This window comes from Protomyctophum parallelum, assembly GCF_964188405.1.
Source record: "Protomyctophum parallelum genome assembly, chromosome: 9".
NCBI lineage: Eukaryota > Metazoa > Chordata > Actinopteri > Myctophiformes > Myctophidae > Protomyctophum > Protomyctophum parallelum.
Window position 1 is genome coordinate 27851149 of NC_139706.1, and position 144179 is coordinate 27995327.

At 43.3% G+C, this 144179-nt stretch overlaps 2 protein-coding genes across 7 annotated transcripts in view; both read left to right on the forward strand.

Moving 5' to 3' along the window:
* Window positions 1-14613: 14613 nt before the first annotated feature.
* stard13b (StAR related lipid transfer domain containing 13b) lies at window positions 14614-79242 on the forward strand. 5 transcript variants are annotated; one of them, XM_083772453.1, is made up of 17 exons: window positions 14614-14965; window positions 22169-22312; window positions 23605-23757; window positions 28527-28557; window positions 65131-65202; window positions 67357-67438; window positions 69161-69224; window positions 69756-71095; window positions 71346-71516; window positions 71633-71792; window positions 72256-72454; window positions 72659-72872; window positions 73789-73903; window positions 74179-74400; window positions 77435-77652; window positions 77935-78111; window positions 78220-79242. In XM_083772453.1, the coding sequence occupies exons 1-17, from the start codon at window positions 14861-14863 to the stop codon at window positions 78335-78337; spliced, it is 3585 nt and encodes a 1194-aa protein (XP_083628579.1). In that variant the 5' UTR covers window positions 14614-14860; the 3' UTR covers window positions 78338-79242. The 5 variants fall into 5 exon arrangements, with proteins under 5 accessions (XP_083628579.1, XP_083628581.1, XP_083628580.1 ...); XM_083772455.1 differs by lacking the exons at window positions 14614-14965; window positions 22169-22312; window positions 23605-23757; window positions 28527-28557 and adding an exon at window positions 38459-38840; XM_083772454.1 differs by lacking the exons at window positions 14614-14965; window positions 22169-22312; window positions 23605-23757; window positions 28527-28557 and adding an exon at window positions 48130-48368.
* Window positions 79243-115550: 36308 nt separating this feature from the next.
* The window catches only part of nbeab (neurobeachin b), a gene marked incomplete at its 5' end in the record, with an annotated part of 282517 nt that continues 253888 nt past the window's right edge, over window positions 115551-144179 (forward strand). For both annotated transcript variants that reach the window (XM_083774126.1, XM_083774125.1), the window contains one exon: window positions 115551-115823. In XM_083774126.1, the coding sequence (XP_083630252.1) occupies window positions 115551-115823 (273 nt within the window). The remainder of the gene's footprint in view (window positions 115824-144179) is intronic.

The window sequence follows — 144179 nt, forward strand, 5'->3', positions numbered from 1 at the left end:
ATGATATCACGGCCACCTTGAATGTCTGACCAACATCTGACCATTCACACAGTCTGAACTTCTGCACTCAGAGGTGCAGAGGTGCAGACCTTTTCCTATTACCTACCCTGTCCGAACAAACTTTTGAACTTTGGTTTGAAATATATATGTAGCTGTTTTTTGTTTATCCCAGAGCCTTAGATATAGACATGGGTCTGGTTTATCCAGCGATTCTATTTAATACAACTTACAAGCAATTGCTGCATAGATAGATGCAAAATCTACCAGGCACATACAGTATGGTGCTATCTGATTAATGAGCACCCACACGCACACGCTAATGCTCGTCGTCACTGTTGCACATATCCAAGCTCCTTCCAAACCAAACTTATGGTGCAGCAGCAGAATAGACGCTCCCATCTTGGCTCTCATTTGCTGTGTAGTTTTAGGTTAACATTTAAGGTGTGGGAAAACTGCAAACAAACATGCAACAGGAGGAAATAGGTTCATAAAATCCTTAGTCTCTCGAAGTCGAGACAGACTGTTGACTCAAATTCAAAGGAAAAGAGGGTCTGTTTTCCCTTTGTTTTGCAGATGTTTTCCCAGATTGTAAAATCCTTCATCGATAAAATCCTTCATCACGGCCACACCTAAACAGTCCTCCCATTTCATCCCCCCACTTAATACTTATCTGTACTAAAGCTCTCAACCACCTGGAGTCAATTTCCTTTTCATTGGTTATCCTCATGATGTTATCATGTTACTCGGGTATTAGTAGCCAAACTGATTTGGTCTGACATGTCAATTCATCCAGACAAGGGGAACTAGAAGTTGACCATGACATTATTTCTTTTATCATTTACTCTAATCAGCAGTGAGATCGGATCTGATCGTCACATGTACTATAATGTCTGCTGTTCCTCATACAGTACATGAATTAATTTGTATGAAATGTATGAATTTTAGCTGAGGGATAATTTTGAATCTTCATTGTGCCTGCTGGCAGTTTAATTAATTGTGTTGCTAGCTCACATTCTGCTGATTTATCCAGATGATCCAGATATGTTTGTCCACAAACATGCCAGATTAGATTTTCAGGTAATATTGTCCAATAACAATAGAATAATACAATGTAGCCTAGCAGCGGCTTGAATACTAAAACACAGCAACTATATTGTGGAAAAGCTTTCTTAATTAGTTTGACCAGGAGTACAAATACAGTTGGTGGGGAAAACACAGAGGTAGTTATTTACCATTTCAGTGGACTTTACCTACATGCTTCTTCCGAAAGATAAGTTCATGCTGCCTTTAATACCAACCTATTGTACAACACAGGAACGGTGCTGCACTGAAGACAGAAGTTGACATTGAGACCCTCACTGTCACTGCTCCTGAGGATACTGTGCATGGTGCTCCACCAGAGATCTTTGAACCGGATGGTAGAGATGAGCTGTCCTTCCCTGAACACCTCCGGGTCCGGTGTGAAGATCATATTAGTCCGGCAGCCGAGGTGGACTGGTGGGAAATTTGTTATATAGTATTTTTTATTGGCCTAAATTATTGTCCACACACATACATTCGTGAATCCACTTGCTGATCGGCTGAAAGTATTGGGCAATTTGTTTTATAGGGGTTTTTTGTAACCCTACCATTAACATCCTATGGCAGTAGGATGTGACACATGTCAAACTAGGGGGTTTTCATGATTCTGAAATCTGAATCCATTCCAAGCATTCGTTTTGCACAAAAAACACTCCTTGGGCTAAAATCGGCCATAGACATCATGACAAATGTGATGAGGTCAGCACATTTTGGGCACATTTGGGCAAGTTGCTATGGCTGCTTTTAGCCCAAGGAGTGTATTTTGTGCAAAACTAATGCTTGGAATGGATTCAGAATCATGAAAACCCCCTAGTTTGTGGATGCTATCACATGCTACTTAAAGCAAAAGGAAAATTTGTCATTTTTGCCCGCCATAGGATGTTAATGGTAGGGTCACAAGAAACCCCTATATAAAACATTGCCAAATACTAACAGCCGGTTAGCAAGTGGATTCATGAATACATGTATATAGACAATATTTTAGGCCAATTAAAAAGACTATATAGCAAATTTCCCACTTTAAACAAAAGAAGCCTGTCGGCTGCCAGACTATTGTTGGTCAGAGTGCACTCATCTTGTTTGAAGCATGCTTGATGCAGCTTGTAAGGACCATGGAACTATGTTGTGTTTGCAATGTGATGGTCTACCACTAGAGGTCAACAGGATGAGTACTGTGTTGGCACAGTCAAATCTTTCTGGCATGAGGAGAGGAGAAAAGTCACTGAAAGCAATGCTGTTCCACGATGGGAAGATGGATTCACCAGGTAGGGAATGGTTGACTCATGTTATTATTAATTCATTTGTAATTGTCTCCACCAGGCCGGAGGCATGGGGAGCAGGTATGTTTTGCTTCCTGTCTGTCTGTCTGTCTGTCCGTCTGTCCGTCCGTCCGTCCGTCCGTGTGTGTCCATCTGTCGTGTACAACAATTATTATTTTAAATTGAATCTGATATATGTTGTAATTCAAACAACTGCATAGACGGTTGCTGTGCAACGCATGCTTAGCAGTAGGAGTGACCTTTCCAGTATACGTTAACATTGGATATTGTTTGAAAAGCAAATAGACTACTTCCTTATCTCAGTCGTCTTTGGAAGGTTTCCAGTGCCATTTGTCTACTCTCTCACCATCTCCATTTACTCCCCCCCAGTCCTCCTCTCTAGCCGTCCCAGTCAACAGCCTGTCTATTAAGCAGACGGGTTTGGTTGCTGATTGAAAGAGGTGGTGCCGGTTCACAGTTGATGGGACAGTGGCAGCGCAGAGCTTCCTTCTGATGTCACATCAGCTTCCTTCTGATGTCATCACATCTAACTAAAAGGCTGAAAGATTTACTACCACCACAGACTTCAATGTTGTTGATCAAAGCGTAAGGTAGGTGTGTGTGTGTGTGTGTGTGTGTGTGTGTGTGTGTGTGTGTGTGTGTGTGTGTGTGTGTGTGTGTGACAGAGAGAGAGAAAGAGAGAGAGAGACACTCTTGTAATTCTAGAAATATTGGAGCACGTGTGCACCCCAGCGTGGTACTGTAGTTGTTAATTTTATCAGTATTTTTTCTGACTTTGTCATTGTTTACCTACGGTATCTTTCTATTTGTGATATTGCCTTCCCATCTGCCTCCTTCTTTGCATTGCTGGCAGGCAGGTCAAGGTCACAGTCTGGCTTACTGTGTGTGACCCATGAGCTTCTCCCATGAGAGGTGTGTGTGTGTGTGTGTGTGTGTGTGTGTGTGTGTGTGTGTGTGTGTGTGTGTGTGTGTGTGTGTGTGTGTGTGTGTGTGTGTGTGTGTGTGTGTGTGTGTGTGTGTGTGTGTGTCAGTCAGTCACCATGCGTGTCGGGAGGGGCAGATAAGAGAACGGGCAAAAGCATGGTCCCAGGTGCAGCAGAGAAATTGTTTAATATCAGAGTGAAGATTAGAGGAGGAAAATCAATTACTGAATTAATTGATCCTAATGAGAATTTCACAGTGGGAGGAGGGTCTCTCATTTCTAAATGGAAAAAGAGCTAAATGTAATTTTAATTGTTTCAGAGTGTATTTAAGAAAAGAAAATTAATAGAGAAAATACTGATTTCTTTGTAAGTATTTTGCTTATCTATCTCATAATCCATTTTATAGCCGCCCAAGTACATCAATAGAGGGTATGCGCATGCTCAAAGTGAATGTCACATCGAGTGGCAAAGCAACATGCAAAGTGAGTTTAACATTGTTTAATGGAATCAGATAGGACTTTTCTGTTTGGATGCATGGGTTGTCAATGCCAGAAAGTAGTTTTTTGCCAGTCAGTAGGTATTCCTGCATAACTTCCGGGTTTGATGATGATGTCACACGCATACCCTCTATAAAATAAACAAACCAGACAGTGTCATGCAAATAAGCATCATAAATATAATGTAATATATTAAATATAATATATCAGAAATAACTTTTTAGTTTGATAGTGAGTCTGGATATACAGTGGTAGGTGTGCTGAAATTACAGCTCAGTTTGGATCTGAAGCAGCTTGAGGCTGCTGATTTTAGGTCTAGGAGTAATACACATAAAATACCCCCAAAACCCCAATCTACACATGTTTTATTGTCTCCACCAGGCCGAAGGCATGTGGGGAGAGTATGTTTTGCACTCCGTCCGTCCGCGTGTCCGTCCGTGTGTCCGTGTGTCCGTGTGTCCGTGAACAGCTAGTCTCGGCCACCGTTAACCCGGTCGATGCCATATTTTGCACACACACTCCCTGGATGCCAACCATGAACCTCTGCCCCAAACTTTCCAGAACGGCCTGTTATAGCGCCACCAGGAGGCCGCTTTGTGCAAAACAAGTTTTTCGATGCCATATTTTGCACACACACTCCCTGGATGCCAACCATGAACCTCTGCCCCAAACTTTCCAGAACGGCCTGTTATAGCGCCACCAGGAGGCCGCTTTGTGCAAAACAAGTTTTTGCACAGTACACCTACAGATTTTGTCCAAACATCACGCAAATTGGTACACAGTCTCTCTAGAGCCATTCAACGAAACGGGTCTTTCAGATTTATCAGACTCCATCCTGATTGGTTAAGATTGGCTTCCAAAGTTCACAGGAGTGCTCAGTTTCAAACAAAATGCTGCAAATCATGAACACATCGCGTGATTTCCGTGAAATTGTGCACCCACATTCCCACTAGGCCGAGGACGAAATGCCACATGAACAATTTCAACTCAGCCTCAAGGTGGCGCTATAACTGGCCGAAAAGTGTTTTTACCTCTAACTGCACGGATCTGTGGATAACCTGGTGGAGACCTGTGCCCGGAAGGGCACTTTTTCTAGTTATTATTATTATTGCAAGACTTCGTTATTCGGGAATATGAAAATAGCTGATCTAATGGCGTTGCGATGGGACACGTTTTTAGCTTGTAGATCTGCTATTTTTGCTATTTAAAAAAAGAAAATTATTAATTAAAATGATTTTAGGTTTTGTCAATAATGATCCCCAAAATGTCAATGCCAGGGGTAAGTGGTTAATTAATGTGGTTAAATCTTTCACATTGCCCTGTTATAGCGCCACCAGCAGGCCAACTTTGGCAAAACAGTTTTACTCCTACAGGTTTTGTCCAAACATTATGCAAATATATACACATTATCTCTATAGTCATGTGATCAAGACAGATTTGTCCGATTTTTTTTCTCTGATTGGCTAAGATGGGCATCTAAAGTTTGTACCGAACAAAATGCTTCAAATCATGAATGTAGCGTCCGATTGGCGTGAAACTTGCACGAATGCACGCACATTACCCCTTGTTACTATGCCAAGGATGAAATGACACCCTACATTTTTCAAATGCGCCTCATGGTGCCGCTATAACAGGACAATTCTCATTTTGGCCTATATCTGGATTATGAACATTACTGGCCTGCGCTCCAAGGATCACTTTTTCTATGTTTCAGATTTATATTATGTAGTCAAAAACATAATAGTGTAGATGACATAGTGCAATCATAGCACTATATAAATACATAAAAAGATGGTTGGCCGAAAACATAGTGTAAATATAGTGTATAATAGATAAATGGCACAAATGAAAAAAACATTAATAAAAGTAAGGGGAAAAAAGAAAAGAAATCCAGTTTTATTGGTCAGATTATATGAATTTTGTCCTGTTTTTTGTTTTATGTTTTTGTCGGTATTGTACCGTTATTGTCTGTTGCTCCCCTTCCCCTTTCCCCAAGAGGACCACAATGGATACAAGCCTAACAGCTTTCTTGTGAATTTATCCTTTTGAAATATATTTTCAATAAAGTATTCAATCAATCAATCAATCAAGCAAAAGATAGGTGCTTTCAAGTTTCAAACAATAATGTCTCAGTGCATGAGTATTTTAAAATAGTTCACCTAGCCGATCTACATTGAAATGTTATGAGCTTGTAGATCGGCTATTTGAACTATTTTAAAAGGTATAGATATTTTTATTTTACAGTAGGTAATTGGGTATAACTATTTAAAAAGATATAGCCTTAAGCCTGAAGAAATAAGTCTTTCCTGATGTCATGGCTTCAAACAAACATTTGTGACTGGGGACAGAGCTGTAGTCAGTCACAAATAAGTCACAAATAAGTAAGAGGAAAAAAAAGGCCACAATAGCATTTGGAGCTTCGGCGTATGTTGGGCCACTTCTGGTTAAAAAAATCAATGGAATCAATTTTATGTTTAACAGCAACACACTGTGTACAGATTTGCCAAATTAATATATAGTCTGTCATCTCTGAGTCATCTTGGCGTGTTTTGCTCCACATTCCTGGATGTGAACATTGTCCGATCTGTACAAGAGGACTGTGGGGTTATGTTTGACATCACATTCAAACATACCTGTCAATTACACCACAATCACAACACCCAGAAGCACCCAACGACTGACTCCCTCTCACCCTCCACCTCAAAACTAAAGAGCGGAAGGAATTTTCTGTTTTATTCCAAGTGTTGGCAGAGCGTGTCACAGCAGGTGAGGATAGGGCTTGTTGTTGGGGTGAATTAATTTGCAGTTGCACTGGGTGTAATGTCCCATGGCTCACTAGTGAAGGCGTGCTGTCTTTATCCCTTTGAGGCAGTCTCTGGGTTGCATGAAAAGCCCAGCTGTTCAGCCACACGCCTGTTACCATCTGACTGTAATCACAGACAAGCAGGGGAGAGGGGCCCTTGGATGACAGGCCAGTAGTATAATTTACTATCATTTTAGTCAATGTTTACATCTCTCCTCCTGTGTTCAGTGGAATAGACACATTTCCTCTTAGGTGTCACACATTTTTGGGAAGCTATGCCTCGGAAGCTATTACCTAATGTGCTGTGAATCACGTGAGACTGCTGATGTGTGACAAACACAAGCATCAGGTTTTAGCATTTGCTTTAGTTTTTGAGTGGTGCCTGGGTCCGTCCGAGTATGAAAATAGTGTTTGGTTGGTTTTCACAACCAAGTGTCGATGTTTTGCAGCCTAACACACACACACACACACACACACACACACACACACACACACACACACACATATCAACTGTATATATGATGATTGCGGGTGTGACAGACAGTACAGTACAGTGACAGTACTGTACAGTACAGTAGAGCCCCACACGGTAACTCTGTCATTTTTCAACCGTTTCGGACGCGGGCGTTTTGGTCGGTTGACTGGTTGGTTTCAAGAAAATTCTCATCATGGTGAAAGTGTCACAAGCCACTGATATACAATCGCCTTGATGAATATGAATGAGGAAAAACAATTCCCTCTCAAATATTACTGAACCCTCAAGACATTTTCACATGAGTTTAAATTTCTATTTCGACAACCTGTTTGTTTGTAACTCAGTTTTAGTAACAGAGATCCAATCATTTGTAATATGTTGGATTTTTGTAACCAATATAAGAACAGGACCAAGTAATCGTGATAATTGAAGATACTTACTGTATTTATTGTATAACATCAGATGTATTGGTAAGATTTTGGATAATTGTAGAGGTCAATATAGTGACGTATCACGGCGACAAAGCACAGGCGTAAACGGCACTTCCGCATAGCCACATATGTCACGGTCTATGACTTGCCCAGCTGAACTGTGGCCGAGTGTGAGCGAACAACTTGTTACCGTCCCAATTGTAACCCTTAGGGCACAGGTGTCCAGGTCAGGTGAGGTTATTGTGGCCTCCTGGTGACGCTATAATAGGTGTGAAAAGGGTGCCATTTCTTCTTACGCCTTTTGATGGCAAGTGGAGGAATTGAGGCATTTTGTTCCAAAAATGTGTTTTGCAAAAATGTGTGTGAAAAGGATGAGATTTATTCCTCAGCCTAGTAGGAAAGAAAAAAAGAAAAAGAAAATCGTAAATTGCACGCTGCGTTCATGATTTGAGGGTTTTTGTTTAAAACGGGCCAATCCTGCAAACCAGACAGATCCATCTTGAGCACATGACTATAGAGATACTGTGTAACCATTTGCGGGGTTTTTGGACAGAATCTGGAGTAATAACAGTCAAAGTTTTTTCCTTGGCCTCTAGGAGTGTGCATGCAACGTTTCACACAGATCGGTGCAGTTATAGGTATACATGTGTAAATCTGTCTCCTGGTGGCGCTATAACAGGCCGTTCTGGAGAAATTGGGGCAGAGGTTTGTCATTGGAGTGTGTGTGCAAAGTTTGGCATTGATGGACACACGGACGGAGTGCAAAACATACTCTCTCCCCATGCCTTCGGCCTGGTGGAGAGTGGAGACAATAATAGATGTAGTAAATGGATATAACTATATTGTCTTCTGGGAAAAAGTGGCATATTGTTTGGAGACTACCAAGTACCGGTAATTATTTCATAGTAAGTAAAAGTACCATTGTGTCTTGATAAAATGATAACTGAAGTTGAACTACTAGTAGTAGTATATGGGTATTTAACTATTTATCCCTATCCTATGATATTTCTACAGTGAGCGATTGGTCAGGTTACAGGGTACAGACAGAAAAAGACTAGATAGAAGAGATAATGCAGAACATCTGCCCATGGTCTGTGGAATGTTGGGAATCTGCAGGAGAGTTGAAGAGCATTGGGGATATTGAGACAGACGGAGGTATTGCTGGAATGTTTACTAACGATCTTTAGGTTTTGTATTGTACTTATCTGTGTTTGCTGGTTGGGTAAACACTATTGTTACGTGTTACATAAGTGTAACTGACTATCATTTGCAGAATGTTGTTTTCACACTATGGCTGTACAGAGTACATATTATAGAAAGTATAGCACTATGTCACAGGAACAGATGAGATTTGAGCATTGTCAATACTATATATAGATGTGAGATTAAATCTCTTTATCTGTTCACCAGTGCTCAGATATACATTGTCACTCTTGCCTCGCTCAACAGACTCAACGCTGTGTGCAGCAATAACATGTTTTGCTGCTGACAGGCAAGCCCTCAACCATACAGCCACATGTTTCAGCAACACAGCTGGCTTCTTTCTCTTCCCCTCACTTTAATCTCACTGTGCCATAGACCACAGGCACTTAAAACTTCTCTCCTGTCCTGACAGCTATGCAGATACCACTGATAAGACAAGAAAAATTAGGGAAGGAAGGTGGGGAAATGACAGTTCAGTATGGGTTTTTCTTCATGCACTGTCGGGCAGAAATCTCTATTTCAGTTGGGATTTTTTCATCTTTTATCCTCTGGCAAAAGTAGCGTGAATAGTACACAACAGATTTACGTTGTATGTTTTGAGCTTGTAGATCTGATATTTTTGCTAAAAAATACATACATGTGTGAGGAATTATGAAACACATTTTTCACCTATAGTGTCATGCCCAGAAGAGGGTAAAGTCTGTGATATGTAAACAATGATTTTTGATTTAAAGAGCTTGTGAAGTAACAGTTTTGTCCACCTGATATTGATGTGATATTGTTGACACACTTCAGTGTACAGTTAAAAAAATAAACAAGACCACTAATTTAGTTTGTCAGGATATAAATATCTTCTGCAAGATTGCGTTCATAAAACCGTATGTTGTATAGCTGGAATTAAAATACTGACTGAATAATAATGTGCTGAACATGATCACGTATTGGTACTATTTCAGTGTTACTTTTTTCAGTGTTACTTTTTTCAGTGTTACTTTTTTCAGTGTTACTTCTCTGCTTCAATTCCTTATAATTAATAATCATGAACACTAAAAATGAAAAACAATCATAAAACACTTGAGGTGGTGAAAAAGAAAAATGTTAGAGAAAATGTTTGCTATACTGTAACATGATCAACTTTAAATAACTCAGTGTGCTGAGGCGTTTCATACAGGTTGGTATGCTTGCCATCTCTGGCAGTTTGCTTTGGCATTTGCTCCAAGTACCCCCAGCCCTGTCTTGACATAGCTGTCATAGCAGACAGTTGCTCCACATTACTCAGAAATCACCAGCAGTCCCAGTCTAACTCAAAACAGCTCTATCTGTTACTAATAAACACTGCCAATCATGATAGGACGTGTTAGTGGTTTTGGCCACTTTTATGAAGACAATGACATGTTGTGATTGCCATAACTTTTGTAGAACATATTTATAGATCCGATGGCCATGGATCTTTGGTGGTAGTGAGAGGGCTGTCCTTATTTGTAGCCCATGTGCCCTCAGCTTAGTCGGCTATATTACTTTATGAGTTATCTGGTTGTTTTCAATAAATAAGCAAGTAGTCATGCTTACCTCTTTGAGAGGTGACATTTGAAAACGTCTGTTTTGTGTAAATACTATCCAGGGCAGCACAAACAAAACACAGATATCAAGATCGTCAGGAAGGTCATTCGTTTTGAACAAAAGGTTGAGGAAACGTATAAAACCATGCAACCTAATGTACACATTCACCTTATCTATTTCAAACAGTGGCATTCTTACTGTTTATTATAGCTACTGTGGCTAGCCTAGGATTAGTCTCAAGTTCATATGCTTGGCATTTTATTTGATAAAGTATTGACATTGATTTATATGCTCCAGCTGTTTTTTTAACAATCTGGTTGCTTTTTGGTTTGTTGGTTTGGTTTGTTCCCACCATATGACAACATATTCTGAAATTTGAATACTGGTATAGATTTAAACTGGAAGGGTGGTAGATTAAGAAATGTTGTAAAAATAAGTGTCCTTTATCCACTGTTGACGGAAAGATGGCCATGGGCAGATTTCAAAGTACTTTGTGAATGAGGGTAACCTGTTCATTTCCACCCCTGTCTAAAGGTCAAACAAAGTCCAAGTGTTTGATTTGTAGCAATGGCTTCCATAGCAGTGAGGAGGGGTGTGAGGCTTATTGAATGGATGGATGAACAAATGAATGAACATATCCTTTTCTGCGGTGTGCACTCAAGGACAGTTTACAGAGTGTGAACTTAAAGTGTTCCTAATGCAACAATCCTATCAGAGAACCTGCTACCAAAAGTAAACAACAAGACCTCGGCCAATGAGCACGCAACAACTCTGACATGCCCCTCTCATGCATGAGTGTGTTTACTGTTCATGCTCAGCATTCACTTTCACTCCCATCTACTGCTGCAAGACCCTTAATGACCCTGCACACGTTTTATGTCATGCAGAGCAATGAGAGATCTGCTGTAAACCTGGTTTCTTATTTAAAGGAGTCTGTATTTTCACATTATAGTGTACACAGTAATAATGTCACAATATTTGGAGGACAAGACAGATTTAATTCCATTAATTACACAAATAAAAAGTGTGCTAAACAATGAGAATATTTCCCATACTGTAAATATATTGTTCTTTTTTGTTTTGTTTGTTTGTTGTCTATTGCCTGGGAAAACATAGTACTTATCTCTTTATTAGGCTTTTAGTCAGCTGTTGTTGAAACATCAAAAGTGAGGCTTGTGCTTTGTCATAACAACTGCTTTAGAATTTCAGGAATGTCATTTCATTTACCTAACCTAACCCTGCGCTGCATATCAGCAGGATACATTTGACACAATGTCTAACCTGGAAATGAGAACTTTCAACAAATTAGAACTTATTGTCAGTTAGCATTAGTTACTCTCATATCTCCAAAATATATGACATTCCTCTCCAATCCTGGCAGTGCACAGCATTCATCATTCTACCCATGATGTATTGCGTTAGTAGTAAATCATGCAACTGCAGTGTGAAATCAGTTGGTTTTCACACCCAGCTTTTATAAGATCTGGAGATCTACACTACCACGTCCTTCTGCTGTGCCAACGTTTCTCTGCCACCAACCAACCCCTCTCTCTCCCCCTTTTAGCTTTTCTCCTATCTCGATCTTCTCTCCTCCCCTTTTCCATCTCCCCACAAGTACACATTCTCTGCTCTTACGCATAAACTGAATGGTTTAGTCACTGCTAGTTGAAGCCTCTAGACGTCCCTGGGGTTACTGTGGGATAGTCGTGATGACAAGATTGCCTTGCTGTGGAATAGCTGATTAACATGCCTATGGGGAGATAAGTGTGGCTCTGCCAGGATCCGTCCAACCCTGTGTCTCTCCTACAGAAACCATGCAGTCTCCCAACCTCACTACCACTATTTTGCCTTGAACACCAACTGGTTTCCACAAGGCAGGTGAGTCTTTTTCTTTTTCAGTATGTGTCTCATAGGGTTGACTTAAAAATGTTAATCATAACTTCACTTACATTAGCTGGTTACATATGACGCATCTTGACTTAAGATTTCCTTAGAAGAGGTTTTTAAATTATATTCAATATTACCATAAGAACACAGAGGAGGTCTTGTGCAACTGACGACAGGTAATTAAGTTAATAAAAACCCATAAAACGAAAGTTGATAGATCAAATTTTTATGTATTAGCAATATATGAATATTACCTAATTAGTTAAGTGAGATATACTGTAGCTCTCGTCTGCATATCCTTCCTGCCTTCATTGAAATCCACTCTGCATTCATTTGAGAATAATGGCACCTTCTTTTCAAAGAGAGGCTTCTTGGAAGGCACCCTAATTTCGTGTACACTAAATTCACCTTCATCAGGGCTCTCTTGGGTCATGATGGTGTATGGGAGGCATGTCTCCGATTTAGAAGGGGTGAAGGGTTTGTAGGGGCCCTCTCACAGCATTTTATATACCTAAAGACGTAATGCCATCCTGTGTAACTGCTAATGCATATTTATGCTTTTTTTATCTGTGTGAAAGTTTCACATGTAGCCTTTCCAGCTTTAGATTTGGTCCTTCTCTTTGAGATAGTTTTTTACTGTCATGTCTTAACAGCAAGAGAGAGAGAGAGAGAGTGTGTGTGGCTCAGGCTGTAGTATGGCCTGCACTAAATAAACTACTTTCTCATTGAAATTGCATTTTCAATGTTCCACAAACTAGTTTTGTATATTTCACAAACAGCCTAACATACTGTTGATTAATGATAAAGGCTAAATCCACTTCGGCAGGGCCCTTGGCTTGTAATTGAGTTTTCTTGGTTTAAATTATTTTTTTAACCATGAATAGGTGCAAATGTGCATCCAAAATTTATGGGCAGGTGCAGGACACTTTTTTTTAAACCGGAAAACCTAAATATAGTTTGCACACTGCAAAACAGCTTCCAAAGCATTTGCACATTTCAGCGTACATGCATTCTTCTGAATCATTCTGAGCACCGGAACTTAATAAAGACGACTACTTTGTGGGCAGAATTCCCCCCTCCCCTTTTTAATTGAATTTGTTAGTCAACTATTTAAAAAGTCTTTGTAGCTGGAGAAAAGGCCGACTGTGTAGCAGCAGAGAAACACAGTACTCCTCGTTTTGTGTGTACATCTGTCTCAGATGCCTGAGACAGTCCAAGGTGTGTTTTAAAAGAAGTACTTAATTAAGGGGTGAGAGGGATGTTAACCAGTGTAGGACAGGGACATCTTCTGCGCTGATGAATGGTAGAGTGGATAGTAAATCACCCACTGGGGAAGAGCAGTCAGATTCCTCTGTGTGGTGATGTCACCACAATCGTGCGTGAAACAGATCCAGACTTGAACGGCCCAGCCTGAGCCAGATGTTTCTATTTCACAGCAAACTCCACGCCAGATAGCACATACTCAGATATGCTCTGCGCTGGCGGAGGAGCTTAGTGGCTTAGATCAAACTGTTCTTATATTGACAGGAGTAACTAAGATAGTTAGAAAACAGTATGTAGCCTTATTTAATATTCGCTTAAACTATAAAGTATATGTATAGGTCATCTGGTGTTATTTTTAATGTTTGTAAGCTGTATTTCATGTCTCTCTTTTTTTCAGGTAATATACTGCTTGATTTGACCATCAGCAAATAGGATTACAATGGCTAACCAATACATCAAGCCTAAGTGCCTTTGGATCTACGTTCTAAACTATGACAAGGTTTAAAACGGAAAGAAATGGAGACTGTTCAAATGGTGAATTTGGAGGAACATCAGTCGCTGACAATGTCAGGATCTTCCACTGTGGTCTTCTCAACACCAGATTCTTCCTCAGAATGTTCTGCTCCGACAGAGGACTCGCCCGCTACCAGCTCACCAGAGCACAGAGAGAATAAAGGATCAGCTGAACCCCAAATCTCTGAGCCATCGGGATCAAATAAGGGTATTCCCAAGCAAGAGGAACACTTTTGCGGTGTCACTGAATTTATGGCTCCCAGGTTTTCTAAGGAGCCTCATGGGCATGGTCCACTTATCCCTGCGCGAGCCCCTTGGGAGCCTGCCCAGAACCATAATCTGCTGGTCTCATCTCACGAGCAGTGCATTTCTCCTCCATCACCAAAGCCAGTAGACGACTCTTATGGTGAAATTCCGGATCCTGTCCCTTTCATAGAAGGTCATCCAAATGTAGAGTATCAGAAGGATTTTTCTGCTGGCATTTCTGTAGAGGTTGTCAAGAATGCTGACTCTTCTAACCTGGCAGAAGACTCCCACCCTAAGGTGAATGGTCACATCATTACAACTTTGTCTCACAAGGATGAAGATTGCTCCGTCCTCCCTCTTATACCTACTGTGGATGGTGCACATGCACTGTCTCTCCCTGTAACCGCCAGCGAGGCCTCTAATTCATGCCCACGGTCATGGGATCTACCACGCATCGTAAAGCACAAACCTAGCTCCATCACCTTCTCGGATTATACCTGTCCCATCAGCACAAACCAGGGTATTGTCATCAATGAGAGCTCTGATGGTGAAGAAGAATCTTCACTAGAGGATGATGATGGTGATGGTGGTGACTGCGATGACGATGATGGCGACGATGATGACGACGTTTTCCCCGAGCTGCCTCAAAGCAGGGAATTCCTTGTCAGTCGCAAACGTAGAAGCAATGGCAGAGACAAAATGAGGAGAAGTGCCATGAGTTCTCAAGAAGAGTCCATGGACATTTTGCACACCAACAGTAATGGTGGTTATGAAGCAGAACAAGAGGCCAGCAGCAGTAGAGAGGTATGCTGACTTTCATTTTAAAATGATCAACAGTTAATTTTACATATCAATGAAACATTTATCTATATATTTCTGTAAAGGAATAATTTGACCTCACTTGAGCTTTTGCTTTTTAGTACAAAAATACACTTGTTTGCCAGATCACATGATCTTGATATTATTGATATTATTAAAATAAGCGTGTAGGAGTAAGATTGACTCCACATTTTTCAAATAGCCTTTATTAGTAAAACACAGGGCCTGAAGGAATAGCCCTTCTGCTTTCTCTCCACTCCTTCAGCTAGCAGCACTGTTTTGACAGAATGCGTTTTGGTCACACAGAATGTATCCCCCCATTATAGTTCCCCTTTGTTTTAACATGTCAAAGTTGATCTGTGTCCTTTTCTCTCAACCTTTACCCTGACCGTAATAATATCCATCTCATGACCTCATCCTCCCCTTTTTATTGGTCTTTTAAAGTTCCAACTTTAAAAACATTCATAAACACGTTCACAAACGTCCAATATATTTTGTGCATTATGGCCAGAGGGAGCATATCAAATGACACATAACTGTCATGCTTCTCTAAACTGCAGATAATGACTTACAGTAAAATAGAGTAGGGGTTGTTTGGGAAAAGCTTAGAAGGACTCATTTTATGGAGGCATGCTGCTGGTGTGCTGTCAGATACGATCTTGTGACGAACACATAATATTATTGCAATATATTCAACTATATAATTTTTTTTTATGAATTATTTAATTTGCTATATCAGTACTTTGTGTGCACTCACTCAAGTCAACTCGCCGTTCCTATTTCGTGCATAGTCAAAAATATATTATTTATATATTTTAAATTGTGAAAATAGCAGATCTATGACTACAATCAAATGTCCTGTAGTGTAAACTGCTGTGCAATGCGTTGTGAGCTTTTTCATTAATGAGGAATGTTACAAGTGCAAGGTGTAGTAGAAAGAAGGGCTGATTTTGTGCTGGCAAAATAATGCAGTTCTCCAAAATAGCCATATGAGGGCATCATCTACATAGTGATCTGATCTCTGACTATTCATACTTGAATCATTTGTTTTAGCAATGATATACTGTATATGCCTTTGCCTCTTCTAATTTCCCTGAGGTTTTGTGCCCGAGTTCAGCTCATGTTTTGTAGCATAGGCTGTCAGGAGTGTAATTTATGCATTGTAGTAGCCAGGTAGTCTTTGCCCTTTCGCATGACCGACTGCTACATTCTGATACCTCCATGGTGATCTGTGGCACTTGGTGGGTGGCGTAGCCAAGGCTCAGACACTTAACTCCTCATTTCCATGTCAAAGACACTGTGTTTGTGGTTCACAATGTAGCCAATTTGCGCTGATAAAGTTATAGTCTCACATTTTGTTGCCCACGGAAGATAACATTAATGCATCTATCTAGACTAGAGGATTGACTCATACCAGCCAGGTTGCCATGGCATGAGGGGGTTCACACAATTGTTGGAACTGGAAAGAGGAAAGCAATGAAGAGATGAATCAAGGGTACTGTCTGGTTTTAGTTTCAAGCCTTCTCTGGAATTTGCCTCATTCTGTGCAGAAGTGCCTTCATTCCAAACCAGCACCTTGTGCGGATGGCACTGAAAAGAGACGGTGTGAATGTGTTACAGATTTGTATTGAATGTGTGCCAGAATAGGGCATCAGTTCCATGCCTCTGTGTTGGCCTGAATTTAGGGCTTAACTAGAAAACGGCGCCACTCGCCAGGCTGGGTTGCCTATCCCGGCAAGGCCTGTAAATTTTGGAAGTCAGTCATAGAAAATGGAATAGATAATGCATGTGGACTGATCTGTGTAGGTTTTGGATAAAATCTGTAGTAACAAATCTTTTGGAATATCCAGTCTGGCACAATGGCTGGGGCATATACGGCGAGTTGCGTCATCGTCCAAGGAATCCTGGTAATTAAAAAATATGTTTGTGTTTATTATTAATTATGTATGTAAACGTGAAGTGGTGTGCTTTGAGGTGGCAGTTAACTTCCTTGGCCTACTGGGAGTGTGTGTGCAAAGTTCCATGGCAATCAGATGCATTCAGGATTTGTGGCATTTTGTGCAAAACTGGCCCCTCCCACAAATTAATATGAAAGCCAATCATAGACAATCAAAATGGGATCTGAAAAATAGGAAAGATTCATCTTGATCATGTGACTACAGAGGTAATGTGTACCAATTTGTGTGAGTTAGACAAAAGCTGAATGGGTAGAATGGTCTGTACTGACGATTTCCTATATTGATAGGTAGCTATCAAGGGCTGGTAGGTTTGTGGGACGGAAGACTGCTGGGCGAGCGCTGGCGCTTTGGCATGGGGGGTCAGATCAACATATGAAATTAATTCTGTACTGGCCATATATGGAGTGTGTCTTGAGTGTACAGGTTTTGATGAGGTCAGATCAACATGGAATGTCAGAACAGGTCAGCTCCATATATGGAGATCTAAGGGTTTGAGGTCAGATGTAGAGCTGCTGGCCGGCTCCATATATGCAGATCTTGGTGATGATCCAGTCTTCTCCATGTATGGTTATCCAGGGTTAAATGAGTCAGTGTCATGATCTTCATATATGGCCACATATGGTGGTGTGGCGTGTCACAAGGTGTGATGTCACGAGGCGTGACCATATATGGAGGCATGATGTCACAAGGCGTGACCATATATGTGGAGGCGTGACTAATGGACGGACGGGAGATGCCATGGTTTTCATAGAAAATGTGACATACTGTCGCAATAAAGAGTCTAAACCATAGCTTGGTGTGTGGGTTCTATCCTTAAACTAGAGTTGTACATGTTAATACATTCTGCCAGGCTCTTCTCTTATGAGGCCATAAGAATAGCACATGCAAAATGTCATACTGAGTGCTTTTGGTTGCTGGTAAGTGCTAACTCTCTAAACACATTGATCCGGTGTCTACCATGCTATGCACACACTGGTCAAGCACACGCCTGGGAGGCGTGACAGCAAAAGGCAGCTCTCTCTCTCTCTCTTGCTTTGTGACCCCAGGCCACCTCCCAGGCCCTTAGACGCCCTGAGAGGTCAGGAGGAGGGGTTTGCTGAGATTTCAAGTCATTCCTTGGAGATTAAGCAGGGAACATCACTTGTCCTCTTGTGCTGAGGTCCATCAGCTGATCCTGGGTGGTCGATGAAGTCAATGGACTGACTGGTGTCTCTTCCATTAATTCCATGTAACTTTGAGGGCTGAAACAGACTCAGCTTAGAAATACATATGTTTTATTCTGAAGGACTGATGCTTATTTTATACTCCTTTGGTGTCGCACACCAAAATATAATATTTTTGGCGGGTGACACCATCCTATGACAAAGTATAAATCTGTCTTTAAGCCTCAGTGAACATTTACGAATACAAAGAATACATGTACACATGCAGGGGGATAAGACAACAGCCTACACACGGCCTCCCCTGCAAGTAACTAGAAATGGTGCAGACCAACTTGTGAAACAAATGTCGACACCCAATCATTGTGCTGGAAGACCAGGGTTTAAGCACACTGGGCACAATATGTGCTGTAGAGTGCATTGCTGGAATTTGGGTGGAAGTATGGATTTTGGGTGGAAGTATGGAATTTGGACGGATTAAGTACCGCTCAAGGAAATGACGTTGACGCTTTAACAAATCTGTTTACATTCTCCGTGTATGAAATAAGTGTTGTGATTGGTCGACAAATATTGTATCCGGGGGAAATAAATCTGACGGATGTTCCGGACTGACATTTCCAGCTATGCACTCTATGCCATATTGTGACCAGGCTTTTGTCTTCGCAGTCGCACATGAGTAAGCCACATGTATTTCCCCTGGATATGATATTGTTCGACCAGGGGCGTAACCAAGCTTCAGTAAGGCTATCCAACGTTGAAGCTGCCACTACCTACTGGCGAAAAGTGGAACTTGCAAATTGGAGGTCATATGACATCTCGCCGAGTCCAATACAGCAGCTTCTGTCCATCTTCAGGAGACAGGAGCTCTTGTTGGGTCCATGCTCAGTGCAGAAGGGTGAAATCAGTTTGATTCTATTGGCTGCTGGCGGAAATGGGTTGGGCTGCTGGATGCAAGGGGGTTGGGCTCTGAATGGGTGCGACATTTCTCTCAGAAGCCGCTGAGGGCTGATTTCACCCTTCTGCATCTTGCATAGACACCAGAGTAGACACCATGGTCTGGCAACCTTTGTGAGGGCTGACCTCAGCTGGACAGACAGAGGCCGTTCGTCTGGTTCCAGTGTCACTAAAATGAGTGATCAACGTCTATAAGCCGCCGCCATCTACAGTACGTTGACCACGTTGACGGCTCTCCCGTTAGCACCCGCCTTCTATGCAGTATGCAGGGGATTTGAACTGTCAGCACATACAGTACACACAGTGGGGATACATACAGCCACACAACTGTAGATGGAGAGGTGCTGAGTGAACACAGATGCTCTTCTCCTGTCAATGTTATACCATGTATGGTATAAAATTGCTATTATATAATATTGCTATTATGAATTGAGCCAAACAAAGTCAACTAACGCTAAAAAATGTAATCTAAAACTGTCTCTATTATTTGACTTGGTATATCATTCACATGCAGAAATGTATTTTATTGTCATCAATCGATTTACAGATTTCCACTTTTCCAGAAGCAGGAGCCCTCCAGGCTGGAAACACATTTTAATCCTTTTTTTCTTTTTCTTTTTTTTTGCCGAAGACACCTTTCAATAGAATGATTGTGTTTGGAGAGAGTGAACTGCGAGGACAATATTTTCAGATTTTAATTCCAGGAAATGAATGAATAGTTTTGTTGTTTATGTCTTTGAATCTCAGTAGCTGTGCAACAACACTCTGAATGGGAGCTTCAGTATTTAATTTCTAATTGACATAATGTCCACATACGTAGGCACACAGCGCACGTGCCCATCCATATTGTACACACACGCACGCACGCATGCAGACACATTCTCATTCTCATTATCTCAATAATGATGGACCAGCAAGAACATAAACTTCATATCTGAATTAATTCTACCGGTAATTCATATTTCTAAGCAGGCTCTGTAAAGATGGCATTTCAAGTGACAGACCATAAAGCGTTACATAAAGATGAAAATGATGATAGAAACGGCTCCTTGTCTGACACGTGACGTGACTACAAGACATGCATCTCGCAGCATTGAGGAGTGAACTGCTTGCACCTGTCTGTCTGTCTGTCTTGCGGGTGCAGACCGGTGAAGACAGCAGACAGGTCTGTGTGTCTGTGCTGTTGGTTCTGCTGGTCCGGAGGGTTTAAATATTATTTTCAGACCAGCCGGACGTTTATAATGTCAATCCCTGTAGTGTAGACTATGTCATACCGATATTGCAGTATTCAAAACACCAGGCAATATGATATCACAATATTGGTATAATATCAATATATTGTTCAGCCATAAGGCACAGTGTTATTGGTTTGTGAATCCATAGTGGGATTGTAATTATTGGTCCTTAGTGCTGCAGTAAAATCTAAATAGATTGTAATTAAATACGTAATGCCCCCCCCCCCCCATTACACAGTACACGCACGCACGCACACACACACACACACACACACGCGCACACTCACGTGACACAGGCATGCACACACAAGCAGCACAATGCTTTCTTTCTCTGCCAGGCCCTGTTCAGATGGCAAACCAACAATGTTAATTTATGCCACGGTGACTGAGGTGCATCCTGCTGATTTATGAGCTTGAACCTCTGGGTCTTCAGACACAGTCTGTGTCTGTTTGTGGACGGTCTATTTATATGTTCTGGGTGTCTGGGGAGTAGTGAAACCCAGTGGCAGGGAATTCCATCATACTCCGTTTGGCACACATGCCTGGACGCCTCTTCATTTGCTCTTTCACCCTGGGCATTGGCTGAATGCATTTGAATAGCATTTCCTTCTGCGCCAGTGGGGCATGGTGGCTGTTGGCTCTTCTGCACTTTACAAGATAGTGTTTTGGGGTTTGCATGTCATTTGTGTTTGAATTTAGGACAGCATAGTAAACCGACAGATGTCTTTCTCTAATTTAAAAGAGTTTGTGGGACTTGAGCAGCTTGACTGCAGGGCCCTGTGGGAGTCGTTAGTGCAATGAGTGACAGCTATAGATCTACTTCCTCTGCCAGTTTCTCACCTGTGGCCGGAGGCACCATGGAGGAATAGAACCCCAGGCAGGAATGTTGCGTTACCCCTGCACTCTGATATCCATGTGTAGCAGACTGGCTCACAGCCTCAGCCTGATGCCTAAAAAATCAAATATCATAGGGATATCCCTTTGGATTAGTGGTTATGATGTTGGCATTCCACGCGGGAGACCTGAGTTCGATTCCTGGGTGTTACACATGTACATGAATTTTGGCTCAGAAGTGGCAGAGACCATCGTAGTGCGTGCGTGCGTGTCAAAATATTATTGGCTAATCTAAATAAAGGCCGGGGGGAGGGGGTATGTTGTTGTGGACCAGACAGAATCCTTCTATTCTGTAGTACATTACACAGACCTGTTATTAGCATGACCATTCCAGCAGCTGCAACTTTAAGCCAAATGTATACTTCATCACACTGCTGTGTTGCTCGCCAAAAATACCACACTTTCAAGCTAACATTGACGCAACACATTGTAATGACGCTTTCCTTTAGAGGAGATATATAAAATGTCCTCTCCCTCGGCTCTCTTCTCAAGGATAGGACAGCCAGTAATAGTAAAAACTCACACTCATGTGAAGTGAGGGGCGTTCTTATCATCATACATCATCACATTCCAGCCAATCACTTTTGGCGTCCTTACTTTTCTTATCCTCACATTCCGTGCCCAGCCAATCAAATCATCACTATGGGGTACACACAACGCTGGAAATGCAATGAATGTTTCACAGCTTCATTAGATCAAGTATCTTATTTCAACAACGTGATGGTTGAAGACCATCATACATTTGAGGTAAACATTTGAGTACATTTGAGGTAAACAAAAGTACATTTGAGGTAAACAAAAATAAATTATGTTAGAAAGCAAATCATTTTGGTCCCTGTCCGTCCCTCTCGCAAAGACAAAATATATCAGATGTCCCTCCTGCTGTGAGCTATTAGCTCGCTCTTCAACAGAAGTGAAACATAATTAACGTTATTCTCTGATTCCAGAGAGATCAGTGTCTTTATTGTGCTTCTTGTTTCTCCACAGAGATCTCCCCATGTCAAGTCCCCATGGTCTGAGTCTATGAACCAGCTGATGAGGAAACTGGACCAGCTCAACCTGGATATAGAGGAGGCCCTGAGTGCCAGCTCCTCCCCCTGCAATACTCCCAGCACCGTCCGCAAGAAACAGGTGAGAAGGCATTTTCAAAATGTTTTATCATGGCCATCAGGTGACTCAAGTTTGTCTGGGTGCTCCAACAAAGAAAATGCACAGCGTGTGCGCGTGGGAAGACGGCAGGAGATTGTGTCCTGTCACTGCACTATTGACTCCTACTGATCGGCCTGAATGCCCATTCAAGGGAACTGGAGAAGACAGCGTGAACCTTTGTTTGTTGCATTCTCCCAGAGAACACTGTGCCTCCATCTCAAATACGGAACAGGAAGTAATCAGTTCATGGGAGCTGCCCCGTGGTGTGGTTGATATGAAGTTGCGCTAACTAGCAATAAGCTTCATTGGTTGCTCCAGCAAAGTCTGTGACTGTGAACATGGAAGTTAGACACTTAGGACTTATTTATATTGTATGTACTGTAATACCAAATGGTGCACACATGAAAAGTATTACTTCTTCAAGATCTTGTAAAATGTGACACTTTTCAACTATAGGCCTACATGACAAAATTGGGATGCCAGGTTTAAAGTGGTTAAACCATGGTTCGGAGTTGGACATGTTTGATCTTTCATGAGTCATAAGCTTGACTGTATGACTTAAAGCTGTTGGATAGGGTTATCTGTCTATGACACTATGGGCTTTGTCTGTTTGCCTTTTACTATGTTACTGACTGGCGTCCATTTTATGATGCAAGTCTCTTAGATGTGATACTAGAGTCTCCAGTGCTCCACCCGAATCAGTCAGAATGGCATGGCAGAGACAAACAGCCATTGTGCTTTGAGGTTCCAACTGGGACCATGTAATGCTGTCCCTAAAAAAGGCTCCTCTCATGGTGGCATGTATCATGAAATATCCTGCTAGAGTTAGCATTTGGGAACAAAAGTGCTCTTTTGGAGTCCTTATGTATGTACCACACAGAGAGGCTGTTGTGTTGAAGGAAGATGTTTGTATGATTTAGTCCATTAGGAATGGTTGAGAGAGTGGTACATGCCTCGCAGGCATCTGCATAACCATCCCAGGCATTCACTATTACTCGCTTTAACTAATGACTAAGGAACCGGGCAAGACAAGACATCTTTACTGGGGTATTTGACAAGGTCATAATCTCTGTCCTCTCAAAGGACAATCCACACATACAGGCTCCTTTGTCTCGTCTCTGTCAGGCTGAAGTGAGAGTGGAGATTTTGTCTTCCCCAGCCGCTGACCTCAGCCTCTTGTTTTCTTTTCCCTTGGCCACCAAAGAGCCCATCCTGTCCTGGTCTCTTCTGGCAGAGAGACGGGTCCAGTGTTGATTATTGTCCTGTTGTTGCAGAGCGATGCTGATTCAAGGACCGCATTAAACCCATCCGTCAACAGCCAAGCCCTCCGAAGATCAGAAAAGGAAGAATGCCGGAGCCACAATAGGTCCCCCACAGCTCGACGTAGCACATCCGTTGGAATAAGAACAAAAAACAGAAAGACAACGGTAAGCTCTAAGGCTCAAAGCCCTTTTCAGTCCTTCCAATTATTTGCTTGACTTATATGTGTTGGAGAACATATTTTGTAGCAAAGTTCTGTCTGTGAGCTCCAGAGTTCCTTGCAATATACAATACTGAAAACATCCTTTCTTTAAATGGGATCTGATTTGGGATTTTTTTGGGTGACTGCCATGACCTGCTCAAAGCGTTTCCTGTACTGCAAAAAGTAATTTAAAGACTGTAACCCCCCCCCCCCCCCCCCCCAATTCAAAGTTCCTGCCTGTTGGTGGCTGGGAAACTTTTCGTTTTTTCACAATTTTCACAAATGAACAATATACCTCAAATGATTGTTCCTGAAAGTATGCTGAGATAGATAGATGGTAGATACAAGCAGGCCAGGTGATTACAACCAATGAATCAATGCATCTGAGTTGTCAAAATGTTATTGTTTTAAACACGAGTATGGTTAATTAAGTAGTATCACCCTAGGAAAACACAATTTAACTACTGACTTCACTATCATGTCTAAGATATCCTACTTGGTGAGGGTGAGGTGGGCACACACACACACACACACACACACGCACGCACGCACGCACGCACACGCGCACGCGCGTGTACGCACACACACACACACACACACACACACACACACACACACACACAATATGCGTCTGTCTAGCAATTCACAATCTCCTGTCTTAAGAAATATTTGAGCTTTGCTATAGGAATATGTTCAGCTTAGGCTTTCCAACACAAAGATGGTGGACAAATCATATACCGTAAATCTTACTATATGCAGTACAGTCCTAAAGGACATGGATGGCAGAGTGTTTACAGAATGCAGACAAACAAATTCATTTGTAACAACTCGGCTTCTCTATACCCTGTCCTCTATATAGATGTCTTTATTTTAAGGGCTATAAATTCATTTGCACTTAAGCAACCGATTTCATAGTCCACCTGTCCATTTTGTGGAACCCATACAAACTCTCAAGAATGGCAACGGCATAAATGAAAATCAGACAGAGGGAGACAGGTGGGAATGATTCCTTTGGCTGTAGTTTAACCTTAGGTATGGTGCAGTTTACATGTGATAAAAATGTCATGTGCGTTTAGTCACAGGCTATGCAGTGCAGGTCATGGTTGAGGTGTCTAGGCAGTCATTGATTGGCTGTGCATTGCGAGCGTGTTTTCATCCAGTTTAGTGAGTAGCAGGTTCTTTTACATTGACCCAGCTAATGATAAGCTCGGTCCCAATGCTCTACAATCCTCAGCTACATCAACACCATCCCCAACACCTTTTAAATGTGGAAATTCTAATGTCATACCAGTCACACTGAGGGCATTTTTGAAATGTTACGAAAGCAGTTTCTAGTACACAACTCGGACAAACATCACCCGCCTTCATTTTAAGGCGAAGTCTCAAAACCAGACTGTATACTGTAAAGTTCTCAGCATTAATGATTTGACAGTGTAGTCGGTTTGTTGTGTTGGGTGAATTTAGTTTGTGTCCCCCTTATCCCTGCATTTGCCAACTGCAGTAAAAGTGAAAAGAATTTGCAGCTCTGATGGATGAACCTATTCTGTAACAGGACCAATGTGGCTCATTAAACTGGGATTCGCTCTGCCTCGGAAAAGGGTGAGCTGATCGGGCCTTGTACCATGGTTTAAGCATGACCTTGTAGAGCTTCAGAATATAGATGGGTGGAGAGGTCAACCACACTGCACATTCATTTTGGCTAGTATGTAAACGTATGTTTTCTCATGCCAATAAAGTTCCTTTGAATTGAAATTGATCTCCCTCTTCTTCTGTCATGGTTCCCTCACACAGACCCCTCTGTATATCTTTGATAATGACTCTTAGTCTTGAGTCAGTATGAAACTCTGAGCAAGAGGGTGTGAGAATGCAATGCAGATTAAATCACAGTTGCAGACTTAAGAATAAAACTGACCAAATGTGTGAGATAATGCTGGTTGCCCTATACTTGGACGTGTAGTTTATGTGGATGTGCATGGATATATAGCATTATATAACCCTCCAGCTATCGTTCTACTTGCATATAGTCAGGCTGTGGTAATGCTAGACCCTTGGCCTCAAGGCCCACATGCAGTCTCTCTGGGGCTATATCTTTCTAGCTCAACCACAGAAGATGAATAAGTATGGTGGTTCACATTCTGAAAGGAAACCCTGGACTGCTAAGCAAGGCTCCGCTGTGTAAAACGTATTGTATATTTCTCTTCTCGTCCTCCCTTGTCTAACAAATATATGTCAGATGGGCAAACCTGCCAAGTAATACATACATAAATAAATACATAATATACATAGGCCTAATAATATTTGAATTAATAGCTCAAGAACTGTGTTTTGGGAAATCTAGGGACCAAAATAATTGCATAAGCAATTAACTTTATACATGTGCATTATAGAATCATGCCAAAATCATGTAACTACTCAAAAGTAATCCAACAAGATTTGTTGAATTTACAGTTTAAATTATAGGCCTATGCAGTTTTATTTCTGCTATTCAATGCCGGTTCAGATGATAAAAAAAGATCTGGTATGTCTCCCCTTTGCTTTGTTACATTGTCATTGAATAGAGACTTTGAGTTGAAGATTCCTGACTGATGGAACTGAGGAATGAGGATGCAGTTCTCTGTCACCTGGTATGACTGTGCTGTTGACTCTCAGGGAGAGTGTCATTTGTGCTGGGAGAGCAGCTATCATTCACCAACACAGACCTGTCATTCCATATAAACATCCTTGTTGATGTTAGCGAGGGTAATGCTCCCACTGACAACAGTCCTGAAAGGGACTCTGCTCTTCCTGCATGGAGCCTGTCATTTGTCGTGACCCGCAACCTTTGACGTGTTCACCATCTGACTGGAATTGTTTGAACTGATGCACTGTCGCTGTATGTAATAAAATGGGGGCAGGATTTAAAGATATGCTTGGACCTTTCCTCTGAGAAAGTGATGTTTTCAACCCTTGTGAAACCTTTTCACCTATTTTGTTCTTGGGAGGACACATCTTCATGACTTTCCTTTTGAAAGTAGGTCAGGTGCTGTCTGTTGAAACTAGCATAGCAGGTCATATCAAGTAACAGTTCCTTCTCAAGAATCCATCACTGTGGGATTGTGAATTCAAGAGCCAATCACTGTACCCCATGTTTGTACATTAAACCCAGTCTTTGAACCTTGTGACTGAAGTGCTTGGTTATGTTATGAAATTCTACTAGGCTGTGCCAAATCTCACAGTCAATAAACAGGAATATTTTGGTAATAACATCAGTGACTGCACCTCATAGTTTACAGAGGCCCCACACATCTGCACATCTTTAGGGCAGAAGTACAAACTCCTCTTTATTACCCATAGATTTGAGTTGTTCTGCTCCAGTTCAGGTGTTTTGCTCTTTCTTAGTCCTAATGGGACAACATGGCTTGACCTGTGTTTTGCCTTATGTATAAAATACCTTTCATGCAATTATTGGTCAGTCAAGTGGCAGTCGTGTATACAGTAGGTCAGTCATCTACAATAGGCCTGAATTGTTGTGGCCATAAATAGCTGATGTTCAAGCTTGTTGAGAGTCTACGGTGAGTTGTGAGTTTGCAGATCTGCTATATTCGCTTCACAACGCTGGCACAAAACAGAGTACATATTTAGCATTACACTAGTAGTGTTAACCTTATGCCATGGCAATACTGAGCAAACCTGATGAAATATACAATGTATAAATAACACATTTTGTAAGGTTAAAGTTTTCAAATTTCAGCCAGAATATTGTTGACCATTTGCCAATTTCCATATATTTTCTGACAGAGGATTTACAGTAGAGGAGAAATCTGCACAGAAGAGTGTACAAATGTAATGCATCCATTTGAAATGGGGGACAGCTAGGAGCCAATAACAAACAAACTGTAAATGCTGCTAGCTTTACACAAGGCATGAAATTATAAGACCTTACGATCACAAACTGCTACTGTACAGTACTGCGTTCACATTGCCCACAGCTGAATAATATATTACTTTGCTATGATGATGATCTCATTATATACGGATGAAAAGAGAAATCATTCCCTTTGTTTTTCAGGATAAGTGCTTTCAGCCAAACTGTCTACAGGTACAGTTTTACATTGTAGTGCTGCACATCATTGTATGGATTAGTTTTACATTGTAGTGCTGCACATCATTGTATGGATCAGTTTTACATTGTAGTGCTGCACATCATTGTATGGATTCAGTTTTACATTGTAGTGCTGCACATCATTGTATGGATCAGTTTTACATTGTAGTGCTGCACATCATTGTATGGATTCAGTTTTACATTGTAGTGCTGCACATCATTGTATGGATCAGTTTTACATTGTAGTGCTGCACATCATTGTATGGATCAGTTTTACATTGTAGTGCTGCACATCATTGTATGGATCAGTTTTACATTGTAGTGCTGCACATCATTGTATGGATTCAGTTTGACATTGTAGTGCTGCACATCATTGTATGGATTCAGTTTGACATTGTAGTGCTGCACATCATTGTATGGATTCAGTTTTACATTGTAGTGCTGCACATCATTGTATGGATTCAGTTTTACATTGTAGTGCTGCACATCATTGTATGGATTCAGTTTGACATTGTAGTGCTGCACATCATTGTATGGATTCAGTTTGACATTGTAGTGCTGCACATCATTGTATGGATTCAGTTTTACATTGTAGTGCTGCACATCATTGTATGGATTCCAAATAGCCACCGTGTCTTTTTTTTGTCTTTCAGATGTTCAGCAAGACGACCAATGCAGGGGCAGGTAAGACATTTTATGTGTAAATAAATAGTGTCCATGTTACAAAATTTAGTTTTAGTCTGAATGGCTGAAGGTCTAGTTTAAGTAAATTATTTAGTTCCAATCACCAGGTAATTTAATGAACACTGGTAGTGTAAAGATATCCATGTTTATGCTGAAATCCCACCCAAATGAAACATTTTTTTTACAGTGCTATGGCTGCTTTGTGAAAGTTGCTATCAGACTTACTTTGTGAATATAAGAAATTCCGGCAAAGTAAAACAACAATACGTCTTTTGTGTTTTGAAAGACAGTCAGTATCATTCAGATCAGATTCATATAATTATTTTCAGAGACTCCTCTGAGCTTTTGGCCTATAATTACATGATCATGAATATTACAAATATACCAGACTGTACTGGGTTCACACTGGTGTCTGGGGCAGTGTTGCAGTTTCCCAATACTCAACCTCCAAAGCCCCAGAGTGTTCTAGCCAGCAGGGTGGCATTGCTCAAGCCTTAAACAATGTGAACCAGAATGACGGCCACAGGTGTCCACGGCCTCCCTCCCAACCGATGTCTAGAGAATGTCCAACCACACCGTCTCTTATTTTAAAGGCCCTGTTATATATTGGTCACTTGACGGCGCACAGTTAAAATTAGGAAGCATGCCAAATCATTGTTTCTGTTTTTGCTGGGGGGAAATATTTGGCCCGCTGTGATGTGGCCCTTGGGGGCAGCTGCAGGATTTGGGTACATGCCATTTTAGGCTCAGGTTGCACTCTCACATGACCTCTGTTGTACAAGATGGTACCACATAAGTGTACAATGTGGTCTGGAAAAATTCCACTGCACTTTCGTGGTTTAGCGCGACTAATGTGCTGCCTCTCAACAAGGTGTATGTGATATGAATCGTGATTGATTGCTGGGCATACCTAATAGTGGGCGGCTGTGGCTCAGGAGGTAGACCAGGTCGTCCAATGATCCCTGGGTCGGCGGTTTGAATCCCGGCTCCTCCTGTCCACATGTCGAAGGGTCCTTGGGGAAAGACACTGAACGCCGCTTCACCTCCCAATGTACGAATGAATGAACCATTGTAAAGCGCTTTGAGCACTTGGAAAAGCGCTATCGAAATGCAATTCATTATTATTCATTAATAGTAATTTTTTGGAAATCCTAAGTGGGGGTGCATGTGGCCATGGTTGATAACTTCAACTAATTTGTCAACACGTCTTTCACTTCCTTAGTATTAAGCAATGCAGGCATTAGTCATTCATTGCCCTGTATTTTCCTATGTGTACCGCCCCCTTTTTAATAGCACACTGTATAGCCACATGGCTGGTGACATACCATTTTCTTTTTAGGTGGGTATCTTGGCTGAAATATATGGGACCAAAAGTGACTGTCGATGTCAAATTAATTTAGACTTCTCACAATCACAATATACTTTGCATGATATAACGAAAATATAACCATGAGGTTATATTTTAGAAAATAGTGAAGCTCTGAGACATTCAAGCAAATCTTTCTGTGTTAATTCATCCATTTGTAACCCAGAGAGAATACAAATGTATGTGTACGAGTAGAGCTAGATGAACACTCAGGATATTACAATATTATGCAACATTTTCCAGCTTGTATTTTCCAGCTGAGCTAAGCAGAGCTCATTTATGACCCCACTATGAGGGGAGCAGATGGTCTGCCGTATGGACTATAACAACAGTGTTCACTTCATTATGATGACATTGTCCAGTGGGTGAAAGCGTGCTCTTTGTATCCAGATCCTAAACACCACAGTGTGAGTGAATGAAAGCCATGCTTCTCTGTGCTATAAAAGTGTAAACCCTGATCATTACCTTGACACGCACGCACGCACGCGCACACACACACACACACACACACACACACACACACACACACACACACACACACACACACACACACACACACACCTTTTTTAATTAACAGGCAGAATGTTCGAAAGTGTCAGTGTCACTGATTGTGTACAAATGGAAACCTTGTTTTTTGAAGGGGCTTTTATGAGGAAATCTCATACAATATTATTTGTATGAAAGTGGATACTGCAGTCTCTCAACAGTGTTGTTGTGGAAAGTAGCAATGCTTTTCTCTGGTAGATAATATAATGAGAGGAGGCAGGAGTTTTCATCTTTATAACCCATGCAGCTTTAAGTGACAATCAAAGAAATAGCAGATGGTGACATTTCACTATTCATTTCTCCATGGATAAGTAGCTAGGTCCCTGTCAGAGTTATTGTACAGTCCAGATACAATAAAGCTCCATTCATCTGTCTGTTTTGTTAATGCACTCTGTAGATGTGCTGCTGTAATAATTGTCAGGTCATTTGGGTAGCAGGCAAAATGTTGTGTTCCAAGAAATCTGCCATTATACAGTGTCCTCAAAGACTAACTATTAACTGGCTGTGTGCAATACAGTACATTCCATTGTACTGGTCACCTTTCTAAACACCTGTCTAGTGGAGAATGATATTACTGAGCTTTGTGTCTAATTCATTATTCCTGCAGCCGTTTCACTTGCTGAAAATAATTGATTTTCAATGTGATTCAGCGATAATTCAGTTGATAATTAGTTATTTTCAGTGAGCGACATAGTCTTATGACAAGGTATTGAATTAGGCTTCAACCAGAACCCTGTCCTAGAAGTGTCAGGCTGCCCGCTCTGGCCCTCGGGATTCAAACAGACAGACGGTGGCCATTTAGAGCGTCTGTGTGAATAAATACGCTAATCTACTTTGACTGTGGAAATCTCACTGACTGGAAGAAAACAAAGAGGTAGTTCTCTGAATCTCTGGAGGAGCTTCTTTTCTCTTATTAAGACCCTCTGTCCCTCACACCTCCATGTGAATGACTCTTGGGGAAGCACTCCAGAAACTTGGCTTACTTCCCTGACCAGAAATAAGGGAGGATCTTTTTGCGTCGTCTTTGAAATGTTTTGGTTGGTGTTGCCAGCATTTTTCCATTCCCTTAGTAGTGTAAGAAATGTCACATTGTGATTGATTACTAAAGGCAGCTTGCTGGTCCTATACTGACTTTGATTTCAGAACACTCATTCAAGTCTCCGGCTTCTATAATGGCATGTCATTTGCACGCACTATATTGTATGATTAAATAGCTAGTGGAATGCATTAAACCTTTACACTAATATCCTAAATGTTGCTAAATTGATAGATTAACACTGAAGATTTTACTGTGAATTAGATTTTTATTTTATTGACTTTCAGTGAACACAGTGAAACATATATGTTATAGTATAATAAGTATATGTTTTGGAATTATTGTGTGACAGAGGTAAAAGCATTTGCCAAGTATTTTCCCATGACTCCCATAAGATTGGTCAATGTGAGCATTCATCTTTGTGCATGTGAAACGACCCTTTTGTAGGCCCCATGTGTGTATACAGTACTATAAAACACCCGTGCAGTTACGGTGGATATTATATAATGTCTGAGGTTTCTAATGTATTTCAACAATGCTGCCGTGTCTTCCTTCAACCGTCGTGTGTTCCTCCAGTGCTGTTCAGCTGTTCTCCCAGGCCCAGGCCCCATGTCTCACCCAGGGTCACTGCGTCCCAGTGGTTTACTTATGGCAAGTGACCCCAGACAGCTGCAGTCTATCTCTGCTCTGTCTGTGTCTCTGGAGGCCTGTCTCGGGCCTGCTGCAGGGATATGCACACCACAAGGGCCTCGTTGCATTGAATGTTGGAACAGCCTGTCACCTGCACGATCATAATCAGAACACGTACAACAAAGGAAGTGGGTGGATAGGTTGGGGGGTGGGGCAAATTGGTATCAGATGTTGCTGAATGTCTAGAGTTATGAGAAAGGATATTAAGTCTACCATATTCTCTCTTGGATTCTATCCTCGCTGCTGTTTTCTTCATGAAATAAGTTAGCGTACAACTTACAACTCCATCGGGAGTGTAGCCCTCAGACCAGGGCTATTAGAAAATCTAAAGTCGCATTAAAATAGGCCTACACAGTGTACTGAGTGCATTGAATGACGACTGCAGTCGGTTAGTTTTCTTTTCTTTTGCCTTTCAGACAGAACCTTGGCTCAAAGAAAAGGCCTTAGCTTAGGCAATGGCCTTAGAGGACTGAGCTTTTCCCTGGCCATGATGACCTAAATTTTTTTTTCTACTCTGTGACTATTCAAATGCCGGGCACTGAAATATCTCTATTTGATGTTGGTTTTACGTTGTAGTGCGGAAAAGCAACTTTTCATGTGATTATGCTGTTATTTTTACTCCCACTTACTTCCATTGGTGAACAGGTGCCAAATCAATGACATCACAAGTTAAATGTATAAGTCAGTCGTCATGTGTAGATCCAGCGTAGACTATAAAGGGTGCTGCTGGCATGGCTAGTGCATGAAGAATTCCACACGTGGAAAAGATGGAAAATGACTTGTGGTTTCCTGAGTGCAGAGGCTAGCTTGGCTGTTTGACAGAAAGAGAAAAAAGGGAGCCTGCCTCGTAGTATTTCGAGACTTTCCTCTGTAAGTCTGTATATACAGTAATTTGTCAAGGTTGTGAAAACATTCGAGAAAATGATTTGTTTAACTTCTGTACAAAAAAACGTTCATTGTTTTCAGTGTGATTTCAACACATAATTGTAGTTAATAATGCCTCGCAGGCCCCGGCCCACACTGAATGACATCATCATGATGTTTAACAACCCCTGCCAGGTTTTCATTTAATTTATTGCCATGGTAGAATTCTTCTGGGTTGGTTGTGCAACTTAGTGTCTACTATTGATGCAGCATTTGGTGCAAAATCTATGTCCTGTTTTTCAATAGGGAAACAGCTTTATTATCCTGAGTACCAATTACAACCAAGCTGCCTATTAAAAGAGAACCAGCCAGTAAATATAATAAACGACTTCCTTAGGACAAATACGGTGAGAGACTTGGTGTGTGTGTGTGTGTGTGTGTGTGTGTGTGTGTGTGTGTGTGTGTGTGTGTGTGTGTGTGTGTGTGTGTGTGTGTGTGTGTGTGTGTGTGTGTGTGTGTGTGTGTGTGTGTGTGTGTGTGTGTGTGTGCGCGTGCGTGCACGTAGCATACATGTCTCTTCAGGAATTTGGGTCTGGGTTTTGTAAACTAGCTGCGAAGGCGCTGTGGGGTAGCCCAGGCTGTCACACAAGCGATGTGTGTGAGTGTGAACCAGCACAAAGACTAACAGGTTGGTCCAGCACTCAGCTGCCAGCCAAGAACACAAGCAGAAACACAAGCTAGATTTAGCAAGGAATTGCAGATCCAGTGGGTCACAGTACATCAGATATTTGCACAGGAATGTAACTGAACAGTCAACATTGCGACTGTGTGTGTGTGTGTGTGTGTGTGTGTGTGTGTGTGTGTGTGTGTGTGTGTGTGTGTGCTGAATATGAAATCAAGTAAATAATGCGAACTAATGGACTGTTATTTAATCATACCACAGCACGCACGCACCACACACACACACACACACACACACACACACACACACACACACACACACACACACATACACAATCTTTGTTCAGGCCAAGACTATATCTGTCTAGATATAGTAACCACATTGGCTGTCTTACTGGTCTCCCATCGTTCCCACAAAGACCACAGAGATTCCAGATGTTGTGAGGAGGCAAGCAGTCTGCACTTCCAGAGCCTGTTCTCAGTGCCAGGAGTACGCAGGGCATGGCTCTCACATATAACACTGCACTTCTGCAGTGAAGCAAGGTTGTGTGTGTAACCACCACGCTGTTCAACATCTACACAGCTTTCCACTTCCACCTGTATCAGGATAAAGGGACCAAAAAAAACAACAATGAACACCAATGAAAAGAGGCAGTGTTTCAGCGCAGTGTACCACAACGGCTTTCTTGTGGGTTTTAGATCGGATTAAACAATTTGACGCAGTAATCACAGACCAATAAAAGACAGAGAGAGTGCAGACTTCCTGCTGTCTGGTCCTACACCTAGGAGGTTTGTTTGTGTTTTAGTTGGACTGAGCACAATACCTATAGTGTACTTCATACTGATTTTAGCAGCACTGATACCCATGGATTACATTTAAGTTTAGGTGGAATCAGGAAGGTGATCTAGAGATCTAGTTCTGAAATTGGAAGGTTCAGACGTTTGAATGTTATAACAGCCTTCTTCTTTGTGTGTGTGTGTGTGTGTGTGTGTGTGTGTGTGTGTGTGTGTGTGTGTGTGTGTGTGTGTGTGTGTGTGTGTGTGTGTGTGCGCGTGTGCGCACTCGCACGTGCACGCGTGCATGCGACACGAAGGGCCTTTGATGGATGCTAGTTTTAGGTAGCTGCTTGTCATCTGTTTTTGTCTGACTGTTGCCAGTTGTTCTCTTAGGGCAGGGCTTTTCTTAAAATAGATCAATGCCATTCTTTAGTTAGTGTGTAATATAAATAATATGAATATGAAGCAAGACATGAGCTTCCTATTGGCCTTGTGTTATGCAGGTTTACATTGTTCCCCTAAGTATTGCATACAAAGACTTTGTCAGCCTCTCATGTCATTTGACATCTGTCGTAAAAGCACTTTCTCATACGCGCATGCACACACACACACACACACACACACACACACACACACACACACACACACACACACACACACACACACATCCTCAGCGTTAATTTACCCATAACGGGTCAATTTAGCAATACCAGAAATGTAATCACATTCATACATTCAGGGCAGTTTCTTCTGTGTGAAAGGGTCTTACGTTCTCTAAATAAAATAATAGAAACCAATAAAAACCAAATCATCATTGTTAGTGTGTATGTGTAAGAGAGAGGGAAAGGGATAAAGGTACTTGTGATGTGATTAAATCCTTACTGTTCTAATGAGGACCAGGTGCTGAATGCTGTAAAGGTTTTCCCAGGGATTTTTGTGGGGGAATGGAGCGTTAAACCTGACAGCATTACATGCTTTGTCATTCCCCTCTTTTACAACAATTAAACAATAGTCATGTACGCTTGTCGTGTCAGCTTTACATTCTTCAAGCCTCTTTATACAAAATGTATTTGAGCCCTTGGACCAGTCACGTATACAACACATTTATGATTATCTAAACTAACATTACTTTTGTCTCGCTTAATATTGTCATGCAGGCAGCCAGGTTATGCTACAACAGGCATAATGTAGATTGGCCTAACCATAATGGCCTATTATCCAGAGGATGGTTCATTATTCAAAATTCTACTCGCTGTATGGATCATCTGTCGTCTTTTGAAAAACAGAGATGACTGGATCTAATTGATTGTCAGTAGGAGATTAACAGTTCCATGAAGGACATCGTCCGCTGGCAAGGTAACCATGACGTTATAGCTGTCCCCTAAGCAAACAGAATTAGTGGCCAGTTTAAAGGATGGGGACCGGACTCTGTGTAAGCAGAGCGCGGCTCCTCCTTCCCCAACCCCATAATCTAAACCCAGATATACACCACATGTGGGACTCCTCTGGAAAATGAACTCGGCTTGGGAATATATGGTCAGGAAATTTATAGCACATGCCTGGGACGAGCCTTCAGGGGCCAGGGGAGAGCTCCCCGAGCCTTGTTTCCATTAGGCTGGGAAGTGTAATCTCCCAGACTATTCAAGGGGCCTGGTGTGGGACCTCCTGGCCAACAACATGACCCAATCACAGACTAGAAATCAGTTTCCTCACATCTGGGATTTTCCCACTGCAGCTATCGGGGCAGCATTCCACATCAGTCACCGGACACAAGCATCGGGCGCGAGCACACACACACACACACACACACACACACACACACACACACACACATGTGCGTGCGCACGCACGTTATGGAATCTGGCAACTAAGTATACAAATAAATGTTTGTGTATGTGTGTGGGTTGTGCATTTGTGTTAGTGTTTGTGTGACAGAGAGAGTAAAAATGAGAAATAGACAAGAGAAAGAGAGAAGAGAACATATCTCTGGAATATATGGCAGATTTTCAGGGAAGGAAGAAAGTTGGTGTTTTCTATTTCTAACATTGTCCGGCCAAAACAAACATGTGAGTGAGTCAGTGAAGGCAAACATTCTCAAGCTGATTGACATTTCCTCTTCTTGTATCTGCTATTACTTCCACTATTACCTAGGCAGTAGGCACTATACTCTTTTAAAAGATAACAACAATCTCTTTCTTTGAGGATGAACACAACCTCTAGTGTAACACTAGCGCAACACTTTCATGTTGTTACAAATAGATAAATGAACACTCAGGATTTTACTGTGTAAGCTTGCTTGCCTCTTTGGTGATTGATGCTGAAAGAGGTCCAAACCTGCCATCTCACTCCATACATCACTTTTACTCTCTTTTTGGTTGACAGGTATGGCGTTTGTCCAGTCTAACCCTGGATTCCACACCCTGTCAGTCACTTAAGAGCTGTAAAGATGAACACCTTGTTTACACAGCACTGTCATCCACATACACTCATTCATTATCCTTCTTTCACCCTATCACTTTATATCAGATCATTTTATTTTGAATGGACAAAATGTGTTTTATCAAGCTGCTTTAGTGAAACGCTTAGTGTCAAAAAGAAATTCTTCTAAGAAAGGAGATACACACTGTGTACTTGTGATGCAATTATTGCAAGTGACACTGTGTACAACAAAGTATAAACTGGTCTTAACTTTCGTATTATCACCGGAAAATAATAGTCTCCTAAGACTTTTCTACTCTTCTATCTATTGAAACAGGTTCTCTAGAGACTAGAGTGCGTGCGTGCGTGTGTGTGTGTGTGTGTGTGTGTGTGTGTGTGTGTGTGTGTGTGTGAGAGAGAGAGAGAGAGAGAGGGGGGGGTGCATCCAAATATGCAGTTTTCTGTCCTGTAAGCATAGACACTAGACAAGTGGGGCTGAAAATAGCATGGCAGTCACCGTCACCCGGTGAGAGGTCACACTCTCAAACACAAATGGCAACACAGTCATGAGAGTATGAGATCGACCATGTCCTCTTTAACATGTTTCTGTGTTTGAGTAGGCTACTTTAACGCATCCCTTGTACAGTATATTGTCTGGCATAAACGTTGTTTCAACTGACTGACCAATATATTTTCTAATCCCATTCAGTTTGAGGCAGTTTCCTGGTTGGGTAACTTCTGACACTGCCATAATTTCACTGGAAGATAGATAGCCAATACTGAGCAATAATTGTTTCCATCCATACAAATGGCCATTGACAGCCACACATTTTACTACAGTGTGTGACATTGTAATATAAATCAGCCATCCACGACTCTGTGGCTTAGGGCCGATGTTGAAATGAAGTAGCCTAATGCTCACCAAGCCATATGGAGGTGGGCAAACAAAAGTCAGAGGAGCTCAACTTTCATTTACACTAATACCAGTGAATTCCCATGAAAGCAATATGGCTGATTTGATTTCAAAACCTTTCAAAGGAAAGGTTTTGCAGTTATTTCCTATAATGATTATGGAATTATTATCCTACTTCCTTTCCCAAAGATGTGGTGACTACAGTAGGCCTAGTAGATCATATTTTCATTAGTCTACTGTTATCATCATCTCTTTTATAAAATCACACAAAAGCAAATGCGGTTGAACATGGAGAGGTCAGATTAGTTCATATTTGATTCTAAATTGGTAAGCTAAATAAATAGAGAGAGAGAGAGAGAGAGAGAGAGAGAGAGAGAGAGAGAGAGAGAGAGAGAGAGAGAGAGAGAGAGAGAGAGAGAGCATAAGAGTAGAAAAGGACAGCGAGTGGGGGGAGTTGGGGGTGAGTGGTCTTTTAGCCTTGCATTGCCTACTGTGTGGATGAGTTTGGAGCCACACACACACACACGTCACACACACACACACACACACACACACACACACACACACACACACACACACACACACACACACATCTGGTCTGCACTGAGAAGGTCTACCTCTCTAACTTGGTTCTGCTGCTTATTCACTTTTAGCCTGAAGGATTTCCTATTGGGATATGAACTCGATTATTTTTCAAAATTCTGAGGCAGAGGACCACGGCAACCAGCGTTTGAGGACCATCCAAAGCCACAGTTGCAGAAGGCTAGTCTATAGTCTATCAAGAAATTAAGGTGCGCTTTTTACGGGACATCAGTCACATAACGGATTGTGAGATAAGAGGATTTTGTTATTATGACCGAGTCAAGGACTTGCAATGACATCTAAACGAAAGTCATTGAAGCTCAGGCGATCTTTCAGTGAGCAGTTAAGGAACTCCACGTCCAAAGCTTGGGATTTACTATGGAGAAACATCAGGGAGCGGCGGCTCGCAGGTCAGTATCCTAGTAGGCTGAATATCTCTTGTACAATGTACAAAATGTAAGTTTATTGAATATAAATAGAATTAAAAGATAGAAATGCTAAAAACAAAAACAAAATATTTAAATAAAACACTTTGCCTGGTAGGCTGGGCATTTTTATGGATTCAGCGAAATTAATAGACTACCGTACACTGGGCAACTTTACCAAATTCAATGCGCCGGACATGTTTCACACAAATACACAAATTCTATTTTAAAACAAGTAGGCTAGGCCACGGAGTGGCGCTGATGCTTCACTCTTACTTGCAACGCACACAAGTAGGATAACCTGCCATGTGTAACTGGCATTGCGACAAATTAATGAAATTATCAATACAATGGGACAGTTAGCGCTAGTTTATTATGCTGTTGTAGCCTAGCATGTGTCGGCAGGTACGATGCCGCTGACATTCTGACAAAGACGTGTTTAAAATTGGTTGCAGCCGGTGAAAGATGATTGTGATCAATTGACAGCCTGACAGGAGTTGGTTAGGTTTATTCGTGTAATTGCAATATTGACAGTAAAACACGATACTGCACAGTGCACACTAGACTATGGGATACCTATTTCATTCGGCTGTTTGTGTTAGTAATTACCCAGGTGACAGGTTCTCTGTTTTGTGTGTGTGTGTGTGTGTGTGTGTGTGTGTGTGTGTGTGTGTGTGTGTGATTGTCTTGATTGATTGAATAGGCCTATTTATTAACAGTTTGCAGAATTACAGTAGCCTACATTTCAAGCACAACTCAATACAAAAACTGTTAACTGAGTGGACGACACCATAAAAGCATTAGGCCTACACTTGTTTAAAATAGGGCCCACCGTTTTCAATTCATCAAAACATTTAGACATAGGCCTACACTTCTATAGCCAAAGACAGGAAATCATAAAGGCAAAAAGGGAAAAAACATATAGAGGGGGGGATTCAGATTTTAGTTTCGAATTGCAGCCTTCCGTAGGTGCCCTTTGAGAGCGGTTTTGAAGGAGTCAAGGGATTTGCATGTCTTAATGACTGTTGGTAGGGCGTTCCACATTTTGGTGGCATAGGAGCTAAATTAATTTAGTCCCTTGTTAGTGCCGAATGTGGGTTGCACATGGTTTGTTGCACTCCCTCTGGTGTTGTGGGTGTGGACTTCATTGACATTAGCGATGTCCCGATACACTTTTTTAGTTTCCGATCCGATTCCGATCCAACAATTTCTGTGTTAGCCGATACCGATACTGAATAGGCTACCGATACCAGAGTGCTTTTTAAAAAAGTGCAAAGTAGGCCTACTGTCTGTAACTTAAGTTCACTTCAAACAAGTAGGTAGGCAGCACAATTTAAGCAGCTGTACAGCAGCTAGTACCACCACCAATATGTACCACCACCAATATGTCCAGCAATAATGTTAAAATACAATGTTAATATGCCAATTTCTTTCAATCGCCCATCGTCTGTCCAAAGTAAAGTGAGAACAGCTCACTGCAGGTCGCAAAAAGTCACAAGCTATCAAGGCGCCTCGTCCTGCCTGTTTTTGCAGCTCCGTTCGCTAGGCGTTGAGAGCTTGTAGATAAGTCTGTTTCTGCAGCGCAGCTGCGCAGCCAGGGTAACTTTCTCCCTTGCCTCCCCGCACCGGTCCGTCGGAGGCTCGGCGCGGAGCCCACAAGCTGCTGCGGCCCGGCTGCTGCTGATCTACAAGCTCTCAAGGCATCGCGTCCTGCCTGTTTTTGCAGTGCCGTTCGCTACGCGTTGAGAGCTTGTAGATCTGTCTATTTTTGCAGCGCTGGTGTCGGGGTTCGTTCACGTTGTCAATAAAAATAACTTAGATTACAGGCAGAGATGAAGTTCAATCAGTGGGTTGATTCAGTAGCTACACGCTAAGCTAACGCTAAGCTAACGAACCCCGAGCCTACACTAACACTAGTAGACTGTTTTTTCCCCCCCGACTTCACGGGTGGCGCATTGGGATTGTGATGAGACACGAGACAGCAGTGTGCATTCTGTTGTGACTGTATATTATTAAACTGCATGGGTCTGGACTCCGGAGCGTAAACAGTACAGTAGCCTCCCTGGCTCCCTCGGCTCTGTGGTATCGGATTGGTGCGGGCGTACTTGCCGATTCCGATATGACCAAATAAGGGCATATCGGAGGGCATTCCGATACAAGTATCGGTATCGGGACATGCCTAGTTGACATTAAGGAAGTATTTACACAGGTACATGGGTATCTTTCTTGGTAGTGTATCGAATCTTGTGGACCAGACCCATTGCAAGATGCTGTACTGTTGTCAACCCTAAGCCATTCCAGCCTGTCAAAGTGGGCAGGGGTGAGGTTCGGGGAGAGAGGCCAAGTAGAAGCCTGACCAGTTTGTTTTGGGAAGTCTGGAGCCTTGTTTTAAGGGCCTTTGAGGTGCTGTGTTACCTAGAGGTGCATGCATAGTCGAAGAAACCTTGTACGAGGGCTCCTGTTAGGGTCTTCAAGGTGTTTTTGTCGACCAGTGAGGAGATCCTGTAAGGGAATCTTGTTCTTTGGTTGACTTTTTTTATTACGTTGGTGGCCATTTTATCACCGGAAAGATTTGCCTCCAGGATGGACCCTAGGTAGGTCCACTTATCTGCCTTGCTGATATTACTACTAGATCCACAGAGGATGGATTCAGTTTTTCCCAGGTGTAAAGATAGTTTGTTATCCGTGAGCCAGGTGCAGATTCTACCGAGTTCAGAGCTGAGCTAGTGCCTTTTCAACCTGCAGTTTGTTCCTGTCAGAGACCAGCAGTGCTGAGTCATCTGCAAACAGGAACAAGTTGCAGTCACAAGTTGATGTCGTTTACATAAATTAGGAACAGTAAAGCCCCTAGTATGCTTCCTTGTGGAACACCACAGCTCACTGGGAGGGGAGGGGACAGTGTTCCGTTCACCTCCACCATCTGTTCTCTACCGGATTGAAATTCGTTTTTTTTGTGGCAAGATACTTTTCAACCTGTTCATAGACTATTTTTTCCTTTCGAGATGGAGCTAAGAATAGAAATAGGGCTGTAGTTGCCAGGGTCTAATTTGCTCCCTTTCTTGTGCAGGGGGGTTACTTTGGCCAGTTTGAAATCTAGGGGGACCTGTCCCTGTTTGATGGAGAGGTTAATTATGTGGGTGATGATTGGGGCTATAGAGATGGCTGAGTCTATGAGAAATTTGGAAGGAATATTGTCATGGCCAGTGGCCTTGTGGGGTTGAAGGGCACTCAGGATTTTTTAAGTACCTCCTCAGTTGTTACCATTGCTAGTTTAAAATCATCTTTACAAACACCTAGGTTTTCGTAGGTTTGATGTGCTCTACACCAAAACGCCCAGAGTGGGAGGGCAGTTTGTTAACCAGCGTTGTTGCAATGTTTGTAAAGAAGATGTTTAAGTAGTTGGCTACGTCAAGTTTGTCAGTGTCGTTCGATTTGATGTTTATGTTTGTAAACCTGGTTTTTAGTTTCTGGCCGCAGCCTAGCTGGTTGTTTAGTAGTTTCCAGAGCTCCCGAGGATTGTTTTTGTTTTCCTCAGCTTTATCGTTGATAAAGTGAATTTTTTTGCGGATTTGGTTTTTAGGATGCCCAGTTGGGTTTGGAGATCAGCTTGGACTTGCATTTTAGAAGTTCAGAGCATTTTTTGTCTGGCTTTTATTGCAGTCAGTATGTCAGAATTCATCCATGGTTCAGAGCGGGTTTTGATGGTTCGCAAAGGAGCTGGTGTTTAGTGTTTAGCCAAGCCATGCTTCTTCGACTAGTGTGCTCCTGAGCTCATCGGACCAATCCAGACTCTCCAGTTCAAGGTTAAAGACCTCACTATAGGTTTTGAGGTCCCTAGAAATGACTGTTTTGTGACAGCTAGACTTTAGTTTTTGTTTTTTGAGGGTACAGAAAATCATAAAAGTATCACTATAAGCCTGCATACAATAACACCTTTCTTGGAGATTCTGGATTGGTCCGAGGTCAGAATGAGATCAAAGACAGTTTGAGTAGAATCACACACTCTTGTGGGTTGGGTAATTAGCTGACTGACACTATGCAGATCACAGAACCTACTGAATGACTTGAACACAGGTGCTTCCTTACGTTGCATGTCTGTATTATTGTCGCCAATCAGGATTTTCTCTACACATTCCTCCCCAGCTAAGCACCCCTCAAGTATATCATAGAACCCATGCTGGTCAGGCGGTCTATAGACGGTGCCAACTAATACTGATTTAGCATTTTTGAAAATTAATTCAACCCACACAGTTTCAATGTCATCATGCTGCAAGTCAGTATGAGTAATGTATTCAGTGTCTTTGTGAATATACATGCACACACCACCAACATGTCTGTTTCTGTCGTTTCTGATGATTGAATAGTTCTCTATTTCAACTTCAGGATCTTTGGTAGTTTTGGTGTGTGTGTGTGTGTGTGTGTGTGTGTGTGTGTGTGTGTGTGTGTGTGTGTGTGTGTGTGTGTGTGTGTGTGTGTGTGTGTGCGTGTGCGCGTGTGCGCGCGCAGCAGTCGTACTCAGACAGCAGAGAGCTCTAGGACTCAGAGCTGCAGTCGTACTCAGACAGAGAGCTCTTTAGGGGCATTATATCATAATATATCAGTTTATTTTCTGATGCCAGTGGTGAGCGCACTGCATGGCGTGCTCTGCTTGTGCACTAGTAGGCCACTGGCCATACATACATGGCCTACTTGTGTGCAAGGCGCAAGTTGGCGCGCGAGAGAGAGAGAGTGCATTTCTAGTTTAACTCTGCCTTAATAAAGGCAAGACTCTCCCGGAATAATGTCACTTCATTATGTCAGCACTGTCATAGAAGTTTCATTTTAAATATAAGCAGGGGGGCACATTATTATTTTTGGCTAGTACTCAAAGGAGCACCTGTACGTATTACGTATATTATAATTTTTTCACGGTGCATTTTTGGCATGCAGTGAACTCTAGTGTATAAATGGTCATGCAGAGCAAAGCATCTTTGACAAATAGATATTTGATTTGATGTCTATCTATCTAGATATTTATCTAGATAGTGTCATCTGTGTTGAAGTGTGACTGTGAAGGATCAGCATAATATAATTTGTGTTTTTTGATACTACATTAATAGAACTGTGTGTGCTATTATAATAATAATATGTGAGAGGGCGTTCTTTACTGTGATTATGGGTGGAATGACGGTGGTGATGTGGCTAAGGATGAGATTCAGGGTGGCCTGGCGGTTAGAAAGACCATGCTGCAGGTTGTGGAAAGTAACTATGTACATACATGTATACAAGTATTACTTTAGTTTAGGAGTCTTTCTTTTCAGTACTTTTACTTCTACTCCACTACATCTCAATATTGTACTTTTACTTCACTACCCTTAAGGTCCCTGCACACTGGACGCATTTTCTGTTTTTTTTACGTTGGTTTTCCGAAAAACGTGTCCAGTGTGCAACCACCTTTATTGTTACAAAACATATTAACCACTTCAGCCCATAGGCTATACTTGGTGGTTGTGAGCTTGTAGATTGACTATTTTCAAAAGATCTTTATACATCAGGAAAACAAAATGTACTTTTACTTTAGATACTTATATAGTATATAAGTATAGTATATATAGTATATTCTGATGCCAATAACTTTAGTAATTATTATACAAGTACATTTTTAATTATTTCTACAATGTGGTATTGATAGTTTTTCCATCACTGTCTGACAGTGTCTGTACCTGTGTGCGCCTGTGCTTGTACTGCACTGTACACAAAAAATGAGGCATTTCAGTGTAAGGCGGTCTCTGATAGTAATATAATTGAACTCCTAATTACACATTGTGCATCCATATATGACACATCTAAAATATGAGTCTAAGCCTTATTACTGAAGATGTCTTATACTCTTCAATAATAATAATGGTGGCCCAGGCCGTAGCGTAACGGTCTGGGCACCGGACTGGTGATCCAGTCGCGGTGTGCCGCGGGTTCGACTCCCGGACCCGACACGGCCTTTACCGCATGTCATCCCCCCATCTCTCTCCCGTTTCCTGTCAGCCTACTATCTGTCCCTTAAAAAAAAAAAAAAAAAGAATCAATAATAATAATGGTTTGAATACCAAAAATGATGCATGTGTAGTTGTGTACAACCAGAGCATTGCTATGCAGCCAAATTCAAGTTGTGAATCACATTGATAACAGTCCCTGCCTGAAGTGGAATGCCTGCTGCTGTTACACTTCTATCATTTTCCACACTTTGTTGACATTCGTGCTCTAACATGAGAAAAAGACACCCCTGCATCATAAATCATTTTGAATGAATTAAGTTAATTTGTGATTAAAACTGCAGCCCAGCACCAGAATTAAACACAGCCGGTCAGGCTGTTTGGCTCATGGGGTGGAATTCATCAGTCATATTGGGACTGCTTCTTAAGCCACAAGCGTAGCCACGTCATAGCCAAGCTTCCCTGGGCAGATTACATGTGTCTGCCACTGAAAACATACCACATCAAACTGGTACCTAAACATTACGCAGCTGCCTCTGATCTCTCTCTCTATGCCGCGGGACCAAACCTGACTCACAAAAAATAATCCCTTGTGACTACACCTGTCTGGATTCTGAAAAGATAGCTGAGTGCTGAATGACAACTGGACTTCTCTTTACAATGACTGTTGTTTCAAATGGAATTGAATTGGTTGTTCCACAATGACGTGTGTGTGTGTGTGTGTGTGTGTGTGTGTGTGTGTGTGTGTGTGTGTGTGTGTGTGTGTGTGTGTGTGTGTGTGTGTGTGTGTGTGTGCGTGTGCGTGTGCGTGTGCGTGTGCGTGTGCGTGTGCGTGTGCGTGTGTGTGTGTGCACGGAGAGATATCAATATTGCAATTAAATATATTAAATAATAAAATCCCCTTTGTCACTCAGACATGTGTGTGTGTGCGTGCACGTGCTTGAAAGTGTCTGCATGATGTGAGACTCCTTTGCCATTGCTGTCTAGTAATTCCGCTCTGAAATGTAGACAGGGCGTGTTAGAACAAGTTTGATAAGGACTGCAGCCACAGCGGCTGACACATGACACTCCTTCCAAGGACACAGAACAACAGCTATTTCTTCATGGCATGAAGAACCACCCATCAGGCCAGCACTGCCAAAGTCTAGCTAGGGTCTCATACGCAACAATCTGGGAACCTAGTAGGTAGGAATAAAATACAAATAAAACAGGAACAGGAACTAGATTTGGTTCCTCCCCTTAGTTCATTCACTTCCTCCCCTTTACCGTACTGTAGTTCTGTGCTAGACATTTCAGTGAAGTTACTGATCATCTCAACTAGCTTGTTCGTTATGCTGTTGCAAAGTGGTGTAATTGATTTTGATGAGATGTATACAGGTATACTACTACCAGTCATTTCCTTCTCATCTAGACAGGGCGATAGGTAGGGGGTACCAAATGGCTTCAGACCTTACTATGGGCACACCTGTCACTCAAACAAACTGCATATATTTTTTAGGATCTGGTACCTGAAATAATTGCTACTCCTGCAATGTGTTTGTGTATACACACTACACAGTTAAATCCACAGTGTTCATTTAACTCCGAGAGAGTGTAAAACTGGGAGTGTGCGTATATACAAGATTAACAGTTGGGTCAACACATGAAATCATCTACCCAATGTCACACCACCACCCAATACCTGAGCAAACTGTATGACTCTTTTAAAATAGCTCCTGGTGGAGGTGTGTAGAACACTGTTACGCCCCAGACAGGTTATATGAAAACGTGTTGGTGGCTCTGAAGTGTGATCTTTATGTGCCTAAAAGCTAGGGTGTGTTTTGTGCCAGTCACGATGTGGAACCAGACACAGGGGCTGTGTTGTGACTCTATTCATAAGTATGGCCCCTGTGCTTTAACTGCCAAAGCGGTCTGTATGGCTGTCGTGAGTGGCTGGCTTTGATTGGCAGCGGGTGGAGTCTGTTTGCAGTGCACCGATATGGATTATTTCAGGTGTAAGCGGCGTTGTTCTCCATACTGTAAATCCATTGATACGTATGTATTTTAAAGAGCTCTACTTTCTTTCTGCATAATATGAACGTTTTCCGTCACCATGACTGATTCAGTCATTTGTATACCGATACCGATATACAAGTCCAAGATGTCTTTCTCTTTAAACTCTTGGCTTTCGCTGAAGGATAATTTCACATTTTTTCTCATTGGCTGCTAAACCACGATGCACTGTTTCTGCGTTAGTGCGTGTGCGCGCGTTAGTGCGTGCGTGCATGCGTGCCACACACATTAAATTCTGATTAAATTCCCATTGACAATGAATGGACAATTTTCCGTCATAGTGTCTGAGCAAATACGCATAATGTCTATTTTACATCATGATGATGTATGATGATAAGAGTGCCCCTCACTTCACACGGGTGGGATTTTGTAAGTGGGAAGTGGGAATTTGTACATCTCTAAATGTTCTGATGAATTGAAAATGGTGGACCCTGTTGTAAACAAGTGTAATGCTTTATCATGGTGTTGTCCACAGTAACAGTTTTTTTGTATTGAGTTGTGCTTTCATTTCAAATGTACCCATTCTGCATACTGTTAATAAATCAATCAATCAATCAATCACTAAAAGAGCACTGAAATGTACTCAGTCAGTCTTGAGTCTTGGGGGTCCATTTCAACTGAACAGAAATGTCATGTTTTCCCTGACTAGCGTATTGTTAGATTGAAAGGATCTAAAATCTTCATTATATAAGGTGTTCAAATTAAAAGGGTTTTTCTCCAGGGATCCTCACACTTTGTGGAGACTTGCTAAGAGTTAAGAGGCTTTGGCTTGCTGGACGCTGGGAGTTGCGTGAGGGGGTTGGGGAACAGAAATTAGCATTCTAACACCAAGAAAACAACCTCTCTCACCCTCAGTGCTTTTCACGGCAAAGCACAGACTCTCTCTGGTAAAAGTGAAACTGGCACGTGCGTGAATGGCAACAGCAGACGAGTTGTTCTTGTGCTGGGTGGGTCTAAAGGCCACTATTTTCCTAAGCCTTCCACTACCTCTCCCCTTACTCAGTTCATAGGCATTCCACTGGTATTTATATTTCCCTCCAGACCAGGGGAAAGCTGACAAGCGCCCACACAGACGTTGGATTCAGCTCAGCATGGTGGGCAGGACTCCAAGTGCTTCCTGACCATTGGCTACTCTGTGGTCACGTGACTTGGAGAGGTAGAGTGAAGTGTTGGCACTCCTCCCCCTGAGCTGTACTCCCTCTGCTCTCTCTCTGCTCATTTTTAGGCTGGTTGCGTCTGTATGTGAAGTCTTCTGTTAGTAGGAGAGAGTAGTAGTGGAGCGGTCAGGGACCAGTTCTAGCTGTGTCAGTTCTGGGAGATATACCAGCCATGTTTAGGGAACTCCCAAGGTCCCCAAGCAGCGAGTGCCTTGGGAGTATGACCCCAGAGACTCAGGACATCTACCTGAGAATGGACCATCGCAGGAGACGTTCTGGATACAGATTGGGAAGGATCATTGCCAGGCAGCAACTGTTGAAGAGGATTGCTGGAGGTATGAAAGGAGTTTGGATAGAAATGCAAGATGCAAAAGCAGAAATATGGTCTTATACATACTGTACAGTATATAAGTACATGTTCTTTGACCTAACAGCCAGTCATAGTGTCTCTATGTGGTCTTAAGCCGATGCAGTTGGCCTATCATTTACAAATGTAACATGTTGCTAAGCTGCAGTCAGATTGTAGAATGAACCTAACCTAACCACATTTTTGGGTTTGGTTTATAGATGGTTTGGAGGTGACCAAATACCAGGTGGCCCTCACACAAAAAGTTGTATTGTGCTACTGACATCATTGGTATGGGGACAGCTGATGACTTTTGTCACAACAACTCTCTTGTTTTTCCTGTCATTAACCCCCACAGTCAACAAAAGATGGAATTCCATACAAATAATGTGTTGGAAAGGAGACCCTGTCTATTGCCTGAAGTGCAATAACAAGGAACACCATACTTGACCTTCGGTTGTCACGGCTTCCCTTTTTTTGCTATACTCACTGCACTGTATGCAGGGTCAAAAACAAACACTGATAGCCAGGTGATAAGCATCATATTGCAGTGATCAGACATGTAAGTTACATGTCTGATCACTGCATTTAGTTACATGATGTAACTAGGAAAAAATAAGATGATGAAGCCAATATCTTGTCTGCCTGACATTAAATTTTACCTGTCCTTGGGGGGGGGGGGGGGGGGGGTCATTGGAGGACAGTTGTTGTACTGTATATATCTAGACAAAACAGTGTTGTACCACCATGGGACCTGCCACTCCCCTCAGCTTTGTTCAATGTTGTCTCACAACTTGACAATCAAATCTATCTGGTGTTTATAGGCCAGGTCTGTGAGGATGGGGGTGGGGCAACACATAACAAAACTAGCTACCACGCCCCTCCTTCCTGCAGGTGAGTGGCCTCAAGCTGGATCAGTGTAGCCACAATGTGGCCACACAAGTGTGGCCACATTTCATAACAACACGTTCCATTAGCAGAGGCCTCCGCCACCATAGCTGTCCTCCCAGTCACAGTCCTCTCCTCACGCGGTGACACGTCAGTTCCATGATGCACCCTACTCTGGGGGAAATTACCTGTATCATCACAGAGGATTAAATCAACACATCAAGCATGTCTTTTGTTGGTTCTAGAAATGAAAGACCCACAGGACTTCACTGAATGACATGCTGTGGAGCAAATCTTGGTGGTCTGATGGTCTCTAGGCGTGTGGAGTCATGTACCATTACTGGGCTTGTGTTTTCAGATTATAGCTGTCTGGCTTGTCAGCAAACCAACAATTTTTGTCATCTGTGATGTACATCTTTGAAATGTGTTCTATGCGAGCTTCAGTTTTGTTTTACTCCATTATTACATTATAATTTCTTACTTCTTAGCCTACAATAGATTCTTAGCCTACAGCCAGAATAGATTCTTAGCCTACAGCCAGAATAGAGGCAACTTGCTAAAGAGAGGAATTTATGTATCTGTTGCAAGTCTGTCTACCATGATTTCAAAGCTGCTGTAGAACAGAGATCCTCATACGTCTACAGCTGGTACTGTAACTCCTCCCAGCAGTCTATAATTGTGTGTGTGTGTGTGTGTGTGTGTGTGTGTGTGTGTGTGTGAGAGTGCATGTGAGTGTATGTGTATTCAGGGTGTGTTTTCAGTGTGCTTGATAGCATTGTCGGCATCAGCAAGGCCAAAGATGGCTGATCAAATGTACACTGATTGAATCATGACTTGTCTCACACTATAAACAAAGCAGTAACACTCAATCAACTGATACAGAGGATAAAACAGTAACTGTATGTTCCAGAGAGTGTGTACTGTGTGCCTTTATCTTAAAGTAGATTGAATTTAAACGGGAAACGTGTGTCAAAGGGTCGTCCTGCTCTTTAGGTCAGCAGTGTAACTATATGATAGAATATTATGTTAAATGAATCCTCTTTTAGCATTGAGGTAGGACAGCAGTGTGGCGGGTCAGGGGAGTGATCTCCTTGCTTTTCAACGGCTTCTGCATTCCAGCTGGTCAGGCCTGTTGACATAGCAGACTGAAAGTGAGTGGGGGCCGTAGTGACTGGCAGAGTTACTCACATATATTGTTTCACCCTGAATTCCAGGGAGGCTTGTGGTGGTCTTAGTCATGTTTCCGATTTGATGACATTTGTGTACCACCAGAGATATGTGTGTGGGTCCTCATTCAGTGAATCAGTGCACTCGTGACCTGCTGTCAATGTGCATCACTGCTCTGTCTGTATTCCCATAAATAGCCTAATATTGTCATTGTTGGCCAGAAACCATATTTAATCTTGTTTGTGTTTTTATGTTTTTTTTAAACGGATGCCCTATTTTCTAATTTGTTGTATGTATGACAATGGCACAAAAAAGTAGCAAAGCCAATCACCTGTCGACTGTCGACATTGTGAGCTTGTCGATTTGCTTTTTAAATGATACAAAATTGTCACCTATACTGGCATGCCTAAAATATGAACGCCAGGTTGAAAGCTGTTAAGTCGGTCTGTGGATTTTATAAATATTAACCAAAGAAAAGTAAGAGGTTATGACTAAATAATAACTACATTGCTCCAATGCTACACTAGCTTACCTTTCTTTTCCACTTCCTGAATAGTAGTGGTTTTCTGTCTGACAGACAGAAGATTGCCCGACAATGGCACAAAAAAATAGCAAATCCGATCACGTGTCGACACATTGTGAGCTTTTTAAGAGAGGGTTTTGTTTTGTCTTTCTTTCTATGAAGTGTAATGGAAGGAAAGTGACTTTTGACTGTGCTGCGGTAGTACATTTGTGCGAGCCAAGGGAAGGGGCCTGGTTTTATTCTAGAGGAATGTGTCTCTTTCCTGTCAATATTCCAGGGGTTTTGGAGCCGCATTCTCTACCTCATCGCTCTGGAGTGGCTACTGTGCTTCTGCATTGTTCCCATTTTCCTCCTGTGCACAGTCTCACACCATCTGGAGGCCAGATTCTCATCTCTGCACCCGTTAGTACTACTGATGCAGCACTAGTAAATTGGAGTTAATTCAGCCACACGCGTGCGTTTGATCGTGTGTGTGTGTGTGTGTGTGTGTGTGTGTGTGTGTGTGTGTGTGTGTGTGTGTGCGCGTGTAGGCTGGGGATGATTGTACGATGCAGATAGCCAGCTGTCCTGTAGGGCCTAATTTATTTTGGCAAGCTAGAAGTAAACACTTAGTGTAGTGGGAGGACCGGAGCACTTGAAACTTTTAAGATGATGAGCTCTACTACACTCGTACCTCTCTTCTTCCTCACTACTAGATAGCCCGGCCCCATACTCAAAATCCTACTCCAAAAAGGGTCTTGAAGTGAGGTAGTCTTTTGTGATGTTGTAGCAGTAAAAAGGTTCTCTACTGTGTGTGTGTGTGTGTGTGTGTGTGTGTGTGTGTGTGTGTGTGTGTGTGTGTGTGTGTGTGTGTGTGTGTGTGTGTGTGTGTGTGTGTGTGTGTGTGTGTGTGTGTGTGTGTGTGTGTGTGTGTGTGTGTGTGTGTGTGTGTCAACTCAAAAGCACTGAATTATTCATCAGGGGGCTCTCACAACCTGTAGCACTTCAGATAATCTGCATGTGAAACAAATTTAAACTGGCCTCGATTCAAATTGAGGTTTGATAAGTGTAATTGTAGTATAGAATGTCTACTCAGTACACAGGCATGTAGGGTGGCTTATATTCATGAACCTAGCTAGCTAGCTAGCATACACCTGGTTATTATGCAAATGCAGTTTGTTACCTTTATAGAACTTTATAATGAAGCATTTTTATAATAAAAGTATTTTGGAGGGTGTCATGACTCATGCTCTGCAACACAATTGAACATCAAACTGGATCAACCCAGAGTAATGTAGTAAGAGTGGTGACACGCTTTGATCTCGCCGCAAAGCGGGTGCCTATGGGCGATAGTTCCTTCCAAACATTGCTCCTATGGCTGGAACTATTCCATTGAGATAGAATGAGCACTTCCACATTCCATTGTTACAATGAGAGTCAACGGGAGTGTCATTACTCTCTTACTAGATTACTCTGGATCAACCTAGCCTGACACTCGGTCTGAATTTACATTTAGTTTCACTTCATTATTCAGACTGAAAGCCCTCCCCATGGCAGAAGTTTCTGGAATGGGCGTTGTCAACACGGCAGTCTTCGGCATACCAACCAATCAGAATAGTAGGAAATGAGACGACGTTGTCAATCATGTGGCTATGGCTAACCCGGTTGCTAACCAAACAAACACAGTCAACGAGCGCTACTAGCATGTAAACAAAAGCGGTAAAATATGTCGAATGATGATATTTATAAAACCTGTCATTTCTGTAAAGAAACTATTTATCATAGGTCGATTTAATAGCCAGATTGATACGGTCGCGAGTCACCGCAGTGGGGGCAGCCATGTTTGTTATTTGACACAGTCAAGTGATGGCCAATCAGCTGCTGCGATCAGATTTTTGATCAAGAGTGATGCTGCAGAGTCACCAGACCTGCCATAACCAGGACATATTTTTTTAATGGTAGCGATTCAGGGCTGGAGCCAGGCTAGGATCAACCTGTTTCAGCCTGGGAATTCCTCGACCTCATATTGGGTTTATTACTTGTGCAAGCAGAGCGTGATACCAGTGGTGATCGCACCTCATGGCCCGCTCTGCTTGCGCACAAGTAGGACATACATGGCCTATTTTTGTGCAAGGCGCAAGTTGGCATCTCGACAGAGTGCATTTCTAGTTCTTTATTTATTGTTTATTACAGAGTAGTCCTCATCACAGTGAAGACTACTCTTCCTGGGGTCCAAACACTCATACTTCACAATCCAATGATAACATAATACAATGGAATTCTACCATTACCGTTAAAAAAAGCAGTTTCATCATCAACTTTATGTTGAAATTCGTTGTCCAGTAGTTCAAACTAAAACTAAATAACAATGATGCTAAAGTGCTTAGTTTAAATTTACATTTCTTTATTGGAACAAGGCTTCATGATATAATCAGAAACAGCTATTTTAACGCAACAAAATGAATTATCACCATTTTAGTTCATTCTGATTGGGTCAAATATGACCCAAGGAGTCAAATAAAGTTAATAATATTATGTTAAAAAACGAAAACAAGTAATTTACTTTTGGAAGTGTGTTCTAATATTAGTCTATTATAGCTAGATAACATGATTATCCATTATCTTTATTATAGGAAATGTAATGAGCTTTTTCGCAGTTTTGGCAGTTCTGTGATGTCGTTTTCCACTTACGGTAATTTGGCAATATGGTAGAGGGTCGTGAGAATCGCTCAAGAACTGAAGGTCACAATCATTCGTAAAAGGACCGCTGACCTTTCGGTCTTCCAATGAGTCAATTATATGATTTGCTCAATCCAGTCTTGACGTTAAATAAGCGATGCCAAGGAATTTCGAGGCTTGGTTAACTAAACCAGTCCCACTTGAAATCACATTTCCAGTACAGCGTTGACAGACAACACCTTCACAAAAAAACTGACTTCATCTCCAGTCTCCAATCAGTGAACGCCACTAGCTGCTAATGCATGTTTGATTCGAGGGGGTAACAAAAAAGTGACATTATCTCCAGTCTCCAACCTAATTGTTAATTTGGAAGAGTATGACATCACTCCTCTCTTATAACATTACTTGTTAGTCCTACAGTTATAGTACAGATTACTGAATGACTTAGTCATAGTTAAGTTAACCTATACATTTAAATTGAAGTTGGATCTACAAATTGTATTTACAATTAAACACTACATTTTACCCAACCATGACTACAGTCCATCCTTCTGTCAGTCAGTCACAGAGTCACTTCAGTTATATTGCAGATATACACTACACCTCTCTGCCTAGAGGTGGCAGGATGTGCCCACGTTTTCATGTATATTTGGCTATTACACGTGTGTGCTGTGATTCTCCCTACACAGGATAAGTGAGTTGACAGTTGCCAGTTTGCCACATGTGTGAGGATAATCATTGACAATCGGAAACAGTGAAATACCTTGGCTCCTGTGAAACAGGAACACAGTCACACATTAACAGAGCCAGGCAGGAAAACTTTCCCCCGTTCAAAGGCCAATTGCATTCCACACAGAATACAATGCCAATTAACAGAAAAACCTTATTAAGCCATTTCCAATGAAAAGTAACAATTACATAATAGCACATGTGACGCAAATGATGACGTCCTATTACTGTTAAGGATTTTGTGGAGAACAGTGAATGAGGTTGTGTCTGTAGCCTATATCTATGTATTTTGTCATCTCTTTCTTTCAAAACGAAGTTTCCTGTTGGATACAATTCTTAAGGTCATATTTGTTGTGTCTCACTCTCTACTAGTAGTCTGTCAAGCTATATTTTCTGTGCCAAAGTTATCTCAGTTTTGGTGCTCCACTGCCCTCCTCTGGTAAAAATGTGTACAACATTCCATTCGGGGAAAGTGTGCTTTCAGACCACAGGCATTTAGCATGCTGTGTTCATGACATGTTAAAGTCCTCCACGAGTTCAATCTACTATGAGTGCTAACCACTAGCCATGCATGCAATATCAGTCCTGCATTTCATATCGACTTGGGCTGTAGAAGTTCTATGCACGCATGCATGCTCTCGCAACTTAGATTCTCTGATAAAGCCCAACAATTGATTTCCACATTCCAAGCGCAGACTGCGCTTGGAATGTGGAAATCAATTGTTGGGCTTTATCAGAGAGTGTTCTAGATAAGCAGTCAGTCAGATACACACCTCATTGCATAACATAACATGTGCTGCCTTGTGTCATACTATGATATGCATATCAGCTGTGCATTCCAGGGCTACTGAATCTTGGACCCATTAAAACAGGGAAAGCACACCATGGGGCTCCATTTTCGTCACTGCTAAACCCCTTATCCCTAAACTTCTTTGCCTTTTGTTTTTTTTACTATTTTGCAAAACATTTTTGAATAGTTAAAATGGCCAGTCTACATCTACAAGCTCACAATGTGTGAATGTAGATTGGCTAGTTGAACTATTCAAAAATGTTTTTCAAAATAGTAAAAAAAGTTTAGGGATAAGGGGTTTAGCGGTGACGAAAATGGAGCCCCATATACAAGCAAATACAAGCTCACAGCACGGCACAAAGCAACAAGCTTGTACATTTGCTATTGTTGAAAGTTTTTGAAAAATGTTAAATAATTTTGAATTAACAAAAAGTTTGAGAACTACTGAATTAGAAGGCATTTGTAGAATGTAGAATGTATTAATGGGTTAATTGGACCTAGTGTAAGGATGGTTCATTTTTTTCCATGGTATGGGTCTTCATTTGTTCAGCACCATTCTGACATCAAGCTCCTCTCTACCCTGTACTTTGTTGCATGATCAATTAACCTTATTGCTCTTCCAAAGAGAGACCTTTGTTGTTCACTTGAAATAAAAGGTAATTTTCAGAGAGCAACATCGTTGTACGACAAAATATAAATGATGCTTGATTCCCAGAGAAGGAGGGGATTCCCTTGTAGTCCCCATTGGGAATCTGTCCAAGTGGGAGGATACCCTCTATCGCTGTAAGATACTGCAGACATGTTTCCTAAGTATAGTCTTAGTTCTCCTATTTTAATAGTAATGGTTGTAACTTGTAATAAATAAATAAATAATCGCTTCTGAGCTAAGCGTGTGAAATATTTGGTTTTGTGCGAGACTTAAGGAACATACAGTATGTAAATGGCCTGTGCTGGCATCCAGTCAATTATTTGTAATGTTTGCGTAGAGATTTTAGGTCAGCTGGCTATGTGTTTGTCAGTGATGCATAGCCCTCCCTCCCCTTCCAGTTGTGTTATACAGAACTTGTGGAAAACCAAATTACAGTGCTCATGTATACTATCAAAGGAAACGAAGAATTACAGCACACAAGCCTTTATTATGACTGTGGAAAGCATGGCATGGCATGTAGCTATATCACGCTTCAAGAGATACCCATGTACTTAAAGTGATTTTGAAAGGACTCACACTCAAGTGTAGAATATGATACAGTAATGTAGAACTACTTTGCTTGTCCAAATTGGACATAATAATGATACAAAACTACAATTACCTCAAGTGTGCTAGTACCAACATACACACTTTATTATCCTCTCTCTAGTATTGTACTGTGCTTTAATATATATATTTTAAAATATGTTTATTATGGTGGTGCAACAATGTTAATTTAATATGTTTATTATGGTGGTGCAACAATGTTAATTTAATATGTTTATTATGGTGGTGCAACAATGTCTGAGGAACCTGAAATGTTTGTTTACACACAAGATGTAACAGTAAAACGCTTTAATCTTAAATCTTGAGAATGCAGCTGTACAATAGTTGGTATGAGGAAAGTAGAGGAGGAGTTGAAGAGACAACTGAAGAAGCCCAGAGGAGCCTCACTGAGAGGGAGGGAAGCATGAGACAAAAGGGAGGGGGGAGAGAGAGAGAGAGAGAGAGAGAGAGAGAGAGAGAGAGAGAGAGAGAGAGAGAGAGAGAGAGAGAGAGAGAGAGAGAGAGAGAGAGAGAGAGAGAGAGAGAGAGAGAGAGAGAGAGAGAGAGAGAGAGAGAGAGAGAGAGAGAGAGAGAGAGAGAATGATGGTAGGATAGCAGGAACCAGAGCGCTCCAAAGGGAAGTTGGTTGACAGAGAAAGGAGCTGACTGAGGAGCAGCTAGGCTGGCCCTTGCTGGAGCCTTGCATCTGGACACAGGGCAGCACAAATGCCCACAGGTACAATATCTCTCCTAATCTCTCCCAGCAGGCTCTTGTTCTTTATATACGCTGGCTCAGCAGATTTGTCATGCTATTATTGCCTTTGAAAATAGCTGGGACTAAGTTTAATAAAACGTGCCTTTATTATGAAGACTAAAAGCAACAAGAGATAAAACAGCTATATGGTTGATGTTATCATTGTTTCAGAGAAAAGAAAACTATGGGATATGGTCATGCTTTGCTAGTCCCTGATGGGTGTCATTATTGTCTAACCTTCATCAGTCATGGTATGGTTTTGTTTAATTTACTGCAGACAGAACTAATAATCTTATCTCACTAGTACAGTGATTACCCCCACAAGAAAATAATAAAATCACGATTTGCTTGCAGAATCAATACAGTGGTGGATGGAGGTATGCCTTGATGAAATGAAAAAGGAAATCTCCAAAGCCAAAGTTGATATTTTTCTCACCAAAGAAAGCAAATCCTTCACAAAGGCCTGCAAAATGGTTGTCAAAACACTTTAGCATGTGTGGGAAAATGGCTGGAGTCCAATGTCTGGAAGTGTTTATCTTGTTCACAGTGGTTTGCAAGCCATCACTCGCATTTATTTCAGAGAGCTCTGCTGATTAATGTATGTTCTGCTCAGAGTTGCTGCCAGTGTGACATAGATGCTGAAGGTTTCCGAAGATTGCAGAGGTGTTTGTTTTTTTGCGAATGGTCAGGGGTTCCCTTTCCTGATGCACACTTGTTGTCAATGTTATTATTGTCCCAAATCACAAGTTGTCTCAAGACACTTTACAGAGAAAAGAAACACGACATTGTCTCACCTTTTCTGTAGTATTGCACACATTTACAAAGTGCACAGAATGTGACTGACTGTCGAGGAATCTCAATGTCATCAGCAGCATGCACGTCGCACCCATGCATAATATTATAATAAATAATAATTAGGAGTAGGCACTGCACAGGCAGAAACCTGTGCTGATACCAGAGAGAGTGAGTGAGAGTTTGAATGTCTGCCTGAAGATGAAAGGGTCTCCCCTCTCTCTGGGTGTCCCTCAGAGGTGAAGGAGAGTGTTAACACAGCTGTGCTGCTCTTGTTTGAGTTCAATACAGGACCTCTAGAGGGGGAAAAACAGCCACAGATGACTTTTGACCCAGCAAGCTTTAGCAGTGGTCAACAGCAGCCTCTACCTCACATGCTCCTCTTATTTACTCCCAGAATCAATAAGCTCTTGCTGTGTGCGTCTACTTTGACATGAAAGGTGGACCTCTGTCTTTCACTCAAAGTGTGTAGTGCCACTGGGGGGGTCACTCAAACAAATTCCAGGCACCTTTAAACACATTCCTTTTAATGATCTGAAATGGAGAGATAAGCATGCAAAGTACTGGTAACTGTGCAATTGTAGGTGTATAATGTATGCGTGCTAAAAATCTGAAATACAATTCTGCATTATTGTTGCATTGTTTATTGAATGAGAACATGAATATCATTGAAGCCAGCAAAAAATGCTAGTGGCTCCTTGGCACCACTGCATGGTCACACAGGAGTTGAAACATTATCTTTACTAAATGCACAGTCCTCAGAGAAACCAGGAACTCTATGGTCTACACATCCACTTGTTACTGGAGACGTTGCTGGTCTGCTGAAGGATTCTCTCCACAGGTCACCACAAAACCACAGGGCTAAAATAGACTCAAGATTTGCTAAGTCATTTGTATTTGAGGAAACTTTACTTTGGTAGCCTAGCAACTCAGCATAAGGCCGACTAATTTTGAACCAGCATCCTATGTCGTCTGCGGGCCAGTGACCCCTGGGTTCTCCACAGGATCAAATGAGAGGGTTGGAAATCTGCGTGTGACTCAGCCCACAGAATGCCTGTAATTATTGCCCGTGCCAGGAGCTCATGTGCCAAACACTCAAACATGAATGAAGTGATATTCATTCACTGTGTTACTCACCTTTACACACAATAATACCTCATTATGTTTGAGGCTGCTTGTAGAGATTAGCGCTCTTCTTTGACAAGGCTACATGTCTGTTATTATGACGTGATGATGATATGGGCAAATTCATACTTTGTTTATCTTTCAGTGGAGAATCAGCTATTTTAGTCGAATGGTACCGCTGTGCAACAAAGTAGGCTATACATTTGGTAAAGAAGGCTGTGGATTGAAACTGAGGACAAGGGCAGCAGTGGCACTCGCTGTTAGGTCAGAACAGGTGATTGTGGCATATTGTGCTGAGGATGCATGCAGACGCCCACTGGGGTTCTGACGGTCACAGGGGGCTGTGTTAATTAAAACCTACTGTGGAAAAGAGGGAAGCATTATTCCCACAATATTAGATGAATGACCTGGGGCACCACAATATCAATCCATCTTTTCATAGTCAGTGCTGGCCTGTATTTCAAGAGGACCATAACAACTTCATACAGAGCAAGTCAATCTCAAGGGTGGCCAATGGCCATTGAGCTTTACGGTTTACACACCATGTTGCTTCTTTTCTTTGAGCCAGCGTTTAATGATCACTTCTGTGCTCACTTCCTGTTTGAATTTCTATACGCTGTTGAGATCTGTTAGACGGAGGCTGGACGTGGACTATTTTGGGCATGAGACATCAGATGTTGTGGTTTTGGGCAGACTAGAGTAGAGGGGGCACTGTGTTTCCCCTGGCAGTCTGTCTAGCCTTGCTTTTACAGTAAGGGTGACTGCTCACCGTGAGTGGGTGTCTTACTGTCTGCATGTAATCAGTAACATGAAGAGGAAGAAACGAGGCCTCATTTCCCTGCCTCCCCGCCTCTTGTCACTCACAACACCTTCCTCCAGGCAGTCAGCCAGCCCACCAATGGAAACGATTTCCCCAAACCATCTCTGTCTCTCTCACTCTATCTCCTTCCATGTGTCTTGTCTGTGTCTGTGTCTGGCTGTGTCTGTGGCTGGCTGTCTGTGTCTGGCTGTGTCTGTGGCTGGCTGTCTGTGTCTGTGGCTGACTGTCTGTGTATCTCTCCAGGTGTTTTTGATACAGACAATGTCCAGTGTACAGTAATGGTCTGGAGTTTGGTGGCCACGCTAAAGGTTACAATTTAAAATTTAAATATGAATACAGGAAATCTCCTCATTTATCACACAGACTGTTCTTTTACATATTTTACTGATGTCTTTTGTTATGAGATTTGTAAGCTGATGGGTTTCTCGTGATCAATTAATGCATTGCATACTTATAACATCTTGCCGTAAAGCAGATTGCTGATACATCTATTATTTGAACAAGGATTTGTTTAATACAAGTAAATGCATATATAGATATTTATGAGATAGCTCGTCTTACAATAGTCAGTTCTTAGAATGACTTTTCCATCTATCTGTTAAGTGGCTGGCCAACACTGTACATGATGCGTCTGACCACAAAGATCAGACAGTGCCATTCATTCATTCATTCTGCCATTTCCGTCAGACAAGGAGGGAAGGGAGTTGAGACCGAGACAGAGGCCAAGGTGATAGTTCTGGTGATGTTAACACAGAGCCTTGTAAGCCCACTGGCTCAGCATGAATCATCGCCGCTGATTGCTGACAGTTTATGTCACGGTTTTCCCCCCACTACAGCAGCTGACGTATTTCCATTCCGTCAGTTAGCTGGAACATCTGGGATTCTGTGGAATAAATCTTTTCTTTAATAAAACTGGTTAAAATAAAAACTATATAAAAAATTATGAAACACAGTGTTTGAATTTATCAAGATCTTTTAAGTGAAATTCTTTACAAGTTAAATTTTGTTCTGTCTCATACAATAAGTGCCATGTTGCGCATAGACATGCTGCTTGCTCTTTGGCTACAGCTCAGGTCTTCTGTGCCAAAAATGTGCTGAGTGCTTTAGACAAGAATTGTGGTGGGCAGATCTGGGTAGGAGGTACAGGGCTACAGGCACAAGGAACTGAAGAAGGGGGCTGAATCAGAACACTAGTGGGGAGTCCGCAGTAGCAAGGGGGTGGGAGAAGGACAGATTTAGTGCTGGGACAGGCATATGGTTGTTGGGGGTAGATGGAAAGGGAGAGGAGAAAGAATGAGAAACAGCAAGCCTTGGATCTGAGTTAAAACTGCCCTTTTCAGAGAAAGCAGGAATGTGGCTCAGCGTGGGAATGAAGATGCTTTGACATGTTGAGATACTTTAAGTCTTGACGGACATATATGAACCCATAAGATTCTATGATGAAAATATCCCGTAAGTAAACGATTAAAAATTATATTGTTGCTTGACAGATTTTGAAAGTTTGCAGATATCACATGGGGGAAAAGGTGATAGGTAGGATATTGTCCACGGTTAGAGATTCTGACGGATAATAAAATCCTGAAAAGTTTGAACTCATATTATTGGCTCTTATCCAATAAGTAGTTTGCGAGGGACTAACTGGAATGTGAAGGAGGCTTTCAAAGCTGACTTTGGCAATGCTTGTATCATTTCAGATCCAAGCATGCTTTATGTTGTTCTTCTCAATACATGCTGTTACATACCATACATACGTCTGCTGTGCGTTGAATTGCATAATGAAATGTTGCTGACAACAGTATATTACAGTATACAGTTGCATACATCGTATTGTAAAGGAAGTATCCACATTTGTGGCATTGCTGTTGGTCATGCTGGGCCATTGTGTCACGGCACTACTTGGGTATCATGTCTTTTGTGACACTGCAATTGTAGACTCTACACAATTTGTACACAGGAGGCTCTTCGTAGTAAACTCAAGTTCACACACCTTGGCGTGTCACGAACACCAGTCATGCCACACGCGATGTCCTTAGAGAATGGATGAGGGGACATAACGTCTCTGTTATATGGTATGTCTATAGTCTCTCGAGACAGACTGTTGACTCGCTAATTCAATGGAAAAGAGGGCGTTTGTCCTTTCTTTGCCGATGGGTTCTCAGATTCCTTCTCAGGAATTCCCATCTCAGATTTGTTGTTGCCAGTTGTTATACCTGTGGCTGTGAGACAGAGAGAGGACCTGAGGCTGCGTTTTCAATATGTGGTGCAGTGGAATAATACCGGCCTGATATCATCCAGGTCAAATCATCCATTTGAACAGGAAGCCTTGGCTCCTGGTAACATACCGTAGGTAGGAACAGAGCAGTGTTATTGGGAGTACACATGTTGACTCAACTGCTAATCTCCATGCAGGTTAAGGGGGTAAACAGCAGATTTTTGCCATCCAAGGACACGCGTACACACACACACGCACGCACGCACATACTTTGCATGCACACACACACACACACACACACACACACACACACACACACACACACACACACACACACACAGGGAACTGCTCATATTTATTCAGTTGTTGGTCAGTCTGCAGACCAAAGTAGCGAACGTTTTCATTGAATTTCAGGGATATAGACATATCGCGGCACAGGTGAGTCCTGGATTAGTGACTTGGGAACAATGGTAGTATTTTTAATGCAAGCATAGATTAACTATACTTAACGTATACTGTATTGTTTGATTAATGTCTATTCTTCAGTTATATCATGCTGTACGCAGAGTCGCAGACAGGGAGTGAAACATACACCATGTGAAGGATCTTTATTTTTATGACATTTGTTTAGTAAACCACACCGTTGCATGATAAAGGGGTGGAGTGAAAGCTATACCTTTTGTGTGCATTAAGTGGCAGGAGGACATTTATCAACTGTAGAATAATGTTTATCAGTGGGAGGAGGAGGGCTTAACTGGTAAGAATAATGTTTATGATATAATTCGTTTTTCATTATTTGATATATCACTGCTGTCGAACAGAAACCAGCAAATCTTTCAGGAAAAGGAAAAAAAAGATATCTGTTGTTTCTTTTTTCAGGAAATAAAGACAACCACATTTTAAAAGTTGGTACTGTGACTTTATATATTGTCAGATACTTGCATGAGAGGGGGGTGGAGACGTGGAGTTAGCTGCTTTAGCAGACAGTTTGATTGTCCAATGGACTGGTTTCTGTGATGATATGCAGGTTGACTAATGACTAATGATATGGATTCATCAGTGAAAGAGTTGAGCTTCCTTTATATTATATATTAACTATTTTCTGTGTAAAGCTGTTTAACTGCTGCTTTAGTTTTGTGTTGTCACTTTTGTCTCGTTGAGGGCGAGGCAGTAAAATGACACCCAACAACATTATTGGCATTAATGGCACAGTGCCAATGTCCTGTTTCCTCTCCCCTGTCATCAGGGGATCTGGAGACTGGAGATGTCATGTTCTAGAGGTCAGAAAGGTCAACATGTGAACCCAACTGCTTGGGGTCAGTTCTTCAGGAGAAAGCCAGGAGGGCAGCTGCTAGCTGGTTCATAGACCACTCGGCACCTCAAAGAGTTATCATGGCTTTGATCATATAACCACTTTTCAGTACATCGGCTATTCATCATTAGTGTGGTTGACTATATTTATTGTTACCGGATAAACTTAAACGCTAGCCCCCTGCAACGTCTGGCTTTCGGACATGGCAGCCAACTTAAGTCTATGGGCTTTTTTTTGGCCTTTATTGATAGGTTGAAAGTAGACTGACAGGAAATGGGGAGAGAGATGGGGGAAGACACGCAGCAAAGGATGTCGGGATCGTGAGTCGAGTCCGCTGCATGCCGTCAGGCTGGCTTGGCAGCCTAGGTGCCCAAACGGTTGAGCTAACCAGTCTATGGGCTTTTCATTTTTAAAAGTGACTGAGGGGCTCTCTTGTCGTCGTACATCATCCAAAAAAAAGAATATACTTCTTCATGAATTAATTTGTCAACTTATGTTATTTTTACCCGCGATACAATGTTTTAAAAAACTTTTCACATGATCATGTACTGTAAGATGACAACTGAATTTACAGTGACATATGACGTAAATTTTCCTTTCATTCTCAATGGCATTTAATGTTCGTGTTGCCACAAATTTACGTCATATTTCAGGCACATATGACGTAAATTCTCAATTCATTGTCAATGGCAAATGTGAGACGTGACGAAAAGCTGTATATAGGAGGGGCCTCAAAAACAGCACCCCATGTGACGTCATGTGGCAGCCATGCATGTTTTTGAAGTGAGGCCCCTCAAGTGTGATTTGTTTTTAAATTTATGTAATGTGACATCATGTGGGTCAATACATCATCACTGACTACTGTACCTGGCAAGCTGCTTGAGGGAAAACCATACTTGCAATTCCCCAGAATTGCACCTTCTAGTTCTATTTGTCGTACAAAGAGTTATGTCTTTTCAACTCTATGGAAGAAATATCCAATGTATAGGCCAGGGTATGGTGTGGGTTCATGTGATGACTGAATGTGGTTGAGTAATTTATTCCCTCCTAATAAACAGCTATAGTGTTTAATGTTTGTGTTGTCTGAACACACATTAAATGCCATTGACAATGAATGGAGAATTCATGTCATATAATGTGTCTGAGCAAATCGGCATATGTATGTCGGTGGGAACCCTTGGCCAATAAGGGACCACCATTCTTGATGATGATGTACGATGATGTATGATGATTAGAGCGCCCCGCACTAGTTCACACAGGTGTGAATTTTTAACATAAAGGTCTTTCTTACTGTACTTCTTCTGTACAGCAAAAAATCTAAACATCTGGGGCTGGTCACTGCAGTAGTATATTCAGTTTTTATTCATTCCAGCTTTTGAAGGTTTTGTTCTCAGATTATATCGTTTCATTTGCAGATGAGTTTACCAGACCACAGATGGTTATATAAGATTTCATGTCCCTCCATCATGGGAGTAGGGTTTTTTTTTTTTAACCAGACTGACTAACCTTCAGGGATATAGCCAGCTGGTTGACCTCACATCCAGAATAGAGGGTTCTATAGAATCTATAGTCTCAGAGGCTAACCCTAACCCTTGAATCTGCTGTATTTCTGATATGCCAAATGCATCAGGAGATGTCCTTCTGGGGTAGTTGCTGTGGGGGTATTGTCAAACTTTAAATAAGTTGAACGTCGTTCTTTTAATTTCTTTAATAGGCTTACTCATGGTCATATTTCTTTCCGTTTCAGAGATCGAGGCGAAGGAAGCGTGCGACTGGTTGCGAGCGGCAGGATTCCCCCAGTATGCTCAGCTCTTTGAAGGTAACAAAATCCCTCCACACATGCATTCATCATACAAATGCTACTGAGGAATATAGAGGCTTAATGAAGGAACACCAAAATTAAAGTGCTCCTCAGGGCACAGATCGCCACCACTGCACCAGGATCATTGCCTAACCAGGGTGGGCAAAACTTGAAAGGCAGTCATAGCCAATTGGAGCGGAATCTGCAACTGATCTGCCTGGCTACATACCGATTTGTGTTTTGGTACAAATGTGTAGTAGTAGCAAAATGTTTAGAAGAAAACACGAAATGGTGGAAAATCTTATCTGGCATAATTGGCCGGGGCCTATACAGTATGTATAGGGCCTATACAGTATGTATAGGCCCCGGGGGGGGGGGGATTTTGATTTACTGACTTTACCACCTACGTTCAACAGTTATATGCCAAAACATGAAGTGGCCGGTTATAGTGTCACCATGAGGCTGATTTGAAATATTTGGGGTAAAGATTCTTCCTTGGCCTATTGGGAGTGTGCGTGTGACGTTTCGCACTGATTGGTCCAACAGTGCCAGAGATGAGCTGTTCAGACGGCCAGTCTCACAGGAATCAGAATCAATCTTTATTGGGTAAAAACAATAATCTCTTGCCGTCGGTCATTCCGGCGTCCTGGCGTAATGTCTTTTGTGAAATTGGGCCTTTTAAGTTGATGACTGAATAACATAATTGTTCATGCGCTGTAGGACAGGCATATTCACAGCCAATTTCACAATGGCCCTGAGGCTGCCTAGGGGCTAGGTGTATCCCTCTCACAAGAGAGGCAGGATAGCAAGTCGGACTGCAGAGCTTTTACATCTAATGTTTTCCACTACATAAATATGTCCGGAGTACAAAAAGAAAGAGGCCATGGGGGAGACACCAGGCTAGCATTATTATACAGTAGCTTAACCACATTAACCTATTCTGGGAAAACGTTTGTAAAATTGTCTGTGAAAATAGCCATCCTGGCTCACAACACGGTGCATTGCATAATTTGCATAGTGAGCTTATAGATCTGCTACTTTCACTGAAGCAATTTTGGAGGGAAAGACGGACCCCAGTCAACGAATATAGATTTTAACAAAAATAATTGTGTCCTTTGTGATAGGGAGCTATGCTATATAGTACAATTCTCTCATATACTTCTGGTTTCAGAGCTTTCTGATGTTTATGAAGATATTTCTGTGTATTTCCAGATTTCTGGGTAGAAAATAAATATTTGGCCCTATACTCATTACATATTAGCTCAATGGTTGTGGAATCTGTATTCTTTTTACACCTGCAACAGCAAAAATGTTGTGTTCAGAATTCGCATTGTATGATGCGGTCAGCTTCCTGTGGTGGCGATGATTCAAAATACAATGATATGCACACTCGACTCTGCCCCCTCCCCCCCACAACGGATATGCATCACGCCTGCATTTTATGTTTCTTTTCATTTCTCAGTTCTGATAAAATAAATGACGGGGGGAGTGTCCTGACCCTTTAGTTTAAGTGGTTAAACTAGCTTTAATCTGTTAAACACAGACATTTATTTGGATGTGTATGGGGTGTTGTGAAGTAGTTGCTAAATCGTATTGTATCTGGTAGTATCACTCACTGTGCAGGTGTACAGTATAATAGGTGATGATGAGTTTCTGATCATGTATGGCGCCCACGCCCACCATCAATGATGAAATTCTCAGTAGAAAATAATCAGCATTTCAATCCTATTTTTTATGTGTACTACTCCACTAAACAAGAACAGGCTTGGTCAGAGCCTGCGTTTCCACTTATATGACTGTGCTATGCTTTTCATAAAAAGTTTACGACACCACATGAACGCAGTGGAATGTTAGATTTAGAAGGTCTGGATTTTAGTCTCTTATGTTATGTAAGATGGGAGCCATACCCAGAAGAAGATGTAATGCCTGCACAAGTCTGAGCACTGTTATTTGGGCAAAGCCTGTCTCTTTCTATTAACATCATCGGATCCAAAAACACGCTTGATATGCTTCAACGCCCTGGGATGCCTTTCTGGAAAGAATGTGGTTATTTGTTTTGTTCTGTGCCTTGTCTTATTTGGGAGATAGTATTAACACATAATCACACAGTCTAAATGTTGAGAACACATTTGTTCATAGGCTACTTCTAATCTGTTTATTCCTCCCTTCAAGATTCCCAGTTCCCCATTGACATCTCTCCGGTGAAAAGAGATCATGACTTTTTGGACAAAGATCTTGTGGAACCTCTCTGCAGGTATTAAAACAATGGCTGTTCTAATTCAAGCAAAGCACCACCTTTGCTTGAATTACAGTAGAGTAAAGTGTGTCCCCCCCAAATACTTTGGTGACAAAGTATCATGCAATGTGATGGTTAACAAAAAGAACATTTTGAACTGAACAATATGTGCATTTGCAGTAATCAAGTGAGACGTCACAAGACACTTTGTTGCAGGACCATGACTCAGGCTTGATATTAATGTGACTAAGACTCAGTCTTTGTCAGAAAGCAGCTTTGAGTAAGACAAAGTTGAGTTTTTCAACTTCAAAGGAAGTGAGATGTGTGTGTGGGAGTTAATGAGTGTTATTATAATGGATGTGTTATATTACCTACAGCTATTTTTGAGTTAAAGACATCCCGTGATGTAAATGCCCCGATGACATACAGGGTTTTCCCCCCACTGTCGACTATAAAGAAATAGTCAACCACTAGTTTGTTTAGCGTTGCTGTTACTTCACTTTAGGGCAGCCGAGTCCATGGGCGCTCTCAAACAGAGACCAAAACAGCATTGCCGTTACCACAGTCACTATGGAGACCGTCTCAAGAGGAAAGCAGGCAGGGGCCTCAATATACTTTTACCCTAACCAACGCCAAAGCAACTCATCTAAATTCCAAACTAGCCAGCAGATGAATAAAAGACAACAGTAATTAATTCCTGCCCCATGTGATTCTGTCCAGGACTTCATTGCACCTTTAGCCTATGTTAAAGATAGCTTCGTAAACAGAGTCACTGGCTTAACTATGTGGTGTGATGTCCCAGCCTTCACACTGTGGTTGATAACATTGATACACTTAATGTATAATTCTTAATCCTCTCTAATCAGCCCCTGTTATAACCATCCTACCGGTATTGTAATCTCTTGCCTGTGGAGTGAAGGGGCGCCCGGGTTTTGACACTCTTGTGTCGACAGGGCCCTGTATTTACTAGTAAAAAAAGAAAAGGGAAATTGTAGTCCAGACAGCAGGATAGTTCAAATGTGTCAATAAAATAAGATTAATCCCAGGCAAGGGATTATTGTACCACGCATTGTTTTGAGATACCTTTCTTTCTTTATCCTAGTTTGCCCACAAACCTCTAATCTGTATTCACATGCTCCCAGGCTTTGTTTATGGGAAATATTATGAAGCTCCATGGTTGTTATGAGAGTGTTTGGATCACTTACATTAAGGAAAGCTTAACAAAACAGTTTAGAACCTGGTGGCTGGAAGAAATGCCTGTCACCACTCACCAGGGACAACCTTTCATATTAGGTATGTTTCTTTGTAGACTTAATTGAGCCTTCCCCTGACACTGAAAACTATTTTATCGTGTGATAATAGTGTCAAAGGAAGAGTAGGATCTCTGACTGTTGTCTGTAGATGTACAGAGCAATAGACATTGCTAGAAGGATTTGGACTTGTCTATTAGCGGATCACAAACCAGTGTGTAATAGACCATTCTGTCAGATTAGATCCGAGAGAACATGAGCCTTCATTAGGAATGGACTGCTGTAGCCAATGGGCAATAACGTGAACTGTGGTTAGGTCTGGGACTATCAGTTCAGTACAGCCATCATTACAGAAGCTGATCCAATTAAGGACATCTGTTGTGCACTGTAATAGGTCTCATTGTGGTGTCTGCTTTATGCTTTATGAGAACATTGTGTCTTCTTGTTTGTTCAGTTACGTATCTTCATGTTGGGATCATTTCTTTTTCAGACGGCTTAACACCTTGAACAAGTGTGCTTCTATGAAACTTGATGTGAACCTCCCCAAGAAGAAGGTAAGTTGAGTTACTACATTTACAGTATTGTTTTCAAATTCTTAAAAATGTTAATGAATTGATTCATAGGGTTTTATGGGTTTCCTTTGACACCCAAAAAAAGGTCCTTCGACTTTTCTTTTCTCTCTCTCTCTCTCTATCTCTCTCTCTCTCTCTCTCTCTTTTTTACACAAAGTATCAGTTTCCTGCTGCAACAATACAAAATATGAAAATATATAATCTTGCTTCATCCTCCTAACCTAGATTCTATGTTATTTGACACAAAGCCATTGTTTTTTGTTATTTTATGTATCTTACACTAACAGGGAATGTAACCTGCTGACCAACGTTTATTCTATTTATGGCACAGTTGAATAATGTATCTAGTTTTATGTCACACTGATTGTATAATAGCATTAAATCTGAGAAGACATATCCTCAGGCTTTGTTGCTTAAGATCTCATGTTCCGTTCTGACATAGACTGTGATATAACACACCTCATCTCACCTTTGCAAGTCAGCTGATCCTTTAATTTCTCTGCATTTTGCCAGAGTGAAGACTCAGATGAAGAAGACCTATTCGCCATCAGTGACAAATGGACCTTTGAGTGGAGTAGCCGACGCTGGTCCAGGCTGCAGGACATTGACTGTCTTCTGGTACACCACGGAGAGGGTCAGTCTTCCGGGGACGGCGTAGCCTTGAGGACCACCACCAGCAGTGAGAGTGTTCTGACGGACCTCAGCGAGCCAGAGGTCTCCTCGCTGCACAGCGAGAGCAGCGGGGGCAGTGGCCACAGGTGCCTCAGCACAGAGGATTCCGACTGCTCCAACCGCACCTGCTCCGACTCCGCGGCGATGCCGGACTCCACCTCTCTCACCCTGTCCCACATGCCCAAAGACATGTCCCACTATGGCTCTCTGCCCGGTAAGCATAGCAGGACGGGGCGCACGCGCGCCAAAGACTTCCTGAAGCGCATGGAGACCCTGCGATCTCGAGGAACACTAGGAAGAGGTCATAATAAGAATCTGGTCATAAGTGCACCGGTGTTGCAGCAGGAGGCTCGGGCTCTGAAGACGCTCCACTGTGTGGAGATAATAAACGGAGAGGAACTGGATCCACTATCCAGCAGGACTCTGCCCTCTCAGTCCAGCAGCGAGGGTAGCAGCCATTCCAGTGGCAGCGCTGTCAGCACGCCCAGCCTGAAGGAGCGGAAGCCTCACCGGGCTGACCACAAACGCAGCGGCATGTACCTAGAAGACATAGATATCTTCTCAGGTGCCCAAGTAAAGAGAGTAGCCGAGCAAAACCGCAAGAATGAATTCTGCTCCTATGAGGACCTGGTGGTCCACATCCCAAAAGACCACAAGCCAGGAACCTTCCCCAAAGCACTGTCCATAGAAAGCCTGTCTCCCACCCTCGGAGCCTCCATTAACTGGCACACAGGCAGCTTGCACCTAGCGCCCCCCAGACTCTCATGCACTAAAGAAATTAGGCCTGTCACACAGTGCTGCCCTAGGGGCAGCCGCATAAGTGTCTATGACAATGTTCCTGGCTCTCATCTATACGCCAGTACTGGAGACCTGATGGACCTGGAAAAGGAAGACCTTTTTCCTCACCTGGATGATATTTTACTACATGTCAATGGACTACAGCAGATAGTGGACCACTGGTCTAAGAATGTGTTGCCTGGTGGAGAGGTTCTGGTGCCAGGAAACAGGCAGGGAGAAGATATGGTGGGTCTCCAGTCTTCCAGTCAGATCACACTGGACTTTGAGGGGAACTCTGTGCTAGAGGGCCATTCCACCTCCAATGATAGGGCCGAGACAGACTGCACAAGACTCAGGGAAAGGAGGGACTCAGGAGTCGGGGCTTCGCTCACCAGGCCCAATCGGTAAGGACCACAGATTATTTAAGTATCCAGTCCAGTAATTGCTGCTTCTTGTCTTACAAAAAGGGGAATTTTAATATTGGTAGAGTAGCTTTTTATTATTATTTCAGTAGTGCTAATTACACACACACACACACACACACACACACACACACACACACACACACACACACACACACACACACACACACAATACAGTATTATGTTATTATTTTTTGTAGAACTAACTTTCGAATGCTTTTCCTGCCATTAGGTTACGATGGCCCAGCTTCCAGATATCAAACCGCCTTAGTCACTCAGTAGCTTCCTTGCAAATCACCAACCAATCAGCAGGTCAGCTGAGTTTATTGCAGAAGTTTTCTTTGCTTCGCCTCACTGCCATCATGGAGAAGTACTCCATGTCCAACAAGCATGGCTGGACCTGGTGAGTCTCACAGAATCTCAACAGTTAGGCAGCTCAACTGTTCCAGAGCATGTGTTTCCTTTTCTTTGAAACTTCTCTAGTCATGTTAAAATGGTTTGTGTTGATGTCCTTCTCAGGTCTGTGCCAAAGTTTATGAAGAGATTGAAAGTGCCAGACTATAAGGACAAGAATGTGTTTGGTGTGCCTCTCATAGTGCATGTTCAGCGCTCTGGACAGCCTCTGCCCCTCAGTCTGCAGCAGGCCCTGCGGTACCTGAGGAGCCAGTGTCTTGACCAGGTCAGTCACTCACAGTACAGCTTGAAATGCACAGATAAAGCCAGTAAAAAACAGTGAACTGAAAACGGAGAGAGCGGTCTGAGCGTTGGGGGTAGTGCTTGGTGTTTAGCATCTGCTTGATTATCGTCATACATCAATTCATCATAGCCTACATCACATTCCGTGCTCAGCCAATCAAATCATCTAAATTTGGTACACACAACACACAAAGCTGGCCAATCAAATCATCTGACATTTGGTACACACAAACACACAAAGCTGGGCATAGCCCTCAAAAATAATAATGTTATCAGTTCTACATTCTGTCTTTCAAATACTCTAAGGTGCATATGGCTACAGTGAAGTGAGGATACTACCGATTTAGTTTTACAATCTAATAAACCACAACAGTCTTTATAGTAAAGATAAATAACATTACGCATTTCTGTCTGCATGGTATCCTAACAATTTGGTTTCATTCCAGGTGGGTCTCTTTCGGAAGTCAGGGGTGAAGTCTCGTATCCAAGCTCTGAGGCAGATGAATGAAATTTCTCCAGACCATGTCAACTATGAGGACCAATCTGCCTATGATGTGGCAGATATGGTGAAGCAGTTCTTCAGAGATCTGCCTGAGCCTCTTCTCACCAGCAAGCTAGGGGAGACCTTCCTCCATATATATCAATGTAAGGACTCCAGCTGCATTTAAAGTCTGCCTTGTACAAGATGAACTCTATTGTGAGCTGATGTCTGGTCCTAATGTTCTGAAATGGGGAACTTCTGTGACGGAACATTAACTCGTGGTGTTGTGATTACAATTCCAGCTTGTGACCTTTTTCATTGTTCAGTGGAGGAAAGAGCTGAAACTCTGTTCTTTCTCATACACACAGATGTTCCCAAGGACCAAAGGTTGCAAGCCGTCCAGGCAGCGATCATGCTCATGTCAGATGAGAACAGAGAGGTGTTACAGACACTGCTCTGTTTCCTGAGTGATGTCACTTCCTCCGTAGAGGAGAACCAGATGACACCCATGAACATTGCTGTGTGTCTGGCTCCTTCCCTCTTCCATCTCAACATACTCAAAAAAGACAATCTCTCACCCAGGTAAACCCTCATAAGTATGTGTCATATACTGTCCGTACATGGACGGACAAACGTGACAAATGTGTCCGTGGCAAATTTTGGATTTTATTTTCTACACACCATTATAATGTTTTTATTATGATCATATGACCCAATTACTGAATGCCAAGTCTCCAAGTTTTCGTCAGAATATGTATGAGTATGACACTTATTTACTATGACTGTGACACTATTACATTAGGAGTCGAACCAGTACTAGTGGTTCTTAAATGTTTTATTTGCAAGGACTCCCTTACTGTAACTCCGAGAGTGTATACAAATGGTTCCATTTGAACACTCCCAGAGATACAGACCTGTTATGGTAATTCAGGGCTAGCTCTTTGTGTTTCTGATAATATTATTCTCCACTCATTTTGTATGTCCGTGGCAAAAATGGAATTTTGACAAAAATGTCCACCACAAGCCAGCATGGCGATGTTCTATATACGGTGACGATCAGACCTGAACAGTCATAACTACTTCAGCATCTGGCTTTTTAGGGCAGTGATATTGCTTATTGCTTGTGCCTCAAATAACTAATGAGCAACCCTAAAGGTTATCTCCTCCTGTGCTTTTGCTCAATAAAGGTAGAAATAAAACAGCTTAATGGGATTTGTTGGGCCCTCAGGGGTGCACTAGATCACCATTTCTGGGTTGCTTTTAAAAGGATATAGATTTCCATGGCACTGTTTTTACGACTCTGTATTTTACGAGACCATGCTGTGTACAAACAAAAAACAGTCCTCTAATTTACCACATTCAAACTGTTGAATGTAACGGATCAAACGGGTTGCCTGGTGAGTGTGGAAATGGGAGAGGAGGTTTATGAACTGTGTACAGTAGGCACCTCGACTTGGGAACTCCGCTAATAACAGCCTTCTCGCCCCATAATCCACAGGGCCATGCAGAAGAAGTATGCTACTGGCAGGCCTGACCAGAAGGACTTGAATGAAAACCTTGCAGCAACACAAGGCCTTGCTCACATGATCATTGAGTGCAACCGTCTCTTTGAGGTAAAGCACATTTCACATCATGTCTTGTAATAATAATAATACATATACATTTGAATTATTTACTGTATATAGTTTATATTGACACGGTCGGGCACCTGTTGTATTTCTATGTTTTTTCATAATTGAATGGCATATTTTATACATTGCCATATTTGATACTAGTAACAATCTGCTATTTTAGCTACCGGTATTATTTTTTAAACAATATATTATCCACAAACTTCCTGGTGCATACCTTTGCATGTGTCTCACCTTACGTCCCACACATTCATTAGATCCCTCATGAGATGGTCACTCAGTCACGTAACTCGTACGTGGAGGCTGACTTGCACGCTCCAACAACTGAGGAGCTGTGCAAGCAGCTGGAAGGGGATGATGGAACCTACCAGACACATATGGAAGGGAGACTTCAGAATCTGCTCAAAGAAGCCCGGGAGAAGTCCAAGTACTGGGTGTCCTGCACCAGTGCCGACAACACAGAACTCTACTATAAGAAGGTGAATCATTATTGACAGATAATAGAACTCAAAAGTATTAACCCTATTTCAGTCAGACAACTCGAGAATAGATTTAACCAATATTTATTATAGAATGAGAATACAAGTGTGCATATAATATATTATCTTGGCGTTCGGCTCTGCTGCATTTTCTCCCTGCTCGGCACAATCAAACACCATCATTAAACATTAAGAGCAGGGAAATAAATATACAATAAAAAAAAACATGGGGAACATAAATAACAGAGCCCACCGGTGGTGGTGGGAGCAAACGTCACATAACAACCAGGAACCATAGCAGAAGGAAGGCAGGAAGAGCATGCAGACTAGTTAGCTTAAGTAGCCCGCCCAATTGGTCAGCTGACTGCCACATCAGCGAATGACGTGTGGGTCTTGCACACACTGAATACACCCACATAGTAATGCAGCATATTAACCCCTTGAGTATATGTATGCGCCCTTGAGCACGGCATGAAACCCCTCGAGTATATCTGACTGAACTAACTCCGCAAGCTATGTATCATATGTTCATGATAAAGCCGAGGAAATCAAAAACAATCCTCGGGAACTCTGGAAGTTACTAAACAACCAACTAGGCTGTGGTCAGAAACTAAAAACCAGGTTTACTAACATAAACATCATCAAATAACACCCTCATCACTGACAAGCTTGATGTAGCCAACCACCTGAACATCTTCTTTACAAACATTGCAACAAAGCTGGTTAGCAAACTGCCCTCCCACTCTGGGCGTTTTGGTGTAGAGCACATCAAAGCCTTCTACAAAAACCTTGGTGTTTGTAAAGATGATTTCAAAATGGCAATGGTAACAACCGAGGAGGTACTTAAAAAACTGAGTGCCCTCCAACCCCACAAGGCCACTGGCCATGACAATATCCCCTCCAAATTTCTCAGAGACTCAGCCTTTTCCATAGCTCCAGTCATCACCCACATAGTTAACCTCTCCATCAAACAGGGACAGGTCCCCCAAGATTTTAAACTGGCCAAAGTAACCCCCTTGTACAAAAAAGGGAGTAAATTAGAACCCGGCAACTACCGCCCTATTTCTATTCTAAGCTCCATCTCGAAAGTGATGGAAAAAATAGTCTATGAACAGGTTGAAAAGTATCTTGCCACTAATAAATTGCTGTACGAGTTCCAATCTGGTTTCAGAACATCCCACTCCACTGACACATGCCTCCTCTATTTGAGCGACCACATCAAACACGAGGTGGACGCTGGAAAATACTGCGGCATGGTCATGCTGGACCTCCAAAAGGCTTTTGACACCGTGAACCACTCCATACTGGTTAACAAGCTTAAAGCTATTGGTTTTGATAGCACATCAGTGAGCTGGATGCAATCCTACCTGGAGGGGAGAGAACAGATGGTGGAGGTGAACGGAACACTGTCCCCTCCCCTCCCAGTGAGCTGTGGCGTCCCACAAGGAAGCATACTAGGGCCTTTACTGTTCCTAATATATGTTAACGACATGACTTCAGCTTGTGACTGCAACTTGTTCCTGTTCGCAGATGACTCAGCACTGCTGGTCTCGGACAGGAACAAACTGCAGGTTGAAAAGACCCTCAGCTCTGAACTCGGTAGAATCTGCACCTGGCTCGCTGATAACAAACTATCCTTACACCTGGGAAAAACTGAATCCATCCTCTTCGGATCAAATAGTAATCTCAGCAAGGCAGATGGCTTCTTGGTTAGAGTGGGTGACAATATTATCACACGAAAAGATCAAATTACCTACCTAGGTTCCATCCTGGAGGCCAATCTTTCCGGTGATAAGATGGCCACCAACGTAATCAAAAAAGTCAATCAAAGAACAAGATTCCTTTACAGGATCTCCTCACTGGTCAGCAAAAACACCTTGAAGACCTTAACAGGAGCCCTCGTACAAGGTTTCTTTGACTATGCATCCACCTCTTGGTACCACAGCACCTCAAAGGCCCTTAAAACAAGGCTCCAGACCTCCCAAAACAAACTGGTCAGGCTCCTACTTGGCCTCATCCCCCGAACCCACCTCACCCCTGCCCACTTTGACAGGCTGGGATGGCTTAGGGTCGACGACAGAGTACAGCATCTTGCAATGGGTCTGGTCCACAAGATTCGATACACCACCAAGATACCCATGTACCTGTCTAAATACTTCCTTAGTGTAAACGAAGTCCACACCCACAACACCAGAGGGAGTACAACAAACCATGTACAACCCAGATTCGGCACAAACAAGGGACTAAATTATTTTCGCTCCTATGCCACCAAAATGTGGAACGCCCTACCAACAGTCATTAAGACATGTGAATCCCTTGACTCCTTCAAAACCGCTCTCAAAGGGCACCTACGGATGGCTGCAATTCGAAACTGGCCTCTGTAAAATCTGAATCCCCCCCCCCCCCACCCCATTTCCCCTCACTGTATATGTATCTTTTCCCTTTTTGCTTCCTATATGATGAATTCCTGTTCTGTTCTTTAGCTACATAGAAGTGTCTATTTGTATGTCTCTAAATGTTTTGATGAATTGAACAATGTGGACCCTGTTGTAAACAAGTGTAATGCTTAATTGGGTCGTCCACTCACAGTTAACAGTCTTTGTATTGAGTTTGTGCTTAAAATGTACTGTAAATTCTACAAACTGTTAATAAATATTTCAATCAATCAATCAATCACATTCACTACAAAAGCTGTCAAGATAGCAAACGACCCCTCTCATCCACTCTGCAGGGAGTTCGAACTACTTCCCTCTGGTAGACGGTACAAAGTACCAAAAGCTAACCGTAACATTTTTTTTAATTCCTTCATACCAAATGCCATTAAGGCACTAAATGATACCATGTCTCGCTAGATGTGTTGTTTTTCCAATGTATTTGCCACTGTTGTCCTGCACTTTTTTGCCATGTGAAAATAATTGTGTTAAGTGTTGTTGCTGTTGTTGTAACTATTTGTTTTTTTACTGTTGAGACCGAACACAAATTTCCACACGTGGACAATAAATGAAACTAACTAACATGCTTATGTCTCACTCAGATGGGAGGTGGGAACCCTTTGAGGCGCTGGAAAGTGTCTGTGGAGGTGGAGGCTCCTCCATCAGTGGTACTGAACCGTGTGCTACGGGAGCGCCATCAGTGGGACGTGGATCTGCTGCAGTGGAAAGTGTGTGAAACGTTAGACAAGCAAACAGAGGTGTTCCAGTATGTCCTGAACCGCATGCCCCCGCATCCCAGCAGGGACTTTCTAGTACTCCGGTAAGTGGCGCGATGAAGAAAAGAGTCGGGTAAAACTTTTCAGTTCTGTTACATTCAAAGTCTGTTCAACTCATCAATCTTTTTTTTCCCTTAACCACTCTTAAGCCCTATTTTTATACTTTGTCTTATCTATAAGATCACAAAGAGCTTGTAAATGTCTATTTTCTAAATTTTGGAAAAATTGAATGCTCAAAATAGAGGCACCAGGTTGAAAGTGGTTAAGTGACAAATACATTCTGTCTGTGAAGACATGAACATATTTCTTCCCTGTCTTTATTCAAGGTCATGGAGGACAGACTTGCCCAAAGGTGCCTGTTCCTTGGTGTCTGTGTCCATAGAGCATGAGGACTGTCCTCCGATTGGAGGGATACGAGCTATAGTTCTGGAATCCAGCTACCTGTTAGAACCATGTGGCTCAGGAAAGTCCAGACTGACTCACGTCTGCCGAGTTGACTTGAAGTAAGTATGCATGGAAAAGTACACATGAATATGCATAGTTGGGCTGCCTTGATTATTGTTATGCTGATGGTGCTGACGTTTACTGAGTATATTCATCTAATGTTTCAGGGGAAGAACTCCAGAATGGTACAACAAAGCCTTTGGCCACCTCTGTGCTGCTGATGCTGCACGAATCCGCAACTCCTTCCAGCCTCTCGTTGCAGAGGGCCCAGAGACCAAGATCTGATATTCAACTCCTTCCAGCCTCTCATTGCAGAGGGCCCAGAGACCAAGATCTGATATTCTAGCCAGCCATGTTTGCTCAGCCATGAGAAAGGATTGAGCCCACCTAAGCCTAATTTGTACGTCGCCTATGTTGCACTGAAAATCGGTTATTTTTGGCGAGCAACACGACAGTACGACAAAGTATGAATTAGCCATTAGTCATAGCTAACAGCCATGCACAGCCCGGTGATGAGGCATAAGCACTAAAGCACAGTTTTATGCCAGAGCACAGGTGTTTTGAAAAGTATTTTAAGACCCTCTGTACTTGCACAATGACAGAAGAGGACATCTTATACTGTAGGTGTAGGATATAATTACCCAATGGGAAAGAGAATCATCCTGCCAATGTCCTTAGCATTAGAATTGTTTTGATGTTGCTATATTTTATAATTGTAATATTGTCTTGTATTGTATTGTCATCATGAATAATATTATTGTTGCTATAATCTACAATGTCTAGGACATTAATGCTCTTAAACGCTTCTGGGAAGCATTTCTATTTTATTAATTTTACAATTCTAAGCTATGACCACGTAAATGTCTGTATATATGTATTTAAATACATACTGTACATGTAAATGAGTTGTATATATTGTATATATTTGAAAAACGTAATAGTACATACATGGTTTCATATATATATTTTAATCTAGTGTCAGTATTCTTGTAATACATATGGTACAAAATTGTAAACTGGTTTTACTTTGCTTCAGTATTGCTGTTGTGGAATGGGTGTAATTATATTAAACTGACCTTTAATGATTGTGTGAAAAGGACATAAGGTTTGACATGTTCATACCTGCTTTAGGGTACTGGAATGTGCAATCAAGTTCCAGAGATATCTTTTTTTAATAAAGACTATCAAAACTATAAATGGGTGACTATCTTGTTTAAATATTTAGGAATGGCTGACATACATGAAAATGCATGTTCTAGGCTTGGAGGCCATTCTTTGCTTAAACAAACAAACATCCCACTCACCTCCACATACAACGTTCACTACAAAATTCTTCCTGGGCTGAGAGAGGCATCTACTGGCCAAATGGAAAATTGTGTATCACAACTCAGTAACAGCAGATGCACAGTAGATGCATAGTCACAGTTTAATCACGGCATAATAACTAGTAAGACGCCCTGAGGGTGAGAATCGACCTCGCCCTAATGGACAAGGTTGCATGCATGCATCCGCCTGGGTGACGGCCGACTGCTGGGAGACAATTTACAATTTACAATTTAGGCATTTAGCAGACGCTCTTAATCCAGAGCGACTTACATTTAAGCAAGAACAAAAGCATGGGAATACATCACATAAAAGCATTTATCATGAGACATGCGTAAGCTAAGAAGGTAACAGTGGAATATCTATATGATGAAACTATACATACACTATACATAATAAACTATACATATTCACTACTATGCTATACATATGTACTATGGCGTGCTATGACTATATACAATACAATTATAGTGCTGTCTACATAACATGCTATAAGTCTGTGTCAAATGCTATCTAAGCCAACAGAAATGCTATCTAAGGGGTTAGGGTAAGTGCTATGGGCCATGGAGAGCGCTGGCGCTTTGGAATGGGGGGTCAGATCAACATATGGAATGAATTCTGTACTGGCCATATATGGAGCGTGTTTTCAGTGTACAAGGTTTGATAAGGTCAGATCAACATATGGAATGTCAGAACAGGTCAGCTCCATATGGAAATCTAGGGGTGCATACTTACTAGTCATTGGTTAGACATAAGGTTGGTGAGGGATGTGTTAAAGGGTTAGTTCAGATTTTTTTAACTTAAGTTGTATGAAATACTTGCCATTAATATAGTGGTTGCAACTGTATTAATTGATTGCCCGAGTCCCGTGGTGGGAGTTCTGCTCTGGTTTTGGTGAAATATCAAGTAGTTCCGGTCATTTTGTGGGGGATGCTGGGGGCCACGCAGTAAAAATAAATGAATCGACAAAACTAACGTAATTTGTATTGTTGACCTATTTCTAAAGTATTAGTGCAACTTTCGTTCTTTTTTTACCACTCTATCACACAGAACTATGTTTTTTTTGTCCATATCACTACGCCCAAAAAATAGTTCCATGTGATAGAGGGGTCAAAGTTCAACGAAAGTCATGCTAATATTTTTAAAAAAGGTCACCAATACAAATTACGTTCGTTTTGTGGATAAATTTACTTTTACTGCGTGGCCCCAGTGCCCCCCACAAAATGACCGGAACTACTTAATATTCACTAAAACCAGAGCAGATCTCCCACCACAGGACTCTGGCAATCAATTAATACAGTTGCAACCACTATATTAATGGCAATATTTCATACAACTTAAGTTCAAAAAATCTGAACTATCCCTTTAAGACGACTGGATTAAGGTTGGTGAGGGGTGCGTTAAGGGTTTGGATAGGGTTACCACTGGCTAGTGGCTATAGATCACAATCACATAGCCATAGGCCTACTGTTGCATGATGCAAAAGAGCAGAACGTGGACAAGTACAACATACTAATGTTTTCCACTAGATGGCGCCTTTTTACCAGCCCATTGCTTTCAGCAGATGTGACATCTGGGCTCCGTCTTTTGAGCTAATTTAGAACTTCCTGTCTGAGAGCTAGCTAATTTAAGACATCCGGTTGCCTTCAGAATAAAATAAGGTTATTTAATTAATAATTATTACATTACATTATTAGTATTATTATTACATTACAGTTATTGTAAAGACACACATTATGTTTCTGTGTAAAAATAAGTAATTAAATAACATCAAAAAGTTATCTAAATGGATAAATGCTATTCACTGGAGTGAATATTCTATTATATTCTAAAAACGACTTATAAATCCTAAAGCCTTGTCTATACTTCACTGTGCAACGGTCCTATGCTGGACAATAGCAGATATGCAAACTCACAGCACATCTCATTCAAGACACTGAACTTGCAGATCTGCCATTTTTGAACACACTATAAAGTTAACCATTTATCATACTGCTCTACGTGGCACTGCATTCTGTGACATTAAACCAAATGGCATTTTCCACTCTATGACACTACTGTTCTACATTTTTGTCTAATAAAATAGGCTATTAATTGAATCAATCAAACTGCATTAACTAACAGAGATACTACTAACCAAGCTATCCATGTCAACATGCTCTATAGGAGTCTCAATAACAGGTATAGGCTAAGTAACGTTTAATGTTTAGTAATTTTAATGTAGCAGAAGAGGCCATTCATTGAACAGAGTTTTGCACAATTTTAACATCCCAGATCGATTGAAATATGAATCTACTGTGCTGTGCTACACCATGATATATTAAGAGTACAATAACATTCCATTGTGAATAAAAACGTATTAACCACAGTGTAATGCTAAAGGTTTCATCACAGGGCTGTCTGCTTCATGTAATATCATTAAAAGTGTTGTTGGTGACAGTTATATGAGTTGGAAGCATTAAGACCCATTTTAACCCTCAATGGCTTCCTTTCTGACAAATAACGTTATTGTAAAAAAAAAAAAAGATTCACGCGTTCATAATGTAGCTATTTTGCATTAGAAGCGGATGGGACCAAGGGACCCGGATGTAACGTAGGGGCAATATGACTACAATATGATTATATGACTACAATAGATTCGCGGTTAAATCTCGCGGGCGTGGCCTCACACCGGAAGGAAGTGCCGCCGCCCTCAAATACGGAAGAGACGCGTGGAGGTAGGTTTGGTCAGTGTTTGTTTGGAAGTGCCACGTCACCATCGGTCTTCGGAGCAAGTAAGTGATAAATGTTATTTAATACTTAACGCTGTTGTTGTTTGTGTGTTCAAACGTCTATCACTTGAAGTTACTTGTTATGATGTTTATATATGATGTTTGTACGAAACTGTAAAACAGTGTTTCAGTAGCCGAATGGTTAGTGTCGAAGGTTTATAAACAACTATGCCCGGCCTCAATGTTTACTAACCGTCGACAGTACCCACTCGACTACCGAAACACGGCTTTAAAGAGTAGTATTTACATATCTAAACACAACAAGTAACTTCAAAAGTGATAACATGTTTGAGCCACGGACCACCATTTCACATTAATAGACTCTCACAATGGTGGTCAGTGGCTCAAATGGGTCTGAGAGACTAGATGGCCTCAAATGTTGGTCCGTGGCTCAAACGCTGAATAAATAATCGACTAGAGGTGAGAAGAGTATTGTCTGGTAGGTAAAAGGACAAACATTCTGTGAAAATTGGCACGAAGCAACAAACATTCTTTGAAATTGGTGGGAAACGATCCCGGGCACTCATGTTAACAAAGCTCAGTCACTAACCACTATCGCTATGCTACAATCAGCATTATAAAATCCAAGGATCAAAAGTAGCAATCTTCTACATTCTCTAATTGTGTAGTTTTTTGGAAATTAAGCAGATGCTTAACAACAATTGAACTATTGAGAGTGTAAAGATCTACTATTGGGGTCAATTTGGTTACCTAAATTAAATTGCTCTGTATTGTGACTGTAATCATTGCTATAGAGTGTGTGTTCAGTAACAGTGTTAAATAGCTCTATAGTGTGACAGTAATCATTGCTATAGTGTGTGTTCAGTAACAGTGTTAAATAGCTCTATAGTGTGACAGTAATCATTGCTATAGTGTGTGTTCAGTAACAGTGTTAAATAGCTCTATAGTGTGACAGTAATCATTGCTATAGTGTGTGTTCAGTAACAGTGTTAAATAGCTCTATAGTGTGACAGTAATCATTGCTATAGTGTGTGTTCAGTAACAGTGTTAAATAGCTCTATAGTGTGACAGTAATCATTGCTATAGTGTGTGTTCAGTAACAGTGTTAAATAGCTCTATATTGTGACAAAATCATTGCTATAGTGTTTGTTCAGTAACAGAGGTCTCCCGGTCTCTCCAGTTTTTTGTTAAACACAGTCCCATAGTAACAGTACCTCCCATTCACTCCCTTTCACTCTGAATGGGAGTGACAGTCCCATAGTAACGGTACCTCTCATTCAGTCCCATTCACTCCCATTCACTTTTATTCACTCCCATTCAGTCACATAGTAACAGTACACCCCATTCAGTCCCATTCACTCTCATCGTATCAGTCCCATAGTAACAGTACCTCCCATTCACTCCCATTCACTCAAATAGTATCAGTCCCATAGTAACAATACCTCCCATTCACTCCCATCCACTCCCATGCACTCCCATAGTATCAGTCCCATAGTAACAGTACCTCCCTTTCACTCCCATTCACTCCCATAGTATCAGTAACTCCCATTATCTTGCAACACAGCAGCCAAGTATATGCAGAACACATATACACGCATTTGACACAAACAACAAGACAATTTACATACATAAAGACATGAAGACAAGAGCAATATCCACCGCTTAGATTATCCTGTGGCTACTACAACTCCTGATTAAACCCTTTTCTATTTATTAAAGAGCTGGAGAGACAGGAATATTCCTGTTACTGAACACACACTATAGCAATTATTACTGTCACAATAACTTTGTACTTTTGCTACTGATGTTTGTGTGCAACATTTGAGCTGGTGTCAAGTCACCTTAATTCAAGTGATAGATTATATACAGGGGCATGCCATATGGTCTACCTGCACAGCCTTTGTGATTACTGGTAGATCACGATGTACCTTTTGGGCACCCCTGCAATACAGGATTCCTGTCCAGAATTGTTTTTTATTAAATATAGAGGGTTTAAGTGTAGGGTTTGTCATGTTGGTGTTCTCTATAACTTTTCGTCCTGGGCATGACGTTAAACTGTCCAGTGTAACTCCAAGTTACATGGGGTGGGTATGGTTTGAGAGTTTGTGATGCTCAGTTCTTTTTTTGCGTCTCGGTTCCTCAGGTGGAAGCTGCATAGTTGGGTTTTTGATGGGTTGGGTTTCAAGTGGCTGGTCGTTTGTTTAGATATTGAAAAGGAGGGGGGCGAGCGCGCTACCTTGTGGGAGGCCGTTCTTTTCGGCTTTCCATTTACTCCTCTGGTCATTTAACTGAACATAGAAGCGCCTGTTGTTGAGGAGGCTTTTCCTGACCATTGTGCGGTGTTGGACAGTGTCGTAGGCAGCAGAGAGATCTCTGAATGCTGCTCCAGTTATTTGTTTCCCCTCAAACCCATCCTCAATGTGTTGGGTGAGGTTGAGCTCTGTCCAGCACAGGAGCGGCTGGGACGGAAACCAGCTTGGTCTTTAGTCAGCTTGGTATCTATGAGTGGCAACAAGGCGTTGGAGTAGCAGCTTCTCATATAGCCTTGTAGGTGATGCAGAGGGAAATGGGTCGGTAGCTCTTTGTGGATAATGGGTCTATGCCAGGTTTAGGGATTGCAACCACGTTGGCCTTTTCCCAGACAGAAGGGATGGTTTTCTGTGCTATGCATGTGTTCAGCATCCCCACAAGCCAGGTCTTTGCGTTGGGTCCCAGGTGCTGTAACATTTCTGCCAGTAGGTCATCAATCCCTGCTGCTTTTCCGGGTTTCAACTTTCCCATTGCAGTTTCAAGTTCTTCTAGGTCGAAGGGTTTGGTTTGAGGGCTGGCTGATTGTGGTTGGTCTGATACCACTGTGCGATGGTATTCTCCTGTGGGTCGGTGGCGGTCTTGGTCACAACTGGTGGCCAACAGTTGTAACCAACACCGCCACCGACCCACATAGAATACCATCGCACAGTGGTATCAGACCAACCACAATCAGCCAGCCCTCAAACCAAACCCTTCGACTTAGAAGAACGTGAAACTGCAATGGGAAAGTTGAAACCCGGAAAAGCAGCAGGGATTGATGGCATACTGGCAGAAATGATACAGCACCTGGGACCTATCGCAAGGACCTGGCTTGTGGGGATGCTGAACACATGCATAGCACAGAAAACCATCCCTTCTGTTTGGAAAAAGGCTGGAGTAGTTGCAATCCCTAAACCTGGCAAAGACCCATTATCCCCGAAGAGCTACCGACCCATTTCCCTCCTCTGCATCACCTACAAGCTCTATGAGAGGCACTACAATTTCTGAACAGACTATATTTACATCAATATGTCTGGGTCCCCACCTACTCACTCAGGGTTGACGTGTCACACCTGCAGTGATGGGAGGGGCACCAAAATGTGGTATTTTGATTGTTTAATGGGGGCACTCCCTTAGTATAAAAGTGTATGTTTTGTGTACACATGACCTGATGAAGATCAAATGGATCGAAACGCTGTCAGTATTTCAACAAAGAACGTCTTTCTTATACCTGTGGTGTGCGGGCTCCATCCAATACCTACACCAGTTGTGATGCAACAGAGTTTGCTGTGACCGTTGTGAATTATGGGTGGTGTGGTTTTTGCCAAGACGGTGGATTGTGGCCCATGCCTTCCTGCTGTTATTTGACATGTTGGTGTTCTCTATATCTTTTCGTCCTGGGCATGACGTTAAACTGTTCCGTTCGAGAGGACCAGCGACCCTCGAATGTAAACGGCCACGAAAGGAAATTATGTGTGTGTGAGGTGTTCTCTATAGGTTGGGTTTCAGGTGGTTGTATTGTAGTAGCTTGACATTTCTTGGAGGGCACTTTCAAGGACAGACTCAATCTTCTGGAAGTCTGCTTGTTGGGTCGTAATGCAGAGGTTGTCGGCGTAGATGAAACGCTGGCATTAGGCATTGGGTAGTGGCTGGTCGTTTGTGTAGATATTGAAAAGGAGGGGGGCGAGCACGCTACCTTGTTGGAGGCCGTTCTTTTGGGCTTTCCATTTACTCCTCTGGTCATTTAACTGGACATAGAAGCGCCTGTTGTTGAGGAGGCTTTTCCTGACCATTGTGCGGTGTTGGACAGTGTCGTAGGCAGAAGAGAGATCTCTGAATGCTGCTCCAGTTATTTGTTTCCCCTCAAACCCATCCTCAATGTGTTGGGTGAGGTTGAGCTCTGTCCAGCACAGGAGCGGCTGGGACGGAAACCAGCTTGGTCTTTAGTCAGCTTGGTATCTATGAGTGGCAACAAGGCGTTGGAGTAGCAGCTTCTCATATAGCCTTGTAGGTGATGCAGAGGGAAATGGGTCGGTAGCTCTTTGTGGATAATGGGTCTTTGCCAGGTTTAGGGATTGCAACCACTTTGGCCTTTTCCCAGACAGAAGGGATGGTTTTCTGTGCTATGCATGTGTTCAGCATCCCCACAAGCCAGGTCTTTGCGTTGGGTCCCAGGTGCTGTAACATTTCTGCCAGTAGGTCATCAATCCCTGCTGCTTTTCCGGGTTTCAACTTTCCCATTGCAGTTTCAAGTTCTTCTAGGTCGAAGGGTTTGGTTTGAGGGCTGGCTGATTGTGGTTGGTCTGATACCACTGTGCGATGGTATTCTCCTGTGGGTCGGTGGCGGTCTTGGTCACAACTGGTGGCCAACAGTTGTAACCAACACCGCCACCGACCCACATAGAATACCATCGCACAGTGGTATCAGACCAACCACAATCAGCCAGCCCTCAAACCAAACCCTTCGACTTAGAAGAACGTGAAACTGCAATGGGAAAGTTGAAACCCGGAAAAGCAGCAGGGATTGATGGCATACTGGCAGAAATGATACAGCACCTGGGACCTATCGCAAGGACCTGGCTTGTGGGGATGCTGAACACATGCATAGCACAGAAAACCATCCCTTCTGTTTGGAAAAAGGCTGGAGTAGTTGCAATCCCTAAACCTGGCAAAGACCCATTATCCCCGAAGAGCTACCGACCCATTTCCCTCCTCTGCATCACGTCTTTCTTATACCTGTGGTGTGCGGGCTCCATCCAATACCTACACCAGTTGTGATGCAACAGAGTTTGCTGTGACCGTTGTGAATTATGGGTGGTGTGGTCTTTGCCAAGACGGTGGATTGTGGCCCATGCCTTCCTGCTGTTATTTGTCATTATGGTGTTCTCTATATCTTTTCGTCCTGGGCATGACGTTAAACTGTTCCGTTCGAGAGGACCGGCGACCCTCGAATGTAAACGGCCACGAAAGGAAACTGTGTGTGAGGTGTTCTCTATCATTTCATTCCAGACTTCACTGTCTATCTCCTGTGTTTTCCATTCATCTTGAGCGTTACACAGTCGTCTGATGTGCGGGGGGAGGTGCCGGCTAGCGCATAAAGGCACGGACGGGACAGGTGTTGTCTTGACCCATCCCGTGATGATGCGACAGGTGTCATTTAGGGCTGTGTCGACCAATTTGGTGTGACGTGATCGGCTCCAGCTTGAGCAGGCATACTCTGCTGTAGAGAAAGACAGGGCCATGGCAGTTGCACGGATTGTTTGTGGGTCTGCGCCCCACTTGGGAGTTCACTAGTTTTCACAGGATGTTATTGTGGGTGTTGACCGTGGCTTTTGTGTTCTCCAGGTGTTTTTTTGAAGAAGAGTGTCCTGTCCAGTGTAACTCCAAGATACATGGGGTGGGTATGGTTGGAGAGTTTGTGACCATCCCAAGTGACGCTCAGTTCTTTTCTCGCGTCTCGGTTCCTCAGGTGGAAGCTGCATAGTTGGGTTTGTGTGTCTTTCTTTTTCTGTCTTTCTTTCTTAGGAGGGAGATCAAGGTAGACGCCATAGGAAGGCTCAACACTAGCCGATGCCCCTAGAGATCCATCCCAAAGCTTCCCTCAGGGAGCACAGCAAGCCAGCTAGCCAGCAAGCCTGCCCAGTCAGCCAACGCAGCCAGTCAGCTCCGCCAGTCAGCCAGTGTAGAAAGTCAGGCTGCCAAGCCAGAGCATATCAGCCCTTGCAGTAAGCCATTGCAGCCATACCAGCCTTGCTCAGTCAGCTCAGCCAGGCCTCTCTTGAGGCCTGGCTCTCTGTCTGCCTGGCCCGGTCTGCCCTGCCCTGCCTTGCAGCAACAGAACCAGCCTTTCTGGAAAGCCAGCCAGCTCAGAATGCGAGCTGAGCAAGCCAGTGCAGCAGCAAGCCCAGACTAGGTTACCGCAGCCTTACTGTGCAGCCACAGCCACTCAGTCTAGACCAGCAGGAGCTGGCCAGGCTCCAACCCTTGCAGCGCAGCCTTAGGCCGGACAGTCCCCCTGCCTGCACTTTGTTGCCTTCCTGGCCTGTCTGCCTGCCTAGGCGCCTCGGTCTTCCTGTCTGTCTGCCTTGGCCTGCCAGTCTGAAACTGGTTTAGACTAACTGCGTGCTTGCCAGCTGCGCTGGCTTGCTGAGCTCGTATTCTGAGCTGGCTGGCTTGCCAGCAAGGCTGGTTCTGTTGCTGCAAGGCAGGGCGGGTCAGACCGGGCCAGGCAGACAGAGAGCCAGGCCTCGAGAGAGGCCTGGCTGAGCTGACTGAGCAAGGCTGGTATGGCTACAATGGTTGACTGCAAGGGCTGATGTGCGCTGGCTTGGCAGCCTGACTTTCTACACTGGCTGACTGGCGGAGCTGGCTGGCTGCGTTGGCTGACTGGGCGGGCTTGCTGGCTAGCTGGCTTGCTGGACTCCCTGAGGGAAGCTTTGGGATGGATCTCTAGGGGCATCGGCTTGTGTTGAGCCTTCCAACGGCGTCTACCTTGATCTTCGTCCTAAGAAAGAAAGACAGAAAAAGAAACACACACACAAACTCAACTATGCAGCTTCCACATGAGGAAGGCAGGCAGGCACGCAGGCAGGCACAAGCTGCCTGCGTGCTTGCTTCGCCCTCCAGTTGCTGCTCCAGTTATTTGTTTTCCCTCAAACCCATCCTCAATGTGTTGGGTGAGGTTGAGCTCTGTCCAGCACAGGACGGGACGGAAACCAGCTTGGTCTTTAGTCAGCTTGGTGTCTATGAGTGGTATGAGGCGTTGGAGTAGCAGCCTCTCTTGTAGGTGATGCAGAGGAGGGAAATGGGTCGGTAGCTCTTTGAGGATGATGGGTCTTTGCCAGGTTTGGGGATTGCAACCACTTTGGCTTTTCTCCAGACAGAAGGGATGGTTTTCTGTGCCATGCATGTGTTCAGCATCCCCACGAGCCAGGTCTTTGCGTTAGGTTCCAGGTGCTGTATAATTTCTGCCAGTATGTCATCAATCCCTGCTGCTTTTCCGGGTTTCAACTTTCCCATTGCAGTTTTGAGTTCTTCTAGGTCGAAGGGTTTGGTTTGAGGGCTGGCTGATTGTGGTTGGTCTGATACCACTGTGCGATGGTATTCTCCTGTGGGTCGTGGCGGTGTTGGTTACGACTGTTGGCCACCAGTTGTGATGCAACAGAGTTCGCTGTGACTGTTGTGAATTATGGGTGGCTCCCTGAGGTCCTTGATCGCCATTGGGTCCAACAGTGGTCATTGAAGCGTGCACACACATGCACACATGCACCTACACACACAGGGGCACATGCGTATGCACACCTGGACCTTTAAATGAACAACAACACAAAAACTAAGGCACTGGTGTCGGACTTCTGGTTTACCGGAACGGGGTTCAACTCCCTGCAGTGCCCTGCTCAATGTGTTGTATTTCATTCATTGGTCCATGGTCTCAGGTCATTGAGCGGCGCGCTATAGTGTGCGATTCTTCATCATTGTTGAGGATTTTTTAAAGGTGAAAATCAAGGAAAAGCAAAAGGCTATAGTCCATGGTCACGGACCGCATACTGGTCAAGGTCATTTATACTGGTGAAGATCATTTACTAGTCTTCTAAAGGTCATTTATACTGGTGAAGATCATTTACTAGTCTTCTAAAGGTCATTTATACTGGTCAAGGTCAATTACTAGTCTCATGAAGGTAATTTATACTGGTCAGTCATATACTGGTCACGGTCATTTCTACTGGTGAAGGTCATTTATACTGGTCAAGGTCATTTGTACTTGTCAAGGTCATTTATACTGGTCAAGGTCATTTACTAGTCTTATTGAAGGTAATTTATACTGCTCAAGGTCATTGATATTGGTCAAGGTCATTAAGTGGCACGCTATAGTGCGCGATTCTTCATCATTGTTGAGGATTTGAAAAAAGGTTAAATTGCAGAAAAGCGAAAGGCTAAAATCCATGGTCACGGAGGGCATACTATAGTATGTTGTTTTTCTTTTTTTTGGTGGTGTGCGGGCTCCATCCAATAACTACACCAGTTGTGATGCAATAGAGTTTGCTGTGACCGTTGTGAATTATGGGTGGTGTGGTCTTTGCCAAGACGGTGGATTGTGGCCCATGCCTTCCTGCTGTTATTTGTCATGTTGGTGTTCTCTATATCTTTTCGTCCTGGGCATGACGTTAAACTGTTCCGTTCGAGAGGACCGGCGACCCTCGAATGTAAACAGGTGTTGGGACATGGTCAGGTGTTGTCTTGATGCATCCTATGATGATGCCACAGGTGTCATTTAGGGCTGTGTCGACCAATTTGGTGTGACGGGATAGGCTTGTAGGTGATGCAGAGGAGGGAAATGGGTCGGTAGCTCATTGGGGATAATGGGTCTTTGCCAGGTTTAGGGATTGCAACCACTTTGGCCTTTTTCCAGACAGAAGGGATGGTTTTCTGTGCTATGCATGTGTTCAGCATCCCCACAAGCCAGGTCTTTCCGTTAGGTCCCAGGTGCTGTATCATTTCTGCTAGTAGGTCATCAATCCCTGCTGCTTTTCCGGGTTTCAACTTTCCCATTGCAGTTTCACGTTCTTCTAGGTCGAAGGGTTTGGTTTGAAGGCTGGCTGATTGTGGTTGGTCTGATACCACTGTGCGATGGTATTCTCCTGTGGGTTGGTGGCGGTCTTGGTCACAACTGGTGGCCAACAGTTGTAACCAACACCGCCACCGACCCACATAGAATACCATCGCACAGTGGTATCAGACCAACCATAATCAGCCATCACTCAAACCAAACCCTTCGACCTAGAAGAACTTGAAACTGCAATGGGAAAGTTGAAACCCGGAAAAGCAGCAGGGATTGATGACCTACTGGCAGAAATGATACAGCACCTGGGACCTAACTCAAGGCCCTGGCTTGTGGGGATGCTGAACACATGCACAGCACAGAAAACCACCCCTTCTGTCTGGAAAAAGGCCAAAGTGGTTGCAATCCCTAAACCTGGCAAAGACCCATTATCCCCGAAGAGCTACCGACCCATTTCCCTCCTCTGCATCACGTCTTTCTTATACCTGTGGTGTGCGGGCTCCATCCAATACCTACACTAGTTGTGATGCAACAGAATTTGCTGTGACCGCTGTGAATTATGGGTGGTGTGGTCTTTGCCAAGACGGTGGATTGTGGCCCATGCCTTCCTGCTGTTATTTGTCATTTGTCATTATGGTGTTCTCTATATCTTTTCGTCCTGGGCATGACGTTAAACTGTTCCGTTTGAGAGGACCGGCGACCCTCGAATGTAAACAGCCACGAAAGGAAACTGTGTGTGTGAGGTGTTCTCTATCATTTCATTCCAGACTTCACTGTCTATCTCCTGTGTTTTCCATTCATCTTGAGCGTTACACAGTCGTCTGATGTGCGGGGGGAGGTGCCGGCTAGCGCATAAAGGCACGGACGGGACAGGTGTTTTCTTGACCCATCCCGTGATGATGCGACAGGTGTCATTTAGGGCTGTGTCGACCAATTTGGTGTGACGTGATCGGCTCCAGCTTGAGCAGGAATACTCTGCTGTAGAGAAAGACAGGGCCATGGCAGTTGCACGGATTGTTTGTGGGTCTGCGCCCCACTTGGGAGTTCACTAGTTTTCACAGGATGTTATTGTGGGTGTTGACCGTGGCTTTTGTGTTCTCCAGGTGTTTTTTTGAAGAAGAGTGTCCTGTCCAGTGTAACTCCAAGATACATGGGGTGGGTATGGTTGGAGAGTTTGTGACCATCCCAAGTGACGCTCAGTTCTTTTCTTGCGTCTCGGTTCCTCAGGTGGAAGCTGCATAGTTGGGTTTGTGTGTGTCTTTCTTTTTCTGTCTTTCTTTCTTAGGACGGAGATCAAGGTAGACGCCATAGGAAGGCTCAACACTAGCCGATGCCCCTAGAGATCCATCCCAAAGCTTCCCTCAGGGAGCACAGCAAGCCAGCTAGCCAGCAAGCCTGCCCAGTCAGCCAACGCAGCCAGTCAGCTCCGCCAGTCAGCCAGTGTAGAAAGTCAGGCTGCCAAGCCAGAGCATATCAGCCCTTGCAGTAAGCCATTGCAGCCATACCAGCCTTGCTCAGTCAGCTCAGCCAGGCCTCTCTTGAGGCCTGGCTCTCTGTCTGCCTGGCCCGGTCTGCCCTGCCCTGCCTTGCAGCAACAGAACCAGCCTTTCTGGAAAGCCAGCCAGCTCAGAATGCGAGCTGAGCAAGCCAGTGCAGCAGCAAGCCCAGACTAGGTTACCGCAGCCTTACTGTGCAGCCACAGCCACTCAGTCTAGACCAGCAGGAGCTGGCCAGGCTCCAACCCTTGCAGCGCAGCCTTAGGCCGGACAGTCCCCCTGCCTGCACTTTGTTGCCTTCCTGGCCTGTCTGCCTGCCTAGGCGCCTCGGTCTTCCTGTCTGTCTGCCTTGGCCTGCCAGTCTGAAACTGGTTTAGACTAACTGCGTGCTTGCCAGCTGCGCTGGCTTGCTGAGCTCGTATTCTGAGCTGGCTGGCTTGCCAGCAAGGCTGGTTCTGTTGCTGCAAGGCAGGGCGGGGCAGACCGGGCCAGGCAGACAGAGAGCCAGGCCTCGAGAGAGGCCTGGCTGAGCTGACTGAGCAAGGCTGGTATGGCTACAATGGTTGACTGCAAGGGCTGATGTGCGCTGGCTTGGCAGCCTGACTTTCTACACTGGCTGACTGGCGGAGCTGGCTGGCTGCGTTGGCTGACTGGGCGGGCTTGCTGGCTAGCTGGCTTGCTGGACTCCCTGAGGGAAGCTTTGGGATGGATCTCTAGGGGCATCGGCTTGTGTTGAGCCTTCCAACGGCGTCTACCTTGATCTTCGTCCTAAGAAAGAAAGACAGAAAAAGAAACACACACACAAACTCAACTATGCAGCTTCCACATGAGGAAGGCAGGCAGGCACGCAGGCAGGCACAAGCTGCCTGCGTGCTTGCTTCGCCCTCCAGTTGCTGCTCCAGTTATTTGTTTTCCCTCAAACCCATCCTCAATGTGTTGGGCGAGGTTGAGCTCTGTCCAGCACAGGACGGGACGGAAACCAGCTTGGTCTTTAGTCAGCTTGGTGTCTATGAGTGGTATGAGGCGTTGGAGTAGCAGCCTCTCTTGTAGGTGATGCAGAGGAGGGAAATGGGTCGGTAGCTCTTTGAGGATGATGGGTCTTTGCCAGGTTTGGGGATTGCAACCACTTTGGCTTTTCTCCAGACAGAAGGGATGGTTTTCTGTGCCATGCATGTGTTCAGCATCCCCACGAGCCAGGTCTTTGCGTTAGGTTCCAGGTGCTGTATAATTTCTGCCAGTATGTCATCAATCCCTGCTGCTTTTCCGGGTTTCAACTTTCCCATTGCAGTTTTGAGTTCTTCTAGGTCGAAGGGTTTGGTTTGAGGGCTGGCTGATTGTGGTTGGTCTGATACCACTGTGCGATGGTATTCTCCTGTGGGTCGTGGCGGTGTTGGTTACGACTGTTGGCCACCAGTTGTGATGCAACAGAGTTCGCTGTGACTGTTGTGAATTATGGGTGGCTCCCTGAGGTCCTTGATCGCCATTGGGTCCAACAGTGGTCATTGAAGCGTGCACACACATGCACACATGCACCTACACACACAGGGGCACATGCGTATGCACACCTGGACCTTTAAATGAACAACAACACAAAAACTAAGGCACTGGTGTCGGACTTCTGGTTTACCGGAACGGGGTTCAACTCCCTGCAGTGCCCTGCTCAATGTGTTGTATTTCATTCATTGGTCCATGGTCTCAGGTCATTGAGCGGCGCGCTATAGTGTGCGATTCTTCATCATTGTTGAGGATTTTTTAAAGGTGAAAATCAAGGAAAAGCAAAAGGCTATAGTCCATGGTCACGGACCGCATACTGGTCAAGGTCATTTATACTGGTGAAGATCATTTACTAGTCTTCTAAAGGTCATTTATACTGGTGAAGATCATTTACTAGTCTTCTAAAGGTCATTTATACTGGTCAAGGTCAATTACTAGTCTCATGAAGGTAATTTATACTGGTCACAGTCATATACTGGTCACGGTCATTTCTACTGGTGAAGGTCATTTATACTGGTCAAGGTCATTTGTACTTGTCAAGGTCATTTATACTGGTCAAGGTCATTTACTAGTCTTATTGAAGGTAATTTATACTGCTCAAGGTCATTGATATTGGTCAAGGTCATTAAGTGGCACGCTATAGTGCGCGATTCTTCATCATTGTTGAGGATTTGAAAAAAGGTTAAATTGCAGAAAAGCGAAAGGCTAAAATCCATGGTCACGGAGGGCATACTATAGTATGTTGTTTTTCTTTTTTTTGGTGGTGTGCGGGCTCCATCCAATAACTACACCAGTTGTGATGCAATAGAGTTTGCTGTGACCGTTGTGAATTATGGGTGGTGTGGTCTTTGCCAAGACGGTGGATTGTGGCCCATGCCTTCCTGCTGTTATTTGTCATGTTGGTGTTCTCTATATCTTTTCGTCCTGGGCATGACGTTAAACTGTTCCGTTCGAGAGGACCGGCGACCCTCGAATGTAAACAGGTGTTGGGACAGGGTCAGGTGTTGTCTTGATGCATCCTATGATGATGCCACAGGTGTCATTTAGGGCTGTGTCGACCAATTTGGTGTGACGGGATAGGCTTGTAGGTGATGCAGAGGAGGGAAATGGGTCGGTAGCTCATTGGGGATAATGGGTCTTTGCCAGGTTTAGGGATTGCAACCACTTTGGCCTTTTTCCAGACAGAAGGGATGGTTTTCTGTGCTATGCATGTGTTCAGCATCCCCACAAGCCAGGTCTTTCCGTTAGGTCCCAGGTGCTGTATCATTTCTGCTAGTAGGTCATCAATCCCTGCTGCTTTTCCGGGTTTCAACTTTCCCATTGCAGTTTCACGTTCTTCTAGGTCGAAGGGTTTGGTTTGAAGGCTGGCTGATTGTGGTTGGTCTGATACCACTGTGCGATGGTATTCTCCTGTGGGTTGGTGGCGGTCTTGGTCACAACTGGTGGCCAACAGTTGTAACCAACACCGCCACCGACCCACATAGAATACCATCGCACAGTGGTATCAGACCAACCATAATCAGCCATCACTCAAACCAAACCCTTCGACCTAGAAGAACTTGAAACTGCAATGGGAAAGTTGAAACCCGGAAAAGCAGCAGGGATTGATGACCTACTGGCAGAAATGATACAGCACCTGGGACCTAACTCAAGGCCCTGGCTTGTGGGGATGCTGAACACATGCACAGCACAGAAAACCACCCCTTCTGTCTGGAAAAAGGCCAAAGTGGTTGCAATCCCTAAACCTGGCAAAGACCCATTATCCCCGAAGAGCTACCGACCCATTTCCCTCCTCTGCATCACGTCTTTCTTATACCTGTGGTGTGCGGGCTCCATCCAATACCTACACTAGTTGTGATGCAACAGAATTTGCTGTGACCGCTGTGAATTATGGGTGGTGTGGTCTTTGCCAAGACGGTGGATTGTGGCCCATGCCTTCCTGCTGTTATTTGTCATTTGTCATTATGGTGTTCTCTATATCTTTTCGTCCTGGGCATGACGTTAAACTGTTCCGTTTGAGAGGACCGGCGACCCTCGAATGTAAACAGCCACGAAAGGAAACTGTGTGTGTGAGGTGTTCTCTATCATTTCATTCCAGACTTCACTGTCTATCTCCTGTGTTTTCCATTCATCTTGAGCGTTACACAGTCGTCTGATGTGCGGGGGGAGGTGCCGGCTAGCGCATAAAGGCACGGACGGGACAGGTGTTTTCTTGACCCATCCCGTGATGATGCGACAGGTGTCATTTAGGGCTGTGTCGACCAATTTGGTGTGACGTGATCGGCTCCAGCTTGAGCAGGAATACTCTGCTGTAGAGAAAGACAGGGCCATGGCAGTTGCACGGATTGTTTGTGGGTCTGCGCCCCACTTGGGAGTTCACTAGTTTTCACAGGATGTTATTGTGGGTGTTGACCGTGGCTTTTGTGTTCTCCAGGTGTTTTTTTGAAGAAGAGTGTCCTGTCCAGTGTAACTCCAAGATACATGGGGTGGGTATGGTTGGAGAGTTTGTGACCATCCCAAGTGACGCTCAGTTCTTTTCTTGCGTCTCGGTTCCTCAGGTGGAAGCTGCATAGTTGGGTTTGTGTGTGTCTTTCTTTTTCTGTCTTTCTTTCTTAGGACGGAGATCAAGGTAGACGCCATAGGAAGGCTCAACACTAGCCGATGCCCCTAGAGATCCATCCCAAAGCTTCCCTCAGGGAGCACAGCAAGCCAGCTAGCCAGCAAGCCTGCCCAGTCAGCCAACGCAGCCAGTCAGCTCCGCCAGTCAGCCAGTGTAGAAAGTCAGGCTGCCAAGCCAGAGCATATCAGCCCTTGCAGTAAGCCATTGCAGCCATACCAGCCTTGCTCAGTCAGCTCAGCCAGGCCTCTCTTGAGGCCTGGCTCTCTGTCTGCCTGGCCCGGTCTGCCCTGCCCTGCCTTGCAGCAACAGAACCAGCCTTTCTGGAAAGCCAGCCAGCTCAGAATGCGAGCTGAGCAAGCCAGTGCAGCAGCAAGCCCAGACTAGGTTACCGCAGCCTTACTGTGCAGCCACAGCCACTCAGTCTAGAATAGCAGGAGCTGGCCAGGCTCCAACCCTTGCAGCGCAGCCTTAGGCCGGACAGTCCCCCTGCCTGCACTTTGTTGCCTTCCTGGCCTGTCTGCCTGCCTAGGCGCCTCGGTCTTCCTGTCTGTCTGCCTTGGCCTGCCAGTCTGAAACTGGTTTAGACTAACTGCGTGCTTGCCAGCTGCGCTGGCTTGCTGAGCTCGTATTCTGAGCTGGCTGGCTTGCCAGCAAGGCTGGTTCTGTTGCTGCAAGGCAGGGCAGGTCAGACCGGGCCAGGCAGACAGAGAGCCAGGCCTCGAGAGAGGCCTGGCTGAGCTGACTGAGCAAGGCTGGTATGGCTACAATGGTTGACTGCAAGGGCTGATGTGCGCTGGCTTGGCAGCCTGACTTTCTACACTGGCTGACTGGCGGAGCTGGCTGGCTGCGTTGGCTGACTGGGCGGGCTTGCTGGCTAGCTGGCTTGCTGGACTCCCTGAGGGAAGCTTTGGGATGGATCTCTAGGGGCATCGGCTTGTGTTGAGCCTTCCAACGGCGTCTACCTTGATCTTCGTCCTAAGAAAGAAAGACAGAAAAAGAAACACACACACAAACTCAACTATGCAGCTTCCACATGAGGAAGGCAGGCAGGCACGCAGGCAGGCACAAGCTGCCTGCGTGCTTGCTTCGCCCTCCAGTTGCTGCTCCAGTTATTTGTTTTCCCTCAAACCCATCCTCAATGTGTTGGGTGAGGTTGAGCTCTGTCCAGCACAGGACGGGACGGAAACCAGCTTGGTCTTTAGTCAGCTTGGTGTCTATGAGTGGTATGAGGCGTTGGAGTAGCAGCCTCTCTTGTAGGTGATGCAGAGGAGGGAAATGGGTCGGTAGCTCTTTGAGGATGATGGGTCTTTGCCAGGTTTGGGGATTGCAACCACTTTGGCTTTTCTCCAGACAGAAGGGATGGTTTTCTGTGCCATGCATGTGTTCAGCATCCCCACGAGCCAGGTCTTTGCGTTAGGTTCCAGGTGCTGTATAATTTCTGCCAGTATGTCATCAATCCCTGCTGCTTTTCCGGGTTTCAACTTTCCCATTGCAGTTTTGAGTTCTTCTAGGTCGAAGGGTTTGGTTTGAGGGCTGGCTGATTGTGGTTGGTCTGATACCACTGTGCGATGGTATTCTCCTGTGGGTCGTGGCGGTGTTGGTTACGACTGTTGGCCACCAGTTGTGATGCAACAGAGTTCGCTGTGACTGTTGTGAATTATGGGTGGCTCCCTGAGGTCCTTGATCGCCATTGGGTCCAACAGTGGTCATTGAAGCGTGCACACACATGCACACATGCACCTACACACACAGGGGCACATGCGTATGCACACCTGGACCTTTAAATGAACAACAACACAAAAACTAAGGCACTGGTGTCGGACTTCTGGTTTACCGGAACGGGGTTCAACTCCCTGCAGTGCCCTGCTCAATGTGTTGTATTTCATTCATTGGTCCATGGTCTCAGGTCATTGAGCGGCGCGCTATAGTGTGCGATTCTTCATCATTGTTGAGGATTTTTTAAAGGTGAAAATCAAGGAAAAGCAAAAGGCTATAGTCCATGGTCACGGACCGCATACTGGTCAAGGTCATTTATACTGGTGAAGATCATTTACTAGTCTTCTAAAGGTCATTTATACTGGTGAAGATCATTTACTAGTCTTCTAAAGGTCATTTATACTGGTCAAGGTCAATTACTAGTCTCATGAAGGTAATTTATACTGGTCACAGTCATATACTGGTCACGGTCATTTCTACTGGTGAAGGTCATTTATACTGGTCAAGGTCATTTGTACTTGTCAAGGTCATTTATACTGGTCAAGGTCATTTACTAGTCTTATTGAAGGTAATTTATACTGCTCAAGGTCATTGATATTGGTCAAGGTCATTAAGTGGCACGCTATAGTGCGCGATTCTTCATCATTGTTGAGGATTTGAAAAAAGGTTAAATTGCAGAAAAGCGAAAGGCTAAAGTCCATGGTCACGGAGGGCATACTATAGTATGTTGTTTTTCTTTTTTTTGGTGGTGTGCGGGCTCCATCCAATAACTACACCAGTTGTGATGCAATAGAGTTTGCTGTGACCGTTGTGAATTATGGGTGGTGTGGTCTTTGCCAAGACGGTGGATTGTGGCCCATGCCTTCCTGCTGTTATTTGTCATGTTGGTGTTCTCTATATCTTTTCGTCCTGGGCATGACGTTAAACTGTTCCGTTCGAGAGGACCGGCGACCCTCGAATGTAAACAGGTGTTGGGACAGGGTCAGGTGTTGTCTTGATGCATCCTATGATGATGCCACAGGTGTCATTTAGGGCTGTGTCGACCAATTTGGTGTGACGGGATAGGCTTGTAGGTGATGCAGAGGAGGGAAATGGGTCGGTAGCTCTTTGGGGATAATGGGTCTTTGCCAGGTTTAGGGATTGCAACCACTTTGGCCTTTTTCCAGACAGAAGGGATGGTTTTCTGTGCTATGCATGTGTTCAGCATCCCCACAAGCCAGGTCTTTCCGTTAGGTCCCAGGTGCTGTATCATTTCTGCTAGTAGGTCATCAATCCCTGCTGCTTTTCCGGGTTTCAACTTTCCCATTGCAGTTTCACGTTCTTCTAGGTCGAAGGGTTTGGTTTGAAGGCTGGCTGATTGTGGTTGGTCTGATACCACTGTGCGATGGTATTCTCCTGTGGGTTGGTGGCGGTCTTGGTCACAACTGGTGGCCAACAGTTGTAACCAACACCGCCACCGACCCACATAGAATACCATCGCACAGTGGTATCAGACCAACCATAATCAGCCATCACTCAAACCAAACCCTTCGACCTAGAAGAACTTGAAACTGCAATGGGAAAGTTGAAACCCGGAAAAGCAGCAGGGATTGATGACCTACTGGCAGAAATGATACAGCACCTGGGACCTAACTCAAGGCCCTGGCTTGTGGGGATGCTGAACACATGCACAGCACAGAAAACCACCCCTTCTGTCTGGAAAAAGGCCAAAGTGGTTGCAATCCCTAAACCTGGCAAAGACCCATTATCCCCGAAGAGCTACCGACCCATTTCCCTCCTCTGCATCACGTCTTTCTTATACCTGTGGTGTGCGGGCTCCATCCAATACCTACACTAGTTGTGATGCAACAGAATTAGCTGTGACCGCTGTGAATTATGGGTGGTGTGGTCTTTGCCAAGACGGTGGATTGTGGCCCATGCCTTCCTGCTGTTATTTGTCATTTGTCATTATGGTGTTCTCTATATCTTTTCGTCCTGGGCATGACGTTAAACTGTTCCGTTTGAGAGGACCGGCGACCCTCGAATGTAAACAGCCACGAAAGGAAACTGTGTGTGTGAGGTGTTCTCTATCATTTCATTCCAGACTTCACTGTCTATCTCCTGTGTTTTCCATTCATCTTGAGCGTTACACAGTCGTCTGATGTGCGGGGGGAGGTGCCGGCTAGCGCATAAAGGCACGGACGGGACAGGTGTTTTCTTGACCCATCCCGTGATGATGCGACAGGTGTCATTTAGGGCTGTGTCGACCAATTTGGTGTGACGTGATCGGCTCCAGCTTGAGCAGGAATACTCTGCTGTAGAGAAAGACAGGGCCATGGCAGTTGCACGGATTGTTTGTGGGTCTGCGCCCCACTTGGGAGTTCACTAGTTTTCACAGGATGTTATTGTGGGTGTTGACCGTGGCTTTTGTGTTCTCCAGGTGTTTTTTTGAAGAAGAGTGTCCTGTCCAGTGTAACTCCAAGATACATGGGGTGGGTATGGTTGGAGAGTTTGTGACCATCCCAAGTGACGCTCAGTTCTTTTCTTGCGTCTCGGTTCCTCAGGTGGAAGCTGCATAGTTGGGTTTGTGTGTGTCTTTCTTTTTCTGTCTTTCTTTCTTAGGACGGAGATCAAGGTAGACGCCATAGGAAGGCTCAACACTAGCCGATGCCCCTAGAGATCCATCCCAAAGCTTCCCTCAGGGAGCACAGCAAGCCAGCTAGCCAGCAAGCCTGCCCAGTCAGCCAACGCAGCCAGTCAGCTCCGCCAGTCAGCCAGTGTAGAAAGTCAGGCTGCCAAGCCAGAGCATATCAGCCCTTGCAGTAAGCCATTGCAGCCATACCAGCCTTGCTCAGTCAGCTCAGCCAGGCCTCTCTTGAGGCCTGGCTCTCTGTCTGCCTGGCCCGGTCTGCCCTGCCCTGCCTTGCAGCAACAGAACCAGCCTTTCTGGAAAGCCAGCCAGCTCAGAATGCGAGCTGAGCAAGCCAGTGCAGCAGCAAGCCCAGACTAGGTTACCGCAGCCTTACTGTGCAGCCACAGCCACTCAGTCTAGACCAGCAGGAGCTGGCCAGGCTCCAACCCTTGCAGCGCAGCCTTAGGCCGGACAGTCCCCCTGCCTGCACTTTGTTGCCTTCCTGGCCTGTCTGCCTGCCTAGGCGCCTCGGTCTTCCTGTCTGTCTGCCTTGGCCTGCCAGTCTGAAACTGGTTTAGACTAACTGCGTGCTTGCCAGCTGCGCTGGCTTGCTGAGCTCGTATTCTGAGCTGGCTGGCTTGCCAGCAAGGCTGGTTCTGTTGCTGCAAGGCAGGGCAGGTCAGACCGGGCCAGGCAGACAGAGAGCCAGGCCTCGAGAGAGGCCTGGCTGAGCTGACTGAGCAAGGCTGGTATGGCTACAATGGTTGACTGCAAGGGCTGATGTGCGCTGGCTTGGCAGCCTGACTTTCTACACTGGCTGACTGGCGGAGCTGGCTGGCTGCGTTGGCTGACTGGGCGGGCTTGCTGGCTAGCTGGCTTGCTGGACTCCCTGAGGGAAGCTTTGGGATGGATCTCTAGGGGCATCGGCTTGTGTTGAGCCTTCCAACGGCGTCTACCTTGATCTTCGTCCTAAGAAAGAAAGACAGAAAAAGAAACACACACACAAACTCAACTATGCAGCTTCCACATGAGGAAGGCAGGCAGGCACGCAGGCAGGCACAAGCTGCCTGCGTGCTTGCTTCGCCCTCCAGTTGCTGCTCCAGTTATTTGTTTTCCCTCAAACCCATCCTCAATGTGTTGGGTGAGGTTGAGCTCTGTCCAGCACAGGACGGGACGGAAACCAGCTTGGTCTTTAGTCAGCTTGGTGTCTATGAGTGGTATGAGGCGTTGGAGTAGCAGCCTCTCTTGTAGGTGATGCAGAGGAGGGAAATGGGTCGGTAGCTCTTTGAGGATGATGGGTCTTTGCCAGGTTTGGGGATTGCAACCACTTTGGCTTTTCTCCAGACAGAAGGGATGGTTTTCTGTGCCATGCATGTGTTCAGCATCCCCACGAGCCAGGTCTTTGCGTTAGGTTCCAGGTGCTGTATAATTTCTGCCAGTATGTCATCAATCCCTGCTGCTTTTCCGGGTTTCAACTTTCCCATTGCAGTTTTGAGTTCTTCTAGGTCGAAGGGTTTGGTTTGAGGGCTGGCTGATTGTGGTTGGTCTGATACCACTGTGCGATGGTATTCTCCTGTGGGTCGTGGCGGTGTTGGTTACGACTGTTGGCCACCAGTTGTGATGCAACAGAGTTCGCTGTGACTGTTGTGAATTATGGGTGGCTCCCTGAGGTCCTTGATCGCCATTGGGTCCAACAGTGGTCATTGAAGCGTGCACACACATGCACACATGCACCTACACACACAGGGGCACATGCGTATGCACACCTGGACCTTTAAATGAACAACAACACAAAAACTAAGGCACTGGTGCCGGACTTCTGGTTTACCGGAACGGGGTTCAACTCCCTGCAGTGCCCTGCTCAATGTGTTGTATTTCATTCATTGGTCCATGGTCTCAGGTCATTGAGCGGCGCGCTATAGTGTGCGATTCTTCATCATTGTTGAGGATTTTTTAAAGGTGAAAATCAAGGAAAAGCAAAAGGCTATAGTCCATGGTCACGGACCGCATACTGGTCAAGGTCATTTATACTGGTGAAGATCATTTACTAGTCTTCTAAAGGTCATTTATACTGGTGAAGATCATTTACTAGTCTTCTAAAGGTCATTTATACTGGTCAAGGTCAATTACTAGTCTCATGAAGGTAATTTATACTGGTCACAGTCATATACTGGTCACGGTCATTTCTACTGGTGAAGGTCATTTATACTGGTCAAGGTCATTTGTACTTGTCAAGGTCATTTATACTGGTCAAGGTCATTTACTAGTCTTATTGAAGGTAATTTATACTGCTCAAGGTCATTGATATTGGTCAAGGTCATTAAGTGGCACGCTATAGTGCGCGATTCTTCATCATTGTTGAGGATTTGAAAAAAGGTTAAATTGCAGAAAAGCGAAAGGCTAAAATCCATGGTCACGGAGGGCATACTATAGTATGTTGTTTTTCTTTTTTTTGGTGGTGTGCGGGCTCCATCCAATAACTACACCAGTTGTGATGCAATAGAGTTTGCTGTGGCCGTTGTGAATTATGGGTGGTGTGGTCTTTGCCAAGACGGTGGATTGTGGCCCATGCCTTCCTGCTGTTATTTGTCATGTTGGTGTTCTCTATATCTTTTCGTCCTGGGCATGACGTTAAACTGTTCCGTTCGAGAGGACCGGCGACCCTCGAATGTAAACAGGTGTTGGGACAGGGTCAGGTGTTGTCTTGATGCATCCTATGATGATGCCACAGGTGTCATTTAGGGCTGTGTCGACCAATTTGGTGTGACGGGATAGGCTTGTAGGTGATGCAGAGGAGGGAAATGTGTCGGTAGCTCATTGGGGATAATGGGTCTTTGCCAGGTTTAGGGATTGCAACCACTTTGGCCTTTTTCCAGACAGAAGGGATGGTTTTCTGTGCTATGCATGTGTTCAGCATCCCCACAAGCCAGGTCTTTCCGTTAGGTCCCAGGTGCTGTATCATTTCTGCTAGTAGGTCATCAATCCCTGCTGCTTTTCCGGGTTTCAACTTTCCCATTGCAGTTTCACGTTCTTCTAGGTCGAAGGGTTTGGTTTGAAGGCTGGCTGATTGTGGTTGGTCTGATACCACTGTGCGATGGTATTCTCCTGTGGGTTGGTGGCGGTCTTGGTCACAACTGGTGGCCAACAGTTGTAACCAACACCGCCACCGACCCACATAGAATACCATCGCACAGTGGTATCAGACCAACCATAATCAGCCATCACTCAAACCAAACCCTTCGACCTAGAAGAACTTGAAACTGCAATGGGAAAGTTGAAACCCGGAAAAGCAGCAGGGATTGATGACCTACTGGCAGAAATGATACAGCACCTAGGACCTAACTCAAGGCCCTGGCTTGTGGGGATGCTGAACACATGCACAGCACAGAAAACCACCCCTTCTGTCTGGAAAAAGGCCAAAGTGGTTGCAATCCCTAAACCTGGCAAAGACCCATTATCCCCGAAGAGCTACCGACCCATTTCCCTCCTCTGCATCACGTCTTTCTTATACCTGTGGTGTGCGGGCTCCATCCAATACCTACACTAGTTGTGATGCAACAGAATTAGCTGTGACCGCTGTGAATTATGGGTGGTGTGGTCTTTGCCAAGACGGTGGATTGTGGCCCATGCCTTCCTGCTGTTATTTGTCATTTGTCATTATGGTGTTCTCTATATCTTTTCGTCCTGGGCATGACGTTAAACTGTTCCGTTTGAGAGGACCGGCGACCCTCGAATGTAAACAGCCACGAAAGGAAACTGTGTGTGTGAGGTGTTCTCTATCATTTCATTCCAGACTTCACTGTCTATCTCCTGTGTTTTCCATTCATCTTGAGCGTTACACAGTCGTCTGATGTGCGGGGGGAGGTGCCGGCTAGCGCATAAAGGCACGGACGGGACAGGTGTTTTCTTGACCCATCCCGTGATGATGCGACAGGTGTCATTTAGGGCTGTGTCGACCAATTTGGTGTGACGTGATCGGCTCCAGCTTGAGCAGGAATACTCTGCTGTAGAGAAAGACAGGGCCATGGCAGTTGCACGGATTGTTTGTGGGTCTGCGCCCCACTTGGGAGTTCACTAGTTTTCACAGGATGTTATTGTGGGTGTTGACCGTGGCTTTTGTGTTCTCCAGGTGTTTTTTTGAAGAAGAGTGTCCTGTCCAGTGTAACTCCAAGATACATGGGGTGGGTATGGTTGGAGAGTTTGTGACCATCCCAAGTGACGCTCAGTTCTTTTCTTGCGTCTCGGTTCCTCAGGTGGAAGCTGCATAGTTGGGTTTGTGTGTGTCTTTCTTTTTCTGTCTTTCTTTCTTAGGACGGAGATCAAGGTAGACGCCATAGGAAGGCTCAACACTAGCCGATGCCCCTAGAGATCCATCCCAAAGCTTCCCTCAGGGAGCACAGCAAGCCAGCTAGCCAGCAAGCCTGCCCAGTCAGCCAACGCAGCCAGTCAGCTCCGCCAGTCAGCCAGTGTAGAAAGTCAGGCTGCCAAGCCAGAGCATATCAGCCCTTGCAGTAAGCCATTGCAGCCATACCAGCCTTGCTCAGTCAGCTCAGCCAGGCCTCTCTTGAGGCCTGGCTCTCTGTCTGCCTGGCCCGGTCTGCCCTGCCCTGCCTTGCAGCAACAGAACCAGCCTTTCTGGAAAGCCAGCCAGCTCAGAATGCGAGCTGAGCAAGCCAGTGCAGCAGCAAGCCCAGACTAGGTTACCGCAGCCTTACTGTGCAGCCACAGCCACTCAGTCTAGACCAGCAGGAGCTGGCCAGGCTCCAACCCTTGCAGCGCAGCCTTAGGCCGGACAGTCCCCCTGCCTGCACTTTGTTGCCTTCCTGGCCTGTCTGCCTGCCTAGGCGCCTCGGTCTTCCTGTCTGTCTGCCTTGGCCTGCCAGTCTGAAACTGGTTTAGACTAACTGCGTGCTTGCCAGCTGCGCTGGCTTGCTGAGCTCGTATTCTGAGCTGGCTGGCTTGCCAGCAAGGCTGGTTCTGTTGCTGCAAGGCAGGGCGGGGCAGACCGGGCCAGGCAGACAGAGAGCCAGGCCTCGAGAGAGGCCTGGCTGAGCTGACTGAGCAAGGCTGGTATGGCTACAATGGTTGACTGCAAGGGCTGATGTGCGCTGGCTTGGCAGCCTGACTTTCTACACTGGCTGACTGGCGGAGCAGGCTGGCTGCGTTGGCTGACTGGGCGGGCTTGCTGGCTAGCTGGCTTGCTGGACTCCCTGAGGGAAGCTTTGGGATGGATCTCTAGGGGCATCGGCTTGTGTTGAGCCTTCCAACGGCGTCTACCTTGATCTTCGTCCTAAGAAAGAAAGACAGAAAAAGAAACACACACACAAACTCAACTATGCAGCTTCCACATGAGGAAGGCAGGCAGGCACGCAGGCAGGCACAAGCTGCCTGCGTGCTTGCTTCGCCCTCCAGTTGCTGCTCCAGTTATTTGTTTTCCCTCAAACCCATCCTCAATGTGTTGGGTGAGGTTGAGCTCTGTCCAGCACAGGACGGGACGGAAACCAGCTTGGTCTTTAGTCAGCTTGGTGTCTATGAGTGGTATGAGGCGTTGGAGTAGCAGCCTCTCTTGTAGGTGATGCAGAGGAGGGAAATGGGTCGGTAGCTCTTTGAGGATGATGGGTCTTTGCCAGGTTTGGGGATTGCAACCACTTTGGCTTTTCTCCAGACAGAAGGGATGGTTTTCTGTGCCATGCATGTGTTCAGCATCCCCACGAGCCAGGTCTTTGCGTTAGGTTCCAGGTGCTGTATAATTTCTGCCAGTATGTCATCAATCCCTGCTGCTTTTCCGGGTTTCAACTTTCCCATTGCAGTTTTGAGTTCTTCTAGGTCGAAGGGTTTGGTTTGAGGGCTGGCTGATTGTGGTTGGTCTGATACCACTGTGCGATGGTATTCTCCTGTGGGTCGTGGCGGTGTTGGTTACGACTGTTGGCCACCAGTTGTGATGCAACAGAGTTCGCTGTGACTGTTGTGAATTATGGGTGGCTCCCTGAGGTCCTTGATCGCCATTGGGTCCAACAGTGGTCATTGAAGCGTGCACACACATGCACACATGCACCTACACACACAGGGGCACATGCGTATGCACACCTGGACCTTTAAATGAACAACAACACAAAAACTAAGGCACTGGTGTCGGACTTCTGGTTTACCGGAACGGGGTTCAACTCCCTGCAGTGCCCTGCTCAATGTGTTGTATTTCATTCATTGGTCCATGGTCTCAGGTCATTGAGCGGCGCGCTATAGTGTGCGATTCTTCATCATTGTTGAGGATTTTTTAAAGGTGAAAATCAAGGAAAAGCAAAAGGCTATAGTCCATGGTCACGGACCGCATACTGGTCAAGGTCATTTATACTGGTGAAGATCATTTACTAGTCTTCTAAAGGTCATTTATACTGGTGAAGATCATTTACTAGTCTTCTAAAGGTCATTTATACTGGTCAAGGTCAATTACTAGTCTCATGAAGGTAATTTATACTGGTCACAGTCATATACTGGTCACGGTCATTTCTACTGGTGAAGGTCATTTATACTGGTCAAGGTCATTTGTACTTGTCAAGGTCATTTATACTGGTCAAGGTCATTTACTAGTCTTATTGAAGGTAATTTATACTGCTCAAGGTCATTGATATTGGTCAAGGTCATTAAGTGGCACGCTATAGTGCGCGATTCTTCATCATTGTTGAGGATTTGAAAAAAGGTTAAATTGCAGAAAAGCGAAAGGCTAAAGTCCATGGTCACGGAGGGCATACTATAGTATGTTGTTTTTCTTTTTTTTGGTGGTGTGCGGGCTCCATCCAATAACTACACCAGTTGTGATGCAATAGAGTTTGCTGTGACCGTTGTGAATTATGGGTGGTGTGGTCTTTGCCAAGACGGTGGATTGTGGCCCATGCCTTCCTGCTGTTATTTGTCATGTTGGTGTTCTCTATATCTTTTCGTCCTGGGCATGACGTTAAACTGTTCCGTTCGAGAGGACCGGCGACCCTCGAATGTAAACAGGTGTTGGGACAGGGTCAGGTGTTGTCTTGATGCATCCTATGATGATGCCACAGGTGTCATTTAGGGCTGTGTCGACCAATTTGGTGTGACGGGATAGGCTTGTAGGTGATGCAGAGGAGGGAAATGGGTCGGTAGCTCTTTGGGGATAATGGGTCTTTGCCAGGTTTAGGGATTGCAACCACTTTGGCCTTTTTCCAGACAGAAGGGATGGTTTTCTGTGCTATGCATGTGTTCAGCATCCCCACAAGCCAGGTCTTTCCGTTAGGTCCCAGGTGCTGTATCATTTCTGCTAGTAGGTCATCAATCCCTGCTGCTTTTCCGGGTTTCAACTTTCCCATTGCAGTTTCACGTTCTTCTAGGTCGAAGGGTTTGGTTTGAAGGCTGGCTGATTGTGGTTGGTCTGATACCACTGTGCGATGGTATTCTCCTGTGGGTTGGTGGCGGTCTTGGTCACAACTGGTGGCCAACAGTTGTAACCAACACCGCCACCGACCCACCAAATACCACCAAATACCACCAGATATTTCCAACCCCCTTACGCATCGACACAATTACTACATACAACAAACAACATGCCACGAAGAACAGCCTCAAGGACCCTAGCGCATTCTTCCACGCACCTATACCCTTTTTCACACCGCCCCCAGCCAACACGGAGGTTGTGTGTGTGTGTGTGTGCAGACTACTTTCGCTGTGAGCATGTGTGTGTGTAAACTACTTAAGCTGTGAGTGCGCACGTTCGTATGTGTGCGCGTGCGTCATCGCGTGGCCGTTTTCACTTTTCAGTTAGCTATAAACACAACACGAGATACAACTGTCTTAATAAGCATAAGCCACACACACACACAGCGTGAAGTGGCTACAGCGCACGCTCTGGTGAAAACAGCTAATCTACAAGCTCACAACATCACAGGTTGCAAAAGCCATGAGTTCTCTCAAGCCAAAGCTCACAATTGAGACCGTTTTGGACGCAAATCCACCTGCAAATTGGATCTGTGCGACTGTCCATATATAGCTGCATGTCAAACTGGGGGTCCTTGATACTTTTCAAATGGGGCTCTGTGGGCTAATAAGTGTAAATGCTGCGGTCCTTGCTCTTGCCATGAAAACGTTTCCCTACCATGCATTTGGAAGAATACTTTAATGTTATACTGCTGTTTTTATTCATAAAAAACCACACACACACACACACACACAAATATATTATACAAGTTGAAATATATCAGAACGGGTAAGGACTAGTACCTATAATAGATAAATTAACTAGAAAAAGTGCCCTTCTGGGCACAGGTCTCCACCAGGAGGACAGGACACACACACACACACACACACACACACACACACACACACACACACACACACACACACACACACACACACACACACACACACACACACACACACACACACACACACACGTGTCATGTGTGTGTTTGCACCTTCTTTTCCCACCGTTCTCAAAATCCTTTTTGAGTTTTATATGAATACTTTTTATTTTACTGTGTGTTACTGTGTAGCAAGATAGTACAAGATAGGCTAGGCTCCACAAGTTACAGAACAATGGGATTGCTATACAAGTTGAGAAACATTTTAGATTAGCAAAGCACAACACCAAAAAATATATGTATTTTCATAGGAGAGCAAAGTTGATTGTCAGATTGTTCAGCAGCATATCGTATTATCACAAATAAAAGTGGTATAATGGCATGGAAATGAGGTCATAAGCCTATGATGTCAAGGTATTTGAAGCCTGACATAATTTCACCTCCCTTAAGAGCCATGCTGACACAGATCAGCTTAATGAGACTGGGAAATGCAAGCTCAGCTTCTAACTGTCAGTCAGGACAATCATGGACAGGATTGCCAAACTATCATTTGTCTATTTGCTTTTTTTTGCTGTGTACCAGCTCAGTGGCCTTGTGGTTAGTGTCTGCCCTGAGGCCGGGAGGGCGGGTTCGATCTCCGGACTCTGAAAAATGGGACACAGTATCAGGGATTGGATTGGGGGTCTCTGCGACATACTAGCGTCATCCAGGGGGTGTACTTAGGGTACATCATGTCCAGGCCAGGGGGTGTACTTGTACATCAAATTCCTCATGCTACAGAAACAGGAGATATGCTCATGGCTCGGCAAGACTTACTTACAGTAATTACTATTAGCTACTGAGGTGAGAGATGATGAATAGACCTACAGTAGGCCAATGTGTAATGTGTGTTTGCATGTTTTATGTAATTTGATTGTCTGTGTCAACATTGTCATGTACGGTTTGTGTTTTCCCTTGATGTCTTTGTCTTATTTATTTATAAATGCAAGTTGTTGGCACCTCTCTCATTAAAAGTGGGCCTGTAGTCCTATGTTACACAATTTATTCTACCTTATGCAGCCATAATATAAACATACTATAAGTTATAAAATAACATTAGTGCATGTGACAGTGGAAATTAACCTGCATAGTGCTGCATAGGCATAGTGCTGCCTTGATCCCGCCTCTAGCTGCCGCTGATTGGCCAGGCCGTTTGGTGGCTAACTAACAGGTTAACTAAAATGTGGAACACCCTACCAACAGCCGCTAAGCAATGTGAATCCCTAGACTCCTTCAAAACCACCCTCAAAGAGCACTTACGGTTGGCTGCAATTTGAAACTGGCCCCTGTAAAAAAGTTAATGTCCCCCGTCTCCCCCCCATAGCTCCCACCCCTTATTTATTTATTTTAATTTAATGGTGTATATGATGATTTTTGAGTGGTGCAACCACTCCTACAAGCAGCAATGTCCGTGTACCTGTGTGTGTGTGTACCTGTGTGTACCTGTTTGTTTGTATGTATAAGTGAGCACGAGTATGTGACTTAATAATAGCAGTAGGGGGCGCCAGAAACAGTGAGAGGGGTAGTAGCAGCAATGTCCGTGTACCTGTGTGTGTGTGTGTGTGTGTACCTGTTTCTATGTATAAGTGAGCATGAGTATGTGACTTAATAATAGCAGTAGGGGGCGCCAGAAACAGTGAGAGGGGTAGTGCTGTGTCTCTAATGAGAGAGAGAGAGGGAGAGAGGGAGGGGGGGGGGGAATCAGTTCACACGTGTGTGATTTTTTTCTTTCTGTAGTGGGTTGAGCTTTCCTAGTCATGTGACGCCCCAATCACCCATATTCAGGACAGCTGAGACACCTGGCTGCTGACTAAAAGGGAGCCACACCCAGCCATCAGAGTAGCTGGCTGGCTTGTGTGTTCCTGGTGGTGTATTGCTGCAAGAGTGTCATTGATGGTATGGTATGCACTATGCTGTATACGGTCTCATGTGTTTTTCCTAAATGTGAAGTTATGAGCAAAATCTGAGTGTTCCTTCTTTATCTTGCAGGCATCTGACAGTGAGAATCCCACCCTGGGATAGGCTGCGTTATGGCCCCCACCTGTTGTAGGCTTGTGGATTTGCATGCGGAGCTGCTGTGGCTTGCAGTTGCTGCCCCATGGACCAGGGTATAGGCCTACTGACTGCGTGGCATCTCCACACCATAGCCTCGTATGCGAACTTGCATGTGGTGCTGTTCAGCTCCTGTTGGTTTGGTGGTGTATTTCATGGGACCAGAGCGCTGATGACAGCATGGCCTCTCATTAATTGCCTAGTGTGGCATTCTTAAAGACAATTTTTGTATTTTTCCAGTTTTTCACGTGTCTATAAGATGACAGTACTTCATTAGACACCCTGGAGTCGTTTTATGTGAAATGGCGTAATAACTTTGTATTTAGGGTTTCTTCCTGGAGGCTGAACCCTTGACAGTCAAACGGGCCAATGAAATAAACACGGTTAGTGTGAAGTATAAATATTGCATGCAACGACCCACCTCCTCCTCATTATCTTTATTTTTATTTTTAATATGACAACCTCTGTGGGTGGAGCTGGCCACATACACATGTGCATTTGAACCATGGCGGTAGCAGGGTGCTCTGTACCAAACTGTGTGACAAAGTGTTGTCAACCACCTGTGCTGGTCAACCCAAAGTGGTCTTCTCTACTGAACCACATCCACAAACACAAACATAGAAACACCCTCTTCCCTAAATGTTTGCACCGGCGAATAAAAAGACGCTCAAAGAAGTGGTTGAAATCTGGTAGGTTTACATTCTTTTTTTATTATGAAGGCAAGCATATGTAGGATATACATTCTAAACTGATTATATATTGGTTTTATTCCTTTGCTTTCAAGGAACAAAACCATCAGCAAAACTTCTGAAGGATGTGGCTATAGGCTGAACCCTCTCCATCAAACATCTGAGATTGAGGGATTTCATTCCCTCATTTTGAGATTCGCACCCAAAAATGTGGTGTTTGGATTCAGAGGGATGCTGTGCAGGTAATGAAGTAGTGCAATCACTTATTGTAGGTACAATATAAATAGTTTGAACATTTTATTTTTCCTTCCAGGCTGTACCTTGCAGCCATGCACCAAAATGAGAACAAGAGACGAGAGCCACTACTGAGGAACGGTGAAGCTCAATACCAGATCTGGTACCCAAAATATAAGAAGGGGAAATACTCTGAGACCAACAAAGAAGAGGCCAACATTGAGTAAGTCTGTCCAAATATGTATTGGTTGTACATAACACAAGTTTCAGAGGGAATGGGCTAGAAGTGTAAATAACTAAACTGGTTTAGTATGTTTACAGAATATGTCCAAAACCTAATGGCGATCCTTTTTGATGAGGTAGTGAAGGACCCAAGAACATTTACAGCCAAGCTGCTTGAGCTGCGTCCCACCCCCCCTGAATTCCACAATCAGGCCAGACCAGGACACTATTACCTCGACAGGAGTGGTGTCAAGGTTCAGCCGAGGTAGGGTCTGACATTCTGAATCCCACATACTCCCCGTTGTCATCAGGGTATGCAGCCCGGACCCAGCAGGCCACATGAAGGAGTGACCTTACGGTTTCCCTCTCCCAAATACCCATAGATCCAGCTTGTGAAGCACCTGTATGCTGTATGCCAAATACCTGCAGCGCCTGGGGAAAACGGTTGCCTGTTGGATAGCAAACCAGAAACCAGGATTAGGTAGGGGTAAGAAAGTCTGCATGGGCACTAGATGTCTGTTTGTTTGACAGTTTGTTTTGATTTGTTTTTCATAGTCACTGCTGTTGCTGTTATGATTAGGTATCATCCTCCCATGGGCTTCAATAAAAGGTGTATTATCATATTCTGTGCGATTTTTACCTTCTCATTCCTTTTACATCATCAAGGGGTCCATTGAATGCCCTGTACACCTGGAGGGCATTTTCTATAGAAAATGGGTTGAGGCATACCGGCTCCAACCCACGGTGTAGGGACATGCACCTTGGAGGTAATTGTAGCTGGTTCAATTTTGCCATTACCTTCATACATTTAGGGAAGACAGTGAAGACCATATTTTAATCCTATTCTATAATATTGTGTATATTATGCAGTGCATCATTCATCTCTAGGACAAAGATGCGTCATGCAGACCTGTGACAAATTGTCCTTTTACAAATAATACTTGTGGTATCTCCTGACAACATATGTTCTCCTCTCTGTTCCCATGGCTTGGCAGTGACCACATGAACACCTTTATGGACAAAGGAATGGCATTAGTAGTATCCATTGCCAGAATTGATGAAAGCTTTATCAAACATCTATATATGAGGTTTAATATTGTTAGCTGTTAACATTTCTTACCATTCAGATGGGTCCACATTTCGGCGGTTGTGGTGGACCAGTTGTACTTCATCCTCTTCATCTGAACCAGAATCTGGCTCAAACATATATGGCTGAAGGGGGAGGGACTAGGACAGGTGGTCTTAAAGTAGGAGGCGGGGGGCTGGATAAGGTAAGGTTAAACTCATGCATACCTAATGAACTGGTGGGTGTGTCCACATAAAACCATCATTTTAACAAATACTGTACACTTTTTTGAAAAAATTATACCTCCATATATATCAATAACACCTGATCATGTTAAATTGTGGGAAAAAATCACGGCACTCCATCTTTAAGTTAAGCAATATTACACGAGAGGGGGTGGTTTAACGTCATTAATACACGCCTGCGATGCTGCATTGATGATGTTAAACTACCCCCTCGAGTGTAATATTGCAACAGTTATCCTTAAAACTAAGAGAATCGCAGAGATTTTTTTTCACTACGACCACAAATGTCCCAAGAAACTAGCTAGCCTAGCCACTGAGTCTGCTGTGCTCTGAGAGAAAAGCACGGCTGAATTGTTTGTTTTGATTAGGCGTTGAAATAATGTGGTTTGAAGCATGGCTAGAAAGCTGTTTCAACCAATCAGATTGCTTCCTCAAAACGACCTGTATAATCTGAGGTAAAGGGCTGCCTATAGTATATTGTATTTTTGTTTAAACTGTAATTATTATTTAATATTGACCTTTTGTTTTATTAGGAGGAGCTCTGCCTCTGCTGTTTTTGTCATTTTCTTTTGATTTAAGTTTATTTGATTAGGTTTATTATTTATGATGCAAACCAATATTGTGGCTTTAGAGGGTGTAGTTATTAGGCTGCTATCTTCCCACTTACATTCGGTGTGCCATAGTCCTACAGGTGGTTGGTCACAGGCGTAAGCTGGTAATTGGGGTTAGTGCATGATAACTCTTGTTCTAACTTTGCTGTGCATGCATGCTTGTGTATTTTAACCATATATTTGTGCTTTACAATGAGTATGAAGTGTGACGTGTGCTCAAACTATTAGATTCCCCCTGACCTCCCTCACTCCCTGACTTCCTCCTGTGTGTGTGTGGTCTGGACACCACAGCACCCCTGCCTGTACTGGTAACATTATAGTTATAGTGAATGACATTTTAACTTTTTGATACATTTTGTAGTCCTCCTTTTAAATAGGTTGTTCAAGTAAAGAATTATATTTCTAACCTGAAGACCCTTGCCGTTTTTAAGTATTCTGCCTTGAGCCTAAATAAAATATGTATTTGTACTGGAAACACATCTCTCTCTGTCTCTGCTCCTTCCTATCTCAACCCTGTGGGTATTCAATTCAATGTGTATCATATATTCTCTGGGTGAAACTCCCAGGGTGGCGTAGTCTGGTTTTGTGTCCGGACTCCGGGCCTAAGTGCCCTGGTCACATATTGTATGTCTTTAAATGTTCTGATGAATTGAAAATGGAGGACCCTGATGTAAACAAGTATTTTTCTGGTTTTATCCTCTCAAACAGATTTTGTATTGACCTGTACTTTCATTTAAACTGTGTAGTCAACTCTATCCATATTCTCTACAAAGTAAACTGTTAATCAAAACGCAGGGGTGGTGACTGGACCCGCAGCCGGCAGGGGGCGACAATGTGACCGTGACAGCAGCAGACAGACCAGAGACGGAGGCGCGCATCCTTGATGAGAGCTGCACACACAGCTTGGTGCGCAGCATCTGTATCTCTCTGTTCGTACTGGCGTGGATATGACACCTAATTAGAACTTCGTTTAAGTGTTGACGGATTTACTTGGTACGACTGGCGTGTGCGTCTAATGGATAGTGTTTACTCACAGTGTTTACTGTGACATTTATTTTCTTCTTCTTTAACTCAGGTTCCTGAATGTTCTCTCGTTTTACTTTAAGCCGTCTCCGTGAAACGTAGGTAGTCATACACTGCATTATACCCGGGTTTCTGCGTCCAGTCTGGGTGGAAATGTCAAGCGAGAAACCGGTGGCAATGCCGGGCTCGATGTCGCTTTCGGACCGACAGCCAACCCCAGGTCATGTGCTGCTGCATGGGGCTACAGGCTCCACTGCCACCAGTGAGAACATGGTGTCTGCCTCTGGCTCCATGGTTCTACCGGCCGGAATGATCAACCCATCGGTTCCGATCCGGAATATCAGGATGAAATTTGCTGTTCTCATCGGGCTGATACAGGTCGGAGAGGTTAGCAACCGGGATATTGTCGAAACGGTGTTGAATTTGGTAAGAACACAATCACACTGCACTGCTCTTTCATACTGTTAAGACAAGTGGTCACTTGGATCATGGATTGGATGTTGTATTGCAGTCATTATTAAAGCATGTGGTGTGGCTGTGGTGTTAACAATGCTTCCAACTTTAAGCAATTAATTCTGAATGAAAGAACGGATTCTTACATTTAACCATTCGGTTACATATGTGGAGAGTACTGGGGACCAAAGAGCATTTTATGTAAATGTGTGGCACATACTGTTGAGGGGAGTGGGTGACAAATGTTGAAGTTTTCACTCTTTGCAAAGTTACAACTTGCCAACATGTAGGCCCAGGTTAACAACCTCTGGATGTTCAGCTGCACATATGCCTGAACTAATGTTTGGTTAATTGGTTTCACTTCATGAATATCCATTCCCTGCAGAAGTTGGCAGTACAGATCATGATGAGGCATATTTAAACCGTCTGCTCAGACTGCTGGTGTTTCTGTGTGATGTGCTATATAGCCTTTCTGGTGTCATTTTCATCAGTTGTTGAAGGGGCCTTCTTTCAAAACGGCACATATATAATTTATTTTAGTAAAGTTAGTTAAATGAACAGTGAACACTGAGTATTTTACTGTGAGATTAGTCACTGTGATTCTGGCGAGTGTTGAAATCACAAAATCAGGCCAAGAAAGACCCAAGCCCTTGTCTCCTGTCTTGTTGGTGTTAAAACTTAACCATCATCACAGACTGTCTTAAGTCTTGTGATGATTCGTTTAGAGGGGTGTGTTTGAGTAGCCTCTGGTCCAGAGGGACAGAGCTTAGTTTTTTCCGCTCATTAAAGAGGGCCTATAATCACCTGTCACTGGTCACTTCCACCGCTTACTGGCCTCACCTCGGTTTCAACTCCGATTGCAGGTGGCTAACGTCTGGATTGCTTGGCTTGCTGGATATATATAGTGACCCCCGTCCCTGTCAAACTGCTATACGTTTGATCTCTGCCATAAGACATGTTTATATTTCCTTGAGCAAGACACTCAGCTCTACCTTCCCGTGCTTTGGATAAGAGCAAAATGTTAATGCCTGAAATCATGTTGTAATATATGAAAGTATATTCTATTCTATCCAAGTTCTGTTTAATAATGAGGAGAGCCAGGTAGGTATACAAAGGTGTTTATAGGGCATTGAACCTATGCAGCCACTATCAAGTTTTCCTGTATTCTTATTTTGCCTAATCAGCTCTTGCTTAAATAATGCAGTATCATGATGAGCCTCTAGTGCTTTCCACAGTTCCATGTTTTACCCATGATCTACAGTACAGTAGCAGCGCAGCAGCAACATTATTGTGCACCGCACTGTTCAACTTCTTGTAAGCACACTAGAGATTAATTTATGACCTACCACAACAGAAAGCCTGTTTATGGAGCAGGGAATTGTTAGCCCATGGCATACAGACGAAAGTAGGACTGCTGCAGTGACTCTTTAACACCTTACACCCTGACATTTACTGCACCATTTCAACTGGAACTCTGTACTAGCACTAGATCTCTTTTCAACATGCATTTTTTTTATTGAAGTATTTATTAACAGTTTGCAGAATTACAGTACATTTCAAGCACAACTCAACTTTTAAGGGGTGCTAACCCCGTCTACAGCTTTTGTCCCCACACGTGTCAATATTTTCCATTGACAATGAACGGAGAAATTATGTCAGAATTCCGCTAAATATGACATTAAACATCACAACATTAAACGCCATTGACATTGAAGGGACAATTTACGTAAACTAGCAAATCAGCTAACCAATCACAGGCAACAGGCATTCTGATTGGCCAGTATGAGATGATGATGATGTACAATGATAAGAGCGCCCCTCACAGGTTTAATGTTTGTCTTTAGTTCAAAGTTTGTTTAGTAAACGCATTGACAATGAAGGGAAATTTTACGTCATGTGTCATTTACGTCATATTGTCTCTTTATTGTTAATGGCATTTGTGTTGGCACCGTTTGTTTTACATCACCATTACATCACCTAATCAACATCAGTTAGACTTTAATATATTAGCGCCCCTCACTTCACACGGGTGTGATTTTTCAATACCAGTCGGTGTCCCTTATTTAATTTCTTTTTTGCACCAGTGCCCAAAGTTGACCTTTCTCCACATTTTCTTTCACTTTGATCTAGCAGCATGCCAGCACTGGAGGAAAGGTCTGGCTGTTGCTACACTGTCTTTTAATAGTTCACACTATACACTATCCTATCATCGTACAACACATGACGTAAATTCTCCATGCATTGTCAATGGGAATTTAATCTCAAATAGCCGAATTGCTCGGTCTTATGATCGTACATCATCATGACGTAACATTCATTGTCAATGGTATTCAATGTTTGTGTTTAGACAAACCCTCAAAGCTGGACATAGGAGGGGCCCCTCAAAAATAATTCGGAGTCTGAAAACACACGGATCTATCATGGTGTAATTACTAATTATCATAGTTGTAACTTAATACTTGTAAACTGTAATACATTATATTTGCTAAAGTGAAAACAAATGTGTCTGCAGTGACTGATCCTGATAAAGAATAACAATCACAACAACCATAAAATATACAGATTGTGTAAACTGTAATGTTTATATCCTAAGTAGCTTTAAACCGGCATGAACGTCATGTGACCTCTGGCACAAACGTCCAGCAACTCAGGGAGTCTGACAGTCCTCCCTCCTCAGCACCGTTTTTAGATTTAGCTTTTCGTCACATTTGTCACATTTGCCATTGACAATGAAAGGATAATTTACATCATATGTGGACGAGCAAATGTTTTAATTCAGCTCTGTGCTTATATATATATATATATATATATATATATATATATTACAGTGATGTAAATAGGTCCTAGGGACATTTTATGAGTCCCACTTCAACGATGTTATAGGAGTCATATTTTGCCATTTTTACAAATTGCAGCATTTAACTCCCATTTCATTTGATATGGATATATTCATGTAGAAAACAGAAGAAGAAATTATATTATAACTAAAGCTAGCAAAATAAACTAGAATAAAAAACATTACGTGTGTGTGTGTGTGTGTGTGGGCACAGTTCCACATGACGGTGACAACCAAGTGATACAGGACTGCATGATAGATCTTTGCCAGCCAGCATGATACAATAACAATTGTGAGGTTTTTATAGTTTACGGTATGAGAAAGGGAGAGAGTACTGACCCTGCTGCTGAAAAGACAGGACAAGATATATCATCTGCGCTGATGCATTTCATATGCAAGTATTCCATCTCAGTTTGAGTATTGCTCAGAATCACAAAAAATACTATATTATTCCAAGTTGTGCCAGACCATCTTATCTTAAAATGTAGCCCTGTTATTTATTAGGCTACTAGTGTGGTACGATGCGTCAAAAAAACAGCTCCCGTAGGATTTTTGTGCTAAAATTGATTTTTTTGCAGATCTTGCAGTCCAAACTATGAGAAAATGATGGGGTTCAAATCTTTGTTTTAAAACATTCTGAGTTGATTTCTTAAACTTTTAAAGTGGTCAGAAGAATCTTTTTTGACTTTTGGTAGGGGTGCTTCCTCAACTGGGACCTCTCGGACTGACCTCTGGGCCTATAAGTTCTCATTACATTCCTCGCTCTGCTCCTGTTCCAGAATAACGTCAAATTAGATCATAAATGAAGCATAAAAGTATTTGTAGCTGGGCTCTGATATAAAAAAAATTGTAGTAGCCAATACCAGGGGTCTTCCACAGGGGGCCCATGACCCCTAGGGGGTCCTCAGAGTTACTATACAGGGGCCCACCAAATCATTGTGGGATAGGAACTTTTATTTTATTTTTTTACATTAAACCACTTGAACCATAGCATCCCTTTTCCAAGGAGAACTTTAGCCAACAATAGCTGATCTACAAGGTTGTAGTTTGAGCTTGTAGATCAGCTATTTTCAAAGTAAGGTGCCTCAGTGTAGCAAATATTGCTGCTAAATAAAGATCAGCCAAGGTGGGATGGTTGGAATCAGTAGAGATGAAGCAGCTCTGGACCGACTAGTCACTACCACACCTCATCTTTCTGGTCTAGTGAATCAGTACCTCAACATCTTCCCAAAAGCTTCCAGGTCTTCAAGGAAAGAACATTATCAGCTCTCAGGAGAGATTGCATTGAGGTCAAGAGAAAATGCTCTCAAGCAATGTAAATTGTTTGAGTTGCACTGTGGAGGCAATCTGTTCAAAGAGAACACACCATTGAAGAGTCTGGTTTCATCAGCGCTTGTGTCAGATGGGGCAAAAAATGACATTCTTCCTGGGCCTACACAATTTTTCTGGTGCTGACTGGGGAGGAAAATTAGTTGGAATCTCCAAGAAGACATGGGTCAATGCCTACTTGAGGCTTGATGATGATGATCCTGCCATTAACTGCTTCAAGGACCTTCGAATGGGTTCCATTCCACCTGAGCTTGTTAACGGCAAGCTTCCATCACCATTGGAGTCATTGGAGCATGGAGGTCCAACAACCTTGCCATTACTAGATGGGAACTATTTCGGTCAAAGAACTTGAGGGTGAGATGCTACCTCCAACTCGTGCTGCACGGCTACCACATATCCTCTGTGCCAACTACGTCACAATGCGGGATAAGTCATTCATACCTGGCAAATTGCCCTGAGCTTCCACCAATCGAACAAAATGGATGGAATTCAGATAGTGGAGGGTATGTAACAGTCAGGTGTCTTGCCCTCCCTGCTCCAAAGGCAGTACTTGAGCTCATCAAATGTGGTTGCAAAGCAGGTTGCAAGGGACGGTGCAGCTGCTCAAACAATAACCTGCCTTGCACTGCTCTCTGCAAATGCTATGGTGGAGACTGTGTCAACACTATCAGGGAGGACATTCAAGATGATGACGAAGATGAATAGATCCTACAAATAATGTATTGTAGGCATAATTTACCATGGGCTCTTTAAGTGTGTGTGTGTGTGTGTGTGTGTGTGTGTGTGTGTGTGTGTGTGTGTGTGTGTGTGTGTGTGTGTGTGTGTGTGTGTGTGTGTGTGTGTGTGTGTGTGTGTGTGTGTGTGTGTGTGAAATAAAGACACGTTCTGCGTGCCCAAAGTGAGAAGTTGCAATACCTTTATTCCCTGCAGTGTCAACAATAATGGTAGAATACTAATAAACTATCAAAGTACTTTACATAAACGCAAGATATTCTAATACTATTCAAAATACTTGCAAATCACATATATGGGTGCAAGAATAGGGGCAAAACTAGTCCCGGACCCCCTGTGGAAGACCCCTGGTATTAACTACTACTCATTTTTGTAATCAGTGCCAAGCTACAAAAACTTTTAATGCTTAAATTATTATCTAATTTGACATTGTTCTGGAACAGGAGCAGAGCGAGGAATGTACTGAGATGAGTCCGGGGGGCCCCGGGTGTAGAAAGACCCCAACCAAAAGTCAGAAAAGATTATTCTGGCTACTTTCAAAGTGTAAGAAATCAACTCAAAATATTTAAAAACCTATAAAACAACCCTAATATTATGAAAATCGGACATTAATTGTCTGGCATACTATTATGGGAGGTCCCAAAAGATATGACCCCCCAAATAAGGGGTGGGGGTCGGGAAAATTTGAACCCCATCATTTTCTGACAGTTTGGTCCCTATGAAAGCCAAAAAATCACTTTTAACAAAAAAATCCTACGGAAATACACATCGTACCACACTATACCTTTTGATTGGTTGGATTAGTTGTGACAATGTTCATACTTGAATACTGTAGGTAAGTAGGGACATTTTTCTACCGTTTCGGATGTGAGGCAGCTCGCCAGAACCGGGCCGGCACCCTGGCTGTGGTCCTGTGGGTCTGGAACTTCCTGGGACCCCCACACGGAGTTGCACCCTTAGAGTATATATGAATAGAGACGGCACCCAGAGGAAACCCTGAGGCGAAATGGACATAGTGGCCGAATTTGATTGCAGCCTGGCCCCTAACACATGAACGCGCTGGTCCGTTGACTATCATTGTGCACGTTCACGACGGCAGCACGCTCGTGCGCGTTCGTGCACGTTCAACGGCAGCGCGTTCATGTGTTTGGGGCAAATCCATCCCAGAATGCACTCTGTTCCTACCCGGAAAGAGGAGTGAAATCGCCTCATACGCTTTTGAGCAACTTAATGCAAGTGGATGGAAGGAGAACTCGGATGCCATCTCTATTCATATATACTCTAAGGTTGCACCACTCACTTCACACAGGTGTGATTTTTTGTTTTGTTGTGATAATCCTCCCTACTATAGAGTGTGCTGACTATATAAGGAGTTCCTCCCTGTCCCCAGTTAACCCCTGGGGGTCAAAAAACCTTAAGTTTCGTTTTTGGCTAGGTGGCCCAGCCTTCATCCAATCAGGATAGAGAGGGGCCTTCTGCCAATCATGATCGAGCAGGGGTGGGCCTTGTGTGTGCTGTTGGCCTGTCGCGTGTCCACTGTCCACCCACTGTAGTGCGTGCATGTGCACATCTTGTTACCTGGGCGGACTGGAAGGTTTTCCAAGTCACCCAAATCACTCCTTTAAGTAATATAAATTAGGCCAATCTTTCAGTCGAATCATGAAAACAAATATATATTTAAATGTTTATATTTTTTGTTGTTGCATGATTTGACTAATAGATTGGTAGTCGAATAAGACTCCCTCCCAGGCCTGGAAATATCTAACTAGCAAGCCTAATCATTCTGCACTAAGCATCAAACAGTTACAGTATAGTGTATATATATTAGGGATGCCAAACGACTCATATTTGGCCAATCGACGAATCGAGGCCAAAAATCGACGTGTCGAACGACTTTTTTCCTTTTTTTCTTCATTTTTATATTTTTGTTGTTGCTGCGCAGCAGTTGAGGAGAACGCAACTATGCATTCCTTTAAGCAACACAACTTCTGCAGCTCCATCCATATGTTTAGAATTTGCATCAATGATCAAATCCCAATAATAAAAAATAAACTTTATTTTGTAAACAACGAAACTGAAGGAGCAGCGGCGCTATCGGCTAGCCGCTAGTCCCAACTCTGAAGTGTCTGCAGCCTGTCACGAGTAATGAACTGATACGGGACGCACGTTGTTCCGTATTTTAATGTCGGGTCGGATAATAAATACAGTATAAATGACGGCGGGATTTATTTGACAACTCTGTCCTGCTATCTTCACGAGAAGAGAAGAGCGCTCACCGCTCAGAACAGAGCAGACCTGTGGCTAGCCTGTCAGCTCACTTTACGGCATGTGTAGATGAGCTGGGTCTGGGAAGCTCAGAGCTGCAGCCATTGGCTCATGATACGAGCACACGACCAATGGGACTGATCATTCAGTGTTGCTAAGATACCACCCCCCACCACACACACACGCACACACCCTTGGACGATGGGGTCCACAGCGCTCTGCTCAAAGTCAACTTGCATGCGACGAGCGGCACTGACTGACTGAAAAAATAATAATACAAATAAAAACGATTTTTCGACTCATACGTTTTGAGTCGCGGGAGGCATGAGTCGATAATCGAGTCGATTTTCAACTTTTTTCAACATCCCTAATATATATATGTGGTAAACCCTACCAAATGAAATGGGAATTGCAATATTGGTATCAATTAGTGGTCATTATTGATTTTTCAAGGGTAAACAATGAGGGTTCATAGAGAGATGAACTTGTTCAAGGTGGGAGATAGGGCAAGGAGGCCCAACATTATGCAAGAAAATGCTCTGGGTTGAATTTCTTTTCCAAGTGTGCTACGGGGAGTATGAGGCTCTAGTTTCTAGGCTAATTAGATTTTGAGAGATTGTGCAAATTGTGTAGTAGAAGTAGAAATTGTGGCCTAATGGTGGCGCTAGAGAAAAGTTCATTAGTGCACCAAAATCACTGACTATCTTATGTTAAATAATACTTTGTTCTGATGAGGTACAGTAGGTATAGGCTATTGTATTAAACTAGGCCCTGGAGCAAGTGGCTATGTAACAATCTACAGTGTTATATTGAGTGTAATAATTAACAAATGGATGTTAAAATTGATTTCATTTTCACATTTACTAATGGATAAATTAACACTCAGGATTTTACTGTGTACTGTCCGTAACCGTACAGTATGCTGCAGTGCATGCCACTTGCTTTTCATACAAATCCTCCCCCCTAAGTCCTCTGATCAAATGAACACTCATTATAATTCAGGACTGTACCAGTATTTTTGGCAGCAAATTTTTTATTTTAGACTTATAGCTTAGTCATAGGCTTTGGGATGAAACTTCATTTAGTTTTAGGACACACCTTAGTCACCTGGAATGTTTTAGTGTTAGTCTAGTTTTAGTCGACTAAAATGGCTGATTTGCGACGTGTTGTGAGCTTCACGTAGATCTGCTATTTTCAGCATGCAACCAAGTGTAAAATGACCCTTCCTAACATTTTAGTCTATTTGTCAATATATTGTCTTATTTTTAGTTGTCATAGCTTAGTTTTCATTTAGTTTCCATTTCGTTTTCGTCAGTGAAAAGAGGTACTGTCGACGAACATTTTTCAAAATCAACACTGTATTGTAAACTGTACTGTATAGTTGAAAGCGCTCAACGCTTCCTTCATAACATTGAGCAGTACTTACGAAGTGCTTTCACTTTCAAGTTTTCAAACAATTTCCCATATCCTATGTGTATAACATTAGTTTCGGTGATTCATCTTCAATGCAAGGTTTAATGGTTGGATTGACCTTGCATGAGCACTCCATCACAAGCAGCTGTCCATGGCTGCCATTGTCTGGGAGAGATACCTTTTTCCCCCAGGTTAAACCTCAAGCATTAATGGTGATATATGACTATGTCTGAGGAATGTCGGACGCTAAAACCCAAACGTCCCTAACCCACTGATATTAACTTATCATTCGTTGGGGTGATAACCTGTCCATGGATGGATGGATTGATACAGATAGTTTAATTGATTCCTTCTAGCGATGGGCAATTAATCGGTCATTTACTGACCGATTATGTAAATGACCGATTAATTGATCTATTCAGTACAGAGCTCGGGTCTGTGACATTCAGCTTGCGTGACATGATTAACAATGCATTCTCACTTAGCCTTTGACTTCACAATCTCAGGAAGTGATGTTAAAATGCATAAAAGCTGCGTTTTATTTTGGCCTGGGCGGGATTAGCGGTCCAGGCACCTTGGCTGGTAATCCAGCAAGACAGTGTCGCGGGTTCGAGTCTCGATCCCGATGAACTTTACGGTGTGTCTTCCCACCCATCTCTCCCTGTTTCCTGTCAAGCTACTGTATATTAACACCATCGGGGCCCATGACGTAAATCACCGTCAAGTTCAAGTGCACGGTCATGTGTCCGAGACGGAGATTGATAATCTCCGTCAAATTAGTGCTATGAAAACTGATCCATCGTCAGCAAGCCTAGAGGCGCTTGCTGACGATGGGCACATTTTATTAATGGATTAAATAGGCCCGGGCCCTCAAGGCAAAAAGCCCAAAAAATATCTTAAAAGAAAAAAAGTTGCCTTTTTTCATCCATCTGCTTTTCCATAAGCTTTCTTTTGACGTGATTTTTGCTAAATATTGCTGATGATGTGTGACAGAAAAGTGCTTGGGATCACCATATCAATCATAAATAAACATGTTTCTTTATCTGTGAGTAACATTTCATAGTTTCATACCATGCAGACGATGGCTTCAGGGAAGAGTTTAATCTCCGGCTATGAAAAGGTTTCCTTTGCTCTTCATAGAAGCCATTTAAAATTCATGTTGCCCCACTTTCAAAGCATAGGCCTATATGCCAAGCAGGCGATTTTAAAATAGATGATTTTGTCGCTGCATCAGTAGCAGGTGAACTGCTGTGGTGTAGTAGCCTGGCTAATAAGCCAGACCGAATCAGCCGTTGGCAAAATAATGTTGTGTGATATTAGTCTGGCTTATTAGCCAGGCTAGTGGTGTAGGTGTTGGACTATTTGTGACTGGATATCTAATTTATTTTCTTCTCTTCTTGTCTGTCACATTTACAGAACTGAACTATCACTTAAGGAAATTATTGATAAGCAACAACAAAAAGAAAATGCCCTACAACAATATAACAAAGATGAAAGAAATATGAATGTGAATTTATTATAGCTATAAATGAAAATCAATTTTCAACAAATAGATACAGTAGCTCAAACCTTTTCATTTACCGTAATATATTTCCCAAGAAGATCAATGCAAACTGTTTTACTGTATGACATACTGTACCACATACATGCTGGGATAATCAATATCTGTGGAAATTACATAATTGATGACATGAGAGCAGTGTGACTGCTGTGGCCAAGTCGATTGTAGTTATGGTTGGGATTCTTCACTCTAAACACATCCCTCTGTTTCCATCTATTTACCACATACAGCCCTGGGACCGATCCTCATTCCTCAGTCCATTACCTCAAATTATGCACAGATTTAGCTGAAGTTACACTACAGTTATGTTATTTGTTGTTTGGACTAATTGTACATAATAGTTTTACTCTGGAGTCGGGGAAATTAGTTTACCCACCGTACCTCGTCCACTCGACCAAAAATACTTTGAAGGGTGTCAACCTTTTTGAGGGGCGCTAGCTAGGGTGGCCACCTGCAAGACCTCAGAAAGGAGGACACTTTTGCGGGGCTCGCTCCCCTGACCCCCCTCCCCCTCCCAGATCCCCCCCCCCCCCCCCCCCCCCCCCCATATATTAATATTATTACTACTACTATTGCACCTGATTTTCACCACCATCATCTCCAGCATTATGTCCACAGAGAACATATATTTGCTAATTAAATTAACCTTTTTAAATTATAGGGTACCACAAAGGCCATTCATTTTAGAATCAATTTATTTTATTTCATGTTTAGATATGTTTTATGTTTAATCTCTTTCTTGTGGGTTTTTTTATACAGTTTTATGGTCATCGGTGTGGGACATAGAATGATGCCAGCAGCCTATATGTTCACACAGCCTCCCTTTCTTTATGATGTCGAGTTCCTTGCTCCATTGCTCATTAAATGTAGTTTTTCATTTCTGCATATTTGGTTTGTTTATCTCTGCATTAACTATACTAAAGTGATTGTGAGAGCACAACAAACAAACTGACCATCCCACTGGCAGTGTTGCCCAGTTTTGGAAGAGAACCAAGCAACCATGTCTATGAAAACAAGCCCAAAAGAAGCCCTGACTAGGCTTAGTAGCCTATTATATAAAACAAGCCTAAAGTCGCTTATAATTAAGCGGACATGGCAACACTCTGAACGTCTCCACTAGCCTCTCTCTTTTTAAGACAGTGTGGCCGGCTCGCTGCGGAGGCGGAGCTGAGCAGCGCTGCGGAGATTTTAATACCCAGGCAGACGACGTAAATGACAGTAAATGACACAAGCACTGTATATCACAAAAAACCGGACAATTATGTGTCCGGCCAGAGGTTGAGGTGGGAGGAGGACAGGTGGGTCTAAAACCGGACTGTCCGGCGTGAAACCGGACGTCTGGCCACCCTAGCGCTAGCGCTATATAGCCCCTCCTATGTCCAGCTTTGAGGGTTTGTGTAAACACAAACATTGTGTTAACACAAACATTGAATGCCATTGACAATGAATGGCCAGCTTTGAGTGTTTGCCAGTTATTTAATATGGTGATAACTTTAGTTTGAAAGCTGTTTCACTCGGAACCGAGACCCAGGAAGTGAATTGTTGCTATGTAACGGGTGCCCCGATTTTATTCATTCAAAACATACATTTGGTAACCGGGGATCATATCGTTTAGACTAGAGAAATGAGGTGCAATTCAAGCTTATTTTGAGCCAAAAATAATTTGAGATATTGCGATTCTAAAAGCTGCGTTCCCATACAGTAGATCAGGGTTCCCCAATTCATTTTCCTCAAGGGCCATATTTTGACTACGGTACCAGGCTGGGGGCCTGGTGTAAGTATGTAGGACTAGTAGCATGCCAAAGTTTGTGCTATTGCCATAGAGAATGCATTGTGTTGCGGAGGATGAGAGGAATGCTCTCATCCTCCGCAACACCCATTCTCATACACCGCTATACACCGCGAGGATATGGGCTATAGCGGTCGAGGTCTTGCCCTGAAATTAATGTTCAGGGCAAGACCCCATTTGAAAAGGACCCCCAGTTTGACATGCAGAGGCTACTGACCCCAATTTAATGCCATTTATATCTGGGACCCCCCCCCCCAAAAAAAATAATAATAATAATAATATATATATATATATATATATATATCTTTTTTTTTATTCTTCCGTGGGCCACAAGGTGGCGCTCCGCGGGCCGCAGATGGCCGATAATTGGGGAACCCTGCAGTAGATAGACGGCATAAGCCAGCGGAATTTTTATTTCAGTTTTTGTAATTGCACCGCAGCCGGATGGGGCTGCAGCGGCTCAGGGGTAGAGTGGCCGGATGGGAACCACAAGGTTCCCAGTTCAAACCCGGATTCCGCCAGAGTTGGTGTTGAAGTGTCCTTGAGCAAGACTCTGAACCCCTAATTGATCCTGATGTTGGTGCCTTGCATGTTTCCTCTGGCAACAGTGTGTGAATGGGTGAATGTAATCCACAATCTCTGTAAAGCGCCTTGGACTTTATAAATGTACCATTTTCCGGAGTGTTATGAGCACTAGTCCTTTCCCGTTCTGAATATATGAACAGCAAATGATGTTCAGTGTGGGTAATGTGTTAAATGCTGCAGTACAATCATAAGTATACCATTGATACAATTGGTATTGTGGCTGCTTTGGAGAGGTTATCCTTTAACATGAATAATCAGTTGGATAAATATGATTTGAAGTGGAACGTGTTCCTCAGTGATGTTGCAGGTCCTTTGGTGTGATCCATGGTCAGGCAATGCCCTTTTGCTTGTTTATTGTATTAATATACATAGTCCTTACCCGTGTATGGACTATTGCCCCCCATAAATATATTTAATTGGTCTTCATTTTAACTTGTATAATATATTTGTGTCTTTTTGTGTGAATAAAAACAGCACTATAACATGAAAATATTTGTATAAATGCATGGTAGGGAAATGTTTTCATGGCAAGGACTGTAAAATGTACACTTATTAGCCCACAGACCCCCATTTGAAAAGTATGAAAGACCCCAGTTTGACATGCAGAACAGAAAGTATGGGCTGTGGCACAGGTATTCCCAAATGTACAGTGTGGGTCTGTGTCCGTCCCAACATGCATTTCACTGGTGACACTGGTGACACGTGATTTGCGGGGAGATGAGTTGTTCAGTACCCCCCTGGTGGCCGCGGGGGGTACTGCGCCCTGCTTGCGGTTGGATTATTATTTCATATAAATGGGTGATGTAAAAACAATATCTGTACAGTAAATACGACAGTTGCGTCGGTAAAAAGTAGCCTAGCTGGATTGTGGGAGCGTGCAGATTTATTTTGGCATGGAGAGATGTGTGCTAATAGTGTGGCTCGGTCGGAGATAGACCACGGACAAATAAACGGGTTTTTATTCACTAATAAATTCATTATTAATCTTATTGGAAAAATGGCTAAGTTAAGACCTCCATATTATTATGGTCAATGCCTGTGTGAAAAGTGGGAGCGATTGGTGCAGGCAATGAGGAGATAAGTGTTTGTTTCTGACAGACAGACATTCAGACATTCGCTCGTTTATAGTATGATGATGTACAGAACACTAGGGTTGCCACGGTTTGCGGTTTAAAACCGAACCGTACGGTACGGCATACACGGTTCAATAAGTCCTTATGAACCACGCTCTTTCTCACTTTCTGTTTGCACTTTGCAATTAATTAATTTATTACAGCTGCAGAGAATGGATTTACCAGGCACTGCACCTGCCTGACTCTGTGAGCAAGGCTGCTGCAGAAAACCCTGCTCCACTAGTGACTGTCAAGCCCTCAGTCTCTCCCCCTCCTACACACACTCTGTGAGGTGTGTGTAACTTGAGCTGAAAGAACAGAGAAAAGTGATTCTGCAATTGCTGTTGAGGTAGAGCAACAGTGGACATAAAAATTATACTGTATCAGATGCAAGTTTTGTATGTTCAGTTTGCATAATTGATTAATGATTACCTACTGTACATGACGTTGTGCTCTACACTCGTAGTTAATATAAAATATTAATAGTAATTTCTTCAGAACTCCCAATGAAATACTCCATGACTGTAGATAGGAACTCTTCTTGTAGTAATATAAGCATAATCCTTATGCAGAGATTAAGGGCTCCATTTTTGTCTCAGACTTTACCCGCAGCGCGGCCCGCAATTCAGCCGCTGCCCGAAAATTACGAATATAAGAGCTTTCTCTGTCCCTTAATGGTATTTTCGTCCCGCGTCACCCGCTATATCTTTTGCAGACACCAGTATTTGCACCTAGAGTTGTGGTCATGGGCATGGAAGTCGAGAGTGGGGGTGGGGGAGGGTGCAGCAGTGAGACTTCAGGGCAGTGGCTATGAAGCAATGTATATATATACCGGTATATATTATATATATAGCAATATAATTTGGTTTAATTATTGCAACGCCCAAACCACACCTATGCATAATATAACTGGTAATCTTAGCCCATAGTACTTGCCGTAGTACTTGCCTCGACCTCCTGCAGGCATACAGTATGCATAGGCTCAACTTATGTAACTTATAAATAGCACTTTATGTTCACACAGGTGTGATTTTTATGTTTTGATGCATTGCCATGATGATTATTGTTAATTGGATTAAGAGCGTCTGCTAAATGCCTAAATTGTAGCATACACAACAGTTGTGGGTGCGGCTTCAGTTCAGATGGATCACCACCCACGTGAAAACCAGGTATACTTAATGAACTGGTGGTTGCAAAACATAATTTGAATACTTTTTGAATACTTTTTTGAAAAACTCTATAATCACAGTACCTGATGATCATGTTTTAGAGTGGGGGAAATCACGGCATTCCCTCTTTAACAGATGCCTCGCAGTACACTGTACACTTCAGTATTTATATGTACTCACCTTATGAACTCCCAAATACTGCTTGTAAGTCAAGTTCACAGCAGGGCCATGTGCTAAAATTGTGCATCCCTCAGTGAAGTTCATTCAGTATTAAGCCAGCCAATCTTCCCATACAGCAGCTTCCCCTGATCTGCTTGTGAGCTAAATTGCGATTTTGTGTACTTTAAACATTATAGTAATCTTCTCAAACGGTTGACGGAGGCATAAGGGAATGCTGAAATGTATTGTTGTCCTCAACTGGATGACCTGTAGTTAGTATATTTTTTGAGTGGTGCAACCACTCCCTTACGGAGCTATGTGTGTGCGTGGCTGGGTGGGTGCCTGGGTGGCAGGGACCCCCACACGGTAACGCTGTCATTTCTCAACCGTTTCGGATGCGGGGTGGCTTGCCGGAACTGGCCCAGCCCCCTGGGCGTGTTCCTGGGGGTCTGGATGTTCCGGGGGGACCCCTTGTGGACTCCCCGGAGACCCCCACACGGTAACTCTGTCATTTCTCTACCGTTTCGGAAGCGGGGCGGCTTGCCGGAACCGGGCCGGCACCCTGGGTGCGTTCCTGTGGGTCTGGAACTTCCGGGGACCCCCACACGGAGGTGCACCACCCGTGTGAAGTGAGTGGTGCTAATATATTCAAGTCTAATTCATGTTGATTAGGTGTTGTAATGGTGATGTAAAGCAGTTGTTAACCAGACCTGTTTATTGGATCAGCAGTTGAAGCAATGCTATGGATATCCAGGCTTCCTCCCCGAAGGAGCTAGAACTGGCAGTTAACCAAATCCGCGTGTTCTCCCCATAGGAACAGGGCCTACACGCATGCTCATTTCTATGGAGATGAGCTGCATCTTCCCGTCAGCCAAACATGCAAGCAATGTTGCTCACTGTGGCAGGATGACAGCCTGTTACATGCTGTTGACATCAAAGAGCAGACATGATGCATACAGAAACTGTACCTGTTGGTCATACTTCTCTCAAAGAGCACAGGCAAGAACACAAGAACCAGTATGTGTTATTTACACAATTATCCTTGGAACTGGAGATTGTGAACTGGCTGAAGGCAATGCAGCGATTTGGTATGCAGAGATGTAAAAGCATGAATCGCATGATCTTAATTAGGAAGCAATATGATTGGTTGAAATAGCCATCTAACCATGCTTAATCGAGCATGATGGAACGCCTAATCAAAGCATAAAAATCACACTCGTGTGAAGTGAGGGACACTATTAGATTCTTCATACATCACATTCCGTGCTCAGCCAATCAAATCATTTCCTGTGTGTACGCAGACACACAATGCTGGGCATAGGAGAGACTAGCGTCTCTCAAAAATTAGCTGTGCTGAGTCTCGCTGCTCTCCCAGAGCAGAGGGTGGCTAGGCTATCCGTTTTCACGGGACATTTTCGGTCGTAGTGGCTACCTCTGTCATTAAAATTGAATATCTTAGTTGGTGAATTGGTGTTTTCTTTTTTTTAAGAATAACTTGTATAATCGCGATATTACACTCGAGGGTGTGCCTTACTGTCATTAATGGCACGCCTGCGTTGCTGCATGCAGGAACATGCAGCAACGCAGGCGTGCCATTAATAGACAGAATCATCGAATCATAGACAGTCATAGAATCCATAGAATCATAGACAGAATCATAGACAGAATCATAGACAGAATCATAGACATCATAGACAGAATCATAGACATCATAGACAATCATAGAATCATAGACGGAATCATAAACGGAATCATAGACATCGTAGACAGAATCATAGAATCAACATCATAGATAGAATCATAGACATCATTGACATAATCATATAGACATCATTGACAGAATCATAGACAGAATCATAGACATCATAGACAGACTCAGAATCATAGACAGAATCATAGAATCATAGATAGAATCATAGACATCATAGACGGAATCATATAGACATCATTGACAGAATCATAGACAGAATCATAGACATCATAGATAGAATCATAGACAGAATCATAGAATCATAGATAGAATCATAGACAGAATGATAGACATCATAGACAGAATCATAGAATCATAGAAGAGTTCCATAGGCAGTGCAGAAGGGGATGGATGGATGATCACCCGCCACCCGTCATTTGAGGTCTGAGGTTATCCAACCAGAGCTACATGCTGGGCTTTGTTTACCACACATACCCACAGAGACAATGAGAAAACTGCTCTAATTGAAATAAATGGATAACATTAATGCCAATGAGGACCTTCCCCTGCAATAAATAAATAAAAACTATTGTCCTGCTGTGATTTACCAACAGTGTACGGTGAGAGTTGGCTAAAAACACAGTTGGCATCACCATGTATTTTGGTTTATTTGCGCCTGGATAAACTCCAGTGTCTCCTCAGCCGTGAATTGTACCAAACCATCTACAGCTACTGTGCTTGGCAGCCGAGTTCTTAGTTGGTACCATGGGGAGTTCCTTTAGCAGCTAAGTTGCTCGTGGTGTTAGTTAAGCACACAGTGGTAATTTAGCTTGCGTTGATTTATCAGCTGCTGTATTATCCCCAGGGCTGATATACAAGCCTAACCCTGTCAATCCTTTTAATATTCATGGTATTGTTGTATATGTGATAAAAATGTTTATTGAATCACAAGGACAGGTGAACCTTTTGTGCCCTGACTGTGATTAAGATATTTAGTGGCATTGCAAATGGTATGAATGGTAAGTCTTTTCAATATACATTTGAGATTGACACCCATTGATACCCATTTGTCATGTTTTAAACCCTGACTGTCACATGAAGCTACATGTACTGTAGCCCATTTTAAATTACATTGTGCAGTGATGTTTTTTTAAATGAGGTCATGCCATGGTTTGTCATTTACTGAAGTCAGCTAAGTGTTACGCTGAGTAAGGTTCCATTTCCCTCTGTCCTTTTTATAATGTGGAGTGAGTCAGTGAATGGAAGAATAGATTCCAGTCCTCTGTATGTGCCTAGTGTGCATTGTGCAATAACACATCTGTTATTGTGTGATAGTAATGTGTGATTATTCACAGAACACTAACTTCCTGGATTGGTGGTTTCTATTTGTGCATCCCCTTATCTGGCTCCATGAATTTATTCAAATTATTCAAGATATCCTACGTTCCCTGTTCCTTATAAGTCAGAATATGATTATTTTTGAGGGGCACTAGCAAGCCAATGTGTGTATAAACATTGGCTTGTGGATTGGCTGATCACGCCATTGTGATGATTTGATTGGCTGAGCAAAGTAAATATTTAAGAGTGAGGACAGAAAAGTGAAGACGCACAAATACGAGGTACAGGCCATCTCGCTCGCTACACTGCTAGCTAGGAAGTTAATACTACAAGCCTGGAAATCGGATAAACCTCCGACAGTTGACATGTGGCTAAGGGAGCTGGGAGGAGTGCTGCATTTGGAGAAAATTAGATTTACCTTGTCGAAAAGGGAACACCTTTATCTAAAAATCTGGTCGCCCATTATTGAGATGCTTGTTACGTTGGACTGAGGTGGTGGAATTCAATGTTGTTCTGCCCCGTAATGTCATCTAATGAATGTACCTATGAATGTTTGATATGTGTATACTGTATGTATGTTTATATTGTCTATGAGGGTACACATGTATGCATATGTCTTATTTTCCATATCAGAAATGTTTTTTAGACTTGATTGTGATGTTGTTTCTGTCCTCGGAGTGCTGTGCAGTCATCAGCCTTGTCAGTTATTATTTTATTGTTTTTGTCTTTTTCTTTGAGTTATGTTTTGTCTCTTTTTATTGTAAGTCTCTTGTTTGTATGTTTTTTGCTATTTTTTGTCCGATCTGTAATTTTCTGGTAAATCATTACTGAAATGCTTTTATGCCAAAAATCATAATAAACAGATGTTTAAAAAAAATAAAGAAAAGTGAAGATGCCAAAAGTGATTGGCCAGAATGACATTTGTGATCATTTGGTTGGTTGGGCATGGATGTATGATGATATTTGATAGCTAATGCAACTTCGAGTAGCACTTTTCTTCTAATAAATACAGTGAGTGACACCTTTTCTTGCCCCTCCCATATTCAGCTATAGTGAAGATTCTTGTCCTAACACAAACATTAAAGCTGCTATAAGCAATAATATGTCAATAATATGCCTTTTTCTTTTTGACAGCCAGCAATGGGTAGAACGCTCCCAAAACAATGTAGTCTCTGTGACACATCTAGGGGCCGCAATCTGCATTCAAAGATGTTCCTAGAAGCTTTGTCATTGGTCGAAAGAAACCCGGTCGCAATGACAGGCAAATCGACCAATGACAGCGCTTTTAGGAAAATCTTTGAATGCAGATTGCGGCCCCTAGATGTGTCACAGATACTACATGTTTTTGGGAGCGTTCTACCCATTGCAGGCTGTCTGAATATAATATTATATTATTAATATAATATAATAATAATAACATTAAAGACTATTTTCAACCCCATACCAGGTGCTCTCCCTGCACTGTCTGCCTTATATGCTCTCTCTGCATTACTTTGAATAGTGATTGGCATGGGGGCACAGTTGGGTCACCACCAAACACCCGGAGAGGCAGAGAATGGATCAAAATAAAATACATATGTGGCATAAAAAGTAGTGCAACTGGGCATAATCAACTGTAGCTATCTTTTTTCTTTATTTCTTGTCTGCCTTACAACAAGTACCGGTATGCTTACATTTGTGATACAGAGAATGAATCAAATGTAAGCTAATAAGTGGTATAATAAACTGTAAACGAGTTCTCCCACCCACCATGTATAGTGGAGCATAAACCCATAATCACAATTTTAATGATTTGACATAGCCAAGAAGGCCTACTATTCTCATAGCTGCCCTTTTCTGCCAGAAGTAGGCTACAAAAGTATATATAAGCATGAGATTCATAGTCTTAAAGCTCGAGGGGGGGCATGACTCATTGTGAACTTGTGGAGATTGAATATATTCCGTCAGACGTCGGGGGAATTGCTCTTTAATAAATTGATTCCACCTGCTGCCTTGTGCAGAAAATAGAGCGCTAAACATTTTTCCTGATCTGCAGATAGTTAACAAGAGACATTGCACATAGGCTACTATACAAAAGTAAAGAAGAGGAATTGGAACAGTGAAAACAGGCCCTTTTATACAAGAATATGGACAGTAAACTGTGTATCCTACCTGCGGTCTTGGTCAATGCAAAGCCGCTTTGAAGTTACACAAAGGCTTTGCCGTGACATTTTGGCTGCTTGCTTTCAAAGACAGTTGAAGCATGGATAGCAGCCAAAGCACCTTCAGAATGTTTAATTTCCACCCAAGAAGACGAAGCACTTTGAGACTAGTCGAGAGGTCCATGCTGTGCACTGCGCAGGAGGAACCTCCCTCTCTGTGTGACTCTGCTGATTGCATTCACTCTCAACAAGTTTAATAAGCATCTGATCCTTTAGGTGGGAATATTCTGTATTTGGGCATTATAGCCATAATAGCGTATATGTGGGACTGTCAGTCCAATATTGAGAAAAAAAAAACATTAAAAAAAGAAAACCTTATTCTCAAAATAATCTCACAGGCCAGAAATAATTTCCGAGGGGCCGGTTTTGGCCCGCGGGCCGCCTATTGCCGACCCCTGATGTACGATGATAAGAGCGCCCCTCACTTCACACGGATGTGATTTTCTGTTCCATTATTAACTGTTCATATGATACCTGAACAGTTTGTCTTGAAATCCATAATGTTGCCATGTTGGCACAGTTTTGACTTGAGTCACTGCTCTTGTTTTAACTGTATTCTTGACAGACGTTTACCACTGCACAAGGATTTTTTGTTCAGTTTTAGTTTTTGTAATATATGAGTGTCCCTGTTGCATTTAGCTGCTGGGTAATAGCTTGCAGGGTTTAGGCCGGGGGGTGGTGTAGGTGCAAGGTGCTGCTGTAGTGGGTGAGTATGTGCAGTTTGTGCACATTCCGTCTCGGGGGCACAGCTAAGGGTTGCATGCGTGATGCGGGTCGCCAGTTACTGGTTACCTTCCCTACTCCTTGGTAAAAGCTAGGCCTTTGCGGTGGCCTTCAGTGCATAAATTCCTTCCATAAACCGGCATGAAGACGGTGGAGTTAGTTTGGGGACTAATAGGCTAGAAGCAGCGGTTCCCAAACCTTTTTGGCCATGCACTCCCTGTTAGTGCCCGACCTGACACGTTGGCCATATTCTGTATATACTTGCCATATATTAGCATAATATGGTAATATATTTAAAATAAAACCATAGCACCTCTATTAACCTTTTCATGTCGCGCACCCCCTAGAAGGCGTGCACACACCACAGTTTGGGAACCACTGGGCTAGAAGGACACTTTTTAGTTTTTTGTTATTTTGCCAGCTGGGGAACTCTAACAAAACGCACATAGCCAGGATGGTTAGGCATTTGTGAATTGTCGTTCTGAGGAACTGTTACTTCAGTGCACCAAAGACCAATTAATTTAAAAAGCTGATCACTACAGGATTAAACTTGAGTCATGCAATAAGAAATTTAAGGAGAGCATAATGGAGGTGTCTCCTCCTCCCCCCGCACCGACAGTGCCTTCTTTACCTCTCTAGCAATGCCAGGGTTGACGTTCGAGCAACAAAAATAATATTAATCATGTTGCCGTGCATTCCATTACACTGTGCAAACTGCAACACCGGTAACACTGAAAGCGGCAGCAACTTTACTGAATGCACTTTTCTAGTTTACACTGCATTCTTTTTGGTCTGGGCGTTGTGTTCCCTGCAGTGTGCTGTCATTGGATGACATCAGCTCTGGGGGTTCTGTGTTCACTCCGCTCTTTCCTGCTTTGTTCTCTGCTGTGAAGACTTAAAGGTTAATCTCCTTATATTTATTGCCCCAATACGGCTGGGAGTCTTCTGTATCCTGCTGAAGCATGAAGGACTCTGTCTGAGCTGAACTAAGAGAAATAATGAGGGGCTTACTGAGAGTTATAGGCCTTTTGATGAAATTAATAGGAAGATATCAGAATAATGAAAACAAGGCACCATGCATTTTTATGGATCATTATCCTCTGAGCAACATGTAACAGAACTCTTTAGAATGAGTCACTCAGCCATATTCTTTTGCTGTGTCTGCGTTAAATAATTTCCATTTCATTCAGTGCACTAAGTTAAGATTTGATGGACTCTTGCCAGGAAGCTGTTCCAGGTTTACCATACATTTAATGGAACATCATGCACAGTGTCTTATTCAAGTGCCATTTAACATGAGCTTGCCAGTTCACAAATGCTGATCATACATTTTTTTTATGAAAGGCTAATGGCAACTTCACACATCAATCCACATAGATTAATTGAAGGCATTCATTTCCTTTGTTATTTTTCTTTCCCATTGCATATTGTTTTGTTTTCAGTGGCAAGAAAGGGTCACTGACTCCACACTGTCCAGTGAGTGGAGAGTCTTGCGTTTCTTTTAGTTTTTTGGGGTGGTGGGTGTGAGTCAATGTAAATATTGCCATCATTATTAGCATTATTATTACCGTAATTTCAGGACTACAAGCCGCTACTTTTTTCCCATGCTTTGAACTCTGCGGCCTATACAACGGTGTGGCTAATCTATGGATTTTTACAGCTAATGGCCAGTAGGGGACCTTCTAAATCTATCTCTATGGCCACCTGCGGTTTATAGTCCAGTGCGGCTTGTATATGTACACATTTGTTTTTTTCCCTAAATTTAGCTGGTGCATCTTATATTCAGGTACCCTTTATAGTCCGGAAATTACGGTACGTCTGTTTACAATTAACTGGTTTCGGAGGTTTTTGAAACTTAAGTCTCAGGCGAGTCAGTTGATTGACATAGTATTATGGCCTCTGTGGAACACTGAATGAAGAGAAAAGTGGAATGTCCACACACGATATAGTTCTGCTCCCTGTCTTTTTTTATTAACAACGTTTCGCCCCTCTGGGCTTTCTCTTTGGAACACTGAACAGATTGGCAAGTGAACACCTTTTTTTTCTTGTTGTTTTCGCTGGTGCAAGTTATAAGAATGCATAATGGTGTCATATGAAATGTAAGCTTATCATATAAACAATCATTGTTTTTTCCTTTAAACAAAAACAAAAAAACCCTGTGTCCCAGTTGTTGAATCCCACTGACTCACCTGCCAGTGAGGAGCCCCCACCAGGAGGACGTAGAGCCTTCATCTTACTTCTCCTGCCCAATACTCCCTGCTGACAGGCGCTGCCCTGGCAGAGTATGTGCAATGACCACTGACCAGTATCACCCTTCCCCGAACACGGGCCAATTGTGTTTGCATAGAGGCTCGACAAATCCGGATCCCATGGTGGATTGAAACCCACAACCTCCATGGGGGTGGCCACTGCTGGGCATGGACTTTTACCACCGTGTCAACGGTGCCACCCGAGTGCCCTTGGCACACTTGTCTGGGATGGATTTTTATCTGCCAAAAGTGTTAGTTGTTTTCAGCAAATTAGTTTGCTGGTGCCAAGAATTGTCCTAGAGGCATTTAAAGGGGTTTTGCACTGCCTCATCTATAACTCGGATATAACTCAGATCTATTGTGCGAATCATAACAAACTTGGACTATCTGACTTTTTAATGAGCTCTTAGAATCTGCTGCAGAGCCACTGAAAAGCTCTTTCATGCAGTTTGTCAATTTATTGCCGCTTAAAATGCCAATGAAATGGTTTTTGATTACTGGAACTATGAGACATAATGCATTTAACAAAAACAACTCTGATGTCTGGGTGTGGTGAGCGGCAAATCATTTATTAGCTTGCAGAGCTGATCATGTATCATATACTTCAACACCCAGCTCCTCCTACTTCAACACTTGGCTATTTTCTACCAATGGGGAGACGTTCCCCCCCAAACACACACTTGTTATTTTTGCTGGTGCAAGTTACAGCAATGCATAATGGTGTCATATGAAATGTAAGCTTATCATATAAACAATTGTTTAGTCATTTACAGTAGTTGTTGTTTCTAGGTTTAATTTAAACTGCAATATTAATAGTTGACTAATACATTTAAACCAATGGTTTTTCTCATAGATTGCTCCTTGATTATTCAATTGAAAATGTTGTTGGAGCCTTAGCCGTTAAGTGGTATGCGCCTGGACCGCTAGGCCAGCGGTCCACGGTGGGGATGTTCAAGTTGTGGTTCTGGAAAACAGCTTGGCCACAATTGCTGTGAGGAGAGTAAGTACGTCAAGTGACCCACCTGGACACTCCCCAGACTGTTCATGCCATGGTTTGAAACAAAAACTGTAGGGCTGGGGGAAATAAAAAACAATACTAAGAATCTAGAAGCCCTGCTAGCAGTGTATACTAAGCTATGCTGCTCTTTACACCCTACTAGAAATGTTGGCTTGAGGGTGGCTCTAGACATGGGGTCACCCATCCTCCAATCATGTGCTCGGTAAGTTCCATGGCAATCTGATTAGATTTTGAGATGTCTTGTACTGTACAAATGGAAAGTGGATTTGAATCATTCAGGGTCTAGCTTCTTCCTTGGCCTACTGGTAGTGTGCATGACAAATCTTGCACTATTCCGGCTGTTTGCAAGATTAGCTGACACACACACATATATATTTATTTCTGTCTTTGCTGCCTTTATTGATAGTATTACAGTGAATATATGACAGAGGACAGGGAAAGAGAGATGGGGAGTGACACAGCAAAGGTCGTCGGGATCGGGTACTCAAAACTGTGACGCGCTGTCAGGCTGCATCAAAGCCTGGGCCGCTAGGCCAGAGGGTGCCCCACAATTGCAGTTTTCATCATTCTGATTCGTTGATTAGCCAACTGATATCAGAGGACAGAGCAAACCTGACTACATGGCCAGGATCCACATACTGCATGGGTTTAGTGATGTTGTCAGGTTGTCGGTTTCCATCCCATTCCCTGCAGCCAGTCAGCAGTAGTCATAGTCCAGGGACCAGGGTGCACCATGGTCAATTAGAAATCCATGTTCTTACATCCTGTCTCAGGTATCTGACCATTTTATACACTTAAGTTGAGGAAAAGCAAAAAGCAAGAAATTGCCTGCTGCTGTCCTTGGTAAGAAATAGCATATGTGTGTAGTACTCTGTTAAAGGTCATAGTGTAATGAGTGAGGCGAGTAGATACATTCAAGAGCAGTTTGTGGATGAATACGATTGTACTTCACAGGGATACTGGGAAGTGCACTATATATATGCAATAATTGACCACACAGTAAATGTCATACTATGCCGAAGGCCGTCCATCTGTCCGTGTGTGTGTGCGTCCGTCCGTCTGTGTACAACTAATCTCCGGCACCGTTGGCCAGGCCAATGCCAAACTATGCACGCACACTCCCTGGGTGCCAACAACCAACCTCTGCCCCAATTTCTCCACAACAGCCTGTCATATTTGTTTTGCTCAATCAATCTTCTGTGAAAGTCGGTTTATCTACCCTGTTAGCTGGGGAGGAACTCGTAAAAAATCACCAAGATTCATTCATTTTTATGTTTTCTTTTTAACATATTCCCTTCCTCGCTTAAAATGCCTATAAACTGAGAATTGTTTGTGGTGGTTGTTTCTCTGCTATACCAGTGTTTTACTGAGATTTTATGAGGTTTGAGTTTGCCCCATTATGGCGAGGTCATGTTTTGAGCTTAAAGAGAACGGAGGAAAAATACTCCAACATAGAATAGAACAAGAGTCATGGGGGAGAGCAAAGGTGAAGAATCGAGAGGGACATGGGGAGAGAGCAGAGGTGAAGAATCCACAGGGAGATGGGGAGAGAGCAGAGGTGAAGAACTGGTGTTCTGAACAGCTCAACAGCTATTCTGTCTACACTGTAAAGTATGCAGATCACAGGTGTTCGGAACTGTGGTACAGAAAAATAATGCCTGATCTACAGCTGTTACATGGATTGAAATATAATCTTTACAATATTTTAATTGACATTATCATATTGAATATGTTTTCTGTGCAGTAATGGATAACTGCATTTCTTTCTCTCCAACCAGATCTGTTAGAGTGAGTTAGACTAGTATACAATATTATGTTGTATTGTGGTTAGATCCATGTACCGTATGTGTAGTTGTGTTGAGGAAGGATGTAGGTGAGGTAGGATGTGGTAATGCAACTACCAGGCAGGCAGGCATCATGCCTCTATCACTTGATGGTCTTAGGGTAATGGTTTTGATGGTCTTAGGATGGTGTGTGTTTATTCAGTGAGCTGCTGTATGTGATGACTATGTGAGCATGACCTGTTACTCTATCTGCATATTAGAGCATGTGTCTCCCTGGCCTTCTATTGACAATCTATCCTGTTTGGAAACGTTGGCTGGACTGTCTCCAACTGTGCTACCGATGTCTACTATAATACATTATGTACGATCACACACACACACACACACACACACACACACACACACACACACCAGTGATGCTGTGAGTGTACCGTATGTGGTGCCTCCCGCCACTGTAGTGGCTGTGTGTTGGCTGTGATGGCATTGTTTTTGCATTGAGCTTGACGTGTATGAAAAGACGGGGCATTTTTGTATGAGTATACATCAGCAGAGTATCCGACCTGAAGCAAGGAAGGAATCCAGAGGGGAAAAAGCATTTCTATAACATAAACATACGGGCCACGTTTTAAAATGTATGGCATTGTCAAAAGTGAAAGCACTTTATAATTTGGGTTTTCATTATACATGCAGTGATATATGGCATTTTCTGTAAAGAAATTTAAATGGGCCCATCCCACACATTTTGGAAACCAACGATATGGACTATCAAAAAGCAGTTTGATGCTTATTATCCCATAACTCCTGAGATGACGTGTACCCATTTTCTAAAGACACACTGTGAGCTTGTAGATCAGCATTTTTGAGCATCACCATTGTATACTTTTTCATGCGACGAAGTATACAGGTGCCGCTGGAAAACATTGCATTTGTGACAGGCTCTGAGGTTGTAGATCAGCATTTCATTCATTATCATACACTTCAGTCTCTCAGCCTTTTCGGTATAACTGATTGGCTGCAGCAGGAATGTACACAGTGTTTATGATTCTGCCCCAATCAATACCTGACGAATGTGGGGCCATTGATCTTGAAAAGTGACATGGGTCAGTGGAAATTTCCCTTAATGTCTACCCCTAGACATTACTAGAGGTTTTGAATTTTCCTGCATATGGAGCTGGTTACTCTTCTTGTTTAAGACAGAAATACGTGTCTTCCATCTTTTTTTGGTCGTGCCCCAAACTAACAATATTTTGGAGTGACTATGGAGTAAGTACAGTATATGACTATGTTATAACCCCAGACCCCTATTGTGTTATTCTGGGTGGATTTCAAGACCTGTAATTGTCAGTAGTATGTGAGTGTACCTTTCTGAAGACAGGAAATGGAATACAGACCTTATATTCTGAGTGCACTTTTGGGGGCGTGGCACTTCCTCATTTGAAGACCGGAAGTGGTTTTTCAGCATTCTCAACGTACGTTGCCAACGTAATTCCAGTTCCGCTTTCTCATTTCCTCTATCCAACTTCCGCTTTCACTTGCAAGTTTCACTTCTTCATTTTGGTGGAGACATCTGTAATCACGAACAGATGGTAAAACTGATAGATTGATTCTCTGTGTGTGACCCTTCAGCTTCCTCTATGCGACTTGCCTCAAAACTGACAGACTGTGTCTGACCAGTTTGGTTGCAAGGCAAGCAGCTTGTATGCGTGTGTCGGGGGGTGTGTGCGAATATGATACTTCCTCTTTGACGTGGACATCTATTTCGCAATCAAACTGCTGCATGCAAGACTGATTGTGACATCCCATTATGGATAAGGGGCGGGGGGGTTTGAATGCACACTATATTGACTTCACCTAAGACCATAGGAGTCGTAGTGTAATCTCATGTCTGTATAAAGGAAGGCTAACACAAAATGCATTTTGTGCTCAAACACAAAGATTTATTTATGAAAGCGGAAGTTGGATAGAGGAAATGAGAAAGCGGAACTAGAATTACGTTGGCCCTAACTGACAAAACTGAAAGTGCCGTCAAACAGAAAAAATCTGATGACGTCATCAAAATGGGTTAGGCCACGCCCCCAAAAGTGCCTTAGGTTTGAGAATGCTGAAAAACCACTTCCGGTCTTCAAATGAGGAAGTGCCACGCCCCCAAAAGTGCACTCAGAATATAAGGTCTGTATTCCATTTCCTGTCTTCAGAAAGGTACACTCACATACTACTATTGTCATTGTCATCTCATTACCAACATAAAGCCAATGACCATAAAACCTTTGATTCTGTGAAAAAGAAGGAAAGGTGCGGCCCTTGGCTTCTGCACTCCTTATGTTAAAGATCATTTTGTGAAGCCCCCTTAAATTACTTTAGCCCTCGCTCCAGGCT

Bases quoted from the DNA above. Each gene is read 5' to 3' on its own strand.
- stard13b (XM_083772453.1), top strand. From the start codon at position 14,861: ATGAGGAGAAGTGCCATGAGTTCTCAAGAAGAGTCCATGGACATTTTG. The intron at 71,096-71,345 runs GTAAGGACCACA...TCCTGCCATTAG, and splicing joins TCGCTCACCAGGCCCAATCG to GTTACGATGGCCCAGCTTCC. The intron at 74,401-77,434 runs GTGAATCATTAT...TGTCTCACTCAG, and splicing joins CAGAACTCTACTATAAGAAG to ATGGGAGGTGGGAACCCTTT.